General features: G+C 37.9%; 5 protein-coding genes across 5 annotated transcripts in view; 2 read left to right on the top strand and 3 right to left on the bottom strand.

The window, feature by feature from the left end:
• Window positions 1–583, top strand: part of fmodb (fibromodulin b) — an 8,491-nt gene extending 7,908 nt beyond the window's left edge. The window contains exon 6 of the mRNA XM_020922485.2: window positions 1–583. This exon is cut by the window's left edge and continues 153 nt beyond it. The gene's annotated coding sequence lies outside the window, so the exon portion shown is untranslated.
• A 1,433-nt stretch (window positions 584–2,016) lies between these two features.
• Window positions 2,017–5,831, bottom strand: csf1b (colony stimulating factor 1b (macrophage)). The gene is made up of 8 exons (XM_020922486.2): window positions 5,723–5,831; window positions 5,591–5,653; window positions 5,311–5,481; window positions 4,908–5,109; window positions 4,683–4,819; window positions 2,590–2,633; window positions 2,473–2,507; window positions 2,017–2,394 (listed from the first exon to the last, which is right to left on the bottom strand). Exons 1-7 carry the CDS (start codon window positions 5,789–5,791, stop codon window positions 2,474–2,476), a joined length of 720 nt encoding a protein of 239 aa, XP_020778145.2. The 5' UTR covers window positions 5,792–5,831; the 3' UTR covers window positions 2,017–2,394; window position 2,473.
• Window positions 5,832–10,593: 4,762 nt separating this feature from the next.
• On the bottom strand, window positions 10,594–14,407 carry ren (renin). The gene is made up of 9 exons (XM_055166076.1): window positions 14,379–14,407; window positions 13,751–13,898; window positions 13,263–13,386; window positions 13,009–13,127; window positions 12,731–12,927; window positions 11,659–11,781; window positions 11,351–11,492; window positions 11,165–11,263; window positions 10,594–10,755 (listed from the first exon to the last, which is right to left on the bottom strand). Exons 1-9 carry the CDS (start codon window positions 14,405–14,407, stop codon window positions 10,594–10,596), a joined length of 1,143 nt encoding a protein of 380 aa, XP_055022051.1.
• A 12,132-nt stretch (window positions 14,408–26,539) lies between these two features.
• LOC110157987 (membrane-associated guanylate kinase, WW and PDZ domain-containing protein 1-like) lies at window positions 26,540–124,002 on the top strand. The gene is made up of 23 exons (XM_055166294.1): window positions 26,540–26,896; window positions 54,586–54,702; window positions 80,765–80,884; window positions 84,406–84,594; window positions 85,565–85,778; window positions 86,279–86,361; window positions 86,859–86,897; window positions 88,591–88,648; window positions 89,013–89,104; window positions 89,937–90,059; window positions 90,139–90,324; window positions 90,804–91,412; window positions 98,229–98,263; window positions 103,633–103,897; window positions 108,324–108,415; window positions 110,938–111,133; window positions 111,598–111,900; window positions 115,539–115,742; window positions 116,287–116,368; window positions 116,447–116,498; window positions 116,822–116,965; window positions 117,718–117,856; window positions 120,489–124,002. Exons 1-23 carry the CDS (start codon window positions 26,599–26,601, stop codon window positions 121,556–121,558), a joined length of 4,710 nt encoding a protein of 1,569 aa, XP_055022269.1. The 5' UTR covers window positions 26,540–26,598; the 3' UTR covers window positions 121,559–124,002.
• Window positions 124,003–126,568: 2,566 nt separating this feature from the next.
• LOC110157924 (rhodopsin) lies at window positions 126,569–127,627 on the bottom strand. The gene has a single exon (XM_020922320.1). The coding sequence runs from the start codon at window positions 127,625–127,627 to the stop codon at window positions 126,569–126,571; it is 1,059 nt and encodes a 352-aa protein (XP_020777979.1).
• Between the last annotated feature and the right edge of the window lie 16,552 nt (window positions 127,628–144,179).

Here is a 144,179-nt window from a genome sequence, read left to right as displayed (position 1 = left end):
ATCTCTAGTTCTCACATGTAAAGGCATTATGAAAAGGAGTTGAAAAAGCTGGCATCAAGCAACATATTTAAGTGCAGATTAAGTAGGACTAAACTTGTACTAAAACTGGTCTTAAACAAGATCTAATCTAATCTACATCTAAACCATGTCGAAACCATGTCAAAATACTTGATTATTCTGTCTCAATACTGAATACTACTAGGAAACAAAATAAAACATGTATACTACTAGAGGTAACATATTTTGAGAACCAGTGCTCTCAAGAATACTAATTGCCAGTATTGTGTTTTTGATAGTACAACTTTTCCTGTATTACTGAATTGGAAATACCACAAGTGAAGAAAATGTGCCTACACAAGAAGAACAGGAACTAATCTTTTCAGCATTCTTTTCACCCATTATTATATCAGCATTTTGGCAGATGTTTTAAGAGATGGAGCAAACCAATGGGAGTACTAGTATATGGGAAAAGCAAGTATTTGGCCATGTGAGACGTAGGCCTCAAAGTACTCAGAAGCTTTGTCTCCATCATGTGGTCTATCGTGATTCTGCATATGAATGGTGGGTGACAGGTAATATTGTAACATTAGTTATTAATGTGTTTGATTTTCTAATGATGAGGATTGTGTTTCCAAATTAATTCATATTCTAATTATGCTGTTACAGAACTGCTCAATTCTAATGTTTATCTTAAACATTTTTTTTATCTGATCTGAATTACATCATATGAAGTAATTTGAGGATCGCATTATGATTTGGTTTTGCCATTATTAACATTACAAAGTAAATTTTGTTATGCCTAATTTAAAGAAAACATACTGTATTGTGCATTTTTCAGTGCATTTAATATTAAACAGTAACATCCATTAATCATTATTTTTCATTGTCTTCATTGTAAACTGCTATATTGATCTAAAATATCTTAATAATACAATTGGGTAAAAGTGGTAAGCAGCAGGTTTTCATTTACTTTTTAGAACCAGAGAAGTGAGTGGAGATAGGTGGTAGGTAAAAAGAGATTTTCTGAACACTCAAGCCTTGAATTTTCTTTAAAAACTTGTGAACAATACTGGATTACCCAAGTGTGCATGAATCAATTAAGGGTAATGATTTGCAAAATGTGTCCCCTTTATAGTTTTGTGCTGATACTTTGTACTAGTTTGAATTATCTGATGATATTTGACATTTGCTGATTCTTGTTTTTACTTTGTAAATAAGAGAGGCCACACAGCAAGGTAGTTTCTTTAGACAGCGTTTAACTGCAGTTATTCATTTTGTAATGAATAAATGTGAAGAATTTAGGAGAATGAAAAAATGCAGAACTCTCTTGACAATTCTGGCTGCTTTGAGGCAGTCCCCACATATTTATTGTTGAAGACAACTTGCCTTTTCATGTCACACAGCTGCCTTTAATCCTTTGCAGAAAAGCACTAAATTGGATTATAGAAATACTTTCCTTATTTTGCAGTGGAGAAGTGTCTTGAAAAGAAAGATGAATCGTATCCAGTTCAGCAGTGGTTTGTACATTGATAAGCAGTAGCTTGTAAAATTAACTATGTTATAGATCATTTTATATTGCTGTTTCTTTTTCTCTTTCCCTAAGACTTATGGAGTGGATTAGCCTTTTTCTTTGTCCATGACCAGCACACATGCACATCATCACAGATGGGGAACGGTTTGATAATTTGGTTTCCAAACTGGGAGAGATACAGTCGAGATACATATTTTCAAGTGATACGCTGAACGTTTCCAAAATGCATGAATATTTTTGTAAATGTGTTTTTTTGGGGTTTTTTTTGTTTTTTTAATTACCTTGTACTGCTCTAACAGCTGTTTCTGCCAATAACACCAGTTCAGTGTATTTGACCAATAACACATTACTCCCCAGAACTCAAAGTGTGAAGGGAAATATGGCTTTAATCAAACCATTTGTGATCCTTAATGAACTGTTTCAATACACAGGCTGTAGGCAGACTTTTAATAAAAATGTCTATTTAAACAAAATTTCAGTGTTTGCATATCAATACAGTGCTAGCTAGAGAAAATAGTTTTTTACTGTACATTACTGTGACTGCTTTAAGTAATAAATAATTCATACATGTGTTTGGCAAAATTACAGTCACTGGGTTAAATGTTAGCAAGAAACATCATATACTTTACAAAGATGTAAAAATAAAACCTCAATGTTCAACAATATCTGCATTTTATAATGCGTAAACTTCATATACAGAACAGATTCCATTTAAGGTCCATCTTTGCGCTCAGTCAAAGCAAAACCTCAGATTAAATAGGTGAGCATAAATGATACATTACACACAAATACAAACACAAACTTTACAAGTTGGATCAAATGTACAGGTTCACAAGTGCACTGTCTGCTGCTGCAGAAATGTGCTGCAATTGAGAAAATGCCAAGGCTACTGTGAGTAGTTCAACAAATGTTCTTTGAAAAAGCTACAAAAGAACACTTACATTATTGCTCTTCCATTTCAATGCCTTGCAGATCTCTGTTTCACATAGAAACACACTGATTAATATGAGCATCATTAAGAGGCCCATAGGTGTAGTACCACACAGTATAAAACTTACCTTATGTCTGTGTGTGTTCTTGAACTGTGATGAATCTGGGATTTCTGAAAACAGCACACAAAGAGACATAAATAATCAGACATTCGTTACACATCTTACATGTATTACATACAGTATTCATACTCCAGACTTGTCTAGATCCAGACAGAGGACCATCTGAAGGAACTTGTGAAACAGATACGACAGAGTCATACACAGAGCCTACTGTTTCCTATGTCTTTATAAGATATGTCACACATTTTATTGAGATCAACTAACAATGTTCTTTCTTCCACTGTTTGGTTTGAATGTATAACTGTTGAGTATTTTTTCTGTGACAGAGACCTTTTAATTTGATGTTTGCTGATTTTTTAAGCATATGTATGAAATTATCTTACTTGCTACTGTTGAGCTATCTAAACATTGACCAAGGCTACGCTTTATAATGTATCGCAGGTGCTGGAGCAAAGCTAACATTTGGGTGGAAGCCCCATGTTTATGTTGTTTTGACTGGCGCCTCTAGACAAAGCTGTGCATGATCCTGCTTCTCACTTAGCTGGAAAGAGGTCAGAGTTCAAGCTAGGATGAAATACCACAAAAGTCCATTTCTGTTTCTGATGTCTGATTTGTGAAGTCACATTTTACGATTTTTGATGCAGTACTTTCTTTTTTGTTACAAATCTTAATGTGATAGAAGAGCAGAGGCCTTTTATCTGGATACGGTTGCTACAATTGCTGTATGCTTGCCAGTTTAATGCATTTTTTTGGGTTGTGTTCCAGTTTAAATTTTAAAAATGCATAACAGCATATAAATTATAGTAACTCTAATGTTACACAGAGCACGCAGATGGACTGTGTAAATTTTACAATTATTACTGTTGACAGCTGTAGGATCCTTTGTTGGTCTAGAAGGATTTATTCATATTTTTACTGAGACCATCGCTGGCTTGAGGAAAGCTTGAGCGCACAAGAGATGAATGTGTGTCTAAAGGCAATCCTTGTTAAATATTTCACGAGGCCCACCTTCCTTTGACCTGTTTATAATGATGAAGCTGAGACCATTAGTAAGCTACTGAGCAGTTGGATGGGGTTTAGGAGTTATTAACTTTGAACCAGTCTGATGTTAACACATTTACCTTCGTCTGGCATTTAAATTTATCAAATAGTGTACAGTTCTTTAAAAGCAAGTAGTTAGATGAAAACCTGTACCTTGACACACGAATAAATGGAAGAAGGTAAAATTGTGTTTTATGCCAAAAATATCCTTTACTACACAAATAATTGCACATTTTAAATGAACATTGGTTAAAATATAAAAATAAAACAGGTGTGCGGTTTACTACAGGCAGCAGAAGGATTTGTGGCATGTGACTTAGTCAGCATGCATTAGCTATAATCAAAACCTTTATCCATGAAACAACAGTTTTTCTGCAAAGGCATATCCATACATGTACACATATATCCGATGCATGTGCAACAGCATTAAACTGGCTGATTTGTGACTTAATAGTGGTGAGAAACCCTAACTGAAATCAGTCTGTTTGGCTGTGGGCCTAATGTGATTGCTGCTGATGTAACCATGTTAAGATCTGGTGTGGGTCCTGCTGTTGTGCCGTGTGATTGAAATCTTTCAGGGTAAAACATGTTTCCTTTAAATTGGTCCATCGTCTTCCACTTAAGCTTGAACATCATGCTGTTTCTAATTGTTGTTTGGCATTTTTACTGACCTGTTATGCAGCTTAGATGTTGTTTACCTCAAAATGTTGTATTCATAATCAATGAGAATAAAAGATAATTTAATTTATACAATACTATAACCATTTTTAAATGTTGAAAATTCCAGAAGTCAGTCATTTTCATGGTTTTGATGTAGAAGTAATGTGGTTAGTGAGCCAAAGCCTGAGTCATGCTCTGAGTCACAGCATGTGTAACACTGATGCCAATCCCAGAGAAGAAGAGAATCTGTAACATTCACGTGTTGAGTGTGCTGCTGCATACAACCACAGAAATGTGAAAGTTTAGTCACTTCCGTTGTTTGTAATGTTTACTATTTACTAGAAATACAACTGGCTCACAAAATACAAGCAACGCACTGAGTAAAATAATAGCAGTACCTTTTGTGTGATGAGACAGTAGAGAGTCAGTATAAACAGCAGTCCACCACAGATGGATGTGATGATGAAGACCAGTTTGTACAGGTCTCGCACAGCTTTTCTCTGAGTGGCTTTTATGGAGTCCCTACCATAACTGTCTGTGGAAAATAACATTTAGTTGGTTATTCTTGTTGTCCCAGACATAACCTTCAGAATTCAGATGCGTGTTTAGATTAGGAGTTCCACCTGTGAAGTACTGAATGGTGGACTCTGTTGGTAACTCTGTGGTGGAGCTCAGAGTCTCTGTGTATTCATTCTGGCATGTCCAGTCGATGGGGGCCTCACTCATTGTGACCAGTTCCCAGTAAAGTGTTAGCACCTCTAGCGCCCTCTGCAGTGCTTCTGAAGGAGAGCTTCTATAGAGCATCTCAAAACTCTCAGGTTTGTCCTAGAGCATAAAACATATAACTCTCCTCAATCATCATATTTATCTTCTGTTTGTGGTCAGTCCTTAACACCACATATTTCTGTGACATGTTTCCAGTTATATCAAAAGAAACAGAAAACGCACACCAAAATACCTGTAGATGTTTCCAGTTATAGAAAATGTAACCTATTAAAAATTGAAGAAAGAGCACCTGAGACTCACCTCCACCTCCTCATTAATCTGAGGCACACACTTCTGAGAATACATGTTGAGGATCAGGGCCCTCAGGGACTGAACATAGCCGTCATTAACTGAACCTCTGCCGTATTTGAAGTGTGTAGTGAGGAGTTCTAAGATCCAGGGTAAAGCAGCTTTTACAAAGCAGCATTTGCTCTGTGGGAAACCAGAACAAATGGTATGAACAATGCATGGAGCAGCAGATGGAGAGTTTGATTCAAATGTTTCAAGAGAAAACTGTCCATAAAAACAAGGGTTACCTTACCAAACTTCTCCGCTCTATGAATGTGTACGTCATAGAACACCCAGCCCTTAACTGGTTATCCATCTGCAAAACAACAGTGAGATATCAGCTGTCTGTGCGGCTGATGTATGGCCACGACTCTGCGGGACCTACCAAGTGTCTGAGTGTGAGCAGATGCTCCCGTGTGATGGAGTGTCTGCAGGGACCAGGGACCTCCGTCATCGTCAGAGGGAAGCTCAGCAACACAAGCACACAAAGACACTTTACCTGAAACTGAAGTAGTCAGCATCACTACACTCTGACAGTGGGACCAACACATATGGACCACTTATATACTTAATATCAATTACACTAGTGCACTATGAATATTCCCCAGTGAATCATGAGAAATCTGATTAAGTAATCATTTAGTACTATGTTTACATGACACAAGCTTCAAACTGTTCTACCCGTGTTCAGTAGCCCCCAAACAGTCCTTTTACTGAAAACAACTCTTTTGCCCTCTGCTCTGTGAGTTTTGTCTCTCAACAAGGGTCCCCATAAAAGATCAAGTTTAGGCAACACGCTCAACGGCTCTTTGCTGTCACAATACCACAGCCCAAGTGTAAATGTGCATGACCTCAGAAGAACCTGCCTCAGAATTTGATTAGTTCCAGTTATGGTCAATACTTCTGTCCACTCTGAAGCATGGCCCGAGCACACCAAGCTCCTGTGGTGAATATGATGACTGCTACCAAGCTTTTGGCAACTCCTGCTCTAAAATCAATTCCAGATGGACTCAGCCCACAATTTTGGATATAAAAAAAAAATAATGACAAGTCAACACTTACCAAACACCTACAGCCCTTTACTAAATGATTTGCCACTTTCCAAACACTAAAATATAAACAACAGACTGTGTTGTTATTCTACTTAGAACACAAACGTGGGAAAAGCATTGTATATTGATGTCAGTCTGTTCCTCATATTCTTTTTCCAGTCCTTTTTAGGACTTGAAATGATATAACATCATTATATATGTTCCCAGGAGAAGTCATCACAGATTCCAGTAATAACTGTTGGGGGTAGTAATAGGTTCCCAAGGCTCTAAAGGGAAAAAAATCAGTGCAATAGTGTTTAATAGTGAGCTAAGAATCCAACTCAGTGAGCAGAGAAAGCTCCAAAGCTCAAAGACTTGAGAGGTCCAAAGCTCAAAGACTTGTCTCCTGTGGCTATTATTGGGAGTTAACGTTGTGCCTGAAGATGACTTATAATCAGATCAATTTAATCTAATATAACTATTGATGTGTCTGGTATGTGGTAGGAGCACATGATCCAAATGTCATCTATCACATGATTGCTCTTCTTGATCAGTTCCATGATGTCGGCATATAGGCCAACAAATTGCTCAATACAGCTGTAAAGTTCATAAAGTGCACTCACACGTTCTCTTTTGTATTGCATGCTTCACTGAGGTCCACAGTAGAAAAGCAGTGCCCTTACCTTAGCTTTACTCTGGATCAGGGTTGACACAAGGATGGTCATCTGGTACGTGTTTGACAATGGAAAACACCAGACTCCTCTGTCATACACATTGAAGCAAAAAGATCCTTTTCCTATATTCAGTTCCACTCCACAGAAAGGAATTTGTTGTTAAGTAAATCTGACACTTCGTCATGTGGCGCGGGAAGTATTGCCTGATGTGCTTCTCTTGCTCAGAGTGAGTTCAAACCAAGACTGTCTCCACTGACAGACGGCCCTTTTAAAGACCTCCCACCTCTGTTCTTCTTTACAAGATACACTGTCCTGGGCATCACACTTATCTTAATATAAAATGAGTAATGCCAATTTAAGAATTGCTTTTAATTTTTTAACATAAATGTTTTAAAATTCCAAGTTTTGAATGGCAGATTGCAAATACATAGAGTATACTGTGGCATTGAGTAGGTCCGGGAAAGTTCTGTTCATGTCCTAAATGTTCAACCACTCAACGACAAAATCAAGGCTTGAAACTGTCCATTGTTTTGATTGTAGGCCACGCACTGGCTGTCCTCAAGAGATCCAAAGATGCAGACTGCTAACCTACCTTTGTGGAAAAGAATAGCAAATAAAATATGATGCTCTCCTAAGATGAGATCAAGGCAAACATCCACAGTTTGTCTGAGGAAGGTGTTGTCTCACGCTGCTCCAGGAATCCAAGACTTTCTGTTTTTTGGACATCTCATTGCACTGGGGTGAGCGAGCTTTATGGGACCAGTGGGTGTGTACGACTGAAAAGGGAGAGAGAGAGTAAGAGAGAGAGCCACACAACAACTCAAATCAGGGATTTTTTTTTCTCATATCCTATTTGCCAACCCCACTGAGATAGAAAAACACTTGAACAGCCTAGACTCTGTCACTGCAGGAAGCGTCATTTTCCACGCTTTGTTACTTTAATGTGCTTACATACAAGTCATCTCTGAGTGTCACATGACAAACCTTTCTAACTTCAGGCCCTCTGTGTCTTCACCTACATTTACTGAAGTTGGGCTACAATTTTTTACTATTAGCATACTACGAGCCATTACATATAAAAAATTTTTTTTGAATATGTTCTCCACAATGTGCTGTTTCCATAGATCTTTAGGCATAGGCCTCAATAAGAAAGTGCTGAAGAAGCCATTAACCACAAGTTTCACATGAAATCCATCCCCAGGTACCCAACGACATGATGGCGCTTGTCCTGTTTTCTCATCCACACAATATGTAATATATATGTAATATGTAATGTAGAACTCTGGCTATTTTCGGCTAGTATGCACAACCTGGTTAATGAAAAAGTGTCATCTCAAATGTGGCCTGTCTGAACTGTCTAAAGGAAAGGGTAATTTTTTGACTCAAATATACATATGAGTAAGATCTAAATCAGACGTACTTTTCCACCTGACATCTCACATGGTTTTACATTGAAAATGCGTTTTAACTGTATTTAACTGTATTTAACTTAGCCTTCGTTGTTGTTGAGCTGTGGTGATATTATCTAATCTGGCTCTGATCTTCAATATGCAGCTAAATGGTACATTTTGTATCTCAGTGGTTCCCAAGCTTTTTTCCACAAAGCCTTCCCTGCGGATACCAAAGTTGCCAGGTCTCCCTGACCGATTCACAGACAATGTTTTTTTTTTAATATGGCAATTCAGTGGTATTTTTACCATTTACAAAAATATTGTTTGGATGAGTTGATCCTCTGACTAGACATAGCCCTGGAGACCATTCCAGGTGGTCCTTTACAAATTGACTAGGTATCAGAATGAATCAAATGTACAACAATTGAATATCTATGTAAGGAAGACAAATATTTCCCCAGTGTTGCTGAATCTGTACTGTCTGATGGATCTGTACTGTCTGATGGATCTGTACTGTCTGATGGATCTGTACTGGCTGATGGTGTTCTAGACACGTATATATTTAGGCTGTACATTTATATCGACTTACAAAGTGAGATGTTTTTACTGCGGCTTGGATACTGTTTGAACAGAATGTCCAGTCTACCGCAGAGAAGCAAATTTATTAAGAAGAACCTTTTGAGTTATCTTTACTTTATCTTGATCTTCTTGTAAATAACTTTGAAATCTCAATTTCATTTTATAAAGACATATTATATATGTCTAGTGCTAGTATAGCATAGTATATCTAGTGCTAGTGGAAGTATTTATAATACTATGCTAAAGTATTTTACTTGATTGTATTTATTTATAATTCTTTAATACGTGCACTGTCAATGATACCAAATGGTTGAAAATTAATGAAAGCAAGAATAGGTTGTGTATTGTATTTTTCATGTGATGGAATACATTTAAATGAGACATGAGTCAGAAAAATTCCTTCTGAATCTTTGAGTTTGGGATAAAACTGCATGCTTTAAATTTCCATATGAATTTAAAGTGCAATACAGATACTATTGTACTTAATAGAAGTTACAATGGAGATTAGTTGTACAAGTGTTACTCGTTATAAGAATGTAGTTTTTTGCAGTGGCGTACTCTTGTAGTCAGGAGTTTCTTTGCAGAACATTGTAGTTGTACAAGTATTTCTTAAACTACTTCAGTCTACATACTTCCTTTTCACTGTAAATATTATACCTTCTTAAATTAAATATCTCTATTATAGCATATTGTAGAGTTATGCTTTGACTTTAACATACAGTATCTATAGAATCTGCCCTGTAAGCAAAGAATATATACGGTCTATGCCTGTAAGATTATTCCTGATTATCTACACTACCTTGTGTCTATTTTTAAAGCTACATAAAGCCTTTCTGTTGAGGAAGTGATTTTTATTTATTTATTTCAAAAAATGACATATATACTGTGGCCACTTAATATGCCACTACAATCTGCCTAACTAAACCTAGACCAGGACTAGGAGTAGAAATGAAACAATGCAGTTATTGTTGTATTTTAACATGTAACAAATCAAATCCCAATAAACAAGTTTATTCTTATTTCGTCAGCAGAATACAGATTGTCACTGTAGCAGTAGATAACGATCATCACAGTCACATGCTCATACTACATGTGTTTGCCACCCATAAATACAAAAATACAGACAGTTTTCAGTGCAACCATTAATATAGATGTGGCATTTGTCCAGTGTATGGTAAAAGTAGTGCAGTGGTTTTGCAGTGGTTTCTGTTGATACTATTGGTGGTGCACCGGCTGTATTGAAAGTGCTCACTCTTTCACAGTCATGATTTAGATTATGTATTTATTTAGTTCAGTTTTTAACATTTCCTCTTGTGATGGGGTTAAACTAAATTTAAGATTAGAGCAATGCTTTACCCTCTACCATTCCCAATTAGGCCTGCTTTAGTCCTGCATTCATTCTAGTTCAGTACAGAGTAACTACCAGTTATATCTTACACAGCTCCTGTCTTGTTCTTATGTTTACATGTCATAATCTTTTATTGATGATATTTGAAATGGCAATTGTCTCTTGTGTGTTAAGCTTACGTGGAGTATAAAGTTTGTGAACCACTGCTCTTATGTAAATATAAGAGAAAAGTATCACACAGCCGTAGCAAACCCTATCCGGTTATTGCGGCGGTCAAACTCTGTGTAGTAGCGGGCGATGAAGTTGGCTCCCAGGATCCAGATGGGGCCAGTAGGGGGTGGTACATCCAAGCCTCTGAAGGTGACAGTGCAGACGTCACCCTCCATCTGGGACTGCTGCAGGATCAATCAATACCTTGTTAAAAAATAATGCAATGTTTCTAGTGGACAGTATGCTTGTCTTCATGTAGATATTTTTTTTGCTCTGTCTGCAGTGTTCCCCCGTTTGGCATTATATACATCTACCTCCACAGAGACACGTAGGTAATGCCAAAGACCTGATAAAATCTGTGGAGAAACAACCCTGCTCATAGTGAGAATTCACCTTTTTCAAACCAGAGCAATAAATACAAGATATTTATGTTTAATGCCATACTGTGGAACATTCAAGTCAAAACAGTAATATCTCCATTGAGATAAGCAGGTGGTGATATCTCCACCAGAAAAGTTAGATAGAGAATCTTCAAGCATGCATAAAACAACAACAACATTTTTGAAATAGTGTCTTTTTCATTATTTTGCTTACCCATAAAATGTAGTCTTCATGTGTGAGGGAGTATTTCTCTCCTCCAAGATGAAAAGTCACGCTGGGCAGACTGGGCACTGTGTCACAATCCACTTTGTACTGAGGAACACATACATCACAGGCCATGATGACATTATTGTAGCATATTTCATAGGTTAATAGGTTTCCTGAATGTTAAAATCTCACCCCACTTTCGTCCTGTTGAGCCCCAATGGTTTTCATCAGCAGAGTCACGGCGAATGCTGGCCCTGTGATGTAGGACGACCCAGTGTCTATGACAGCTGTGCAGCCCTCAGCACAAAACATCATCTCCGAACCAATAGACACACTGGAAAAGTGAAAATTCAGAAATGTTACACCAATACTGCTTTAATCAAAATGGAAAAGAGCTATTTACTAGTTATCTCCAAGTACCCCATGAAATGTTTCTTCCCTTATTTCCCTCTTATGTTTTGGAAGATTCTAGCTCATATATGTTCGTGTCTGCAGTTTACCCCTTCATTATGACATCCCATTTTCCTATTTCCCTTGTGTCAACATAGTTGAAAGTTCCTGTATAGTAGTTTGGGTCAGTCCCTCCAAGCACCAGTTCTCCTCCAGGCAAGTGTTTAGGGTCCCTATAAAACAATAAACTTTGTTTAAGTTTTACATTTAAACAACATATATATCCCATATATCCCATTGTTCTAGCATTCTTAAAAAAATAATAGTAATGCCTCACACTACAAGTCTCAAACAACAATTTGTGGCGGTAAGTAGCCAGCTGATCTGGAATAGATTGTCTGAAGTGAGACTGCCAGTCTGCACTTTTGGCTGCCTCTCCAACCACCAAGCACTTTCTCACACACCATATTCTCACTAGGCAAGGTGAATTAAGTATCTTGACCAAGGACACAACAATGGACACAAATGCTAACCTTTTGCATGATGCTCAAACCACTGAGCCTCTGCTACTCACATGATAGTTACAATCACTGAAGTCTCTTCCCTCTCTTGGCTCCTTTAGAATGGCTCTGTTACATTACCTGTGTTTATGTTAATAACTATATGAGCTGGACTTATGGGGAATGGGGAGCAAAATTGTCCTGTTGCTTGTATTGTGTTGTTATGTGTTATCTTGTTTTGTGTTCTTGTGTGAACTATGTGTATGTAAATTGTATGTTGTGTGTTCTTGGTCCCCTTGAAAACGAGATGCTGCATCTCAAAGGGCCTTCCTTGAATAAATTTAAATTCAAATTAAAAGTAAATTTTTTCATCCCTCATTCTTGAAAAAATGAACTTCTAAGAAAGTCTCATCTGTCTCCATCCCCTGTTTTTGATCTTAGTGTGCACATTTAACACAGAAGAAGAATGGCAACAAATGAAGTGAAAAAACATACATCTAGCATCTTGATGTCTAGCACATGTCCGACTTTATCTCTTTGGGTGTTCGTTTCTGTTTTTCTCCCAGTTTAGTTTTTGGATAATCATTTAAAAATATTTATTTTGGCCTGCTCTTGCTGGTTTGAAAAGACATTTCATTTCCCCACATGCTTGAACCACCTGTATTTCTGCCATGGATCCTACCTGCTGTAATAGATGGAGAACACTTCTTCTTTTAGGATGTGTTGAGACATAATGCGGTCAAAGACAGGGATAATTCCATCAATGGCCACACTGGGATACCCCATCCCCAGGACACCATCAAACTTAGCAAAGATGAAGGGCATCGCTGACAGAGAAGTGGCTTCAGCGAACACTTGGACCACAGGAATCCCCCCAACCTGCCGAGTTAAAAAAACAGGAGTGTCAGAAGTGTGGCCACTCGCAGTCCCCCAGTTTTGATTAATCAGTTTTAGACTCACCACGACCACATCTTCACTAAGAAATCCCCGGACATTTCCAGAGGCGTACTGGATGGAAAACCCTGTGCCATTCTCCACATAAGTTTGAGATAGTGATGCGTCATACCTGTTGTGAGTAACTGAAAGTTCAAAATTGATTAGGCTCACAAAATCAGTTTCTAAGAAATTCCCAAAGTTCACCAGTAACACATTCCATATACTGCATTTTTTATTTGTTTTTCTAAGTCGTCTGATTATTTCCATGATGTACTCACAGCAGGCAGTGGAAAAGGGCGAGCAACTCTGAGATGGCACCCATAAGTTGGCAGAACCTGTGTCAAAAACCACGTTGAACTTCTGTGCTGGCGAGCCTATGCTGATCTCTCCGAAGTACTGTGTCTATCAGAGGAAAACGTGTATAAAAGAAATGACAAGACATTAGTTCTGTGTGTGTGAAGCTGTTCTAAAGGTTATAAACTTTTCACCATCTTTGAAATTATGACTCATCCATCATTGAAAATCAAATGCTCACTGCAGTCCAACTCTTTGGTGTTTTCTGCTCTGAGACATTTGACACCTTTCCAGCATCCTCATTCTGAACTTATGGAGATGAGAATCTACTTTCCTTTCATGACTTGAAGGTTTCAAACTACAAATCAAACTGCTTAGAGTACATTTTTGGTATTCCATTACACATGAATCATGCTCACATACAAGATGTTTTAGAAATTATCTTTTATTGTTATACATAATGGAAACTTACATCCAGGTAGTTGGTGAGAGGAGTGGGAACAGTCCCGTTGTTGGTGTCGTCTGTGACTGTCTGGACAAGCTCACTCAGCACTTGCTCCACTGAAACACCCATCTCCTGTAGCGTCTCTCTGATGGATGGCATCTTCTTCAGGGCAATTCTGGTGAAATGACAGATAACACACAGATCAACTTAACAAATTTAGCCTGAGATCTTAAACACATAATAGATAAAAGATGTGTGAGATGTGAGATATATTTTCTATGTCATATATTTCAAACCTTTGGCTGGTTATCATCGTAGTATAACAGTGATTCTATAATAAAGCACAGATTCTTTCACTTTATCTGCCAGGGCAGAAAATTTAGCAAAAACACATGTCACCAATGTTGAAAGCATTAGCCATGGTTTTATTTATTTATTTATTGCCATTTATTTGTTTGCTACCTATGTTTTATTGATGAATAAGTATATTACATTTCTTCATACAATTCTAAATGTAGAAATTGTTCCTGAAACTAGAGCGGCAAAGCACCAAGGTTCAATGTTAGAGCAGTACAATATATAGCACAAACATTACATCGAATCCAATTGCTTTTATTAACCTGAACTATCAATATATAGCCCCTGGAGAGCTTACCTGTGCAAGGCCCAACTTGAAGATGTCATCACCAATATAGAAACCAAACAGTGATTTAGCGCTGGTAACTTCATGACTTTTCTTCCCTGTGTCTGTGTGTAGTCCTTTCTGCTTCTATTTGATCCCAACTCTTCAGTGTCTTCACGTGGACCAGTAGATATAGCTGGGATCTTCGCTGGAGGTTAGACAGCATTGCCCCTCCTTGTTTCTGTCACAGCCCCTGCTGTGATAAACAGGTCCCACTGAAAGGTCTGAACTCTGACCTCTGAAAACAGCACAGACAGACAACTTTCTGCCTACATCCATCCATGGGAGCATAGTAGTTTACATCTATATTCCAAATTAGATCAACTCATTGTTATTATTTTAATAACAAATATATATATATATATATATGTGTGTGTGTGTGTGTGTGTGCGTGCGTGCGTGCGTGTGTGTGTGTGTGTGTGTATATATATATATATATATATATATATATATATATATATATATATATATATATATATATTTATATTTTTTTTTTTTTTTTTTTTTAATAATATGAATAAGCTCCATGTTTAAACAACTTTATTGTATTGTAGTAGAAACAACACTGATCACCATGGGAACAGATAACATCATGAATAAATTGCCTCTTTCTGCACAATCTGGAGATAGAATGGCGATCATTTTTGTTGGTGATTACCACGATTATACAAAATGTATCATGATTATGTGTACCATTTTTATCGCAATCCCATACAAACCAGCATATAAAAGACAATATAAGCATAAAGATTAGAAAAGGGCTGTAAAGAAAAAAGTGTGTGGATTCTAGGTTGTTGTGTGTCTCACATGGTTCAGTTTGGAGAATGAAAAACACTGATCTTTAAGTTGTGTGAGAGGAGCCGGGGCCCACATTGAGTGTATTATGCTGTAGAGGAGACTGACTGTGATTCATGTTTTTATACTCTAGCTCTTGCTGTGATGCGTTGACTTGACAAAGCTTAACACATAATTATTTTAGTTCTAGTTTTCCCAGTGTAAACTTAGTCGAGTGAAAACCTTATATAAATGTGAGGAGGTGTCAGGGCAGGGTATAGTACTGACAGCCTCTGCAGAGGTCAGCAGGGGTCATGCTCTCTGATACTCACTGTGTGGTCAGAATGATAGTACGGACTGGACTGACAGTCTTAATTTACTGCAAGTATTTACCATTCCTTAATGTCTCAGTTTAACAGTAAACAGCTAGTGTTTCCACTGATTATGGGGAGCTTTAGACACATAAAAACAGTATTTACAATACATTTCCATTTGTATTTGGCAGTGTAAAATTCTATTGAGGTTTAGCTTTACAAAAGTACAAGTCTAACTTTTTCACAGTCTATATCAGTTCTGAAAGTAGATATACCCAATAACAAAAGTGATTTAAAAGTTAAGCCAACAAAAAGTTGTACCCTGAACAAAGTAAGGTACATATCTTGTGACCCAAAAGCCTGTTTATTCAGAAAAAAACTAACTAAAAACAGCAAAGCTTCTAGCAAAGCCAGTAGATCATTCTAGGACATTTTCACAGGAGTCCTGACCTGTCTGTGTAATGGATCCTCTCGTTTGGTTCCCACACTGCCCACATAGACCTCTGCGTCACTCAAGCCTGCCCTCCCCACCTCACTCACCCCTCTGCAGTGGGCATGGGAAATGCCCATCTCTCCTGGATCATCATTCACCTCAGTTTCCAATCTGATGTAGCTTTTGGCTACATCAGATTTCTCTAGCAATAAAATGTGACCCTCTGCTAGTTTACAAGCTTCAGTCCTGAGGTTAGGACTTTGCGTAAAAATCTAACAAATGTTTTTTTTTGTGTTTGCTTTTGCAAATCACACATTCCCTCCTTTAAGTGAAATGTTAATTTTTTTGCTACCTGTAGTGAATGTATATTGTTCTCTTGATCTTTTGAGGCCTCTTGGCCTCAAATGCCTTTATCATGTCCTTAGCCCCTCATGTGAGGTTATAATTTTGTTGCCATTGGATTGGTTTCATGTTGTCCCAGTGTCCCAGTCTTTTGGGAACATGGCTAGATGATCAAGTTACACGGAGTGGCCAAAGAGCAGACCTGACGCACTGCAGACGTGGGCTTAGCGTAAGAGGGTGCACAGGGTTGTGACTGTGGCCATGTATCATGATAAGAGAGATACCAAGCCCAGCTCTGGTGTGGTCAGGAAATGAGACTTGAGGGAAGTTATCCCTTAAACAAAATGGAAAGACTCCCAAATCCACAAGAGATTAAACTCAAATTCTCATCCAGCTGTAACTAGTGAAGAAACTGTGAGATTTGCAAACACTTTAGTAGTTATTAGCACACATCAAATACAATTTATATTGGTGCAACACAAAACCATTATCTGTCTTATTTTATGCCCCATTGTTAGGGCTTAAAATGCAGAGGCAGAATCAGATCAGATGATTCTGCAAGTCCATCTGGACACAATATGCATGGAAATATGTGAGACAGTCCTCGCAACAGGAGGCAGAAATGTAGAAATAAATACCCCAAAACAGACTGAAAACACATTTTTCTATGAGACATGGAAAGCACTGATCTGTCTGGTTTATCTTGTGTCATAGACTCTTTTATATTTTTGTTTTGTACATTTTAATCAGTTCAATGGATTTGGTTGCAGGACATGATATACTGACATTAGCCACTAAGGGGCAGCAAAGGACTATAAAAACACATCTGGGGCAGACGTGAGGATTTAGCTATATTTTATGAGGTTGAATACTACCTAAAATCTGCAGTCTGGTAAAAGGGACTTACTTCATATAATCTTCATACTATTGCTTTAATACTAACTGTGTAATGTTAGTAATGTAAGTAAATCACCACCATTAACGTGTTTATTTTTATTGCAATCCTTCCTTTGAGTGGGCTTCCATTTCTACAAAGCTAATTCTTACTTGGTTTGGAGGAGGGCCTCCACCTGCTTGTCTACATGGCAATGTTGTCTGTCTGTCGGTCTGATGTTTATGCACCTTCACACCCAAACAAATTTCCCCTGGTGGGACAATAAAGCCTTATCTTATCTATCCATCTATCCATTCATCCATCCATGAAGGATATTTTGCCACCTCCAAAAAGTTATGTGGTGTTGCTTTTACATATACCACAAGAAGTAAATTGCCAAGTAATCCATGAATGAATCTTCTTTGCTTGTGAGTGTGATAATTGTCCTCTTCAGATCAGTCTGCTTTTGAGCACAAACAGTGGCAAATAGAACAAATTGGATATCGCTGCCTATACCTTGTTTCTGCTCTGTAAAAATGAAATCCCAGAGAGCTCCATTAAGAAACAGGTGCTTATTCAAACAGACCATCTGGTGAGCAGGAAACCATGGCAACTGGGCTTCTTTACTGTTTACAACCAACGAGGGAAAGTGCAGACATCCATCACCTGCACCTACAAATACATAACACACTGTACATGAGGATAGCCTTGCTGCTGAGTGGCTTTGTTGACAGGTGTCTAATATTTCTACACATTTATGTAACTGTGTGTAGTACAAGCATTTCCATCTGGCAATGTTACAGTTTTCTTAATCCTGCACTACTGCAAAAGGATTAGTTTAATAGTGTTGCTTTTTATGGATCTATGCACAGACATACCAAATGTGGTTAGCTGATGTAAAATAGCACCCAGAGATGTCAGCCCCAAAGCTCTGGTGATTTACTAAAAAGCAAGCCACAATACAAAGCCCAGTGCAGCCAGCTGTTTTGTACTTCAAAGTCTCTTCAGTATCAAAAAGTGTTGGTGCTGTCAGCATTCAGAAAGGCAAAGGCTTGTTGTTCAGTTGAAATATGCTTTACTGTCAAATGTGTGACATGTTTGCAGCTGATGTACATCTGGATGGTGGATGTGCACTTGTCCAATGTGAAGTGTGGAACATCTGGGAACCCTATAAGAATGTCTGTTTTATCTCCTCACTTGGCTAACACACTGCTGCCAAAACTATATATTATGATAATTGTAGTAATAGTAGCAGTTGTAGGAAGAAATAGCAGTTATATAGTGTCTGTTGATGTTGTTGTGTTATATTATTATTGACATTTTCCACGGCATGAGTTTGTTTAAAGGTCCTATATTATTACACAGAATTGGTTCTTGCAAACCTTTAGCCGTGTTGAACGTTTAGTTCGGTAGAGACTGGCAATTCCAGATCTGAAATTATCCAGTTGATTCTAGTAAAGGTGTATGGCGCTTAAAAACACAGTGGAGCACCTCTTGTAGTAGCACATGACATCATGAGGTTGAACAGGGTGTTTTCTGTTTGAGAAAAGAAATCAACCTAAATATACAGGGTTTGTGTGTTAAGCATGTGTGAATGAAACAAAACACAGCTCCAGGTCTGATTGAGATGTTTGTGAGGAAACATTGTAACATAGATCAGAAAATAGTGTAATATGGGCCCTTTAGTATTTGTAGCCTAAAAAAAGTAAAATTACTTTTATTCGAGTAATGATTGCAGTAGTTTATCCAGACACATTACTGGCTCTTTTTACCTAACCCACTGGTGTTAAACACCTAATAAATGATTGTGCCGTTTTCATTACAACTAGCTATAAATGTTACTGGTGTTTGGTGCAGAGGTGGCAAAGCAAACTCTATTCATAAGAACTGGGGTTGAAAACAATGCATGGAAACTGTGGGAAAGGTTTAGTGAGCTGTAAATGTTGCAAAACAGTGTCTTTGGGTTTGTTTAGTGAGTATAGTGTCCAGTCGCTTCACACTGTGTGTCTTGTGAAGTGTAAAGGAAATGACTTGTGACTCCATATATATATATATATATATATATATATATATATATATATATATATATATATATATATATATATATATATATATATATATATATATATATATATATATATAGTCACAAACGTCAATAAGATCGAGTCATGGAATTGGAATTAAAATATGTAAATATATACATATTTGGAGACCATTTTGGAGGGGCCCAGAACCATCTCTATTGTGTGGGTCAGCCAGAGCTCAGTGATTAGAGCACTGTGCAATTAATTGATTATTGATTGAATAAATTGAGTGTTAATGCTATTTTTTGTAAAAATGAAACCTCTGATTATACTTTTGATAGGACTTAAAAGCGTATTTTATATTGGTATGGTGTTTTTGTCCCTCTCTATAGTATTCATCTTGGATATTTTGCTATTTCACAGTGGGTAACTATTGTCTAGAGAAAAGTGAAAGCGCCATTAAAGACAAACTTGTGTTTGGTGCTTGCACAGAGTTCTTAAATCTACCTTAGTCTGTGGAAAATACTTAATATTCTACTTTGGAACATTTCTAAACCCAAGCGTGAGGAAGGGCTGTGATGAGTGAGTCTTATGTCTGGTAATAAAATGAATTAGGGTGAGATCAGTGGGTCTGTGAGAGGTGAATGAGCACGCCAGGCTTCAGAGCAAAACAGGCCGTACAAACATTCCAGTTGCATGTACCTGATACATGTTGTGTTTGAGCTGCTATTAACATTTATGTGCTATTTATTTGTTTGTTTACAGCATTTAACCCTCTCACATTGTTTGTGTAAATTATGGCCACTTTGGTGGTACTTTAGGTCAGTTACCGAAAGAAAACTTGTCCATATCAGAGAAAATGCAGAGAACTTCTCAGCTTCTGTCAAACAAGTGTATTTTAAAATTTTAAGATTTAAGTTAAAGGAAATTAAAAGATGTATTTTGGCTCATTAAAAATCTGTTACCTGGGCTAAGATAGCACAATACTTGTAGATGTTTATGGTTGCATCTGCTAACATTCAACTATTAAACCAAACTTACTTGCTGGACCATGTTTAATTAAAACCCAAGTAATATAAATAATATACGTATTCAAGATTGTGTCCCTCTTAAACCATCTTGACATTCCCACAGCCTGGTGATTCTTGTGGCTTTCGTTGAGTTTTCACAGTTAAGTCAGCGCAGTGGTGCCTCCAGTGCTGCTCTGTGAGTGAATAATTCAATATTGCTGCCAGCGCGCTTCTCTTGTGTGGAGCATGGTTCAGAGTCAGTGAAGAGGAAGGCCCGATGTGCGGCGACAGGCCCTGTTTTCAGAGACCGCAGCCGAGCGTACTCTGTCTTATGTAAGGAATGGGGCCAGGCTCACACAGTCACTGCAGAAACTCATGCGGCCTTGTCATCATAACAACATCCCCCCACACCCCCACACACTTATTATTCCTTCACTAAGCTTCAAAATGTTACGTGTTTACTAGTGATGCCTGTTAGCATTTTTTTGTTTGTTTGTTTACTTGTTTGTTTTTAATCTGATAGAAGTAATGTCATGTCAAGTATCGCAATAGCCATTCAATACTAATACCAGTACCAAGTTACTACCACAATAGCTCACACATCACAGTATATTATAATAACAAAAGAGAAATGGTAATAATAAATTCTGAAAAGTAGCAAAAATAGAAAGAGACTGGTGTCAAATATGTAATTATATAAAACTGCTACCACAGGTGGGTACTTGTAAGTCGTTACGTTGACTCGAGTGAGACTTGAGTCAATATTTTTAGGACTTGATACTTGACTTGATAAAATGAACTAAGACTTGGGACTTGACTTGCACTTGAAGGTCAGTGACTTGAGAAGACTTGAACCTTCGCCTAAAAGTATATATATGTTTTTAGAAAATGCTTTTCTCTTTACAGTTGATACATGTGGTGTTGGACTGCACAGGAACAAACTAGAACATGACCCTCCCACTTCTGTTTGTTACTTTGGATGGAACTGAAATTTTGTGATGTGGTATCCTGAAATGTACTACAGTAATATACAGTAATATAGAGTACAATACAGTAATATAGAGTAAAACAGAGGGAACTACAATGGACATGATCCTTCCATTTCATAACAAAATAACTGTTATTTAGCACTCTTAAATCTGAATTAATTATATTCTGACCATAATGATTCACACTAAGATCTTGACAAGACATATGAGCACACACATAAAAAGAAAAAAAAATGTATTTCTACAACTCTTATATAAAAATATAATGTTTATTTTACTCATGTTTATTTTATGTTTATTTGTAAGTACATTTTAGCTTAAAGGTTGTATGGAGGATTTTTTTTTGTTACAAGTTGTCAATGATAGCATTATGGAGGTGCAGTAGCCTTGTAATTATGATGACCAAAAAAAAGAGAATAAAAATTCATCAACTCTGGACGTGGTGGGGCCAGCTAATCATTTGCCAATAGTTAACGACACTGCCTCGTTATCTGTTAGCTGACAGGCTGTCAATCAAACTCCCTACGTTTCTAGCGTAACTGACTTGCCTGCGCACCGCCGGTACGTGGTTTACGTACGCCTGTCACGCAGTCCACAGACGCAAGCCGCACAGACGCTGTTTACTCCACCAACGCAACAGTTCTTAGCGGCTTTTTTTGACCTATATCTTCCTCGCAGTTAGCACAAAGTTTGTTGCAATGGCAGACAAGAATCCAGGAGCAGTTAGCCGCAAAAGAAAGTCCGTTTTTGAGGTCGCTGAAAGAAGAAGACAAGGGGAAAAGCAGCGAAGCCAAACTAAGGTGATTCTTATAGATTCATTCCAGCGATGGCGCGACTGAAGCAGACGCAGAGTCTAAAGACTGACGCATTGGTCGCCAAATTACTCCTGGACAGGTCACTTCTGCTTATTATGAAAACGTACTTTATTTCCAAGAGCTAGACAAACGTTTTTCAGGACACGAAAGCGATATCCTATGTCTGAAAACTTAATTTTCAAGGCAAAGAAAGAGTCGGCTTGCTGCTGCATGTTGTAGCTAGTTCATTCGCACGGAATCTCCGCGCAACCTTCTCTGCACCCCTTTCCTGCTCCTCTCCCCGCTGCCCGTTCCGCTCTTCCCCCTGCTCCTCACTTCTCCGGGCACGAAATGTCCGCGCACCCGCTCCCCTCTCCTCTCTCCTCTCCTCTCTCCCTGTTCCGCGCTTCTCCCTGCTCCTCACTTCTCGTCCGCGAACGAAATGTCCGCGCACCCGCTCCCCCCGCTCCTCACTTCTCCGCCTTGCCTAACCAACACTGTAGTTAGTTGTTTACAAGTCATGTGCAGCGCACCGGCTGTAAACAAACCTGTTTCTGGCGTAAAGAGGAGGCGGGAGGAGGCGTTTCTACGTAGGGAGCTGTAGGGGAGGGGGGGTAGTTTCACGCATGCGCAACATTTGAAAAAGGACAAACAGTCGCTGGATTTCTCGTTCCTTGGAAAATCCTCTATACAACCTTTAAAATTAATATAAATTGCAAAAACCAAAGCTATATTTGGTACTTTGGTTTAAAGACTTGAAATGACTTGAAGCTCAAAGCAGATGACTTGACTTGACTTGGACTTGACTTGGACTTGACTTGGACTTACGGGCCAGTGACTTGAGACTGAACTCGGACTTGGCTTGGGACTCGGACTTGAGGTCAAAAACTTGCGACTTACTTGAGACTTGCAAAACAACGACTTGGTCCCACCTCTGTCTGCTACTACTATGAACTTATTTACTACTATAAAGAATTTTACTTTACCCTGCATTGTTTTCTATTACATTATATTTGCAACTTAACTTATTATAACCAATGTATAAAAAAAAAAAAAAATTTTTTATTATCACTATTTTTGCATGAAAATCAATACATTTCAATACTTCAGTCAATATAACAATATTCTGGTCCTGCAGTTTACATCACACTTTCTGTATTAACATTTGAGTGTGTATAGAGTTGTTATTTATAAGGACTGATAATAAATTTGACAGTGCTGATATTACTTCCATTACACTTTTTTTTATTGACATCACAACCATTTATATGAAAACACCCTAAAGGAGAAGGCACAGAGTAGGTTAGCTGGAGATTTACGAGTTCATTGTGAGTTCAATCTGCAATTTTACTTACAAATACATTTCTTTCTCAGCTTTTCTCAGCTCCACTATTATTATTGCTGTCTAATTCACTAATTTAACAACAAGAAAATATACACATAGACAAACCATTGCATCTGTTACTTTCCCATTAGTTGAACATCGCCTGTCTTCTCTCTATTCACACGTTTTGAACACGCTGATATATTTATGGGCCAGGACCTACAAGATCATCTGGTAACTCGTTATTCATTAATGAACACACAGTCATCTGATCCAGCACAGGTGTAGTATCCATTCAGACATTATGCCTCGGAGACACTTCCCTGAATAGTTGTTTGTGTCACTACATTCTTCACACTTGTTTTGTGGTGCTTAATCTTTTATACTATTAGTTAAATTTTACTTCTCCTCTACCTATTTGGATTGTAATGACATGGAGCAACCTGAACCATTTCACACCGTTTTAAACAAGATGTTAACCATCAGGTAAGTAACTGCCCTGGACCGTATTCAGCAACAAATTATTAAGTAATTTAAGCATAATAAGACTGGGTTTATTAGAGCTGTTTCTTATTACTTTTATCCATTACTTCTTCTTACTTCTTCTTCTTGCAATAATATTGACACCTCCTGGTAGTAATCAGTGCTTTATATTTTATATATCTGCTGATGGTTAATAGTTACATTAATGATCAATTCCAGCATCTTATTTATCATTATTTAATTGTATTTATTTTATTTCTTTATTTGGAAAAGGGGCAGTACTTAATAATGAACATGTAAATATGTCTGATTACAGATTACAGCTTCCATTTGTTGTTCCCTGACAGGTTTAACACATTTAACAAAAAAAAAATCACAATGTCACAAATATTGAGACCACAGGCAAAGAGAACTTCATATATTGGGACAGCAGACTGAATACAGTGCAGGGTCGAAGCAAGGCAGGGGCAGACAGGAGCAATTCATAACCATAAACTCAGAAGTGAAGTTACAATTCATGATGTTTTTTTGCTTTAAGAATATTTATAAAGTGCTATAGTGGAATGACCTAAAAATAAGATGATATATTGCAGGTACACTAAAGTGCTGAACTGAGATCTTATGAAATGTGCTTATAGATTTGTGTTGATCCAAGCCACTCCTTTAAATTACTTTTGAATGTGGTGAAGCCGGTGAAGTAGTTTTTCTCACAGTCTTTAGAGGTAAATTATCATCATGGATCAGGATTAGAGTTTAGAATAGAATACAAATAATTATCTGTAGTGCAAACTTTGATGGCAAATAGTCTGAAAAGCAAAAGTTATTTAGTGAGTCTAATATGTCAATGACTTTGAATTTAATTATATAAGAGGGCACCAGTGGCAGCTGAACCCTACTGCCATAAATGTGTTTCATGGTCAGTGGCCTGAAGCAGCAACATCCACATTTCACATGTACTCTTTACAGCAGAGCCTGTTATGAAGGACCCTTAAAATGTCTCTCAAATCAGTAGAAAAAAACAGATTTAATTCAGACATCATTAAATATGTTCAAAGAAATAAAATATTGTAAACAGTTGCTGGTTGGAATGGCCTATCCTGGTGCACTCACTGAGCTGGAGCAGGATGGTAAACTGCCTCGTCTGTGCTGTTATCCAGGCCACTGCCCTCAGTGCCAGTACTTTGTCTAAACAAGCGGCAAAAACACAGCGCCGCCTGTTTCTGTCCAGCATTACTGTCTTGGGAACTTTTCAACATTTGTTCTCACACATTGTAATTCGATGCTTAGTCCAAACAAATATAACACAATATATGACAGAGGTGGGGACTTGCAAGTCATGACTTGGACTCAAGTCAGACTTAAGTCACTATTTTTAGGACTTGAGACTTGACTTAATAAAATGAACTAAGACTTGGGACTTGACTGGGACTTGAAGGTCATTGACTTGGGACTTGACTCGGACTTGAGGCCTGTGACTTAAGAAGACTTGAGAAGCACTTTTAAATCTGAATTCTTTCTGTTCTGACCAGAATGATCTTCTCAAGACATTTAATAAAGAAAAAATAACTAAATTAATTTCTACAACTCTCATATACTCTATAAATACTCATATATAAGTATAGTATGATTTTTTTTAAAGTACATTTTTTAAAAGTCATATAAATTGCAAAAATCAAAGCTATGATTGGTACTTTGCTTTAAAGACTTGAAATGACTTGAAGCTCAGAGCAGACGACATGGACTTGACTTGGACTTATGGGCCAGTGACTTGAGACTCAATTTAGACTTGCCTGTATTTGACTTGGGACTTGACTCGGACTTGAGGTCAAAGACTTGAGACTTACTTGAGACTTGCAAAACAAAGACTTAGTCCTACCTCTGCGATATGATAACAGGATATAACAGCTGAAACGTTAAGATATTTCACAGTTGTTGTGGCCATAGATTGTTTCCTTAATATGTTTGAGATAGAGATTGAGCCTCGATTAAGTCTTTGGCAATTTATTATTGACAGTTTAACTTTATAAACATTTGTATGTATTTATTGTTTGTTTGTTTTTATCACAAATTAATGAGTTGAAAATATTAATGCATTGTCAAATTAAAGTTAAAACCATTCATGGAAATATAATTGAATGACATGATATAGAAATAGCATATTCATGTATTTTTCATGGTCGTACAACTGTCCATCATTTATGAATAAGTTGTGTGTGAGCTCATGGGATTAGACGCGAGAGGGCTGTAATCGCTTTGGAAATGCTGTATGCAGTGCACCGGGGGTCTGGGTGGAGCTTCGGGACTCGCTGCTGAAGTACTGTGGTTTCGTGTAGGATTTTCCCTCGAGGAGCTGTGGAAAGACGCATGCGCTCTTCTCTGCTCAGTCTGCATCCAGAGCGCACGAGCAAATAGGATGAACTTGTCGTGTTACCTGCTTAAAGGCACCGCCGTGACGTGGGAAGGCTAAGAAAGAATACGCCCCGAACTGGGAAGTTTGAAACGACGCAGGAGTATCTGACTTTACTGGAAAAATAACAACGCGTGGACTTTGCGGATAAAAGACGCACCGGACACCCCGCGCGCAAGTTGTTGGAGATGCGGAAACCGTTCTACAGATGATTAAAACCTGGATTCTAACTAAAATGCGTATGTACCCGTGTAATTAACAGCATGCCTTGGTTTAAAAGAAGCGTTAAAATGTTTCTACACGGAGTGACACCAACGCATCCTGAACTTTTACGCCTGTCTTTAGTTCTATCTCTTATGCTATGAGTCGTTTTGTTGATCCTCCATTAGGGACAAGCAACGACACTGGCACTAGATTCTGTCATCATGTCCAAAGTGATACAAAAGAAGCACCACTGGATCCATAAAGTGAACGAGTGCGCTGTAATCAGGGACGCATGTGGGGAGCTGAACGTTGAACTCCGTGGTGGGGCAGAAAATGGAGAGTTCCCGTATATTGGTGAAGTTAGGGAGGATGCTGTGCTGTACCAGGACGGTAAACTGTGCGAGGGGGAGCTTCTGCTGGAGGTGGAGGGGCTGTCCGTGGCCGGGTTACCCCTCTACGACATCTACACTGTGATGAAGTGCTGCAAGGATCCCATCAGGTTGAAAACTGTGCGTCAAGGTGAGATAGATAAACTTCCCTAACGCGCCATACAACTGATTTTACTCTAATAAAGGTACAAAAATAATACCTGGTTAGGTCCCGTTTAATCTTTGGTTTAGTTATGGTTTATTTTGTTCCTATAGTTCATGTAAAAGGCTTAGGTATAATAGGCCTTAGTAGGTTTGCCTTAGTTCAGTTCTGTTATGTCTGATTTTGATCTCATGGTTTAATCACCCTAATATATCTGGGTGTTGTTTTTTTTTTCATTGAGCATCTTAATACTGTTCAATAAAACCTTAGAATTAATACTGACTAATTTCTAGGTTTTGAAATTGTCATTCAGGGCATAGTTATATCAAACAGGCAGGATTGGTTACTGTTTTGAATTGATCTCAAATTATGTTGTTGGTTGAGCAGATTTTGACATGAAGGACAGATCTCCAGCCTCAGTTTATCTCGCATCTCTAAAGCCATAACAGAGTCCTGGATTAGGCCAAAACTGACTGTAGTGATACAAGCATCCACACACAGACTGCACATTGTTGAACACTTTGTGATGCTGTCACATGAAATGAACAAAACAATACACTTTGATATAAACTTTCTTAATGACTATTGCTGCTAACCTCTAAACACTCCCCAGTTCTAAGTCCCTAAGCATTGGTTCTCAAACTGTAGTAAGAGTATCAACAATGTTGACGTCAAGTGGTTCCCATGGTTTGGTTTGATTACATCTTGTGTCTACATGGTATAGTTTTGGTTATGTGGTTAATTGTCCAATAGATTTTGAGTCTGAGTGATTTTGAGTTTTAGTTATCCATCCATCTATCCTCTTTAGAAGTGAGATTTTATCCTGATTTAATCCTTGCTTATGATTTCTACTCAGTTTAAAAGATGTTTCCCAGTGAAGTCTAATGAATATAACTAAAAGTATTTCATTTATAATACTGATTATTTTATGCAACATATTAATAACAAACATGTTACTTATTAATTGTTATGCTCATATTTTCTTTATTAAAACGATATATCCTTAATAACTAGTTACTGCCCATTGAAACTTTTAGCTTTTGTTCAGCCTTAGTCATTGTTTTGTTTTTATGAAGACTATTCGCCCTGTTGTGAGTTTGAGTGTGCGTGTTGGTAGAGCTGACCCAGTGTCCACGGTCTACTGCACATCTGTCTAAGAGATGGCCACTGGGAGAAGGACAGCACTGATCCCCATGTGAATTCTGAACGTGCAGAGCTTTATGCATTTGTTATTCCCCTTTGACTGCGTTGGACTCGTTCTTTGTTTAATTTATATTGCTGGTTCATCTCAAACTATGCTGTGATTGGTGCTTTTAGTGCTACTGGCTCTTTAGTACAGTTTTGGACTAGGTCTCATTTAGGCCCATTTATGCCTGGTTTCCTTATTTCCTTATACACGTTGAAATGGTATTAAATGTGTTGTTGTAATATTGTGGTGGGGCAGCAGTGGCTCTTGTTGTGTCCTTAGGCAAGACACTTCACTCACATTTCCTACTATGAATGTGTTTTGTGAGTGAGTGTTGGGGGGGCGATTGGCCTTTTATTAAGAACTATTATTATTATTTTTATTATTAAACGCACATTTTGTATCTGATTAAGCTAATTCTAAAGTAGGAATAAGACATTGTTCTTAAACTGCTGCTTTGCACTTGACCAAATAGTATTTCCACTGACTTCCGGCTGGTTTTCCAGCATTTTCCATCTTTATATGCCTGCGATTCCAATTTACTCATAGTTTCACTCACACTGTGATTGACAACGGCAGCAAAACTGGGAAAGAAAATCATTAACCACTCCGTTATGTAAGAAGCGTTTTGTTTTGCTTGTGCACTGTGTGTCCATTAGGGAACTTCAACATGAGCTGCAGTCTCCACCCCAGAGACAGGGTTCAGCACAACAGGGCAGGCTGGGGATGCTCTTAGTCCAATCTAACACGTGTGGGCCACATTACTGTTAATGTACTCCAAGGATTTGAAATATTTATACTGCTAAATGGGTGCACTGGTCCATCTTAGAAAACCCTTAGATAGTTGTTAAAAATCATGTTTCTGTGAGAATTACATTTGAGGTACCATACTTTTGATTGTGTTGGTAATGTTTTGTAGTGATTCAGCAGATTCACATCAGTTTAATCCAAATGGACAGAAGTATATAACTAAATATATAACTACATAATAATTATATAACTAAATAAGGAGAACCTAAGCATCGCATGACAATCAATACTAGTTGTGTACTAGTACTAGTGCCTAACTAGCCCTAACTAGCCCATAAATTAAACTACTAATACTGCAAGTACTTTTTTATTGCTGTCAGTACTACTACTCTTCCTAAGATTTTGTCTGGGTTACTGCTGTCCTGGACTAACCATGGTTTTATCCGAAATTAGTGTTCTTTCTAATTTAGTCTAGTTTTAAAGCCAAGATTGATAACCATAAAATGAATCATAAATCATATAATACTGATTAACTTATAACACTAGCTAATGTTGCAATGGTTTAACTTGCTTTTCTCATTAAATATTACATTTTCTCTAAGATATATCTTTAATAAAAGTATTGTGTTACTTCCCTACCAATGCTCATTAGACCTGACAAAACCTCCATTGTACTTTCTCCATGTTGGGCTCAGACTTCTACAGAGCAGATGACAGATGCTTGGACGCTCTCCTCTCCTGCCTCTCCTCCTCTCCTGTTACACGGGCTTTGCATTTTAACAGGAAACCCAATCAGCGCTCAGGTACAGGTGTGTGTCCCGGTCAGGTATGCAGCCCAAAGCCCACGGAGTCTAAGCATTACACCCCTGTATCCCTAACTCTGCCATTTTATTAATCTGTGTAAACAAGCCTTCAGACTGCAGAGGGGGGGGGCAGGCGTGGGACAGGATTTTCCATAGACATCAAACATTTAGTATTTACACTTGCATAATGATACACTCTGAAAACTTCCACTCAAGGCCTGTGAAGGGCTGGGTGTGCAGTACTTATTTACTATGTACACGTTTGGAGAAGTAATAACTATATACTTTTTACTTCAAGTGCTTTTATTGCTGTCATGTCCATGAGTTTATGATGAGGTTGAAGTTCAAGTGGGGTAGGGAGAATTCAGAGGACTTTGACCCACTGGTCTGTTGTATGTTCAAGAGTGCTTCAGGTCCAATGAACTTTAACTAAACAAGATCTGACAATGAAACTTGACAGTTTATTTTTGGGTATTAGTGAATGTATCTGTGTGTATTTACACAGTACTCATTGGAGAATGAGTGAAATGCAGAGGACAAATTTTCCACGAAGACAAAAAAGTCTACAGTACTAAGTTCTTTTCAGGGAGGTTTGAATATAATATAACACCTCTTGTTCCTATAGAGGCCTACATGTTTACATATTTACTGTTTACTATGATACACTTCTCAAATTGTAGATATTATATAGGGTTATATTTCCTATATGTCTCAAATGTTTTGTCATTTACAATATACATTTTTAATTGGTCATGTAAACTTAACCATGAACATCAGATCAGTTGAAAAGAATCAGTCACAAACCCTCACTCTTGAGTACTGTTCCAAACACCCTGTGGCATCTTCCCACACCTGGGTTGACTTGCTGTTGTGCTGCTGTTAGTTTGACCCCAAACGGACAAACTGCCCCGGGCCTGTCAGACATTCACTCTCCTAACGCCATACGGGGGAACGGCCCTACCCACAGATGCTTGGGATTCCTGAGAGAGGGGCTAAGAGTTCACTGATAGCTACACTTTAATGCCTAATAGGCCTGTCAATAGCCCATAATATTTGGGTTGCTTCTTTTAAATGCGTAATATTAGCCCTTGCCCTCCATGTGATTATTATTCTGAACAAATGGTTTGGTGGATTACAATTTCTTTTGCTGACCTTTAATTATTTCTGTGTCTAGAATTTGCCACATTAAAATCCAATGATCTGTTATGATTTTTTATTTTTTATTTGCACTTTCAGTATCAGTTCTTTGGAAATGTTCTGTTGCGTTTGGCCTTGGTTGACTCTTTACTACAAACAAAGGTGAGAACGCCACCACAAAGACTGTTATTGAAGTCTGAATAAACTGCTGTGTTATTTCGACTTTGCCTCTGGCTGTTGTATCAGTGGGACAAATGTTGCAAAGTAGCTGAGCACAATGGCAATTAGCAACAGCATTATATTAGATCTTTGGTGCTGATGACCCTGTAACAAAAGAAGTAATGGGAGCTATTGCTGTTGGCATTTGGAAAAGGTACTACATCAAGCCTCTGAGGATGCACTAGGCCTGTTATGATAACACATTTTGAAGTACGATGTATTGCTAAAGTAAATATAGACGATAAATGATAATATTGAAACAGATTTATGACACTGACACTGTATGCTAAAAGCAGATTTAAACCACAAAAGCTATTATAAATCTACAATATTGTTAAAAAATTATGAGCCGCAACAAATAAATAGCAGAATAAAAGACTTAAGTACTTAGTTTGTATCTGTAATGAGCCAATTCAAGCTTAAATCTTATAGTACTTCTAAAAATATCCCAAAATTTCCAGTAGTGCAAAGAAGAAGTATACACGATAACTACTGAGCTTTCACATATAGAAAGATAAGTTGATATATCATAATATCAAATATCAATGCCAGGCCTAGTAAGCTCATTCTAAGTCATAGCACGTTTTCTCATCAGTTAATAAAAAAATGTCATGTAAAATATTGTATCTGAAGCGGGCATCATTTATTGGAGCAGAAACAGCTGTGTGCCCGGAGGCTGTCAGCTTTGACTTGTGTCCACACAGACCTTCCTCTAATCTATTGTCACGTTTTCAGAGCTCCTCGGCAAACAATAGCACAATACAGCTCGCCATAACGTGTTCAAAGGAAATCTCATTGTTATAGTAGTCTCCTGTACCTAACAGCTCTGTCATGATACTAATATTTCAAAGTTAATTTTGATATCTCAGAAAAGGCTTGATAGTTTATACAAATTCTGATACCACAGACATAATAAAACGGTTTAGGAAATACAATGCCACTTTCAACACAAAAGGCAGTTTCTTTAATACTACCATGTGCTCTTGTTTTCATAAATGTTAAAGCATACTAAAACTTATCAGGAAAGGTCCAATTTTGTTCTATATGACTGTTTTTCAGTATCTTTGAGCATCTAGTTTTAATACTATCAAAAATGATCCGGAAAGGTCCACAGCTGTATGTTATATTTATGTTTTTACCAGCATCGATTCTTGAGTTCTTTAGTATTTATTTTAGTTTAAATATCACTTGATTGAAATTAAAATAGAACATCTTTTTTTTTTTTTTTGACACAATAATCTGGTCACAAATGCTTTCAGCCTGTTTACAAATTGGTCTGGCCTTGCCTGCACACAGTGTGACAGTTCTGATCCATAAAGAGCATAAACAGAGTCACTGCTTTAATAAGCTCTGGACTCCATCTTTGATGTGCAGTGACCTACACTCCTCACCAGCTCCAGCCCACCCACCCACTCCCATGTTACTGACACACACCCACTGCAGGGGAGTCTGTGTAGCTCAGATACACTGACATTTAAGCAGCACTGCCTTTAGATTCACACATCTGGAAGGGATTATCTACTATTACAGGCTTTATGCTATACACATGAATCATATTTTTACTTCTAGGCTGTTTAACTGTGTTGTGGCTTTCCTGCACTGTAATTGCACCTTGTTGGTGAGACACACTGTAATTTTCTCTGTAAGTGCTATATCTGGCAAATTTGAACAAAATAGCCCCAAGATACCAGAAAAATAAAAATAAAAGTTGTATTCATTGCTTTGAGGGCTAGCCGGTGAGTTACATGTGCTCAGTTATTATAGCTTTTTGAAGGGATCCCTTTTTATACCTTTTTAATACCTTTTTGTATTTGTATTTGTGGAAAAAGAGAACTAGGGAAATTGTTTGTCTCATATTTCCACTATGAGGCACAAAAGCTTTAAGATGACTCAGTGAAAAGATCATTAAAAGTCACTATCTCTCTCTGTGTAATTTAGACGAGGTGAGAGGGCGCATGATTTGTGGAGTCTCGGCCTTTTCAGATACAGCTTGCTCTTGAGAAGTCAGGCCTTGGTTTCTAGTGGACCATATTAACCACTTTATTCAGTCTACTCTAATGTCCGGCACTAATGTGAACATCTGAAGCTTCGACCAGCAGCAGGACATACCAGCTTATTAAATTTTGCCAGTATAAGTATCTTAGAAACAAATTGTACTCATTTTGTATAGCCTATTTAAATATTTAGTTAAACTTTTAATATTGTTTTGAGGGTTTGTGGCAATAAAGGTGCCCTGTATACCTTGTCTGGTTGAGTTTCTGATACCTGCTTGAATCCATTGAGATGTAATTGCTTTGCCTGGACTATTCCACAGTATGGCATTCAAGTTATCTATCTTGTATTGATTTCTTTAGGGATAGTTTTACTGATCCTTGAACCTACACACTGACTTGGTGTCATCTAGGACTGTCACCATAATTACTATATCTGATTGACTTTATGTAATAAGGTAAGATTTGTAATAATGTACGGTTTGATTTGTAGAATGAATAACTACTTCTATGTCTAAATTAGAGCCCGACCGATATGGATTTTGCTGTGGCCGATATGAAACCAATATAATGGAAGTTGGAACTGCCGATAGCCGATATAATCACCGATATATTTACTGATGTAAAAATTCACTGTAAATGTTGAATTGTTTAAAAAACTTAGGTTTGGCTCTGGTGGATTTTAAATTGGGTTTATTTAGGCAACATTTATTGTTATTCTGCCTCTTTACATCATATTTACAGACAGTAGGTTGACTTAATGGCATTTTTGCATCACATTCTAGACACTAGTGATGGGTATTCCAGTTCTTTTTAAAGAACCGGCTCTTTTGGCTCGGCTCACTAAAAGCTGCTGGTTCTTTTGGCTCCCAAGCGGCTCTTCAGATTGTTTTGTTGCAAGCAGGTCAAAAGCACGTCTAAAGCAGGACTGAATCAGGTCTAAACCAGGACTGAAAAAGGACTAAACCGGGACTTATTTATTTTATGCTAAACTACAGTCAAATATGCTCGTTTTTTTATTTTTATTTTTTTTAATCCTACGTACACGCAAATTTCTCAAAGTTTCGTTTTTAGCCGCTGCCGCTGTCATACCACGAATCTGCACGCGCCGTGAAGAGAAAAATGTGAGAGAAAGAGAAAACACGGCTCCCAATAAGGATCAGGCTCCCGTTGTTCCCTTCAAAGAGCCGGTTCTAAGAGTCATTTCGTTCGCGACGGACCCATAACTAGTAAAGAAAGTAGCGCTATTAGCCTTTAGCCGTAAATACGTGCGCGCCGCGGTAATTAATTATATGCGCAAATGTCATAATTCACACCTCTGTTCACAGCTCATTTACATATCAGTGCAGGTCCAGTAGCAAATATATGGCCAATATCACTTTAGAACAGACCAATAGAAAACAGTCTGTTTATGTGCGTGAGCTACAGCAGCTAACCCATAACAAATGACAAAAACTAGCTTCAGAGTCGACATATTTCCAACACTCACCGCTCATACAGGCTCCTCCTCACATCACAAATCTGCACTAATAAATGTCCTTTTAATCCAGACTCAAACCGATTGTCCGTAAAAAGAATATAATCTCAGTGTTTGGATCTGTGTCTGCAGGTGTAAACAAACACACGTGAGTGACGCGACTCTGTGGTGTGTTCAGGGACAGTACGGACACACACAGACAAATGACTCCGTAGATAAATACTGATGTGGAGCCACATATTAGGACATTTATCTGTCTGTAAATTGGATTAAATGAACAGAATGTAGAGAGTCTAAGATTTATAACGAGGTATAACATGCCCACGTGAAATATCGGCCCCTATCAGCAAGCATATCGGCCGATAGCCGATATGCCTAAAGTTGCCCATATCAGCCGATAATATCGGCCAACCGATATATCGGTCGGGCTCTAGTCAAAATATTGGTTTATTCCATTTATTTGTTGCAGCTCAGGCCTTTTAATGATACTGTCTATTTAAAAATGGTTTACTTGGATTATCCTACTTTGTGTCAGTGGTATAAAGTAGTTTCAGTATCATTGTTTATCTCATTATTGCTCTGTTGTTTGCTTCAAAATATGTTATCATGACAAGCCTAGTGTCATCACCTACTCATTTTCATGAAGGTTGAAAAGTTTAATGCTTTTATATGGAACATTTCTAGCAAAGAAATGCCATCTTCATGCAGACAAACAGGTGGTGGACTAAGGCTGGGCGTTATTAAGAAGTTGCCCTGAAGAAGAACCTGGATACATGGGCCACGATACAATACAAAATATTTCAAATCAATTTGATACGATTCAATAAAAAATAATGGCTAAATCATGGCTGTAATACTAAAAGTCTTTGTTAAATCACGCCTTGTGCAAAGTTCATATGAAACACACACATTTTAATCATCAAAACAGAGAAAATGTCAAATGTGTCGCATAAACGAGTTTCGTTCCTCTGAACAAGCAACAAAACTGTAGTGCTGTAACAAAATAATTTAGTAAAATATACCAAAACATACTCTTGGTGATATAGCAATATAGCAGCCCACGATATCAATACTGTATCAGTATATTAATGATACGATATATGGATATTTTGATATTTTTGCACCCCTATGGTGGATCTACATAGTGCTGCTTAAAATGAGCTTATCCTTGAGTCAAAATATTCACATTCAATTTTCATATTTTTTTTAAGAACTACTGATATAACATTACAATATTTTTTTGTACATTCAACCGTTTATTGCAGCTTAAGTCTTAATCTGTGAGTTGACTGAAAATGACTGTGAGATATTGGCCCCCATATGTTTTCTGTTTAATGTCTTTGCTCTCTACCATATTACACAGCCTAACATACTGCCCAGCTGTGTCTGTTTTCTGTAGTAGCCTCCCCTCCACACATGTATAGACCCAGCATGATTTATATGAACCATCCGAGTGTGTGCTTCAACAGAGGTGTCAGGGGCAAGTGTGGCCCTCTGGTGGTGGGATCAGGTATTGTGGAATTATAGTACAAAGTGAGATTTTATGAATAATTTATTGTTTTGGTAAGACCTGTGAATTGTGTTTGTGTTAGAATATATTGGTGGTACTGAGGGAAAATCTTGTTTGATGCATTGGTGGTTAAATTTCTCTTTATATGCACAAAGCAGCAAAAGTATTAAGGTTAGAGCTGCCACCATTTTTCTTTTTTTTCTTTTTTTCCCAAGATGAATACCTCAGAGAATTTTATGATATAAAAGAGGACGGATAGTGTAAGAGAAGAGGATGCAGAGGATGTGGGGAAGTGACCACTGACAAAGACATTCAGAAAATGTGATCATTGCATTTTTTAAAAATCCAAGCAAAACTCTCCACTTTGGTTTCTTCATATTAAACTCAACTATGCACAGACTAATCCTTTGATCTTGCAGGTTTAAGAGCTTCCAACTTTCACATGAGTTCATTCTCAGAGATTTCACGCCATAAAAGGTGAAAAGGTTTAACAGTCCAAACCTGATGTCTTCACACAGGTGCAGTCTCAGAACATATAGACATAATGGGGATGGTGAGTTAAATGTCTCCTTCATGTGGAATTGTATATCCATGTCTGGTGCCATCAGGAAGCATGTCTTTTTTAAAATGAAAGCAGATTGTCAGGAAATTGCTGATTTTCTCATGAGGGACACTGTTGGAGAGTGTGTCAGAGACTGTTCCGGTTCTGGTGGTTCCAGTTAGTCACAGCAGCAGCATCAACAGGGAAGGGGGGACACACTTAAAGAGGTGGATTTGAGATGCATGCTCTTGTTTTTGAGGGGGGTCCGGACATCTTAAGTTTAGGGATATGCTGATCTGATGCCAATATCGGTCGGTGGCAATACTGAAAGGTTTGCTGGATTGGATATTATGGGTGTTGAAGTATCGATATACCGTATTGTTTAATGTGATGATACAGTATCAATATCGTGGGTTGCTAAATTGATATATCGCCTGTATTTTTTGGTATATTTTACAATTATTTTGTCAGAGCTACAGTTTTGTTGCTTGTTCAGTGGAAGGAAACTCGTTTATGCAACACGTTTGACATTTTCACAGTTTTTATGACTAAAATGTTTGGGTTTCATATGAACTTTGCGCAAGAAGTGGTTTAACAAAAACTTTTAGAACATTATTTTTTTATTGAACCGTATTGAATAAATTTGAAATATATCATATTGAATTGAAAGCTCACTGTATCGAGTTATGTATCGTATCGTGGCCTATGTATCGGGGTATGTATTGTATCGGCAACTTCTTAATGATACCCAGCCCTATTGGATATTGGCTTCCAAATATCAGTTCAGTCGATATCCTAGTAGGACATATGAATTGATGTAATAAGACAATTTACTGATTGTAGTTGGCCCAGAAACTCTTAGAATGTTTGAACTGTATACTGGGCTATTTTTTAGTTACTTCAGAGATTAAAAAAACAAACAAAAACAAAACAGCTACATAACACAGCTGAATCAGCTTTGTCTTATTTTATTTTTCTTTTAAGGAAAAGTGCTGTTTTCAGTCTCTGCTTTGCTATCAATAATCCATATCAGACCTGAAAAAGATGGATTGGTGCATCTATATTTAAGTTTTATTGCTGTATTTTTCCAATGCGCTCTATCATTTTCATACTGTAGCATAACAATGAGATCATATATTCCCTGTGTTGTCTTTGAATGTCTTAAGGATCTGTTTCCCCACTCTATCAGGCAATTATGTAAGAGATGATGTAATTTTTACGTTATGGAACTGCTTTCCACTATATAGCAATGCAATTTTGGAAAGGTAATATTTTGTTGTTTACAGAAGACATTCAATTTCTTAAATAATTGTAGCCGTTTGTAGTTTTGACATTCCAAACTGCTGCAAACTGCAAACTGCTGAGTTGATTAAAAACTTTACTGTTGTGGGTATTTCTAGACTATTGTAGTACATTTATATAATCCTGATAGCTTGTAAAAATGTCTGAATAAATAGGATAAAAAAAATAGATTTACATTTTTCACCAACTTCTAATGGGGAACAATATTTGATCCTTGTGGTCAGGGTTGTTTGGTCTTAGCTATTAATAAAGTCAACTCTTTTCCTTAATTCTTCAAACAGAAGATGCTTAATCACTGTATTTCACTATATATTTCAGCACAACTTCAGCCTATTTTACCTCTAACCAATGCAATATTTCACCGTCTGCTTTCCTGCTCTCTGTACCTTTCAATGTATTATTTGAGGCCCTCTTTAAACATTAATTCTCATAAATCCAAAACCACAATCAGACACTGTTCTCTGCCAATAAAACCACTGCTATTTTTCCTCCTGCTGCAGCTTTGAGAGACTGCATTTCCAGAGTAAATTTAGACTGTTTGGACTAAGTTATAATGATGGAAACACTGTAACTTCATCTATTGAACAGTTAAACTTAATTTGCTTTACATTTGTAATATACAAGATTTATTGTTAATAACACTGTAGACATCTAACATCATTTTTTAGCTATTTCCAAGCTAGAGCTAAAAACGTTTATTTTAGAAGAGAGATTACAATAAAAATATTGTTATTGTGAATGATTAATTTAAGGAATTTTTTTAAGAAATACATTCATATTAATAAGCATGTTCATAAGTACATTTTAGGGCAGCAGTGGTTTTCCATGGTGCCACATGAGAAACAGAAAATATTGTGGACTGTATATACAGATATATATATATATATATATACAATATTGTGTATACAGAGCAGAGCCGTGGTGGTGGACTTCGCAATACCAAGCGATGGTAATATCAGGAAAAAGGAACACGAGAAACTAAAAAATACCAGGGGCTCTGGAGAAAGCCTGGACATTGAAGGTATCAGTGGTGCCTGTGGTGATCGGAGCACTTGGGGCCGTAACCCCCAAACTGGAAGAGGCTACAGCAGATTCGGGGAAAAACAATGGACATTTCAGTCCAGAAAAGTGCAGTACTACGAACAGCAAAGATACTGTGCAGAATTCTCAGGTTAGCTATATATATATATATATAATGACTAAACAAGTGAGGCTGCAAGTGAGGTTGCCTTAATAAACACTAAAATAAAACAACTCTAAAATAAAAGCAATGCAGCTTTGGTCTATGCATGAGGTAAATGAGATAAAATTATAAAATATGTTTATTTTTTATTCCAAATTAGCTTAAACGGGCTGGTCAGTGTCCGTGGCCCTGGAGCTGGACAATGCCCACATCTGGTATAGGGAGTATGATATGATATTGATATTGTAACTGCCACACAGGAGGCCAAAACCAAAAGATAGTGAAAGATAGGGGTGTGCAAAAATATTGAAATGTTGATATACTGCATCATATAATGTGATGATACAGTATCGATGTCGTGGGCTGCTGTATCGATATATCGCCAAGAGTATTTTTTGGTATATTTTACTGAATTATTTTTTTTTAACAGCACTACAGTTTTGTTGTTTCTTTAGAGGAAGGAAACTTGTTTATACAACACTTTTGACATTTTCACAGTTTTGATGATTAAAATGTATGTGTTTCATATGAACTTTGCACAACAAGTGGTTTAACAAGGACTTTTAGTATCACAGACATGATTTAGACTTTATTTGTATTGAATCAATTTGAAATATATCGTATTGAATCAAATTGTAAGCTCACTGTATCGAGATATGTATCATATTTACAACTTCTAAATGATACCCAGCCCTAGTGAAAGAGGATGTTAAAGTTTGGAGGTTTTGTTGGTGATAGAAAAGGACGCAGAGGAGAGGATGGGGGACGTGTTGTAGCATTCCCTAAAGTGAACACCCAAAATAGACAAATTTATTTTTAGATCTTTCGTTTCCTATAGCTAAATTTGACACCGATAATATACAGTATGTGTTAGCATCCAGGACCAGTGGCATGGTTCTGTCACTGCTGAAAGAAGAGGTGACCTTGGCCGGCAGCTGTGGGTCTAAAGTTGGCCGTTGGTGCATAAACTGGACACATGAGAAATGCAGATGTTTCATGTTTAAAGGGCCCATTTTACGCTATTTTCTGATCTATGTTATAATGTTGTTTCCTCATCAAAAATATACCTTGAGTTGAGTTTTATTTCATTTACACATGTTTAACATAAACTGCACATTTTCAGTTTCAGAGTTCAGAAAACACTCTCTTCCAACTTCTGTTGTCATGTGGTAAAACAGGAAGCGCTCCACTGTGTTTTTAAGCTCCATACACCTTCACTAGAATCATTTGGGTAATATTAGTCCTGGAATTGCCAATCTATACTGAACTAAAGGTAAAGGGGTAGCTCTAAACTTGAAAACTACTGCTTCATGACAGGAACATTGCATTTTGAGCTTTGGAGATGTCTCAGATATGTGTGAATGAAACAAAACATAACTGCAGGTATGTTTTTGATGAGGTAACAACATTATTGCGTGGCTTACTTATTATTGTATGTGTAATATAGGACCTTTAAAAGAGCATCTGAGTTACGTAGAGTTGAGGTTGTATATAGGGTATTAAGAGATTAGACTTAAAAAACATCAGTGTCAAAGTACCTAGAAATATGTACTATACAAGTTTGATACTGAGGGGAACATTTTTTGCCATCAAGATTTATTTATTGGGAATTTGTCATTAAACAAAGCAAAACTGTCCAGCCAGGGAAGTTCTCATTTTGTGATCCAGATTTGGCAAAATTGCATTCTTTTGAGCAGAGACTATTCACACAACAAGGCAAGACTTCATAAATGTGTTGTGTTGTTTTTAATTCTTTGATAAATCTGTTTTTATGTACTTGTATGTTTTTACGTACAGTACATGCATACTTCAAAATATACTACAATGATTTCAAGAACATATTTTACACTTTTGACTTTGGACTGCAGCATCACACTCAGGCCTTGAAGAGATTGATAGAAATGTGCATGTGTTTTCTAAATAAAGTTCTTACTACTTTACCGCAAGTACTTAAAAAAAAAAAAACATGATTATGTTTTTGACTTCAAACCAAAAGTAAAACAGATTCTATAAATTTTTAAATAGCACATAGAACTAGCAGTTGCCTCAATTGCTCTCACAACTCTTTGGTGAATTTGACTATGTATGGATTACAAACACAGATTTCATGGTCATGGAAGTTGAAGATTGCATAACAGTGTTTTTTCTTGTCAATGGAATGTTTTAGAAAGCTTAAACAGTCTGCATTAGGTGAAACCACCATGTATCACATCAAATCCAATGAAAGTGATCTTCATTTAAGTCCCACTCTGCTCTGACACAGAAGTCCGCAGAGAGTGGAAAGAGGAATCTGATCTCACAATATTAATGCTCCACAATTGATATGTAAGTACATCTAACCCAGAGAGATGTCTATACTGTACTGTTTATTTTTAAACTCTGCTTCCCAGTTCATCAAAACGCCAAATTCAATACTCCTTAGCACTTTGATACAGATTTCAAAGAGCTCCTGGTATCTGTAGCTCCTGGTATATTAGATCACTGGCCTTATTTGTTGCTGAGATAGAGGCTGTAGAAGGTGGTGAGAATATAGTTCAACACATTTTTGCATCACAAGGTGGAACTGAGTGCTTTCCATTTGAGCGAAGAGCCTAAATTTGCACGGTTTGTGTGTTAAACATGTGTGAACGAAACAAACACAACTCCAAGTATGTTTGTGATGAGGAAACAACATGATAACATATATCTAAAAACAGAGTAATATGAGCACTTTAACTACTGGTGCCAAAAAAATGAAAGGTATCCATAGCTGTACTTCAGATAGAAAATAAATTCTTCTTTTTGATGGTTGTTGTGCAAACTCAGCCTCTGGTTTGAGACAGAGCTGCTAACACATACTTGATGTTCCCCGCATCCTAATTGTCTCAGAAGAGCTCGTCTCATTGATTTGCCAGCTGATGCATCCTCCACATCTCTGCACTCATGTTGGCCCATTTATTCCTGTTTGTGTTGGTGCCTTCACTGCTCAGAACCATCTGTCCTGCCTCTCTCACAGGACTCTCACGGACCGATCGATTGTAGAATCCACATGCGCAGCACACACTTTAGTTTTGGAACCTGAATAAAAGCTGCTCTGGCGCCACACCACTCTCCCACAGCTTCAGTGTGTGATTTACTGATTTGAACAGTTATAGTTTGCATAACTTTCTTTGCATGATTTAAACTAGAAAAATATCATTGAATGTATACATTACTGAAGGTGGAATCTCAAGCTTGATCTTTGCTTAGGTATTTGATGTGGAGATATTTGTTTTTTAAAGATCCTAGTTTACACAAATTGACTCTAGCTTTATGCCATAATGCTGTTACCTCCTCAAAAACACAGCCAGAGTTGTATTTTGTTTCATTCACACATGTTTGAGTGAGTACGAACGCGTATTGTGAATTACAGGCGGGTAGTAATTACACACGTGTGAGTCAGGGCTAAACCAGGTCTAAATCAGGGCTAATCTTGGATTTAAGAGAGAAAACGCCGAGCAGTTTGTCCACAAAGCGAGATCGGGCAATTGCCGCGTTTACCTCCGTGAGGTACGGAGCTGAGCCGGTCCAGTCCTTTCTCCTGTGGTTATCTCCAAGCTGGTGAGTCCTGTTTCAGTCCTAGTTCAGTCGTGGATTAGTCCTCCTCTTCAGACCTGGAATCAGTCCTGGGTAAGTCCTGGTGTAGTCTTGGTTCAGTCCGTGGCGTAGGCAGCGCAAAAGTTTGATATAATCTCGGATTAACGGACAGGTGCGGTCCTGTACTGCGTGGGTGCGGTGTTGTACTGGGGGTCTCAAAAAACTGACCCGTGCAGGACTCTGCGCTGTCGGCTCCATTACGGAATAAATGAATCTTCAGTTTGTTACATAAAGAAGGAGGAAAATAACAAAAGGACAACAGCAGCAATACGTTTTAAGAAGGTAAAGTAAAAAGGGTTGCACCTGTCCTGTCTGAGAAAAGTGCATAAAGTTTGTGCTGAGGGGTTTTACAGACTTAAAACAGATAGAATAATTGTAAAATATAAAGTTGATACTTCGTGGATTTCACCTATCGCGGGTTATTTTTAGAACGTAACCCGCGATAAACGAGGGAGCACTGTACTCTCACTCACAACCTGTGCACATGGCCTCTCACTTGTCCCGATCGGGACGGAAAATGGAGAATTTCTTGTACAAGTCATTGTTAAATGCGCGTTTGTGCTTCGGTATGTTGCAGACTGACTGACTGATTGTGTTTGCTCACTCCTTCTGAGTCACAGACGCTACGAGAGACGCTCAGTTTAATGAACGGTACTGAAAACCCAGACATTTGCATCACTTTATAAAAAAACCCCGGACGCCCCGGACAGGACCCAAAATACGGACATGTCCGGGGAAAAATGGACGTTTGGTCTATTAGCCTATAGCCATAAATGCTGCGCGCCGCGGTAATTAATTATATGCGTAAATTTCATCGTTCACACCTCTATTCACATTTCATTTACATATCAATGCTGGTCCAGTAACAAATATACGGCCAATATAGTCACTTTACAATAGACCAATAGAAAACAGCCTGTTTATGTGTGGGAGCTACAGCAGCTAATCGCTAACCTATCAGAACAAACCAAAACTAGCTTCAAAGTCGACATATTATCAACACTCACCGCTCACACAGACTCCTCCTAACATCAGAAGTCTGCACTAATAAATGTCCTTTAAATCCAGACTCAAACCGATTGTCCCTAAAAAGAATATATTCTCAGTGTTGCGCACATGGATCTATGTCTGCGAGTGTAAACAAACACATGTGACTCTGGGGGTGTGTTCAGGGACAGTATGGACACACACACAGAGACAAATGACTGCAGATAAATACTGATGCGGAGCCACATATTAGGACATTTATCTGTCTGTAAATTGGATTAAATGAACATAATGTAGAGAGTCTTAGCTTTATAACGAAATATAACATGCCCACGTGAAATATCGGCCCCTATCAGCAAGCATATCGGCCGATAGTCAGTATGCTTCCAGCTGCTCATATTGGCCAATAATATCTGCCAATCGATATATCGGTCGGGCTCTAATTATAACGATCATTATAATGATCAGAAAGTAGTGTAATAGAGACCCTTTGAAAGAACATCATGTAACTTTCATGTAGAGGTTCAGCACCTGCTTGTTTCTGTACAGATAGTATTGTTTGCCTGGAATGATCTACCATATAAAACATTAAACTTATCTATGCTTTTTTATTGCTCACATAAAAATGATAAATGTAAGTTGACCTGGTGGTGTCACCTGCTTGTCGCTATGGAGATAAATGACAGTTTTTATTTCTATGAACAACTTAGATAAACAAACTGAACATAACTGAAATAATAAATAACTTTAATGGTATAATGTGAATTTTCTGGTCCAGGAATTGGAGCCTTCTGCTAACAATTTAAGAAAGCATTATCAAACAAAATAAAAAATCTGAAACAAACTATGAAGCAAATCAGAGTTTATTTATGTAGTAGATGCCTAAATCAAAACTGACACACATCTTATTATTATAAAATAAAACACAGCACAGTTTTCTTATAAAGTTCTGCACTTGCTCAAAGACAGCTGTCTGCTCTGTGTTATTTCAAAACACACTGATTCAGCCTGACATCCAACTTTCTCTGTTCCTCTTTCCCATTTAAAAGGGTCTTTTCAGATAATTCAGTGTTTTATGTACTTTACTTTCAATATGTGTCTGTAATGTGTGGTACCTAAACTAATAATTAATACGTAATTAATAATTAATAATTAATTAATAATGAACAAATAGTTTATTAAGAATGATTGAGGCTTTATGACTGAAGACTGAAGGTTGAAGATTGGACTTTAGTTTTAGTTTAGTTTTATTTGCCCAGTGTTTGTGTGTGTGTATAGACTGTGGAGAAAGGGGTGTGGGAGTTTTGTTGTTTTTTTTGTTTTGTTTTTTGTTTTTGTCATTTTTGTTTTCTTTTTTAACATGTACATCTAATAATATATATATATAAAAAAGAATGATTCCGGATTAGTAGCTACCTTTTGGTTAGTGTATTAAGCTGTATTATTTGTTACTTATGAATTAAGCCTTTGTTCATGGCTTCATTCTTTGTTAAAGCTATTTATTTTCTTTAATAAAGCTACTTTCAACTAATTAAAGTGTAGTTATTATGAAGTCTACCTAATGTTTCTTTCGCTCTCTTTCTCTCATCAGGCAGCATGCTTTCTCTTTCTGCATTAAATCCATGTCTTTGGGCTTTGAACAAAGTGAGGAAATTCACATGACAAGATTAATTTAATGAATCTCCCTGTAGGGCCTCCACTCTGTCAGCCATCTCTCTCCTCACATGTGATGGATAGTCCCACAGTTCAAGCGTCTATTTCTGTCAAAGTGGGTGTTCCATATATGTTATTTTTTTTTAGAGTTTGCACATATAGGTCACTGTATTCTCTTTTAACTTCTAACCACCGATTTATACACCAAAACTAGCAACCTTTGACAACTTGGTCCCTTTCAGTTTAAAGCACAAATTAGTGGTTGTTATATTCTTTCATGAATCTTGCATCTTTGTTGTTATTGTTTCATCATGTTAGCAACCAATGATGACATCTCTTCTGCTTTAGTATTGTAGTTTATTTTGGTGGTAGTACAAGCAAAAGCTGAAGTGTAGGATGTGTCTCTCATTTCTTTCTCATTGCCTGTGGTGAGAAGATTCAGTGGAAATAGGCTTTAACGACAAGGGGATTTTGTGTGAGAGATGAAGAGGCAATGATATTTAGAAGAAGCAGCCAGTCAGAACTGATGGTGTACGCACAGCAAGAGACAGAGGATTCAGAGCACTACGTTTGTGCTTTTACATGCAGAGACTACGGTAGTAAAAACTGGAGGTGGATTGGTGAATGATTTGAGTTTTGTTTTGAAGTGCGCCTATACTGAAATTTGGAATTGATGTATAATAAAAGAAAATTGCATTAGTCTTATATAGATAGGCCTGTCACAATCATTTTGAAGTGCAATGTATTGCTTAAGTAAACATAGATGATAAATATAGATGATGATGATTGAAACAAATTTTTACCGCTGATACAATAACCCAAGATCAGATTTAAACCACAAAAGCTATTCTAAATGTGTAATAATGTTAAAATCATAAGCTCCATAGCAGAATGAAAGTTTAGTACTTAGTATGCATCTATAATGAGTCATAACTTAACGTTTTACTGCTTACATCTTCTCATATAGTCAAAAAAATAACAAAAAATGTCCCAGTAGTGCAAATACAATGTACAAATGATAAAGGTTTTAGCTTTTAAATATTGAATGATAAGTGACTGTAGAAATTATCATGACGGGCCTATATATAGACACTTTCTAAACACTTAAGTTGCTTTAAGATTTGGTGCATTATTATTCCACCACACTTACACTTAATGGTTAAGTATTGTAGTCACAGCTGCCCTGGGGCCGACAGAAACAGATGCGATTGCTATTCTGTGGCCTCACCTGCTTTAACCTGTCATACATGCCCCCATCTTTATGCACTGGTGAGTTTGATGAGTGTCTTGACATGGCGTCGCAGTATGGGTGAAAATTGATCCGACAATTCTAGTTAGTGGTGTTGCAGAATAAATTTATAGTGTTTTTTAAGCAAAGTTTATAATCTTGTACAGCTTGAGTCAGATATCCTGTGTTTGATGTGGTATGCAGTTAGCAATTACTATTTTGCTGTAAAACTGAGAGACAGTTTATAATTCTGATACAGCTAGTCCAGTTCAGTTGTTTTGAAGTTTGGAATTGTTTTTGGTTTTTTCTGTTTTGGGGGCACTTAGCTGTGTATTCAGTCACAAATCCTTGTTCCTTATCTCTGCTTCTTGTGTCTTCCCGTCCCTCAGTCAGTAACAGGGCCTGCACGGCGGTAGGCTGCTGCAGTTATATTTAGCAGCAAACAGATGCGGCGCACTGGAGCGTACACACTGCCTCTGCTCCAATCATTGTGTATCTTTGTCTCTAAGTCTTCTTCAGACCAGTCTCCCATCATGCACTGCTGCCTGTGTCTGACTCAGCAACAGCATGGCATCGGACTGACCCAACGGGCTACTGGACGGTATCTTAGATTTTGTCAGAGTCCAGAAAATAAAAAAAACTAAAAATAATTCACTTTCGCTATGTACTAAAGCGGTTTTTGTACCCATTTCCTTCTGTAAACACTGAAACGAACAGGCCATTGTTGTCCAAGGCGTATCCTGCCTCAGGCCTTAAGTAGCTGACACAGGCGTTAACAATGTGGCACAAAAACTTTTGGGTTGCAGTTTTGCCTATAGTTGTAAGTTGCTTGGGCTCCTCTCCAGTTGTAATTGTAATTTTCTCAAAGGTGCACTATGAAACTTTTTCCAGTAGAGACTACAATAGAAATTGTATTGCTTTGCCTCAAATGCTCCAAAGTAGGGGTGTGAAAAAATATAGAAATATCAATATATCAGATAGTTTAATGTGATGATACAACATTGATTTCGTGGGCTGCTGTATTGATATCGCCAAAAGTATTTTTTGGTATATATTACTCAATTATTTTGTTACAGCTACAGATTTGTTGCTTGTTCAGAGGAAGGAAACTCGTTTATGCAACCCATTTGACATTTTCGCTGTTTTGATGATGGGTGTGTTTCATATTCACTTTACACAAGAAGTGGTTTAACAAATACTTTTAGTATCTTTATTCTTATTATGCCTTTATTTTTTATTGAACCATATTGAATCAATTTCAAATATATCCTATCGAATCGTAAGCTCACTGTATCGCAATATGCATCATATCGGCAACTTCTTAATTATACCCAGCTCTACTCCACTAGCCAGGCTGGCGCCACCTAGTGCCTCTGCTCAATTTCATTTCTCTCCATCGACTAGGTCAGGAATTGGAATACACTAGACGGTGTGCAAAACATCCGAAGTGCGAGTTCAGGCACCAGCCAATCAGCGAAGAGCTATTCATACAGTCCCAATCTCCATAGAGACCATGTGCATCACCATGGTATACTTCTTGAGTTCATTTCATACTACTGACAGTTCAGAGCTAACTGAGCTAACTTTTCCTCGCTTTTGCTTTTGAAGTCCCTGTGGCCAAAATGTAATGCTTCAGAGTCATACATGTGGCCTCATTGGGTGTGTCTGTGGAGGTAAATATAGAAGTTGGATGGAAAGAGCCATAGCCATACTGTGGGCCTCAATAGCAACAAGTATTATTATTTCCTCTCCACCCTCACAGGTCTGTTCCTAAACTGCAGTGGTCACGTATGTGGTGGAGATGAAAACCTACTCTGCCTATTGCATTAATGTGGTATATATTGTGGGAGTTGGGGATAAGGTTGTATAACTGATACAATTACGTCATGTTTCTTGTTTCGACTGTCCAGCTCCTAGATAATGGCTTTGTAATAGAGCAATTGACCACACCACAAAAGCTAACCAAAGACATTACCAAGAAGATTTGATTAGTTTCATCCATTGCATCCCATCTTGTGTTGTAGCTCTGGAAAATGCTTTTATGTGTAACTGGAGAAGTTGATGTTGACTGGCGGGATGTCCTGACTCAGAGCCACAGGAAGCTCCTCAAACAATGGCATTTACTGTTTAGGAACCAGCATTTCCTAGTCCCTGCTTTGTGGCTATTATATGGAAATGAGAAGACAGGAAAAACTGTATTTTTTGTCCCAAAGGAAACTGGGATGAATTGTGTTTTATCAGTACAAGATAGTGTGGAGAAAGACTGAGGAAGTGACCTGAGAAACTATGATATTACTGTGGATTTCTCATCAAAATAGTATCTTCGGTATGTCTCAATGATATATTATTTTGCAAAAGAATTTTAGAAGTTCACATCTAACTCTAAACTACAGATTTTCTTAATAATCTTAATTTGCTGTCTCGATACCATCTGTTCTCCCTGCTGTCACCCACCTTCTCCAGTGCTACTATCCAGGTGTGTGATCAGATAAAGGCCCCGTCATCCTGGTTCACTTTCCTCATATTACATTTCCTAATATAAATGACATGTCCACGATGTCTCCAGCATACACAAAGCACAAGTATAAGGTCTAAATACAGCAATGCCTGGCAATAATGAACAACTGTTCACTGTACTGTAATAGTATTTATTGTAAGCAATTGACTTGTGATATTAATCTAAATAGCCTCAACTTGGGCTGGACGATATGGTGATGAAAATCAAATCGTGAATCCATTCCTCTGACGATATGTGATTTCCATAAAATCATCATGTTGTGATCTCACAAATTTTCTATTGAGTCCAACTCTATACTTGTTTTCTCCTCTATCCCTCCAGCTGGTCAGCCTTATGAAAGCTCTGTGTGAGTGACAGGTGGATTTAACCAATAGTGTGCTTAGAACTTACAGGAAGCAGGGGACATTAGTTATCTCTTCAAGTCTATATAAATACATGTTTGCATAAATCATTATTAAATCAAAATTGTGATATGGCCGCAAGAAATTTTGTTATTAATATTTTGGAATATTGCCCACACTAGCCTCATACTTCTATTTCATTGTCATAAACCCAGGGGTCCCACAGTCCTGGAAATTCTGGAAAAATCATGGAAATTGAAAATGTCATTTTCCAGGCCTGAAAAAGTCATGGAATTTAGTAAATTCAGTGAAAATTTCAGAAAAGTTATAGAATTTTAGTATCTGTTTTATGCCACTACAGCGTTCTGTTAAGTTATCATTAGGCTATTATAATTATTTCTGAACTTATGTGCCTTTTCTTTAAAAGAGAGGACAATAAATGCACAGTATTTTGAATGTTAAAAAACTATAATAACAAACCATAAAGTGAGTGGAAAGGGTTAACATTTCATATTTAACCCTAAAGGTTTGACCCATTCTACATATGTTGGGTGCCATAAAGTCATGGAAAATTCACTTAAGGTCATGAAAAAGTCATGGAAAAGTTTTGAAATTTTGTCAATGAAAAAAGTGGGAACCCTGTAAATCCCTCTTGACTCTGCATACACACACCTGGATATACCAACAACTATAACTCTAACTAAAATAAGTAAAACTAATACATACATGTGAGGACGAAACAGAGACTTTCTTGGAGCTGGACTCTGGCATCTTGTCTTGCACTGTAATCCTCTCTGTCATCACTACTGGCAGCGTTTCATTAGACAGACCTCTTCTCTCTATCCAAAGTCAGGGCTGTGTCTGTCATTGAACACCTTCAGGGATGAAGCAGATCAGCTAATTCAGACATAAAACTCTTCTGCTCCCATCACACAAACTCATCAGGAGTCTGGTGACATTTTACATACAGAAGATTATGTTTTCAACTTGGACACTTTGAAACATACATATAAAAACATTCAATATTAGTTAGAACTAGGTTGCAGTAGTTTAGTTTGTTTGGCTTAGTTTATTTAAAGTATAAATATGTAATATGGACAAGCAGAAAAGAGATAGCACGGAGTGAGTTGGCAAATGTTTTGGGAGCGAGATTTTATTTTATTTTAAAGATTCAGTGACATGTATCTAAAAGATCTGTGTTCTTTAAAATGAGATTTGGCTATTGTCTGTTTACGATTGTTAATGTGCATTTAACCAGTCCGTCTCTGTCAGCATATCATTTTGAGCATGATAATGGGTATTTTTGTGCTGCATTATGTAAGAAATATGGAACTAAATACCATCTTATTTTAATCCCTGCATGGAATTGTACATCTTTGAAGTCTTTCTTCTCTCGACGAGCTATCACAGATCTGTCATGCACCACCAGGGGGCAGCAGCTCCTCTGTGTGCACTGTGCTTGTGCTGTCATGCTGTGCTCTCCTCCCCTTGCGCTGGTTGGAGCCTGGTTGCTGTGGTAACGGGCCTGTCTGAAGCAGATTTGAATGGAGGGGGCTCAGAGACACAGAGGGCAGTGTTGAGCCGGAGAACAGCCACTGAATCTCAATCAGGCTGTAACAGAGAGCTCTAGTGACGAGGCAAACACCATAAAGCACTCCCTATTCAACTTTCCCTTATGATAATGTTTAACAAGTAAAACAATATACATGCAATAGAAAACCCTGGCCACCATAGTTGCTTTCGTTCTGTAGCATGTCCTCTTTCTGCTGTGGATTGACAGGTTTTAGCCGGGGCTTATGTGTGACAGCTGTTGTGAGCTGCTATAGGCTGCAGCTGCTTGGCATCAGTCTACTGATGTTGAAAGCAGCTACTACCATATGTTTATGCTGCCTTTACAGAATACAAGATTGTGGTGTATCTGACAGATTTCAACTTATAACTTTTTTATTTATCACATTTGTTGAAAGCATTTAAATCATTCACTGTTCAAATCTGTAAGCATTTCAACACAAGCTACGGCAAAGATGTTTATATTCAGTATCTGTAGTTGTTTTCTTATTTCTTGCGCAGATGTTTGGGAGCCCGCACCCCTGCCTTCCTAAAACAAGTTGTGCAAAACTAGATTTAAGGTTATGTAATGTGAACTGGGGGCATGGAGGATATGTCTAAGCCAGTTGTATTTGGGTTAAACCTCAGCTCTGTAGATCCAGCAGTGACAGACCTCACACACTGACATTTGTAAGCATCTTCAACTGTCAACATTTTGATGGGAGCTTCTTTTTGTGCACTATTATGTAACACATGTTTTTTCTATGCTATACAAATTTCTATGCTATACAAATCTATTGAACACATGATTTCTAAACCTTATATCTTGTGATTTGAAGATATTCTTTGAAGCAGATTCTGGGTTAAATTTGCTCATGTTAGACATTTATACAGTCATTTATTTTAAGGTGAGGTAGTCTTTTGTATCAGTGTTGGTTGTACCTGATATAAATGGCAATATGAAAAATCTGAAAGGGTTATTGTTTATTATTACTTATTTAGGGTAAATGTACATACTGTAAGCAAATTGGAGCTAATTGTTGATAGATACTCTCAAGCTTTTTTGAGTTTAAAATATGTGTATTGAATATTACAGTAATGTGACAGATTACATCTTTTTATATTTACATTATGTTATTTTCATATTACATTTTATTGTAGCCATTATTAAATGAATTAATCATACTTGTTAAATAATGTGCAGTTGTATAGTCTTTTGATTAGAGGTCTCTCATTCCCTGTGTCTACATGGTTGTGATTGTAATCTCTCCGGTACATAGCTTTAATCCTCATAAATATTGAATATTTAATGACTTCCTCCTTGATGGAGCATGACACCTGGGCGGGCCACCCTCCACTGCCTGAACGTCCCCACCGGAGGGGGTTGTTCTGGCTGTGGTCCTCAGTTGTGAGCCAGCAGTCCAATGCAAACATGAATGGAAACATATTTTACTTTTGATGAGAGATTGTTACAATGTAGTAAACCTCTAGTGGTTAATAGACTGGTGAGTAGAGCAGTGGTTCCCAGTCTATGGTGTTAGGGACTTGGTGTTTCGTCATCAGGTTGCTATTTCCAGAGTTACATTTGTGGTGTAGACTACTGCTGAGTCATGAGACTGGCCAAATTTGACTTATCTCTACAGGTACATTATAGATAATCCTGGTAATTTATCTTGTAAATATCAGATTTATTCCAAGTTCAAATGTATTCCTTTGAACAGTTTTTGTTCTTGTTTAGATGAGGTTTGATCCTGGTTTAGCTGTCCTAGATTATTATAATTATTTAAAAAAATATAATTATTATGTTATGCCATGTGCAAGATTCTGTCCTGGTTTAGTCCTTGGCCATTCTTATGTAGTTCTGCTTTTAAGACCTGGTTAATTTGTTGATGTATCTTGTTTTCCGGTTTTGGTCCGGTTTTGGTCTGAGATGCTACTCAGGGCTATTGTACACATGAGGAGGAAGCCTTGTGCATATCGGATGTCTGTGAGAGAGTGAGTGGTGTATGTTTTTCATTTTTACAGTCTCACCGCTGCGAGTCGAGCCACGATCGTAATGATGGTCGTCAGTATGGCTGTTGCTAGGTAACAATTACCTGACTGTGCTGCTGCTCCAACAGAGGGCCATGCATGTGCAGAGGAAAAATACAGCTACAGATAATGCACCCAGGGTCTCCTCCACTCTCCAATAAAATCTCACTGTTATTATAATATAGATTATTTTACACTATATCAGTAATATGCTGTGTACTAAATAAATCAGATTTTTGGGTCCATCTCCTGGTTGTATTTATAGTGTAGTAAGTCCATCCGGGGAAGAGATCCATGTGACACAGGATGATGTCAGCGCAGACCACACCTCAGGCCACGCTCAACAACACGCCGCTTCCTCCCTCTCACATCCAAGACTCTGGCTGTGCATTGTAACAATGTACTGTACAGCTATGTGACCTGTTATATGTTTCTGAAATTGGTTTATCTTTTCAAACAAATGCAGTATTTCCATGCACATTGAAGGCTGTTTCTAATAGCAATCACCAATATTTTTTTATCTATGCTTTTGCACCAATTACATACCATGAATAATCCTAATGTTTTTGTAATGTTTGATTGTAGATTCCATTTGAGCATATTTTAGGGTGGTAAAATAAATTGCAATGGTATCACATTAGAATTTAAATGGTTGTAGTTGTAGTGTTTCCCACAGATTTATACTAAGACTGTAGTGGCATAAGCAATCCATGTTCAAATCATTTTCTTTAATACAATATGTTGGTGTAGAAATACATATTACAGATTACTATTACAGAATACAGATTACAGATTAAATGGTTACAGATGGTTACTTATATATGTTTGTGATGACAAGCACAAGCACAAAGTATAATTTGTTTTACCAGTTATTTTTGCTCAGACAGTTTTTAGACTGGGGGACTATGCGGGGCCACAATAGTCTCCTCTATTAAAGGGAAACACTAAATTGGGAAAATGCTATCTCAGTATTCTTAAGAATTCTTAAGATTCTTAAGAATCTCAGCCCTTCTGCTATGCTCTATGCTATGCCTCTTTGTCTATTTCGTTTGTTTCTCATTCATTCTAATGGAGTGGCTACCTGCCCTGTCAGCAGCCACAGTGACAGTGCCGTTCTGACGCCAAGAGGAAGCCCAGTGCAGTGATCAGAGGCTCACAGGAGGCAGGGCTCTTCCCCCTGAAGAGGCTGCCAGCACTCTCAGACAGGAGGATATATTTGGAGATCATTAAATGGCCCTAAATGCGACCCTGGCGTGAGAGCCAGCCCTGACCATCTGGCCCCATTGTGCACACCCATGCTTTGTTCAAATGCAGTCAGTGGCATCAGCACTTCTCATTGGATAGATGCTTCAATAAAGCTGAGGTCTGTCCAATCAGAGAGACTTTTAACTAATTACACCTGCCCCTGTGGCTTACTCATTAACCTATTTATTGCACTATGTGTTTGGGTGAAATGACTGTGATGTTTTATGTGAAGTAATTTTGCTTGTTATATATATTTACATGCTTTCTTTCTTCTTTTTGTTCTGATTTATATTTATTTTGTGTATAGTATTTTGTTTAGAGTCTGGCCAAGCCAGGCATATTGAATTTAGTATGTAGTGTGCATTTCGCACTCTTTCTTACCCATTCACTAAAAAATGTTAATGTTTTCCAGGTAACAAGCTGAATAAGGATTTAAAGCACTACTTGAACCTGAGGTTTCAGAAGTCTTCCCCGGATCATGAGTTACAGAAAATCATCCGAGCCAATCTTTATCGCCACGCTGTGCCTTGTGAGTACTAATATGAGTTTTATTCTGTGGTTTCTTGACCAACTTTTAAAATCAGCTTTAGTTGTATCGAATGTCCATCTGAGTAAGTTTTTTTTTTTGGTGGTACTCAGTAGAAAGAGTTTGAGACTCTTTGGCTTGATTTATGTCTTTATAGCTCACCATTAAAAACAAAACAAACAAACAAAAAAAACATGATGACAAAAATCTTCATGTTTGATGACAGCAGGCAGAATATCCATAGAAATACTATTAGCTGTTACTAGTGCTATTAGCACTACTTGTCTTCTTATAGTATCAGAATACTTTCATATCTCCCGTATCTCAAAATTTTCCTAACTGTAAATTTAATGATGTATGACAACATAATCAGAATCTCTACTTTTTAATTACGGGAACTTAGAACTGTAATAGAATCTTGTACCTGTCCACTTGTTGTTACCAGAGGTTGAATCTTGACCTCAATCTTACTGGACAGCGCTACCATTTCCTGTGGTACTTGTGTCATGATTAGGTTGAAACAATGTCACTCATGGATTACAAGATAAAGTCTTAGGCACAAAGTATTTCACAAAGCTCGGAATCATCATTGGTCAATCCACAATCCTACTTTTCCATTTTAAATACAACATTACTGGGCTATTTGTTCATCATATCATTTGCATACAGTTTCAATCATTTTGCATGCTTGAATCTCCTACTTTGTGCATCTTAGTTTAGAACATATACTACTAAATACAATAATACATTATAATACAATAACAATACTAATAACTAATCAGGAAATAGGTATATTTACTTTATATGATTCATGAGTGTATAATACACATAAGCAGAAATATTGGTAAAATAATATACATAATATGATGCAATTTACTGCTTTGGCACAGTTTTTTTTATCCCTTATTCTCTTTTTCCTTCATTGATGTAGGGAGGGACTCTGCATCGTAATATTTTTTCCTTTTATTTGCACTTTTGCTCTCAATCTGTAGCTGGCTGTGGTCCTTCTGCCCTGCGTCATGTGACCGTTAAATCCCCCTCTGAGCTCCCCCCATGCTGATCGCACTGGGATTATGATGTTCTGATATATTGAAAATAGACTCCTGCCTGATTATGTGATGAGTGGGCTGAGCCTTCACAAAGAGGGCAAGACACGACCACACTACATACAGGGAACACAGAGCAAAACTACAGTCGGGTCACATTATCTCTGCTTAGTCTGGATCAATGAATTGGAATGCTGTGTGTATTTGTTAGGTGAATTTAAAGAATGCAGCGATGTGCAATGATTATATGGACAGAATTATTTAAGAAATGATTGTGATATTTTATTTTTTGTTATTGTCATGACAATTTCAGACTTAATATCAATATTAATACTAATAGTTAATACTGGTTTTAATATTTTTGAGTCAGTAGAATGTAATTTTCAACGCAAACCATTAGGGACGTAACGATATCCAAATCTCTCGGTACGATATTTATTGCAGATATAATTGTAGATAGGATGCTTTTTAGTTTTTAAAATACCCTGACAAGAATTTGGTGTGAATTATTTCCATCATAATCTCTAGAATTCAAGTAAAAAACATATCTCTTCATGTTGTCTGTGCGAAAATTAATCATGGGATATGTAGTTCCCGATGTTTAAGAGGTATTGCAGCTGTAAAACAATTTAAGCAAAGGATTTTGTGATTCGATATATTGTGACGTCCCATGGTATTATTGTGAAACTTTTGACGATACGATATCATGATATTTCGGTTATTGTTACATCCCTACAAACCATGTGGTCGTATATTAGTTCTGTCATAGATAGTAGGATAGATTGTATTTCAGTATTGATATATGTTGAAATGAGTACATAATTTTTAAGCCATTTGTACAGGTATGCTTTGATGTGTCACCACTGACGGCAGCAAATCAACTCTCTCTTTGGAGTTTATTCCATAAGGATTATACCTGAAGCATAAATAAACACATACCGTATATAGTTTTCCTCTGCAGCTATATTTGAACATTTTAATGATAACAACTTCCAGGAACTCTACAGTTTTCTTCTTCATGGCAAAAAATGTATTGAAAGAAATGTGATTATTCATTCAACGCTCCGTCAGCAGCATAATAGATGCAAATGTTCAATGACTGAGCGATGTTATTGTTTAGTAACGTAACATTTCCGCTGTGAATGAATTGACTTTGTACTTGTGAACATCTACAATGGCTGGGTGTGAATGAGCTGCAGGGAACCCAAACAATTAGTGCGGAGTGTCAGAAAAACAAGCACAATGAAGTAATACAGTACAGTACAGTACAGTAATACATCTCGCTGGGGCCATTCTGCATGTACCAGGGTGACACAGTGCACACAGCAAACACAGCCCAAAAAAAAGTTGAAAGATCTGAAAGTCTGAAAAAATATGAAAGTTTCAGGAGCCTGTGATCAATACAAGTGTTCATGGTCCTGTTTAGGAGTTAGAGGGCCTGTTTACACGAGAACACTTGTGGGTAAAACGATAAACTATTTGATCAGAAGTGCCTTTCGTTTAGATGGTGGCGGCGTTTTTGGGGCTTAAAAACACAAAAATCTGAAATCACCCACCAGAGTGGAGAAATTGAATATGCTTTGCCATAGCATTTCCGTCTACACTGCCCAAGACGCAAAACTCTGGTCAGATCTGGTCACGGCGCATACGTATTTACGTCACATACATCACCACCTAGCATCACCACTTAGCCGCCTGACATGCATACCCAATCGAAATTGACACACTTTTGCATCACTGCATGCACGCAGATTTCCTCCCGAAAACGCTTGTCTAAACACAGAATAAAAAGTGAAGACGCAATGCCACTTTTGGGTCTTCCGTTCAGACCGTCATTATATAAACGTAGCCTGATTTTCAACAGAAAGATCAGAGTGACTAAATGAAAAACTAATGATAGCTATCTTATCACTGTAATTTTATGTGTGAGAGACTTGCTTAACAGCACAAATAATCTCACCTGTTGTAGTTCCAACTAAATCAGTTTTGTCTGGCCAGATTGTGCTAAAATAACATAAAATAAAAGAGCTTCAAACTGAGTAGTACCTTCAGTTAGTATCACACCCCAGGGACTGTTGATGATATCAGCTGCAAAGTATCAATAAGCAGAAGACATGAGAGGGGACCTTTCCTCTGGCCTCTAAATGCACAAAGACAGCACTTTCACAATATGCTGTACGATTGATAATAAATTCTAGTCTTTTTTTTTTTTTTTTTTAATTAAGTCATAATTTCATATGGAGGGCAGAGGCCTACAGACTTAGACAGGCTTAGACTCAGACAAACTTTATTGATCTACAAGGGAAATTATTTGGACACAGTAGCTCACACATCATAATATATTATCATAACAAAGAGCAAAAATATAAATGGTAATAATTCTAAATAAGTAGCAAAAAAGACAGACACCTGTCAAAAAAGACAGGTGTCAAATAAGGCATGATTATATAATGTACAAGTCAAAATAATAATAAGATAAGTAATAAAAAATATAAAATCACAGCTTTATACAAGATGATAAGGAAGACATGATGATTGACAGGACATATGCTTATTCGTTGCATAAATTGTTGTACAGTTGTAGGGAGTTTATCTGTTAAATAAAAGCGAGTTGTTATATGTAACTCTGTGGGAGATTTACAAACATAAATATCCAAATTAATAATCCACAGATTTTGAATCATTATCAATATTTGTCTGCGATAGGCCGCTCAAAATTTATATATGAATTCTATGACTTACAGCCCTTTCAACTCACAACAATCACGGATTTGGTATTGAATAATAGCCAACCACTTAAATAACCACTTTAGCACACATTGGATTGTTAGGAGGTTTCTTAGTGCTCATATGCTAACCAGCTAACCTGCTTTAGGCCAGTGTAGACACTTAGATGTTTGGACAAGATAATACCACACACTTACATGCAACAAATGAGATCTATGTTTTGGTCTGAAGTATTGAAAACCTAACACGCTCCTCAAATGCTTCATCACTTTGACACACTGTATTTAAGCACTTAATCACTCTCGCCATGTTGGACGATGTGCCATACATGTAAAATGAGATGTGTTGATTTCTCTTTTCCCCTTATATACAGTGATACTAAAGCCTTAAAGTGCGTAGGACAGGTAATTCTCTAATTTTGACTTCATTTGGTGGGATTATGACTATTGTAAATATAAATTGTAGTTTTACACTAATCAAGAAGCTATTTGCAAAGAAAAGTTGAACAATATGTTGAAAATTGCAGGAAATAGAGAGTTTAAGCATATGTCACACTGGGAGAATTCTGTTCAAAAGTTTGGCACAGTTTACAGAAACACATTTTTATGGTACTTTAACCCAACTAGCAAGTAACCTAAAAATGGGCAAACCTAAAAAATTGGCAAATTGAATGTTTTTTGCCAAAATCGTAAGTATATCTTAACTGTGTTTTAGTAAAATGAGTAGACTAACCCATCATAGGCACTTTAGCAGCAGACATTGATCTGACTACAACAAAACACTACCCCGGTCCAACATGGAAATTTTATACTGACTACACCTTCATTCTGTCGTTCTTTCATACATAGTATCAGTACACCCCCCACCCCCCCACCCTCTTTCTCTCTCAGTCACACACATGCAAATACAGCCTTGGCATGACACTGCAGAAGAACAAAGCAGCAGGCAAATAATAAAAGGCCACACTCCTCCTGGTCTTGTGGCTGTTCCCTCGTGCTAGCTGTACCCCTCCTCTGTGACACATGAGTTGGATTCAGACAGGTGCCTCAGCCTGCTGTTACCACTGTTGCTGTTTTTCTAGTCTTACATCTGCCTCTATGACTCTGTTTTAGCTGTTTGGTTGGGCAGGTTTATCATATTTAAGTTGGGCCAGTTGTGTTTCTTTGTTTTATTACAGGAGTAGTGTATAAATAAGAATCACATCAGTAATCACCCTCAGTCCATTGATTCAATTATTATTATTATTATTTTTTTTTTTCCAGAATTGATCATATACTTAAAGGTCCTATACTATGCAAAATTGACTGTTGTGAGCTGTAAATTAAATTATAAATGTGTTACCTCCTCAAAAACATATCTGGAAATCATGGAAAAGTCATAGAATTTTGTAAATTCAATTAAAGTTTTCTCTTTTTCGCAACTACAGCGTTCAGTCAAGTTATCATTAGGCTATTATGATTATTTACGAACATATGCACCTTTTGTTTAAAAGAGACGACAGTAAATGCACTGACAGTATTTTGAAAAAACTATAATCCCAAACCATAAGGTGAGTGGAAAGGGTTAACATTTCATATTTAGCCATAAAAGTATGATCAATTCTACACATGTTGGGTGCTGTAAAATCATGGAAAATTAACTTTAGGTCATTAAAAAGTCATGGAAAAGTTTTGAAATTTTGTCACTGAAAAAAAATGGGAACCATGCTCACACATGTTTGAGTAATCCTTTATTTTTAGTCTGCATCTATATTTCCAAAGCTCAAAATGCTCTGTTCCACCTTGTGATGTCATGAAGTGGTAGGTTTCAAATCAACAGCTACATTTTATGTTTTGTTCTGCAGAAACTGGCAACTCCAGGGCTGAAATTATTCTAATGAAAGTGTATTGTATTATTTCAAAAAACATCATCGAGCACTTCCTGTATTATCACACGACATCACAAGTTGGAACAGAGTGTTTTCTGTTTGAGAGAAGAACTCACAAACCCTGCATATTTAATTCCCCTAGCTACGCTACATATTGCTATTGTTGTTGTGCGCGGCACATGTCACAACTGATAGAGGAGCTGCTCTTGTGTGGGATTCATTTAGCCAAATCTACAGCAGCTGCTCCAAAGGGGAGGGAGCAGTACAACAGGCTGAGTGATATGATAACATCAAATAATTATGTTAATATTCTGTGACAGTAATTTAACTTTGTTCCATTAAACTGAAGAAATGATTTTACAAGTCTAAATCAACAGAGATTTTTTTCGTAATCAAGTTCATTTTGTGTTGCCCTAGAACAGACTGTAAAAGCAACTCTTAATAGGGTTACCAATGAGACCTGTGCTGTCTGTGTCAATTATAAACCCTTTTTATCGTTCACAAATCAGGAAGTCAGGCTGCTGTACTGTTAGCATGCTAGTTGTTTTTAGCTTTACTGTGAAGCTCAGGAAGTAGAGAAAAGAGCTTATTAACTTATTGCTGTAAATAAATTAGGATGCCAGGAATGCATAAAGTAAGTGAGGAACAGGGGTGTGCAAAAATATCAAAATATCGATATATCTATTTAATGTGATGATACAGTATCGATACTGTGGGCTGCTGTATCGATATATCGCCAAAAGTTTTTTTTGGTATACATTACCAATCAAATGATTTATAACACCACAATTTTTCCAGTTTTTTACTATTTACTATTTACTTTTAACCAAAACATATTCTAAACTTTTGTTTCATCAAAGTGTCCACCTTTGGCAGATATAACAGCTGAACACACTCGTGGCATTCTTTTTACAATAGAAAACAAATATTCTTCAGAAAGTCTGTCCCAAGTCTGTTGCAGAAGTTCCCATAAATGTGTGTCACTTGTAGGTTGCTTGGCTTTCACTCTTCTGTCCAGTTCATCTCGAACGAGCCTGATGCGGTTTAAGTCTGGAGACTCTGCTGGCCACTTCATGTTTTTAAGCTCATCTTGGTCTTTTTTCTTGAGGTAGTTTTGGCAGAGCTTGGACTTGTGTTTTGTTATCGTTTATCTTTTTTTTAACCTCTGGCTGTTCAGTATTTACCTTTATACCATTTCAAGCTCTTCATTGCCCCCCCCACCTGATTTTGCCCCCCCCCCCCCCCCCCCCCCCCCTCCTCCTCCTCCTTACTCCCTCTCTCTCTTCTCATGAAAACCCCTAGCCTCAGTGTGTCAGCGTCGTCCTGCCATTCGCCTCGTCTCTCCCTGTCACATTAGAGCTGCTGCCTTCTCCTCTCTCTCTCTCTCTCTCTCTCTCTCTCCCTCTCTCTCCCTCCCTCTCTCTCTATCTCTTCCTCCTTCGCTTCTTGTCATCATGTGGACATCATTGTTTGGAGGAGAGACTGGATTTTTCCTTTTTTTAAACATGAAGGATTACTATGCGATTTAGAGGCTACCGTTGGACACCACGATAAGGCAAGTGTGGGTTTTTTTGCTCATCGAAAAACCGTGTGTTGGGTCTACATGATGCTGTGTATATGTAGGCTAAGGGAATCGGGGGAGGTGGGGGTAGGGGTGGGTAGTATTATGAGAAGGGGGGTGGTTGAAGCACACTTAGAGCAGGCACGTTCAACCCAGAGGGACAGATGGCCAGTATAGCTTCGTGGCTCTCTCCTATTTAGTTCTTCTGATTCTGCTGCAAAGCCTTGTGTACGAGCCCGAGCGCTAGTGCAAAACAGAACTCCCCTTTTCAAGAAGCCCGAGATTCTACGGCTACGTTTGGGGAGGGGGGGTGTGGAGAACGGACAGGGGTACAGGCGAAGGGTAGCGGCAGAGGAGGTGGATATTTTCAGATTGGTAGAAAGGGGAATGCTGTGCTAGGAGGAGTAGTTGTGGATACGGTGGCGTTGGGGGGGTCATCGGACGCGATCGCATGGAGGTCAGGTCCAGATGCTGCTCAGACAAAAGGGCTTCTCTTGGTGGGGAGGGGGGCACAGACCTAGGGGGAAGCGTGGCACTCCTAACCATTGTGTGTGTCGCTGCATTGCAGGGTGCTGCTGGGGAGCCTCATGCTAATGACGGCCATTCATTCTGGTAACGGATGAGTGGGCCCCAGCCTCCCTGTGTCTCTCCAATGCTTTTCACACAAGCCACTGTTTATATGTTTGTGTTTGAGAGTGCATGTATAAGACAGGCTGCAGGTTGATTCTTGCAGTAAACGCTGGGAGGGGAAAGAGATGGACATAAGGCTTAATGGCAGAGCTAGGCAAATATGTGTTTTTGCATAGTAATGGTAGAAAAGCAGGTGCAGGCTGGACTGGTCTGTTTATATGCAGCTTGTGTAAAAATGCCAACTGCCGAAACTGATTTAACGCTACATCTTCATAAATGAAGTTACATTTTAAATTATAAATCAGCACCACACAAGCACAGGCCATCCACACCAGTCTATGGCTCATGTGACCAGCTGCAGGAGGAAAATGGTGGTCTCTCATGGTTTTGTTTATCTCCTACTGACCCATCAAAAATTCAAGGGAGGATATTTAGCTTGAATTAAATATAAATAAGAAAACCAATAGTCCGGTCCAGGCTTACAAATCGCATTATAGTTTTACCTCTACCACCTTCCTCTAAAACAACACATAGCAGATATTTGAGAAATATCTGTAAGCTCCATAAATCCCCAATAAGCGTGTGGTTTTCAAAGCATGCGAGCTACGTTGTTGATAGCAGCCTTCCCTCTGAGGAATGAACTGTGTTAATTCATGGAAGAAACAAGGATTCTCTGTTGTGATCATGAATGTTGTTACTGGACTCGTGTGTGAGTGTCTTGTGATTATTTGGATAGAAGACGGTATGAGACACACTGTTTACTGGGATCAGTGCCTCCGAGCTAGTTTTGTCAAAGAACTCCACTTGTGTGATTAAACTACAGGATGAATAAATATTAGCAAGCATAATACTTGAGAACATGATATTTGATAGATTGTCTGATTACACTGCACTCAATTTATATCTCCGGTTGTCTGGTTGGTAAAGAAATATTATGTGTTATGTAACTAGTATCCTTATTTTGAACAGGACTGATTTATGCACTTGTAATTCTTTGTAACAGACCCTCAATTATTAACCAGCCTTCATATGAGCAGCTACACGTTTGTGACTTTTTTGTGAATGGAATAATATCACATTTGGCACATGGATTTCTATATCCAAAACTGCAATAGTCTTCTGTAAATATGCAGCATCTCACTTTTCTGGTGGTGGGTCAAACACCTGCTCATCGCTATGGAAATGTTCAGGGTTCCCACGGTCATGGAAATCCTGGAAAAGTCATGGAGATTGAAAATGCTATTTTTCAGGCCTGGAAAAACCATGGAATTTTGTAAATTAAATGAAAGCTTTGGAAAAGTCATAGAATTTTAGTATCTCTTTCACACAACTACAGTGTTCTGTTAAGTTATCATTAGGCTGTTATGATTATTTCTGAATGTATGTGCCTTTTGTTTAAAAGAGACAACAATAAATGCACTGGCAGTATTTTAAATGTTGAATAAAACCATAAGGTGAGTGGAAAGGGTTAATATTTCATATTTAGCCCTAAAAGTATGATCAATTCCACACATGTAGGGTGCTGCAAAGTCATGGAAAATTCACTTTAGGTCATTAAAAAGTCATGGAAAATTTTGAAATTTTATCAGTGAAAAAGAGTGGGAACCCTGTATGTTATTGCTTTACATGCATTAGCTATCTTTATGGAGACAATGAAGTGATGCCAGGCCGATTTGCCCTTCAGATCTGGCAATAGGCAAGCCCGCTCACAGTAAAATGCTAAATATTTTTCAAGGTATTTTTCCACACTAAGACCCGTACCAGAAAAAGGTACATTGTGCATCTTTAATTATATAGTTACATTTAGACTGAAGTGAGGGCTTGTTGTGATATTTGACCATGTGAGAACCCAAACAGCAATCGTCTCCTCGGGGCAGATCAGGGTTTTGTGGTCAGTTGCATGGGCAGTGATCCATGTCCACACAGGTACAGGCCTGCCCTGCCAGCACACAGGTAAAACCTTCTTTGGCCTGTTCTTAATCTCTCTAATGAAGTCCGTTGGCTTTTCCAGTACTGTCAACATGTAGTAGCAAACAGTAGCTTAGCCAGCAACCAAGTCTTTTTCTGTCCCAGTGAAAGTGTATTTTAATCTTGTAAATCACTTTGACTTAGACAGACTTATTGATCCAGAGGGGAAACCACTTGGTCACGATAGTTCAGTTAGTCAATGAAATACAACACATACAAAACAATAAAAAAGGCAAATTTTCTGAGTAAAATAATTTTCTTTGCAAACAAGTAAATACCCCACCCATACTAGAGCTTACCCTGTGCTCTCTACAAACATGTTCTGAAGTCAATGGCATGAGAATTTTTACAGTTCACATTTCAGCCTTCTCTCAAATGTAAATTTCACTGGACATGAACGTTGAACAGAATCCTACTATTAACACATAAATCACAAACCTAATTGTGATCCTAATGTATACATGACATAAATATACATTATGTAAACAGGTCAGTAAAGAACTGAAGGCTAGAATTAAAGTGGATTGTCATTCAGCTGATTTGAGAATGTTTGTATTACCCTGGTGATGCCAAATTTGACCTAACCCACATGAACCCAGCTCACCCACAGAGGTCTCCCTGTCATGAGATCTGCTTGGAGCCACTGTTAAGTTATGTCAAACATTTTCTTCAGGCCAACAGAAATACTAAAGCAATTTCATCATGGTACGGTATTATCAGTCTTGAGTCGACCTCATTATAGTGCAGTTGTTTGTGTAATATTGTAATGTAAAAGTTCTGCTTATTCACTGAAATCCCATGGCTTTTGTGCTGTTATTAATGACTGCCATCTTTCTAAACTTAAGAAATGCTTAAAGAACTACAATCTTGTCATAACTTTTTCACTGAAACAGGATCCTTGTCTGTGTTGTTTACGCTATCATGCCACTGCAACCAAACAATGTATTTTATATTTTGTTATGTTTCACACATTCACATTCTATATTAAAATGTAAAAGGTTCACAGTTTGATTGTGAGACTTCAGATTAGGAACAGGACAATAAATAATATTGGCTAGACAATAAATGTTATAGCTACATTTTGTATAAAATTGTGCTGAAAGAAGCTTCTAGATCTTGTAGATCATTGTTGTTTTTTATTGTTATAAGTAAATTCTAATATAGTTTTAATCATAATAAAAATTTTGTCTTTTAACTATGATGTGTACAGCAATTTGAGTATATTCATTTAACTTGTTTTTAACAGTCTGTAATTTTATTCATTGTGATATTTTTGTCAATCACATTTATTTCAGTCATGATATTTGTGACACAAAATGTCATTATCACCCCATGCCTGCTTCATATAGTGCCATATCATGATATTGCCAATACTGTTGCCTTCTTAATGGCAAAGATAGCAGGAGCAGGCAGAGGGGAGGATGAACACAGGAGGGAGGGAGAGCAGTGGGCGGGAGCATGCAGGGAGCTCTGAATGTGAATAGCTCACATTGGCTTAGCCTGGGAGTGGGGCTGGACCCATCATTCGCTCCGCTTGTGGAGCTTTGAAGAAAAACGGCAGCTGCCTACTCGCCTGCCTGGGAGCCAGCACCGCGGAGCAGCAGAGACCCAGGGCTGGTGTGGATGTGCATGGAGCGGGGAGGGCAATGCCTGGATCCTGCCTGCTCTGGTTTATCGGGATGAATATGTGTGGGGATTAGCAGAGCGCACAGAGGAGAGAGAGGAGAGAAGAGAGAGAGCCTTTGCACTAGCTCCAGCAGCAGCAAAGAGGTAATTCTCTGACATTTACTTGTGTTCTAAGGAGTGATGCCCTGGCTTCCGGATTAGATTGGAAAAGATGTGGGTGGAGAGGATAGACAGAGACAGAGTGGCAGAAGGAGGGAGCAGGTGATTTTGTTTTTGTGAGCGGACAGGCTGTGTAGCAGAGCAGACCACTGTGTGTTGCTGACGTTTGTGATGATGGCGGATATTCGAGATGTTAACTTCAGGTTTCTGCAGCTATTCACCCTGCTTTTGTATAACACACTGCTTTGGCTAGTCATCTTCTGTGATTATTTTACCCTTTTTAAACTACCACATCACTGAACTCTTGCCTATCCTATCCTAATATAATACTATGCATAGAAACAGGTGAAAGAGAGAAGCAGCAGTGTCTTATACCGGCCTCATCTTGATGACATTTTAGGTTGATGACGCTAGATTGTGTGTGTGTGTTTGTATGTATGTATGTGTGTGTGCTAGGTCCTTCCCATTCATTTGCAGCCCCCGCCCTCACCCATTCTTCTGTCCCGTGCTGAAAAGGGGGGAGCACATGAGGGGAACAGCAGGAGAATAGCAGGCCGGGTCTCAGCTGTGAGGAGTGTTGTGGCGCGAGCTCAAAGAATGGCCTGTTGTGTGGGTTAGCAGCAGCAGTATTGTGTGTCTAGCTTCACTCTCTTGCTCTCCCCCTCTTCTCCTATGTAATGGTTAGGTCCATCATCCCTCCATTCAGTGGATCTCAGCAAGAAACCAGATTTAGTTTGGATTTTAAAATGGCCAAGACGAATGCTGTGGGAAAGTAGGGTGCTGTTTGGTGTTAGTGGTGAAATCTTTTGTTTGATATGACTCAATGATGGGCCAAAAGATAAAGCTCAATTAAGGCATTCACATCTTTGAAGTAATATTATTCTAGTTTTCAGGGCAGCATCAAGAAATTAGACTATTATGGGAATTATTGGAGTGGTTTGTTATTTTTTAATATGTAGGTTAGTCATTATCAAAATGGCAGCAACCTAGCCAGTATGGACATGTCCCAAGCTTTGAATGGAAAGATTTACATAAGAAGGGGAATCCATCATCTAAACTGTAAAAAATGCAATAAGAATAATAGACATACTGTGTTACCTCAGTCTAGCAGCCAACTAGTTTGCTGCAGCTATCCACAAATAAGTAAAATGGAAACAACTGTCAAATGTACTGGAGTATACTGTATTTGTACTGTAGCCATAAATCAGATCAAATAAAAATATAGACTTACATGTGGGTACAAACACTTATGAAAAATGCTACCCCTTTTCTACATGAATTCATTCCACTCTCTGGTTTTGGGGGTGGTTTTGTATTGATGAGGAGGATGCATCTGGGCTGAAAATGCACGACACATGTGAGTTAATTGAAAGCACTACAGCATGACGAGCTTTTACCATCACCTTACCTCGAGATAGAAGCAGGGCATGCAGCTATTTGCTTAATCATTAATCGGAGGGCCCCAGCTACATTGATTCTCCCTCTGTTCCCCTTCATAAATCATTATGCTCTATGCAATCCCTTTAATGGGGGATGGAAGTGCTGACTGAAAAGCCACAGTGGCCCTAATACTCACCTTGGTGTTCAGGTCAGATAACCAGGATGGAGGAGATGGCTGTATCTGTGGTAGCGGTGGCTAAATTTGCTTTAATGTAATGTAAGTTAGAGCTTTGAAGTGTAATCTGACTACATTTCTGGACTTCTTGAAAGACTTTAGTAACTCGAACTATATAAATATTTTTTATTTGTCTTAATTTTTTGCATGATATTATATTACATTTGTTGTGTGTTCAAACTCTTTAATCATGAACATGGATATTAGTGTGTCTTGTGCTTTTTTATTTCTTGAATAACCATCATTCAGTGTCACATGTTTCTGTGATAGGGTGTAATATCTTATCTTCATATCACTGTCACTTATACTGCTGACCTTAGGTGCCATAGCCATTTCTTTTAACAATACATTCATTGATTTTTGCAACCTCATACAATATTATTCCACAAATTTTACATTATCATGAAATGTAATCCCTGTAATCCCACCCAGCCATTTTTTTTTAACCATTTTACACATAATATTTCTTCACCATGATAAGTTTAACTTCATGTATTAAAGCTTTCAGAGGCCAGAGTTTTTGTGCCAAGCTATTGCTAAAACAACTAGTTTGCTAAAAGTGCACTAGCATTACTTCCGGGTTCAGAACACGCTTTATAAGTCGATGCAGGCCATACACAACAGTCTTATTTTTACCTGCACTAGTGAAAACATTCAGCATGGCCTACCTTTAAAATAAACCGTATTCTAAAACAGATAGATTCCCCATGATCATTGCTAAAATCACACTATAATGGAGGCAGATGGTTGTGTATATCCATACTTTGTGGTTGTGATGTTGCCATCATCTGACCAGTGTATTAAGGGAGTACTTGTGTAGATGAGGCCTTAAAGTGCTGGCTCAATCAATGCAGCTCCGGTAATTGGCTTAGAGGCCCAGGAGAGTTGCCTGCTAACTCCCTGTGTGACTGTTTGCTCGGCCTGCCCCTCCTCAGAGCTGCTGCTGTCTGCTCAGAAACATGTACGTAATGGTCCTCACGTCACCTCCCAGCCTCTGTTTTCATAACACACACCACGCCATGTGTTTGTCATAGAAACACTCCCAAGATTTGTGCTTTAGACCGCCAATATGGTCATTTAGAGCAGATGATATTTGTATTGTATGGTTGTGTTTATTATAATTTAAGCATGCATACTGTATATAGTCTAATTATTGATTATCGATGTAATGTTGTATATTTCCACTCTTATGTGGTCAACACGCACTATATATGTCAGGAAGGTGTTTCTTTAGGTGCACTTTTCTTTTGCACTTTTAAAGGTGTTTCTTTAAAAGTGTACTTTTTGTTGGGGGTCCATCACCTTCTTGTTTCTATGAATATGTCACTGCTCTGTCTGGAATGTTCCATAGTATGACATTAAACAGGTGTACTTTACCTTTGTTAAATTGCAAGTGGTTTTATAGCTCAAAAATACCAAGAAAACCTGGTATTCTGACTGCTTCCTCTCCACAGATCTGACCTGTAACTTCATCTGGTTTGATCTCCTTGAAAGTACAAATGTTTAATACCTTACTGTGAAACATTCCACACAAAGCAATGACATCTCCATGGAGAAAAGCATTTGACAAGCCCTCTGCCAGAAAGGTTACACAATGTGCCTTTAAATTAAAATATGTAAGCACAGATTGTAGAAGCATAGCCAGTTTGTTTATGTGTGATGAATCCAACTTAAATCGCAGAACTGTCATATCCTCAACAGTCATTCATACTTTTGTCACATGCAAATTTCTGGATTTGCATTCTAAAACACATTTTATACACTCTACTAAAGATGTAAAGTAATTACATAGATGTTAGTAGAGATGTTGTTTCAGTATATTTTAACAATGACTCTGATGATTTCTAAAAACGCAAACACTTAATATGAATGTGGCAAAATTGTGCTCATTCAAAGCAATATCCTTCCAAAATACTGGATATCTTGTGCATATTAGCATTGGCTTGTGTATCTTGCCTTTTCATAGTACTTATGTTTCTGGAAACATTCTGTGATTTAATGTTTATGTGCATGTAAACACCATAGATCAAGATTTTATTTTGAGGATTTTGGAACATTGCCTGCTACTACTTCAATGTTGTTCTTATACTTAAATCCTGTTGAGAATTTAACCCTAAACTAAAACATTTTCTAGATTTGATTTGAGTAACTTAAACTTGACAAGGAAAACTATCTACCAACAGAATCTACAATAGTATTTTTTTTCTTGATACAAACAACATACAATTTTGTGCAAAGAGTTCTTGTTACATCTTCAGTGTAATTTGGTATAATTTCCAATTTAATTTACAAAGTACTTAGATGATTTCATTTGTCATGTGAAATGTATTTAAATCAATATAGCATTTTCTAAAGCAAGTCATTTTAACTCATTTTTAATTTTAGTATTCACATGGCTGCAGTCTTCCCTGTGTGTGAGCCTGCCCTACATTCCCCTCCTCTTCTTGTGGGGTCAGTGGTGGGGCTGTCTCTGGACTCTCGGGGGTTAAACCTGGCAGATGTTGTGTGCTTTACATGTGTGTCAGTCTCAGACAATAAGCCCAAAGCTCAGCAGACCATCAGCAGCCGGAGAGCGATTGAAAGTATCAGATGTCACCAGGCCTATTGTTAACAGTGGGGAGGGCACGCTTTCACCTGGATTTGTGTAACATTATCATACAGGAAGCAGACAGCATGCACAAGAAGGCATGTTGGGGGAAAAACATTTGCATATTTGATAGGCCTGTCACAATAACAAAATTTTGAAGCACGATATATTGCTACAGAGATACAGTATACCTCGATGAAAGATAGGATTGAAACTTTATGCTATTAGTACAATAACCTAAAGAATAATCCGAGTAAACCCATTTTTATATAGATAATATAGTAAAAACACCTGAGCTAAAACAAATACATAGCAAAATGAACTAATAATTAGCCGTAGAAGTTATTCATTCTTCCCTCTACAGTTCAAATCTTATCGTATTACATAAAAACAGCTAAAATCTCCTCACTATAGCAAAGAAAAAGTACATAAGGTAAATGTTGAGCACCAAACTATATTTCCAGCTTTTGTGTATTGAACAATAGGGCCTGCTAGCAAACTCCTGGACAGTGGGTCATGTGACAGAAGATAGACTGTGCAAAGAGGTATTCAGGTTATCTTGGCCTGAGGTGGAAGTGGAGCGAGCACATGCCGAGGTCAGAAGAGGGCACCAGAGCAAGTGCCAAGAATAGGGGTGAGCTGGTGAATGCAGAGAAATAATGAAAGATTTACAATTGTAAAGTTAATGTAAAGCAGCCTTGATGTCTCAGCCCAAGCAGAAGTGTGGGAACAGACTCTGAATGGGGAAAGTTTGTTGAAAATTTATACAATTGAATCATAAGAACAGTGTATCAACAAAAAATAGATGCCAGATTAAAAATTGTGTACGCCTTTAGAGCGATTAAAATGCTGCTTCATCGGAACATTAAAAATTCTGGAATGCAGGTCAAAATGAAGTGGACCGTAACACGTTTTCAATGATTTACTGACACCAGTTGTGTCAGTAAATCAGGTGTCAGGCCAGTGTTTTTTAGTCTGTTTCACAAGAAATAATCCACAGGGTTGAAAAAAAAAAATACTACTAAACATTTCAGTAAGCATTTCTGTGTAACCTATCTTTCATCTAAGTCATCATAATCTCCCATTTAATAAGCAAATAATGTAAAATACAATGCTAAAACTCTGTTATCACTTACATGTGGTGTAATGAGTGAAGTAGTAGAAATATAAAATAAGGTGATCACAACCTTGTGGAATTATTTTACTTTGAGTTCATTATGTCTAACTCAATTTGCTCCATTGTCTGTCACTGTGTTTACATGCACAGCACAGGTATATCTGAGCATGTGCAAATAAAGGGCTAAGAGACGGTCAGAGGTGTCTTGTACTTCAGCCTGGTGTTTTTAGACAAAGTAGGAAACAGATATTTTATTATAAACTTTGCCTGTAACATTATGGACCTAAGTGAACCAAAACATTGAACCAACACAAGTGAGTCAGCGGTGGAGGATCACAATTTGTGTCATCTTGTGACAGTATGTTCAGAAAATGATCAGAGTATGATCAGAGTGTGATCAGAGTTGTCCGGGTGTGTTTATGTAATATGGGAGATCCCTTTGCTGTTTATTGCCTGGGCCAAAGATTCTGTTTCCTAGTGTGCAACTAAACCTACTGATTGATTTGATGTAATCTTCTGACAAAAGTCAGTGGTTTGTTATTGTAGCAAACAACATGCAAAAAGCTAACACCTGTATAGATTTAGCCTTCATTTTATGATGGTTATTTACTTTTATTTACTTAATAGAAACCTGCAAATGAACTAGTCAATGCATTTGCTGAGTAAACAATATATCAAGCAGATAACATAAAATAACCAGTGTTTTACTCTTAGGCTTAGGTTTACTGTGATGACATAATCTGGAGCAATGTATTGACCTGCTGTCTACTGGCATTAAATAAATACCATTTTACCTAGCCATCTTATGATTATAATAAAATACTGATCATCCTTGGTGTTTTAAATGTTTCTGGGTCATTTCAGACGGAGCAGACTTTTGCTCTGATGCATGAATGAAATATTTACTTGCTCTCCACAGTTAACAACGTGCATGTATGTGTCATCTGGCCACAAAGGATTTTAATACAACTTTGTCTAATGCTGTAGTCCTGTACTGCTCTTGTGTACCCAAATCTTTTTGGTGTAGATTGGTAACTTTCTATTTCGGCCATAAATCATAGACACTTTGAAATGTCAAGTGCCAGAAAAGTGGAGACTGGGCCAGGATGCACTGTAAAAGATTCAGTAGTCAGATGGCCTGAGAATTTCCTCCTGCAGCATCTTTAACTGGCTTCTTCAAGCTCATATTTGTGCTCAGTGTTTACTAATATAAAGTACTGGTGATAGGATTACACTATACCAGTTTTTCAGTTTTGTTCACAATCACTAATATGTCATGTTCAATATAATTCCAAATAACAACATTCATTTTGCTGACCAGGTCAATGAACCCTAATATTAAAAGACATATTTGTGTCCAATAAGAAATAACACAATTTGATCAATCATTGTTTTTCCCATATTGTTCAGCCCTATCTGGAGCTATTTTGGTTCATTTAAACCTTTTATGCAGTTTCCTTATATTCTGTCCATCTCTTTCTCAAGAGTTTGAAACACTCCAATTGCTGTCATGGGTGGAATTAAAGTTCAAAGTTTTTATTTATTCATTTTACCAGGATGAAATGTCCTTGATTCTGAAAGTTTCTTGTTAAAATACGGCTTTACAGAAAAAAATCTGTTGTAAAAAAAAGAACCGGAAATTATATGATTTTGAAATTCTTGTGTTATGTCATTGTTAATTTAGTTAATTGTGTGATAGATATAGATAAAAAGACTGGAGGCAGAAAAGATGTTAAGGCGTTTTGTTCTTGGAAATAAAAGCAGGACGGTTCATCTTGGTCTAGGAGAAAATATACTCTTTTCCGGATGGATATGATTTGCATCTTAATGGGCGTTATTAATGTTGGTTTATAATGTTGAGGTTAGAATGGTTAGACATTAAAAAACAATGAGGAGCTTTATGGAACCAGTTAAAAGTTAAAAGGAGGAGGCTTGATGTAGTATTATTGTCCATGGATTGGCAGTTGTTGAATTGGACAGATCTTCCATCTCTTTGTAATCCTGTGTGCTGTGGATGTCAGGGCATTGCTTCAATCTTCTTTATTACATTCAGAACTACAGATCCTATCTTCGTCTTATCATTTCACCATGGCTTCCCTCCCCGATGCTATCGTATTTTCATATACCCTTAAATCCTTTGTTTCCTCACAGGCAAAGACAGTTATGTGTGGAGGAATTGTCACTTTTGAGTCGTGTGGAAATGGAGGCAGTTTGGTAGATCATGGGGAGAGATTATGGCTTTGGAGGAAACTGGATGGGTGTAGTGAATTGCAGTGAAGATAAAGAGCTAAAATCCAATATCCATTTGTTTTAAACTGTATCATGGTATTATGTGCAGTTATTCTATATCTCTTTCTACTTTTGTTTTTTATTATTATCCAGATCTACAAGAATGGGTGGTTTGTCTATTTGGATTTACACTGCATATTTATTATAGTTTTCCTAAAAGTCATTCAACTACAAGATGTCACAAATCATGGACATTTGGAAGAATGCCGGCTCGAGTGTCCCCCGGCTTCAAAGTCCCAGCTCGATCGTTCCATTCTCTCGGTGGCAGCGTCCCCCTCCTCCCTCCCTGCGTCCCCTTCTCTTGGGTGTCAAACGGGTAACTGCTGTGCCTAGGAAAGGGGGGATGTTCTCGCCGGCCTTTAGTTGGCTGTGTCACGCACTGTGATGGATTGAGTTAGAAAATCAGCATTCTGTATCATAATAAAATGAAATGTGAATGTAGCAAGACCAAATGTCGGGCCTTGTTTATGTCATTTTACTGATCTTCTCAAAGCGGCAATTTTTCAGTATGCAATATCAATATAATCCTCATTTGTTCGCAGAAGTTTACCATGAGATCGTATTTTTAATTCAATTAAATTTTCTTGTTCCCCATGTCCAATAGCATCTGTAATTGTTGATTTGGGAAGAAATATTAATTATTTGCTTAACTGCTGCCATGCACATAATTTGTAAGCAGCACAACACAAGAAGCTTGAAAGCTACACAGTTTGCTCAAAAATCATTTAGAATTACTTTTAGGAAGGTACAAATGTGTTGAGATACACTCTAAATTGCATGTGTAATTAATACAATTTATATAATGAAAATTTATTTATTTTTTATTTATTTATATGTATAGATTAGCTAACATAAAAGGTACAATTCAGGAAGACCTTCCACCTTGGGGACTTTCCAGCTGATTTCCGATTTGGAAAGATAATTTTTACCTTATGCCTTTTGAACCAGTAATAATAATTTTAACATGCATATTTACAAATAAACTTTATTATATGTTATGACATATAATAAATGGTATGGCCTCACATAACTAGTATACACTGTATTTTCACATTTCTGAAACAATTATTCTTTTATCCTTTATCTAGCCATGGCTAAACCTCACGCTTGTGGTTGTGGGTTTGAGTCTCTGATGTACCGGGCCTTTCTGTTTGGAATTAGCATGCATGCTAACTCAAAATGTGGAGATGGGTCCCTTAGCACTGTAGCAGCTCACCGATCCTCACAGATTGCATCAGTGGCACTGATTTAAGAATAGGTCAAATGTACAGGATGAATTTCTCTCATGAGGGATTCATAAAGTACATCCTAACTCTTTTCATTTCCAACACAAGAAAACAATGGTTCATGACCCCAGAAACTATCATCATGGGCTTTTAAATACACCTTAATTGGAAAGGTTTTCATCGCTAGCTGTCTTTATAGAACATTTTACATTCAATAGAAATTAAATGGGGTATTTTTCCATTATTTATCTATTAATGCAAGGACTGTCTGCCTGTGTCTCCTCCTGATGGTTTGTTGGTTTGTTTGTCTTTTCCACTCATAACTCTTGAACCACTCGTCCGACTGATCTGAAATTCAGAGGGTGGCATACTAATGGTACGGGTGTGTGCAGTGCCAAGTTTCATGTTGTTAGGGCAAAAAATGTAGATATCGGTCAATCACACAACAGCGCTCCATAACCACACACAGTACAAGCCCCTCCACAATCTTGCCATATTTGTACTGTTCTAATCAAATCCATAACATTATTTTATTGTTACTTCATGCTTTCTGCTCCTGTCACCTCAAATTACCAACTTCAACAATATGGTAGCACACAACAGTCTGGCACATCTTTTGTGGGCTGTGCACTAGTATATTTTGATGTGCCTAAACGTGTTATGTTCATGGTTGGATGCCATTTTGTGTTTTGACCATTCAGAATATTACGCATCAGTGTTTGACAAACCTGGTTGTACCCTACTTAGGTGAAATCTATATATAGCATTAAACTAAACATGTCCTTCTTATAGTGTGGCTGTATTTCTGTATTTCACATGTGAGCTGTATGTAGTGTTCAAGTGCCCCAGTAGCAGGCGCAGGATGTGGGTCACTGCTGTATGTCTTGAGGGACCTCCGTGCCCTGCTCTGGAGCTTTTTATGCAGTGCCAGTGAGGACACAACCTGGCTCCCACCACTGTCTATTAATACTTCAAACTCACACTGTTTATGCACCATTTCAGTCACTTCTGTCACTGCTGCGTCCTATACTGCTTACACACAGATGCTCAAACCTGCATGCATGGGCGTGTTTACTGTCAATTCAAAGCCCAGTTTATCGCGGCTATATTTAGACAATGAAAAGAGAAACAGTGCTCACATGGCTTAAAATGGTCATCAGATCCTCAAATACAACCAACTGAAGTTTTGTTTTTTGTTATTCCAGTGTATTGTAATCTAAAATAATAACTCAGAAATTACTGGATTTGATGAAAAGTTTATCAAAACATAAACATGGATAGCTCACTCACAACATTTAATCCTCACTTGTATAGTCACTCAGTATTATTACATTTTAAGGTGGAAAATAATGCCAAATTTGAATATGGGGTATAACTGAAAAAAAAAGAAAGAAAGCACTGGGCACAGACACTCCATACTTTTTAATTAACTTTACTAATTTGGTTGCCTGGTATATTTTTTTGTATTCTGTTTTTCTTTTTTAATTATGGACTGAATAACATTAGTGCCTGAAATAAACAATACATAATAATAATAATAATAAATAATAGGTATGGATAGGAAAGGACAGTTCGCTACAAGCACCTACAATATTTCTCTTTTTAGGGTATTCATGTTTCCTGGTTTCAGCTTCATTTTATCTTAATACGTTGTTGTCCCTGTGAACCTACCCACATTTCTACATGAAAAGTGGTGCTTCCAAACAGCTTTGTCTGCACTACAGCATTAGTTGCATGACTCACATTGTGCTCAAAAGCTTGTTCTAAGATTTCATAGTTGTGAACTCCTGACGCTTAGTGCAGCTTGAATTCGATAGGCGAATTATACAGAAACCTATACACACCTTTGCAGTGCTAAATCATTCGTAACACCTGCTCCATTTGACAATTAACTCTGGTTACGGGCACAGTTTGGTGAAATGGGAAATTAAATTTCACTTGTGAAGAAATTTGAGTCTAATGATTTATCACTTACAACTAATGGAGAGTTATGAAGTGTGTGCATTTTGTTCATTTGTGTTACATGATTGATTTAGTTTGGGCCTTACAGTAGAAATGCTAATGTGATGTTGGGCTGATGTTGGTTTTGGCTGATCTCTTACAGATAAGAACATCCATAAAATATGAGTGCAAGATAATATAAGCTTGTCCTGCTAAATATATTGTTTTTAAAGTAGATAATTTTTGATAATTTATCTAATATGTCTCAAGACTAAACTTTTGCCAGGGAGTTGTTTCAGTCTTATAGATCTTACATTTACAGGACTGAAGTTACACTGAAGATTTTCAGATTCAGGGGTTAATTTCTGCCGAATGACACTGAATTCCCCATCATAGTGATTATTACTATTAAATTAGTGTTGTCCCAATACAGAAAGATCAAATTTTATATTAATACATAATAATGATATGAAAAAAATTGCTCTTTTTTAGACATTAGACTGTAATTTTCAACATTAAACAGTAGCTTTTTCTTTAATATTATCATGTGCTCTTATACTAGTTCTGATATGGATGATCAAAACCATCCTAAAACTATTCAGGATCCCTACCCCTTTTTGAGATCATTTCCATTAAAGAATATCTAATTTCAACAGTAGGTTTAGTATTGGGTATTCATACTTTTGGCTAATCTACATTACACAACTTTTTGTTGTTGTTGTTGTAAAAAAAATAAAAAATTAAAATTGGTTAGATTATGTTTTTTATAGTTGTATGTCGTTCTGGTTTCTGTTTGGTCCCCGGGTAAAAGGCCTCTTTCATACAACATACTAGTACATACACATACAAACACTACATACACATACATTGCTGTTGTCTGAACTGCCCCGTGTCTCTGCCCTGGCACTGACAGATGGAAAGTCTGTCTCTGCGACTTGTGTGAAGACCAAACTTACAAAGGTTTGACTTGGACTTGGAAGTGATTCGATTAAGAGGTCGGGGTTCAAGGGTCAAAGTCACAGGACCTTTACAAAACAGGGGTGAAGAGTTGGTGGCTTCATCCCTTCAGTCATAGCCTAGGATTAGCAAAGAATGTATGTAGGCAAACATTCCTATTTTGTAAAAGATTTTTGTCATATGTCCAATTTGACAGTGGAATAAGATCCCTAAAACGTTGTACATCTGCCATTTACTGCATGATCCATTAAAATAGTAAGTCTTGTGATGTAGGTGGGGTCAGGGTTGCTGAGGAAACATATTTTTTATATTTTGTGAGGAAATGTCTGAGTGAAAGTCTGTTTATAATTGTTGAGTTATTATGTAAGGGCTTGTTGTTCTTTTTGGACAGTTGCTACTACTACAATATGTACTTTCATCTGGTTGCAGTATTGTTGTTTATGTGAAAAAAATTCAAGGCTGCCACTAATTCCATCAGCGTCTTGTTTACTTTGTGTACAGGCAAGCACAAAGCTGCTGTCTCAATTGTCTGGTGTCATCTTCCTTTGTTTGTGTTACAATCTTTAACACCACAAACCACTAATCATTAACATCAATGCTGTTCAAGCTTGAGACTCTTCTCCTGTTATTATTATTATGTGATTTATCTGGCTATACAAAAGGATAATTCATATTTACATGGCAGCTATAGGGCATTTATTTTGTTTATTATTTTCTTAGCTTTGGGGCAACTACCCATGAATTAACTTTTCTGACATTCTTGGCTGTGGCAGGCCTGTCATGATAATTACTATATTGACTTATCGTTCAGTATATGAAAGCTGGAACAGTATATTTTGGGGCTCAGTATTTATCGTGTGTACATTTTCTTTAATAAAGATGAAATATGAGCTGTAGAGAGTAAAATAAATGACTTCTATGGCTATTAGTTCATTCTGATATCGATTTGTTGCATCTCATGCCTTTTAAATGATACTGCATGTTTAAAAACTGGTTCCCTGAAATTATCGTGTTGAAAGTAGTTTCAATCTTAACGTTTACAGCAAAAATTATATATCGTGCTATGGTGACTAATTGTAGCCAGGCTGGTGCCACCTAGTGCCTCCGCTCAATTACATTTCTCTCCAGCGACTAGGTCAGAAATCAGAATACACTACAGTTCGCAAAAACCCCAGAAGTGCAAGTTCGGGCACCAGCCATTCAGTGAAGAACCACATATTCTGTGTTGGCAACGATTCCCGAGATCAAGGATTTAAAGCCGGAACAAAAAGAATGTTTGGTGAATTTTATCAAGGGGAAAGACGTTATTGCCTTTCTTCCTATGGGATTTAGGAAAAGCTTGATTAGTTAAACCCATTAGCAGCGCATTACATACATGATGACCAAATAGCAGCGATTGGTTGAATGAAAAAAGTACCCACGTACCGTCGAGCAAACAAATCTTAATGCTGTGAGGTCAGATGGTTTCCATGAACTGAAACTGGCTGATGAATCAGGCTAGACTAATTGTGGCACTAAATTACAATTACACCATCTTGGTTTCTCCACTCTTTAATTTCCTGCTTTGGAGAGCCATACTTGTGACCAGTATCTTAGTATCACTGGCTATTTTATCTTCATTGTTGTATTGTGAATTGGCTTGTGGACCATTTGGCAAGACTGTTCAAAATACCAAGTTTTAACATGGGTGATCAGTCAAACTCTTTTTGTCACTAATCTACAGGGCGCGTATCAGTTGTATTAGTGCGTTTTGTTGTGGTGCCATCCATCTTGCCTATGAATGTATTTCAGTGATTGATGAGAGATAGGGTGTAGTTGTCCAGGGCAGCTGTGGCAGATGAAAGAGCGAGTGAATAATGCAATGTAAAGCTTTTTGATTATCTAGAAAGGCCCTATGAACACCAAGCTTCAATACACGGTGGTTTTATATCTTTTATATCCATCATTTTCTATTCTATTTAGGCCTGTCACGATAATTACTATATCGACGTATCGTTCAATGTATGTTATATTGAACAATAATTTTTGGGATTCAGTATTTATTGTGTGTACATTTTCTTTGCATAAGTGGCTTTTTTTTTAAGTCATGAAAAAAATTCAATGAAAGTTTTGAAAAAGTCATGGAGTTTTAGTATCACTTTCACACAACTACAGCGTTCAGTTACTTTATCATTAGACTGTTATGATTATTTCCAAACGTATATGCCTTTTGTTTAAAAGAGACAATAAATGAGAATATTTTGAATGTATACCAAACCATAAGGTGAGTGGAAAGGGTTAACATTTCATATGTAGCCCTAAAATATGCTCAATTACACATGTAGGTGCGTCATGAAAAAGTCATGGAAAAGTTTAGAAATTTTGTCAGTGAAAAAGAGTGGGAATTCTGTATATGTTATTCTGCAGTATGATAATATTTGAGCTAATGAAGGCTGAATTATGAATTACTGAACTAAAATTATATTATATGTTTATTTATTGCAGCACAACAATATTTAACAAATTTCAATATTATCATTTATCGTCTATGTTTACTTCTGCAATATAACACACAGAATTTGCTATCATGACAGGCCTAGTTGTATTTCTTTCTCAGTAACCATAGGCCTTAGTGGGTCATCATAGGCAGACTACTATTTAATTTTCCATCAGGAGCAGTTTAAAGTCATCACTTCAGTTTTACTTTGAACAGTGGAATTAAGCAGGAGCAACGGAGGCTGAACTAATCATGTTTTTCTTTCATCTTCAGGTACAACCCGGCCTCCTCGAGACGGTGAGGTCCCAGGGGTGGACTACAACTTCCTGTCTGTGGAGGACTTCCTGGAGCTTGAGGAGAACGGCACGCTTTTGGAAATAGGAACGTATGAAGGTGAGGGCGGCGGCCGTGACAGTTATCTCAGCTGACACGCCGTGCAAGTCACTGTAGTTCACAGGTGTTCCGATTAGCCACTGCTCCGCTGCTACAACAGGCAGAGCATAGCAACTATCAACATGTATTCTTCTCAACAAGCAGAATGCCTGGATTTAAATGATTCAGATCAGCATGGAAGTCCAGGTGCAAAAGACTAAACAGAACACAATATGAGTTTGTATCACGGAGGCTAGAGACAGAAATATAGCCAACCATTGTAATTCTCATATCTTAGTAGAATGTTCCACAGTATGGCATTAAACTTATCTATTTCAGCAAATGCCAGTGATACGCAGGCCAAGTTAAAGCTCAGATCTGTGGATAGATTGCTCCAATTACATTAAAGTTCCTATATTACAAAAAATAGATTCTTGTGATCTTTAAGTCATGTTATAATGTTGTTACCTCCTCAAAATTACCCAAAGTTGTGTTTTGTTTCATTGACACAAGTTTGAATAATCCTTTATGATTAATCTGTCTGCATCTCCAAAGCTCAGAAGACTGTGCTCCACCTTGTGATGTGATGAAGTACTAATTTTTAAGTTAACAGCTGCATGTTACCTTCATTTCAGTTGACATTTGCAATCCCAAGGCTGAAATGATCCAAATGATTCTAGTGAAGGTGTATGAATAAAAAAAAAACACAGTGATGCACTTTCTATATTTCCACATAACAAGGTGAACAAAGTGTTTTCCTTTTGCCTTGTCAGTCTAAGTATGCACAATGTGTGTGTTAATGAAACAAAACAAATCTCCAGGTAAAAAGGAGAAATTAAATTTGTGAACTGGACAGAAGTTTAGTTTAGTTTAATTTAAACTTTTGTTCAGTTGTTCAGTTGTTAATTTCTCCTTTTTCCATGGATTCTACCTGGATGACTGAGGGATTTTATACAAATCTGCAGGTATATTTTTGAGTAAACAACATTATAACACAGCGTAATATAGGCCCATTAAGAATGCATGTTTTTCCATGTTTATCAATGTATTTTTTAGCAATAAAAACCCATGAAGTGAAGGCTTGACAGATAAGTTTAATACCATACTGTTGAACAGTCCAGCAAAAACAAAAATCAAGCTAGAACTGCACAGTTGCATAAATATTTTTAACAAATAAACACTGCCTGGGTAACTGGACTCCCGTTCACAGCATGCAGTCACAGCGTCTGTCATTCAAAATATGGTGAGGTTTCAGACAGTGTTAGGCAGTTATAAGTCTTTGTAGTTGTTTGCTTTTGATTATGTCGTGCATGATGGCAGAGAGGATGTATCCAGGAAGCAGCAGGTCACTCCACATCTGCCCCTCTCAGTCTGATTAGGACAGGGCTAGTCTGACAGAAAGCACTCTCAGTGTGTGTATGTGTGTGTGTGTGTGTGTGTGTGTGTGTGTGTGTGTGTGTCAGTGTGAAGTAGTCTATGTTGTTGTGTGTATTTGGTTGTGATTTTGTAACTGTGAGAGAGGCGGGCGCAGGCAGGAGACACTGTTATGACGATAATCTGCTTGGCACCGGCTCCTCTTGTGTTGGCATGTTGCTTCTTTTCACACAGACGATGTCAAATACCTGTCCGCAGGAGTCAGCTGGAGCCCAAAAGGACATGCCTCGAGTGTTCCAAAAAACAAAACAAAAAAACATTAGATTTTAACTAGGAATGCAGTGATCCAACTTTCAATACCAATTTCAGTACTATGGCTTTAAGTATCTGCCAAGACAAAACTGATCTAAATGTGTTATCTAGCTGTTATTTATCCCTCACATAACAACAGAACAGCTATGTATAAAAAAAAAATACAATCAATTAATTCTTATTACATAATTTTCAGGATCAGGATAATCAGGATATCTACTGAACTGTGCATCCTTTATTTACCATCATTGAGGGAAGAAGACTAAGCTAATTTGAGTATAATGTTAAACTTGTTACTAAATATTTTAAATAACTGGTTTCAGAATTTTGTTAGTGGTAAATGTGGCACCATTTTTAGCTTATGTTACAAGTCCTGGAGTATTTCCCAGTGACATTGAAAATACATATTGTACTGTACACACACAGATTGTGCTTGAGTCATATAAATACCTCAGAAACAGTACTGACTAAAACAATATTTTTATAGTCTAGTTCTTGCTTTGTCATGTATTTCCCGGTGGTTCCGACAAATTATCACACTCAACTGAACGAGCCAATGATTTTTCAAAATTGTTGGCTGTCAAATCAAGTGCTATTACTACTGAGCCAATGGAAGTAGTACAATTACATAATGGTGTTGAATTATTTATGTGTGAATCATTTCGGATCAGCAGTATCTTGTATCAGCTGTTTGCATAGAAGAGAGTATATATTCTGCTCCTCACTCATCGATTAGAATGGATTTTAATTGTTTTCTATGTAGGCTCTAAATACGGTACTATATCAGTTTATCACACAATATATGAAAGCTGGAACAATATATTTTTGGGATCCGTATGTATTGTTTGTACATTATCTTTGCACTATGGGCAGATTTGTGGTAATTTTTTACTATATGATAAGATTTGAGCCATATAAGGTTGAATTTATACTTCTATGTATTATACTTGACTCTATGACTCATTACTAGGGATGTAAGAATAACCAAAATATTGTGATATCATCTCGTCAAAAGTCTCACAATAATATCGTGGGCTGTCTCAATATATTGAATTACAAGTTCCTTTGCTTAAATGCATGTTTTTTTGTAGCAACAGCTTATAAACATAGGGAACTACATATCCCATGATTCATTTAAGTGCAGACTACATGAAGAGATATGTTTTTTACTTGAATTCTTGGGATTATGACAGAAATAATTCACACCAAAATCTTGTTAAGGTATTTTCAGCACAAAAAAGTGTCCCATCTACAATTAGCCTCTTCAGAATATCACAATAAATATCGTACCGTGAGATGCATGTTATTTTGATATTGTACCTTGAGATTTGTATATTGTTGCATCCTTACCCATTACAGATGCAAACTAAGTACTAAACAGTTCATTTATTGCAATATATAAAACAATATACATTTTGAGTATTTCTTTATGGTTTAAACCTGATCTTGGGTTATTGTGTCAGTGGCATAAATTAGTTTCATTATCGTTTATCGTCTATATTTACTTCAGCAATATATTGTACTTCAAAATTTGTTATTGTGGCAGGCCTAATTATAAAATGTTGAGCTATTTGTGAAATAGATTTGCTGTATAGGATAATGAACTTAAATATTCTCAGTATCCTGCTGTTATAAGATATGTGGTTTCTGTACACTGTAATTCTACTGTTTATTCCTTCGTATCATTGCAGTCTTTTCCTCTTAACTGTTCAGGATTACACAGTTTTCATACAAGTAGAGCCCTGCATACTCCCTCCCTATCCCCTACTCTATTTTACATCCTCTTTTTTCTTCCTCCTATCTCGCCTCTTCCTCACCGCTCTCTAAGCATGCTAATGTCCTTTCTTGTTTCCTAGGTAACTATTATGGGACCCCCAAGCCTCCGCGGCAGCCCATCATCGGGACAGTGATCCTTGGTGCTCCTGACTCGCGACAGTCCACCCCGAAGCGCACCAAGTCCTACAATGACATGCAAAACGCTCGAGTAGTGCCTGCTGACGACGATGATGACGACCAGGCCACGGAAATGAACAACAGTTTCACAGGTGGGCCCCTTGCTGCTACGAACACTGCATGACTCCCATCTTTGCATGTTTGTTTACGTAAAAGATCATTTCATTCTCTCAAAATGTATCATGTACGAATATGTAGCATAAGATTTGTCTATTACATCTATTGTCATTACATCATATTTACCGATGTGGAGTTGTTTTTGGTCGAGTTGCAAATGCTGCCATCTGCCAGCAAGGAGGGGAATAGAACAATTTGACAAACACTTTCTAATAGACTGATATTTATGTACTTTGATGGGAAATAGTATTCAGTTTTCTCTACAATGTTTCATTTTAGGTTTTTGATTATGGGGGAGTTGTTTTAATAATTCCATTTCCCCCCTGTTCACTTCTGTTTTAAATGGTTCTATATAGCATAATAATTTTTTTAAGATTTTTTATTTGTAGCATAAACTTGATTCTTCCTTTTTACTTAGAGTCTTTCCCAGGCTATGTTGCTTGCCTGTTGCTGGGAATGTATGCTTTCTGTGTCCCCATGCCAAGCTGCAGAAGGGAATTAGCATTTGATCAAGTCTGAAAGGCCCAGGAAGTGTAGACGCACAGTGGGCCAGAGCTGTGTTTGAGGGGGGTAGGGGTGAGAGTGCTTTCAGGAGAAAGGAGCTTAAGGGTGGGGCAGTAGAGTGGGGTAAAGTGGGGGTTTGGAGGTTTGGATAGCACTGTTGCTGAATAAATTTGCATAGTCCAGGGGTCTTGAGTACACTGGGAGAGGAGTGAGCAGGAAAATCTAAGAAATGTTTGAAATTGTCTGTTCATTGCAGTTATGATTGTTAGAGTTCATTATACAGCAGTAGTTATTTTTGCATGATTTGTGTTGATGCATGTTTTTCCTTTTTTGCATGAAACCTAAACTCTTTCTTTTCTCTCTGTTTGTTGTCATCTTGTGCTTTGCCTTGCCCAGGATCCTTAGTGCGTAGTCTCTTCCCCTCTCCTTTGCTGTGCACAGGTAACCCTAACGACCCGGACGAGAGCCGTGGTGGTATCCTCCGGCCCTACGCAGCACATGCTCCCATCGGTCTGAACAATGCAGCCATTTCTACGGCGGACAGCGGGCAGCAGACGCTGGCTGAGCCACAGGTCTCCCCTGATGACCCTCTGGGGCCACTGCCCGAGAACTGGGAGATGGCCTACACTGAGAATGGAGAGCTGTACTTCATAGAGTATGTATATCATTTGTTTTAGCTATAGCCACACTAGCCTCTCTGTATTTCACTTGCAGTGTTGTTTGTCCAATGGCTTCCCACTGTCATTGTGCTTTAAGGCCTCCTCTCTCCACTTGCCCCGCCCGCTGAGTGGCACTGCCTTCCTGTTAATCCCTACATGTCCCGATCTCTGAAGGAGATCACCTCTGATCACCTGACTACTCCACCTCTCTGTCTTCCAGCAGCACAGCAGAGGTGCCCCACACAGCAATGGCTGTGTGTTCACAGGGCCTGTATGTCTGTTTATTACAAAAATATGATCATTATCAGGAACTGTCAGTGCTCTTCTGCTTGTGCTGCTTGTTGTTTTCTGTGTATTTCTGCAGATGCTTCTTACAAACTTGCTGACGTGCTTGTTTCTGTAATTCTCACTGACGCACTCACTTCCCTGCTGTGCTTTTCTAAGTCGCATTGACAGCTTTTGTTGAATCATGCTTTTGCCTGTTTGTTCCTCTCAGCCACAACACAAAGACCACGTCATGGCTGGATCCCCGGTGCAGAGACAAAGGCTCTCGACCACTGGAGGAGTGTGATGACGATGGTAAGCTCCAGATCATTTACACAACAAACTACAGTAACAATTAAGTCAAGTTACCACCATTGTCCAGCTGCTACCAATAGTCTGGTACTAAGTTAAGACTCCTCTATCCATATAGTAGTCTTTGCTATATAGAAACCTCACTTTGGGATATTTGTTAATTGATAGCAATTCAGGGCAAGAAAATCTCAATTCTATATTGAAAGCAGATTGATGTTCATGACAAATCAGTTCATGTTTAGCTGTAAAATTGCACCATCCAGTGGCCAACACACAAAGTAGCACTAAATAGATTTACTTGGCCATTTCTAAAATGTTTTTTAAATGTTAGATGTTCTGAAACTAAGGAGATTTGTTTTGCTTCTTGTTTTTTTTCTCTTGACTGTTTATTTTCCGCCCTTTTTCCTTTATTTTTCCATATTTTCTCCTTTCAACTTTCTTCTGTCTATCTTTGCTCTCTTCATTTTGTTTTCTTATCTCATTCTGCTTTCGTCTTGGAGAAGAAGGGATACATACAGAGGACCTGGAGAGTGATTTAGGTAGGATCATTTGCATTTGACACAAAACATATCCATGGTTTACTGTGAGTTGTATAATCCTACTATACATACCAATACAAATGGTAATTTAATGTCTTTTGTTAGCTTCAGGCTACGATTTATGTACCATTTTCCCTCTTCAAATGTGCTTTGATTCTTTGCATATGCACTATTCAACCTAATGTAGAGACAGTTGAGTATGTGACAGTGTGTGGCAGTGTAGCTATAAGGTAACTGGCATGCTTTTCAATGAAAGATCAATTCTCTAGTAGTAGATCCAGAAAACAATGATACAAGGGAGGATCAACCAACAACCTTTGATATGTTTATAAATGTTTTCTCAAAATAAAATGACAGAAATGCATGAAATTCTTACAAAATGCATGTTATATTGTGGTTTGTTTAAGGACACTAGGTTTATACGTCCTTGGAGCCACTTCACAGAAACAGAGGCTCAGCTGGCGGTTCCATCTCATTTGTAGTTTGAAAAAACATAGTTGTAAAGGAACGAGCTGTTCGTCTCGAAAAAGACATCGAGTGTCTGGCTATGGCCTTGTTATTGCTGGCCCTTGTGCAAACTGACAGTCTGTGATTATTGATTGTGAAACCCAGTCTCTTTTAAAAGTTGTTTACTGGACTTGGGAAAAGCCCATAGTAACATGAGGAGCTAATGTCTTAAACTGAAATCAAATACAGCTGAGGAAAACCATGATAGTAGTGGTGTGAAATGGGCCTCATCTGATGACCACTTCCCACTGTGCACGGTTTGCTTTGAGAACATTTAATCTAGTGTTACAAGTGATCCATTACCTGATAGCAGTTACTAGAAGCAGCAATAAAACTAAAATGCTGTGTTAAAGAGCCCATATTACACTGATTTCTGATCTATATAATAACCTCATCAGAAACATATTTGGAGTTGTGTTTTGACTGATTCACACATGTTTAACACACAAACCCTGTAAAAAATCCCTCAGTCTTCCAGGTAGAATCCAATCACAAAAGGAGAAATTCAGTTTGTTAATTGGACAAAAGTTGATTTGGTCGAATACGTTTCGCAGCTCATTCAAGCTGCTTCTTCAGTTCTGGTCAAAATGCTGGTGAATACATCCTTAGGCAGATATAAGGAAGTATCCACCAACATTTTGACCAGAACTGAAGAAGCAGTTTGGATAAGCTGCGAAACGTATTTGACCAAATAAACTTTTGTCCAATTGACAAATTGAATGTTTCACTGTCGATTAAACTCTATACACTTTCACTAGAATAATTTGGATAATTTCAGCCCTGGAATTGTCAATCTCTGTTAAACTAAAGTTTAAAGGTAGCTGTTAACTTGAATACTACCGCTTCACAAGGTGGAACAGAGCATTTAAAGCTTTGAAGATGCAGACAGACTAATAATAAAGGATTCTACAAACATGTGTAAAACAAACAAAGCACAACTCCAGGCATATTTTTGATGAGGTTACAACATTCTAACATGGCTCAAAGCTCACAAGAATCTAATTTGCATAATATAGGTCCTTTAAAAAGTACATAAAATATGCAGATATACTGGTATAACAGTCCTGTTTGCTTTAAAAGTATTGTAAGCTTTTTTTAGATAGATAAATTATGTTTAGTTTTTTTTAACTGATGCAAATGTATGACTATGTGATATGGTGCTCAGTGTTTTTCTATTTTTTTTTAGAATTGCCACCAGGATGGGAGAGGATAGACGATCCCGTGTATGGTGTATATTATGTAGAGTAAGTCCATCTCTCTGTTCATAGTTGCATTATTATACCACCAAGAGTTTATAAATTGCAAATCACGTATTTATAATAGCTGAGTCTTGAATGGTTTGCTAGTTGGTATGATAAAGCCTACGTCAAATTAATAAATCAGCAGGTCTTAGTCAGAGTACGAAGCAGATGAAGCAACCCCTGAAAGGAAAATCATTTGTTATTTGCAATTCTGCCAACCAACCAAGGGCCAATCATTCTATGTAATTCTGTTTTTGTTACTAAGATAAATTTTCTGTAGAAATTCACAAATTATAATTTTCCTTTGACATTTTCCTTTGTTTACAGAGTGATCTAAAGTATGAATGTTTGTTTTTGTTCATTTCAGCCATATCAACAGGAAGACACAGTATGAGAACCCGGTGGTGGAGGCGCGGCGCCGCAAAATCCTGGAGCAGCAGCAGCCGCAGCCTCCAGAAGGTGAGCGGTATATTCGAGGTTCGTTTCCTGCCCTGGCACGGCACCATTTCTTTCTTTCTTTGTGTTTGTCTCGTCTTTATAGTGAGAGTGTCAATGCCATGGGTTTGGACCAGCTGCATCTCTGTGTCTGTGATTTTTGAGGCCGTGCTTTTGGAATCAGAAACTTGAACATCTCATGTTGTTTCTGCATTTGCACTGGTTCAAATCCTGGTGCTGTCGTCTTGTGTGTATGATTTTTATTTATGTGCGTTAAAATCATTAGTGCTGTGTCTTCATTCATAAATTTAGGGATAAAAAAATGCTCAAGTTTGCCATTATTGTGGCCCTCAAATTTCTCAAGCCTAGTTGCACCACAAAAATAAATGAAAAAGATAACAATTAAAAGACATAATCCAGGATTATTCTAGATATAATCACAAATAAGCAAGACATCACCCAGAACTAAGTCTGGGGTAAACTGGAATTTAACAAATTAATACTCAGGGATAGATAACATAGGAATATGATGAACGCACTAATAAAGAAGGGACCAATATAGTTATTCTGCCCTTCTTACTATACTAACATGGGTATAGAACTATCTCTAAATTAAGTTACATCTTGATCTGTTTAAGATTATTCAGTGAAAAAGACCTTTATTTGAAAGTTTGCTACATCCATCTGCTGCTAGACTATTGTTCAAAGCAAACTGCTTCAGGCCAATAACATATGTACACTAACACGTTGTGCTTAAAGCTCTGTGTGTGAGTGGTGTTTGTGGCTAAATGTTACATGTTGCAACAGTTATCTTAAAATAAGGGTGTATTAAACCCTCATGGATTTACTCGAACAGAGTGGATAGAGGAGCACTCCTCAGCTGCTGCTCCTCTGGCCAACTATGCTCCTAATCACCTGGAGACTTACAGGGACCCACAAGTCCTGCCCACTCTACCTCCGGGCCCCACTGGAGCCAAACGTAAGGCTAATTTCTATTCATGAATATGTTTCTGTTTGTATTGAAACTATCAGCTAAGACTCTTTCCCTTGGTCTATAGGAGGAAAGCCTTTCTTCACCAGAAACCCAGCTGAGCTCAAAGGAACCTTCATCAACACAAAGTTAAAGAAGAGCAGACGTGGCTTTGGTTTTACTGTGGTTGGAGGCGATGAGCCCGATGAGTTCCTCCAGATTAAGAGCCTGGTGCTGGATGGACCTGCAGCTGTGGATGGGAAAATGGAGACAGGTGCAGTACACATCCTTCAGCCACAGGGGGCTCTCTTGTGTGGGAAGTTATTGACAATATTATTGTGGTATATGTGTAATGTGTCAAACATGGTATTTTCTCAAGACATGAATGTGGTCCATATAAAAAAACAAACAAACAAACAAAAAAAACCACAGTGTTTGCCTAGACAAACATAAATATAGGCTTGTGCTGTATTATTACTTTTTTTACAGAAATTCACAAATTATACATTTTTTGTTATTATGATTTTCTTTACTGATATTATGTCTCAAAATAAGATGCTCTATTTAACACAGGATATGGTCTACTTAGTCTACCTCTTTAAATGCTCCCTGTGGACTGATGTGCTGTAAACAGTAAAACAGTAAAACTTTAAACAGTACACTGGGTCTAATCCAATGTGATTGCTATGTCCATATTAAATAAATAGTTTAGTTTGTACACTTCATGGCTTTTCTGTCTTGCTTGATTTGCAGGTGACGTCATAGTGAGTGTGAATGACACCATTGTACTCGGATACACGCATGCTCAGGTGGTCAAGATCTTCCAGTCCATCCCCATTGGTTCCATGGTGGACCTAGCCTTATGTCGTGGCTACCCACTGCCATTTGACCCCGACGACCCCAACACCAGCCTGGTGACCTCGGTGGCCATCTTGGACAAGGAGCCAATCATTGTGAATGGACAGGAGACTTTTGAGCCACCAAACCAGGTGGGACCAGTGAACGGGATGAGAGAGCCAAGACCACACAGCCCCTCCGCAGATGTGGCGTCCAATGGTTCCCACGGCTACTCCAGTGATGTGGTTACTCTAGCATCGTCTATAGCCACGCAGCCTGAGCTCATAACTATCCACATGGAGAAAGGAGACAAGGGTTTTGGCTTTACCATCGCGGACAGTCTAACAGGTGGTGGTCAAAGGGTGAAGCAGATTGTAGACTACCCTCGCTGCAGAGGTCTGAAAGAAGGAGACATTTTGATGGAGGTCAACAAGAGGAACGTCCAGAACATGAGCCACAACCAAGTGGTGGACCTGCTGAGCAAATGCCCCAGAGGAAGTGAAGTGACCATGCTGGTGCAAAGAGGTATGGGTGTCATCTTTGGTATTTCATAAAACCTCTACAATTTGGATTTATCTGGATCTGCCAAGATATACCAGAGAATGTAAAATGTTACCCTTTATACAGAGTCAAGTTCATAGACTGTATAAAGAAGTGGACGAAGGGAGTGTGACGTCACCCATAGTCTCCAGTCAAATTAAGCTAACTCAGGCTAGCAATTATAGGGTAAAATTTTGAGCCATGTTCCATATTAGGAGTAAGAATTTATTTGCAAATAAAATAGCAAAGCAAAAACACCAGGATCATGTAGAGCAGGTTATTATGAAGATTTTAAGAGAAAAATGAGGAGGCTCACTGCAGCAGATACAGAGAGATGGAGTGAGAAGTGCCCCCATACTCACTTCCTATTTGGAAAGTGGTGACTAGCGAGTTAGCTATGTCCTTTTATACAGTCTATGATCAAGTTATGCAATACTTAACCATTTGTGAGTGTAGTAAGGCATATAAGACACCTAGACAAAGGTAAACTGGTGATTTTGCATTCTTTGCGTTCTTTTTTTCTCTCATTGTTGTATGTGAAAACAGAAGTTTTAGTGTGGCGTATGCATGCGTATTTAACAAAACCTACATGTGAACATCTGCTGCTGAAGAGGGAACAGACTGAGAATGTGGCACAAAACATTTAATAAAGGAAACGGGAAAAGAATTAGTGTGTGGAGTGGGCGGACGTCGCCGTGGATGATGTAAAGAGTGGACACATGAGAGTGAATGGTGCCGATGAAGCAGATGACTGTGGGAGGGAGTGGGAGGTGCGGGTCAGACTTTCTATATTTCATATATAGCTAATTAAAATGACTCGTATGTAAGGACAGTTGTATTGGTTGTTTACAAATGATTTCATTATGTTACACCCGGGTATGAGCCAGAATTGCGTGGTAATATTCCCTGAAATATACAGAAGAATAAATAGCCTTCAGCTGCTGAATGTAATCATTTATACAGCAATGATGTACAAATAGATTTTTATCCAACCAAAAAATTTGCACAAGTGTAATTTTGCCTGCCTACTCTTCACCTATAGAATGTTATGATGATATGGAAAACTCCGTATTCAATATTCAGGTGCTTTTGTTAAGAGCAACGCATGCCTATAAAACTTACTTGTTCCCTTTTCTTTTGTTTATAAGAGAATATGCATGGTTGCATATAATCAAATAATTTTGGACTACAGCTTGGAGAGATGCTTGGTCAATGTACAAAGTAGGAAAAGTGCAACATTTTTTTTTTTGGACAGATTTCAGATCAGAAATCCAGTGGAAAACTAATTATTTACAGGTGTAGTGACAGATGATGTGAATCTGGTTGTTGTGGGAGAAGAGAATACTGACCACATTAGATAGTCAGTTAGCTAAAAATAAAATACTAAATGTCCTACTTTAAAATACAAATGATAATGAGCGTGAGAAGCTATTAGGTTTTTATTTTCGGACATTTTTCAATCCAAATCGTCCTATTATTAGAATGTTATATATAAATGAATTACTCATTAAACTAATTACTGGGTGCTGAAGTACTGTATGTTTATTTAGATGTGTAGTGTAGACTGAAGTGAGAGTGATGCTCGGACCTTTTAAGTAATCTCTATAGCAGACAATAAACATTCACAAGTAACAATTACTGAAGCCAGGAGAAGTGTTTTTTGTCAGATATGAGTTGACACTAGAAATATGAGAGGCAGGGATCAGGGAGTGAGGAGAGGATTAGAGACGAGCGCAGAGACCAGATTTGCTGAGCATGGCTAAAGTTGGGCTCTGGGATCGTGCGCATGAAGATTGGTTTGAAGGAAAAAGGTCCTGGATGTGAGACCGGACTGAGGTTGGAGAGGGGGAAGAGGCTTTTCTGTTAACCTATGACTCATGTATCTCTCTGTGGAGCTAACAAGTAAAGAGCAATTTGTCCTGCAGTAAGTCACAACAACACACTTTACAAAAAAAAAAATCAAAATCATTACTTGAAGAGTTCATTTGCAGTGCCAGATGAGTGTCATATGAGAACAAAAAAATGCAAAATGTATTTTTGTTTAGCAATAAAACTATGTTGATTTTTTTATTTTTTATTTTATTGCAATACAAATATTATTCCATCCTCCTTGAGAAACTCTCTCAACTCTCAACTATACGGTCAATAATATTATAAGTAGAAGATGGTAGCAAAATGAAAAGTACCACATTTTCACAACAGAGATATCTGTATGTCATTATTGATTTATATTTAGGCATTTCAGTCTGATGTTGTTGATCCATTAACAAAAAGCTATGAGGCAGCGAACTCTTTATGCAAGTGCCAAGCCCAGATAAATTAACTGTGTATTATAAATGTATTAATTATGAATTTATTATGAAATTCTATAGCCATGCTTTCTAATGGTTTGTTTGTGACTTATTACTTGCAAAGAGAAAAGACCCAGGAGACAACAATACTGTGAACTGTTAATCAATTATACATCACTGCATATAATTTAAGCTTTTTTGGCTGGAAAACACAGCTCAAATCAAGTATATGAACATAGATTTTTTTTTTTTATTTTAAAGTGAAAATTTATGGAGAATGTTATGAGCTGTTTTAACATGCATATCTTTCAAAAACAAGTCTTGTCAATTCCTTGTTTGCACCTTGTATTCCAGCAGTTATGCATAAACCTTGTATTCCAGCAGTTAATAGGTATGCATACTCAAACACCTCACTAATTGCTCCCTTAATCTATCAGTCTCACCTAATAATTTAGTGCTTAGCCTCTCCCTCTTCCTTAGATAACATCTGGCTCATTCAAATGCAGTTCCCTCCCTGTAAAAGGAGGCCAGGGCAGCTCCTACTCCTCCATCTTGTCTTCCTCCCATCGACCGCTGTTTCCATGACAATCGTGCACCGCGCTCCTGTCCCTCGAGACCGAGCAGCGCAAGGCGAGGGAAAATGAGAATCCAGGAAACGGAATTAAAAGTGTAAGGTAGAAGAGTACAAGTGCAGATTAAAAACAACAGTGGTATCAATTAGAGTTTGGGGATTTGGACTGAGATTGAGGGTCACAGAGAAAAAAACTTGTGCTTTGGATAAAAAGTCAGGAAGGCTATATTTCATTGGTTTAGACATGTATACATATAGACGGGACGGTCCTAGGCAGATGGAGTTGTGCAGTTCAAATGCTCAGTTGCTTGCCTTTAAGCTTTTGTCTTTCTTACCTCGATAGTTGTGGATAATTTCTTCATGGAAAAATGTTTATCCTTTGTGGACCTTGCTGATTGAAGATTTGGTAATGGAGCAGATTTATGAAGCTGTTGGAGAATACGCCACATTTACACACACATTTTGCCACAGAAAACCATTAACCAGATGCTCTGCGACCCTACAGCGGGGGACTTCCGGCCGTTGTGAAAAAGGTCTATAGCAGGCAGAGACCAAGGCCATTTCACACAGCAGCGCCACATTGAAAAACCCTGAAAGCCTGAAAAACCTTCTGCCTGGCTCCCAACACCCACTTTCCCTATTAACTACCACTGACACCTGCTGTTTGTACCCTGCACCCACCCACACTAGAGCATTTTACACACAGTTCTCACTAAGATATACTAGGTGTTACCGCTTTCTTGCTTGAAACATTAATTATTCACTGCATAAAGCCGTATCAAGGCCAAACTGGTTGTGTGTTGTCCTTTAGGTTAGCTTCTTTCATAGCTGCCATTACACCTTATCACTTACACATTAGCATACACTGACCTAGCATAACATTATGGAGGCTGACAAGTGGAGAAATTAACACAATCTTCATCATTACATGGGAAGGATCTGAGCTATTGTGTTCTGCAGTGGTCAGTGTCTTTATAAAATTGTGAAAGATTAAACAGCCCATATTATGCTATTTTCTGATCTGTTTTAATGTAGTTTCCTTATCACAAAGAGTTGTGTTTTGTGTCATTCACACATGTTAGAATGAGTTCTTCTCTCAAACAGAAAACACTCTGTTCCACCTTGTGATGTCATGTAGTAATACAGGAAGTGCTCCACTGTGTTTTTAAACTTCATACACGTTTACCTGAATCATTTGGATAATTTCATCCTTACTATTGCCAATCTTAAGAGTGTTCTCGTCTGGTCTTAAGTCCCACTTTTACTCTCTGGCTTTTAATACTTTATGAGTGTTCTGGTCCTTTGTGTCTTTTATTTATTTTATTTTATTCTTTGTTTTATCATTTATAGTTTTATATATTTTAACAGTTTTTATTTATTGTTTTACTGTCTTTTATTGTATTAATTTGTCTGTGCAGCACTTTGGAAACTTCTTGTTTATAAAATGTGCTATATAAATAAAGTGGATTGGATTGATTAAAGGCAAAAGGTAGCTGTTAAAAGCTTCTGCTTCATGACATCACAAGGTGCAACAGAGCATTCTGAGCTTTGGAGATGTAGACAGACTAATACTAAAGGATTACTCAAACATGTTTGAATGAAACAAAACAGACGTCCAGGCAGGTTTTTAAGGAGATAACAACATTCTAACATGACTTAAAGCTCACAAGAGTCAATTTTGCATAATATAGGATCTTTAAGGTTATTTTGTTTTGGAAAATGTTGAAATTGGAGTATAGTGTTACATAGCATAGCAGATGGCCATAATGTTATATCTATGTCTACCCAGATGGCAATGGCTGCATATATGTTTACTTCCCCTCTCTTATTTGAATGACAATAGAGGCAATCTTTTGGCATGGAAGCCTGTTTAATAATAATACAAGGATCATGGTTTTATCAATGGAGCCTCTGTTAAGGATATGGGGATGAGATTTACCGCCATTTCCCTGGTTCAGCAAAATAAATATACTTGGGTTATGGATGCAGAATCTCTATGCATTTTTTTGTTTATGGTAAGGTCTTTATTTTTACTGCATGAGAGCATACCCATAGTGTTTATGGTCAGTTATAACAATATTATATATCACTTTCTATGTCTAACTCATAACAACTACCTGAATTATAGCAAAGATGAATAGATTTTTTAAATTGCAGGTAATACTAGATGTCATGTATCAAAGTATCCAGAAGGAGGAGCACTTCTCTGCTGCCTTGACTCCTATTATTAATCTATATCCAGCATACGTTTTTAGATGCTGTGAGGGTTACTCGCGTGCCCAGTGACACGTGATTCTCATATTCCTTTCAACAGTTGCTCATAAATGTTGCATTCATTCAGATTTGATTATTACATGTATACATCAGCCCCACTGCCACGTTATGTTAAGAAGATGTATTTTAAATTTCCTTTGCAGAGTAATGTGTATGGAGATGAGTTGCTGACACAGGCGAGATTGCACAATACGAATGTAGCAGTAATTTGTGTTAATATAAATATTTATACTCCTTAAATGCCTCATTAAAACCATTAACCATATGGCTATACCTCAATTTGATTAATAGTAAGGCGTGTTGCCAGTTATGACCGCATTACCAGTGAGAAGATGTGGCAGAGGTTGTTTCAAAGTGAAATTCAGCCTCCTGTGTAATTTTGGGCTTTCAGGGTCACACCACCTGCTGTTGGAAAGACGAAAATTCTTATTATTGCCCGTCCTTCGTCCATTCACAATGACATAAACATATTTATCAGCATGGGATTGCAGTTTGTTGCTTTATTTCAAGAGTCTATGATCTGCGAGCACAGAGGAGGCAAGGAAGGAAGGAAAACAAGAGTGGGATGAATTATAAATTGTGGAGAGAGAAAAAGAGAGGGAGGGAGAGAGGGAGGGGAGCTTCGTAGCAACACAGAGTTTTAACATTTAATGATTTTTTGCCAATGCAGCAGAAAAAAGACAGATGCAAGCATGTCATTGCACGTGTTAATAAGCCAATATGCACCATTAATAATCTCACACAGCGCCATTGGTATTAAGCAAAATAAATCATGATGGAATATAGGTTGCTGCTACTTTTGTATTCAACTTCTATTCTACTTCCTAGTTGTGCCTCCTCCTGTCATTCATTTATTCATTTTGTCTATTTTTACCACCACACAGGAGCAAGTGGCAGCTGCACAAGAAAAGAAAGCACTCTTTTGGAGTTAAGATCTTTTATAGAGGAAATAATTAGTCCACTGTTAATACATCTCTACATGACAAATCCTTGCAAAATGATAAATGAGATTTTCTAATTTAGGGACACGGTGTAATATAATATTCAACAATTTTGTGCATCTTTCTCGTGGCTTGGATTTGGGTTTCGGTATTTCAGCGGCACAAATGATCCAGTTGTGACTTGGTGTTAACAGTGCGATCAGTAGATATTTATATATGATGTTGGAAGATGGAGACAGATACTGCTAGGGTGGAGGAGAGTAGGGGGAGGGAGAGGGAATAGGCACGGAGAAGCAAGCATCAGCTCCTCAATGTAAGCCCTGAGAGGTGAAGGCAGTGCACTGGAATAATAAAACCCAGCTTTTTAGCATGGCATGGAAACCGTTTTTGGAGGCGCTGTGATCTTGAAGGACCTGTAGCTTAGAGGGGCCAGCGGACACTTTGTTAATGCGCTAGATCAGAGGCGCGCGGGTTAGAGATATTGAGAGCCGGAGCGGGAGGGGGTGGAGATCGTGGTGAGATTAGCTAGTTTCTGTGCACACCGCGCTGTTGTACTGGGGAGCGGCACGAGGCAACGGGGAGAGCTGGAGGCAGTCATATGCAGCAGTAGCGCGCAAGAAGAGAAAGCTGTTTTTGGGATCTCGTAGGGGGGAGTTTTTTGGGGGGGACAGCGGGAAGAGCCGGTCATTAATGCTCTCTCTGTCTCTCTGCCGTTGCTTTGCAGGAGTGGTGCCAGCCAAGAGGAGTCCGAAGCTGGTGGTAAGTACTAAAAAACACCTCCTATCTTTTCCCTTCTTTGTGTAAGTGCATGTTCGCTCCACTCTGGTGAGGAAAGCAGGGCTATTTTAAGAACAAAGGATAAACAGATATGATAGTTCTGTGATGTGCGTCTGCTACTTTTTTTCTCACTCTTCTGTCAGAGTCACTGCTCCCGGGCGTTTCAAGTTTGTCTCTTTGTTGCTTGTTATATCTATCTTCTCTATTAGTGCTGCATAGCGTTTTGTGAAACATGTGGAAATGTGCCATATAATAAGAAAGTAGATAATATAATAACGCAAATTTTAACTCTGGAAGTTCAATTTGATTAAAGCTGGAGTGTTAATCTACTACATATATTGTAAACAACAGCTCAATTGTAAGAGTGGGACCATGTGCCAACCAGCAATTCATCAGGTCTTAATTAGTCCAGGACTAAATCAGAATTAAAGCAGATTCAAAGAATAAATACTTGCTTTATATTGTGTTACACTATGCTTTTCCATATGACCTACTCTTAGCCTTGCATAGATCAGTTACATTAGTGATCAGCTATTACAGAGGGTAGTGTCTCCAGGAATACTTCAAGGTATTTACTTTAAAGGTAAACAATACCCAAGAACAGTAGATGTGTTGGAGTTGCAAGGATATGACCTAGAAGTGCTCAAAACTTTATAAGGTGATTGCAACAGTCTCTATTGGGAGCTGTCCTCGCACTACACCCACAAAATCCACAAAGAGGACACAGAGCGATTTATTTTTATAACTCATCTGGACCTGATCAGATAATCAATACAGAGAAGACGCCAGGGTAGTTTTAAATGACTGTCACCCGGATTCACCCCTGTACAGACCGAGATGTTAAGGCGTTTTTACTGCGGACAAACTCAGCCAGAGCTCATTAGTGCAGGGTTCACACAGAAGAAGGAGAAGGCTCTGATCCTGCAGCTCTTGATCGACATTAAAAGCCTGTGCTGCAGTCGGCTGGATATTTGGGATTAGTTTGAAGCAGCATCAGTCAGAGCCAGGGGAGTTACCTATTCACATCACACAGCACCAGGGGCGGAGGAGGAGCTCTTTGGACGTAAAGGAGGACTGTGTGCTGTTTGGACTGTAATTATAGGCGCGTCAACCTTTAATGAGACAAGCAGCTCCTAATTATTTTAAGGCAATACTGATAGTCTGATACTACTATGCAACAGGACAGTAGGGATTAGATTGAGCCAAAAAAACAACAAAAACCTAGACTAAGTTTTTTGGCAGAGCTCAAAATTCTAATACTGCTTTTGCTAATGCTTTAAAAAATCAATATAGTTATCTAAAGCTTCCAAAATATTCATATCACAATCTTCTTAGAGCCATATAACGATTTCGACTTGATCACGATTCATGATTTCTCATTATGTTTAAGCAGTAACTAAAACTATCTGCTGTTTCTCAAAGTTTACTCTTCTCTGTGATTGGTTAAATCCACCTGTCATTTACTCAGAGCAGGATAGAGGTGACCAATAGGACGAGTCTATTTTTGACAATAGAACCGCATTATTAAAAAAATCGTAATTAAAATATGACAACCAAAAAAGCAAGTCGTAAAAGGGATTTGATTTTGAAAAGGCAAAATATTTGGGCATGTTTGTTAGTCCCAAATTGAATAAAGGTATTTATTACATGTGAAGTATTATGCCAAAAAATATAAAATATATTATTAGTAGGGATGTAACAATAACCGAAATATCGTGATATTGTATCTTCAGAAGACTTAAAATAGTATTGGAAATTAATAGTTTTGGTGATTTTAATGCTTTTCTTTGTGATTTTAATGTCTTTCTTATTGTGTAAAGTACTTTGAATTACTTTGTGTATGAATTGTACTATACAAATAAACCTGCCTTGACTTACTACAGTGCAGCAATAGCTAAAAATCAGAGGACCATGATCCTTTGCTGTCTCAGTTCAAACTACATGAAGAAATAACTGTTATTAAGCACTTTTAAATCTTAATTCTTCGTTATAAGAGTACTAAAGGCTTCCCCAAGGCTTTTAAAAAGGATAAAGTAGCATATTCAAAGTTTTGTTAGCCTCCACAAAATATCACAATAAATATTGAACTGTGAGATGCATATTGTGAAAATATCGTATCGGGGGATTTTGATATCGTTACATCCCTAATTATTAGTCTATATATTAGTCTTAATCTATTCTGATTATAGTGTAAGTATAGAAATTTAACTTAATACTGTTTTTTTAATATATTGTAATCAAGGACAATTACAAATGGGTACCAGGTTGCTGAGTTGGACATGGTAGACCAGTAATAGCTCTGTAGCTCACTGTCAGTTCAGATTAAGCTTTTTTGCTCAGAAAAAGACCACGTCCCCCTGTGTGGTGTCACTGAAATGTCACGCTGCACGCCCCAGACAAACTGCTCTGCCTCTAATTTAGAAGCCCTCATATTAACTCATATGCAATTGTCAATTGTATATGGTCATTAAGATCATTATAAAATATTACAAGATTACTTTGACCCTTTGTTTCAGGCAGCTGACGTGTGGGAGGCTGGTTTATCATTTATCATTCATATGAGCTCAAAATTATTCACTTGTCAGTAATTGAATTGTCCCAGTAAGACTAATTTCTGACAGGAGCTGCACAGAGATGTAATGGGCAATCTCACCCTGCATGGAAATAACAACACACAAATGACTCTAGTAGGTTCTGCAGCATCTGAAACAGTGGAGTATATTACAGCTGTGGCAATTCATAACGTGTTATGTGAAATGGTGACTCCATGTTGCCCCCTACTCAATGAATGTGTGAGGCATGTGTGCATATATGTCAGTGGGAATAAGGGAAAGAAGATCGCTGAATAAATTACAGTGTGCTACAATTAGAGATGGACAGATTCAACTTTTTTCAGTTCTGATACAGATTCCTATACTATTGCTTGAAATGTTTGCTGATACCCAATATCAGCCAATACCAGTGTAGAGGCTGAAAATAGCATTTATTTCCTTAACCCACGTGCACCCCTTTAAAAACAGTTACACCTGTGGTCCTTCATGACAAAAATGTACATTGAAAAAGAATACCACAATATTTTTATGCAGTACAAATGTTTTGTCCAACTTTATACAAATGTCTTCATTTACTTCTGCTCTAAACATACATACCAAATATTATATCATATTTTGAAATTGTAACACATTAAATGCCAGTTTTGTTTGCGAAAGTCTCAAGTTATGTGCATGAAAAAAAAAAAAAAAAGATTTTTTCTGTATTAAAAAAAAAAAAAAAAAAAAATGCATTTTCTAATATCTACGTCTCTGGCCTTCATTGTGGACTAATATGTACAAATGTCTTTCTATTGATATAACCTTGTAATGGAAAATACACAGTTAAAATAAAAATATCAAAAAATTCAAAAAGAGACTAAAACTAAAAATGTTAAAGGGATTTCAACACCAAAGAATGAAAAATAAATCAAAAAGTTTAAATAAACTGGCAAAGTTATGTAAACATTTTGAAATGACGTCAATGGGACAAAAATGTACCTAAGGACCACAGGTGTGAGTATTTTGATTATAGACCATTTAATTAATGTGATCTTGAAAAAAGCACAGAAATTATAAATACATCACAAAATACACAAACTGGCCAATTTTGGTGCTATTTGGTGCAATACGGCCAAAGTTATGCTAAAAACGAAAAGGTGTGATGTACAAAAATGTACCTAGGGGTGCTGGAGGGTTAAACAAAAATAAAATGACACAGAACTGATCCAAATATGTATATAGCTGTTATTTGTCTCTCAAATAACTACATAACAGCTTGGTATAAATAAAAGTTACAACATTATGACACTTTCTGGGCTCACTATGACCAGTAAATAGTTTTATTACATCAATATATATATCGTCTGAATCGATATTTGGAAGCTAGCAAATCGGATCAGTGCAAAACTAGTTACAATTATAGTGAGAAGAAATATTTGTTGATGATTCAAGATTGTTTATTAGACAAAAATACTTCTTTTTTTTTAAACTTTCATTCAGATTACAGTGTCTCTATGTAAGTGATCAGGTTTATGAAATCAAACTTTCAGAAGGTGTTAATTATATTACAAAATTAAACTAAATATTACTTGCACATAAACTTATAGAGAGGACTGTCAAATCCAAAATGCAGATCACATTTGAAGATAGGTGAAGAAAAGCTGAAAAGAAAGAAAATAATATGTAAAAAGACCAAGGACACATATGTCTGTTTATGCCATCATTACCATTGAGGCTGGTATGGAGGCCATTTACATTAAACAACACAATGTTCATGTCCATAAAAATCCAATATCTTTGTTCATTACATTCCTCCACATTTCAATCCCATCTCTGTCTGAAACCATGGCGATGCGTCACCATACAGGAGGCTGTTTGAGTGTCGAAAGAAGATGACCTTGGCTATTTTTTTTCTTTCTTTGTCAACATTTCTTCTCCTCTGCACTGACTCACAGCTCACATGGAGTATTAGTCACACAGGAGATGGACATTAAGCCGTGATTTAAATATTATATGTCAAGAAAGCCATTGTAATGCGATCTCCCATTGCCAAATATTTAATTCAAAGTATTAAATGGTATTCAGTAGGTCCCATTCATTCATTCAAAAAAATCATCATAATTTCAGATTGAGGATGGAGCGACAAATTCTATCATTGAATAGCATCTGGCCTTCTTATTCTGTTTTAACCAGTGGCTCATTTCAAAAATCCAAACTATTACAAAACACAAAATCATGATGTGGTACAGTTAAACGTTAAAATTACACTATTTTCTGATCTATGCTATAATGCTGTTTCCTCATCTCAAACATACTATACTAATACCGGAGTTGTGTTTTTTTTCATTCATACATGTGTAACTCACAAACCCTGCTTTTTTAGGCTGAGGTTTTCTCAAACAGAAAACACTCTGTTCCACCTTGTGATGCCATGTTTTAAAACTCCATACACCTTCACTAGAATCATCTGGATGATCTCAGACAATCTTTACTGACCAAATGTAAAAGAAACTGTTAACCTGAGAACTACCGCTACATGACAATCCAAGGTGGGACAAAGCATTTTGAGTTTTGGCGATGTACGGACAGACTAATAATAAAGCGTTACTTAAATATGTGAGAATGAAACAAAACACAAATTCAAGTATGTTTTGAGGAGGTAACAACACAACTTACAAAACTCAGTTTTAGATAATATAGGACCTCTAAGACTTGACATTTCTGAGACAAAGTAAAATATGACACAATATTCAGTATTGCAATGCTTTTTTCCCTCAAACTACACAACTCTAACTCTCACCTGTCTAACTGTATTTTCAGCACCAGTTAGAGAGGAAGGACAGCCAGAACAGCTCCCAGCACAGTGTCTGCAGCCATCGCAGCGCCCACACAGATTCACCCAGCCACCCGCTGCCCTCTGCCATGCCCGGGGAGGTGGTGGCCCAGCCCCCAGCCGCACCCACACAGCCTCTGCCCGGTCTGCCCCCCCTCCAGGACCCCAGCACCGATGGGACCCTCACGCTGCAGAAGAAACCAGATCCTTTCAAGATCTGGGCCCAGTCCAGGAGCATGTACGAGAGCAGATGTGAGTACTGGGGTTTACTGAGGTGGATTCAATCACTGCTTCAAATTTCCTGTTAAACCCAAGGAATGTTCCTAATTTTAAATGTGCATTGTGTAATTTTTCTGGTGGAGTGTCCGTCAAATGTTTTTCTCCATGGAGATATTATTATTTTGTCTGAAATTTTTCGCAGTATGGTATTAAACCTTTCTATCTTCATGGAGATCAAACCCTACCAAGTTACAGGTCAGGTCTGTGGAGAGGCAACCCCGCTCACAGTCAGAATGCCTGTTTATCTGGGTGTTTTTGCGCTATAAAACCACCTATAATTGAATAAATGTAAAATAGAGCTGTTTACTGTCATACTGTGGAATATTCCCGGCAAAGCAATGGCATCTCCATAGAAACAAGCATGACTCAACACCAGAAAAGTTACAGAGTGTAGCTTCATTATTCAAAAACTCTCAAAAAATCAGAAAAATATGAGTTCCACAAAATTTTCACAACTAAAATTCGGGTCTTTTTCCATCTAGTTTTATGCTGCATGTTAATCTACAAACTACTAATTCCCTTCTAGATTGGACAAGTTAAAACTTCTGTATGTCTGACTTTGCTCAGTGGTGCATTGGGAAATTCCTTTTATCATTTGTGACTTTTTGAAACCCAAACACCAAAGAGTGTTTAGCAAACGGAGACAGCCAAGTGCTCCTCCTAAACAGCGGTTCACTGTGTGAGTCAGCTCTGGTACAGTCACATAAGGTGCCTCTTCATGTGCCCTTGAAACAGAGCTGCAGAGGTAACAGTTGCATACAAAAACACACAGTTGGGGGCATCCTGTTTAATCCACAGAAAACTTGGAAAATCACAGTAGCTTTTGCACTTACTGAGAGGTAGTATAAAGCAGTTATATCTAAACATACAGAAGGTGCTTAAAGAAAACGTAAAATATGTAAAGTCCATTATCAGTAACTAACAGCTCGCCAACTGGCTTGTGAAATATGAAGAAAAAATATGCAGTATATGGATTTTTTGTCCCTCCAAAGAGAAATGTTAATATAATTTATTGATTAGACAAAGCTCTGGCCTTGCTATAGTGAAATAGTACTAGTAGCGGTATGAATAGTAGCTGAAGGTTTTGTTGTGGACAAAAACTTTGTGAAGCTTTCTAAATTTATTTTTATTTTAGCTTTTCAATTTTAGGAACATACTAGTATATAACACAAACAAAAATAGACAAAAAAAATAAACTCCCAAACCCAACTTTCTCTCCACACTCAACACTAAAACTCCACAAACTCCACTGGGTAAACAAAATATCAACTGTCAGTCAAATCTAGACCTGTCAAAATGTTCAAAAAAGGTGTCCATATAAGCTCAGAGTCCAGTCGTTTCCCTCTTACAGTATAGAGCATTTTTTCTGAACTGTAGTAGAATAACAATTCCTACATTTTGACAATATTTTGAAGTAACCATTCAGACTTTTTAATTTCGAGGCTTTAACTAGATCAGCTTTCCTATATCACATTTTTGGTTTAGATGCTGTCCAGGTTGGTTAGGCATTATTTCATATTGAATAATACATCAGTGACTTGTGTTGTAGCTGGAGCAGAGGTTTTGTCCAGTCTTTTCACTTGACAAGCTGCTGGGTGCCTGTGCGCAGCGTTGGTTAATAATTATGGCTTGCCTGTGTAAAAATCTAGGACTGAAGCTGATTAAATATTAACCAGGCCCAGTGAGAGGCTCTTTAAGCTGAAGCTGATTGGTATATGTGTTTGATAACCCCTAAAGGAGCGGCAGACCCCTTTTTGAGTCAGCAGGGAGGTGTGGAGACAAGATCAAACAACAAACTCAGCCAGAAACAAAGATGTTTGGCTCAAATCACACACAAAAACATGATGGAAATATGGCTTTATAGAGCAATGTCTCCTATTAATAAATCATATATAACAGAGGATCACCAAAGTCTTATTTTTATGGTTTCTGAAATATTATTATTTTAAAAATGCACAAAACTATGAATAAACATTTCAGGTTCTAAAATATTTTAAAAAATACAAATATCATAGTGCGGTAATTGCTAAAACTGCCATCTATCCATAATTTGATAAGCAGGCCTCACTGACATTTATGCTTTTATGTAAACAGGCGCACTGGTGTGGGAATAGATAATTATGCAGCCAATTTACATAAGAGACAGAAATAGATTGAAGTTTGGTGGAAAGCCCAAGTCCTTGCTGAGACCGCAGTGAACCAAGATATGTCCAAGATTAAGGCAAACTCAGACCAGTTCAACTCTATTAACACATAATAGAGGAACCAGACACAGTAGTCTCAACATACATTAGGAAATCAAACTCTCTGAATAAGTAAAGTGAAGTTAATGTGATGTAAACTGGCAGATAAAGGTTTAGGTTCACTTTTTGCAATTGAAATGACTTACTTTTGTTTATAAAATTGTTACTATTCTTATTTTCTAGTTATTTTCAAACTGGATGATCCAAATTTTCCATCTCAAAGATCATTCAAACAAAACTGATGCATCCATTCTGAAATATACCAAAAATGATAAGTCAAAAGTAGAGGTGGGGACTTGCAAGTCGTGACTTGAGTCAAATTTGAATCACTATTTTTAGGACTTGAGACTTGACTTGATAAAATGGACTAAGACTTGGGACTCGACTTGGACTTGTAGCTTAATGACTCGGGACTTGAGTCAGACTTGAGGCCAGTGACTTGAGAAGACTTGATGCTTCTCCTAAAAATATATATGGTTTTAGAAAGTACTTTTCTTTTTACAGTTGATACATGTGGTGCTAAATTTTAAAGGAACACACTGGAACATGACCCTTCCACTCTATTTGTTACTATGGCAACAGTAACTGAAGTACTGTGATGTGGTATCCTCAAATGTACTACAGTTAAATACAAGAAAACAGAGGGAACTACAGAGAACTACATGACAAAATAACTGTTCTTTAGCACTCTTAAATCTTAATTCTTTCTGTTCTGACCGTAATACTTCACACTCTAGTCAAGACATTTAAAAAGGAAAAATTAGCAATTCTAAAACTCTTATATAAATACTTATATATAAATAAATCATGGCTTTTTAAGTACAGTTTAGTTTAAAATTCATATAAATAGCAAAAATCTAAGCTATATTTGGTACTTTTTTGGTTTAAAGACTTGAAATGACTTGAAGCTCAAAGCCGATGACTTGGACTTGACTTGTACTTATGGGCCAGTGACTCAAGACTCGACTTGGACTTGCCTATCTTTGATGTGGGACTTGAGGTCAAAGACTTGAGACTTACTTGAGACTTGCAAAACAATGACTTGGTTCCACCTCTGGTCAAAAGTATGAGTTTTTTTAATAGACATGCATTTTTACTTCAAAGATGAATTATTCTTTCCATCACTCCCTCTAGATGACAGACACAGGTTTATCCACTTTCTGAATGCACCCTTTTCTCTGTGATTGAGACTGTCACATAATTCCTCTAAATAACAGCTTTGTCTGGGATAGATTGAGAGACTAAAAAAAGTGATTTATCCTTTAAAAAGCCTAAAAACCCAGTGTTACATATTGTGTGTTACTAGAGCAGAGGCCTTTGCGTGTGGGGCGGGTGGACAGCAGGCGGTACCTCCTGCGTGCGGCTGCTGGCCTGGTGGGCTGTGTCCTGCTCCACAGTCTGCTCAGAGGCAAATGTGTGGGCTGAGAGGAGCAGTCACAGGGAAATGAAGAGACTCAGACACACAGCAATACAAAGTGCATAATAATGAGGCCAGGAGATTATTAAGTCTTCAGTGCTTGGATCTGATGCAGCTGCAGTGGCAGTGGTTTGGCTGAAGATAAAGCAGATTCACCCATTTTGATTTCTGTTGCTCTCTGTAGATGTAGTGAAAATGTGTGGAATTTATGTTGGATGTTGTGACTGTATTAGACAATTGTGCTGTAATTATTAAGCAAGTCAAAATGGCAATATAAATTTTTTTAAACATCATTTTTGTCTATGCCATTTAATAAAAAAATAGGTCTAATCTTTTCCTCCAAAGCTTGTTGTCACTAAAAATTGGCTGTGGGTCTCTCGGTTAAAAAGATCCAAATTCATTTTTTGATCACCTGCTTGTTTCTATGGATATGCCATTGCTCTGCCTGGAATGTCCCACAGTATGACATTAAACTGCTCTACTTTACATTTATTCAGTGGTTTTGTAATCCAAAAATAATTTCCACAGATCTGACCTGTAAATTGGTCTGTGACTTTGTACTGTGAAACATTCCAGACAAAGCAATAACATCTCCATGAAGAAAAGCATTTGACAAACCCTCCAGCAGAAAAGTTCCTCAATACACCTCTAATAACTACAAATGAGAGAATATTAATCTTAATTAAAATTGATTAATTTCAAAGCCCTAATCCACTGTACTTTTTACTTTTTTTTGCAGTGCCCGATTGCCAGGAGCAGGACATTTTCCTCTGGCGCAAAGACACTGGATTTGGTTTCCGTATTCTGGGTGGGAATGAGCCTGGTGAACCGGTGAGTACCTCTTTAAGCATCATTACTTAATTTGACTCAAACATCTTCTACATCGGATGTAAATACAAGTAATATACTAATTGTGGACTGTTGGTATCGTTAGTAGTAGTTTTATTCGGTCATTTTGCGGCACTACAAAACAAAACAACGCAAAACATAGACTACAACCCCATGGATCATGACCGAAAGGGTTCAGGCTGAAGTAAAAAGTATTTCTAATGCCTAACCCTATTAAACAATGACAGAATTCCAAGAAAGAAAAGCAGCGTATGAACAGCAAGTTTGCATTTACAATTTCACTTACGATTTGCTGTATATATAATAGACAAAATACACATTAAAAAACAAAATTTAATGCATAATTCATTCCAGAGCTCTATATCTTTTTAAACATAATGCTTTACTTTTTTTAAAGGCTTCTACAATGTTTAATGATTTTTTACATCATCACTCAGATTGTTCTGTTGGTCTCAATCAAAAATTTGTAAAAGGTTTATCTAATGTTGCGACAGTAGCTCTGTTTGTCCTCTGATTCGAAGACTGGCAGTTTGAATCCAGCTCTCGACATAAACATCATTAGTGGAGCATTCATATCCACTGAGCCACAGATTGACGGTGCAATTCCAGCTCCGACAGATGAATGCTGTAGTTGTGTCCTTGGGCAAGACATTTAACCCACCTCGTCCCCAATGTTTGCGTACATTGGTGTATGAATGTTTGTGTGAATGGGTGAGTGGTTCCTTCTTGTTGTTGTTGTAAAGTGCTTTGAGAGGCTTGAATGTGGAAAAGCTCTGTATAATAGTTAATTTTGTCTTAGCATTTGTAAGTATGAGTAAATCGAATAACACTTGATTCCCCAATTCTCCTTGTAGTGCTCCTGAATATAGTTTTCAAAAGATGTCAGAAAGTATCATTTCCCACTGTGCTATGAGCCTCATATCAGTTATTGCTTGTCATTTGTGGCTGCATGCTAGTTATCCGCCTGTTTCTGTAAGAGGTGCGCTCACTCCCACACACAACGCCGAAAGCCATGTTTGTTTGAAGCTAGAAAACAGGCAGCCTCAAATGCAGCACTATAAAGATTTAGAAAACAACAAGTTCACAAATCAATACAATTAGATAAGATACCCTTATTGCTTTGGGCTTTGGATCTTCTCAATTGGAGGTTTAGAGAAACTGAAATACATTATGTTTTTTTTTTTTTTAAATATGGTGTTAGTTTACTTATATTTCTTTGTCAAATTATAGAAAACTCAATTCAAAAAGTGAGAATTAATGGTTGGAACAAGGCCAGCATCTTGAAGTGGGCAATTTATGTGATCATACTGTATATTTGTGGAAAGACTAGTGTGTTGATGAATTAGCTGTCTCCTATACAGTTCTATCAGGGACACTGTTTGTACTTGTTACATTCTAAATCTCTATTAAATTAAATCGTTAGACTTTAATAGCCAATGCCACCATGTGTAGAGTCTGCAGTCTTTTCAAACCTAGGATAGCTTTCTCTAACATAGAGTATAATGAAGCTATGTGCATCAAGAGCGTATACTGTATAAATGGACATAGTTTACCTTGTAACCGCCGCATTCCAAATAGGAAGTGAGCATGGGTGTACTTTTGGCTCCATCGATTCTGGTTCCAATTGAAAAAAACTGAAAAATTGTCACCTGTCTCTCTGTAACTGCTGCAATGAGCCTCGTCATTTTGGTCTTAAAATGTTCGTATTAACCCACTTTCCTTTACTTTACTTTCCTGCTTTTATTTTGCTATTTTGTCTGTAAATAAATTTGTCTTCCTAATGTGGAACTCGGCTCCAAATTCTCCCCTTAACTGCTAGCTTTGAGAGCTTCATTTGTCTGGAGCCAAACACTATGAGTGACGTCTTGGGCTGAACTATCATTCAGAAGTTGCCGATATAATACATACCTCGATACACAGGCCACGATACAATACATATCTCGATACAGTGAGCTTGCAATTCGATATAATTCAATACGATGTATTCGATTTGATACGGTACAATAAAAATAGAGGCTAAATCATAGCTGTGATACTAAAAGTCTTTGTTTAACCACTTCTTGTGCAAAGTTTATTTGAAACACAACGATTTTAATCCTCAAAAACAGTGAAAATATCAAATGAGTCGCATAAACGAGTTTCCTTCCACTAAACAAGCAACAAAACTGTAGTGCTGTAATAAAATAATTTTGTAAAATATACCAAAAAAAAACACTCTTGGCAATATATTAATACAGCAGCCCACAATATTGATATATCTTATATGTACGATATATCGATATTTCAATATTTTTGCACATCTCTACTGACGTCACACTTCCTTTGTCCACTTTATATAGTCTATGATCAAGATCTATGACCATAAGGTGCAAACTCCTGCTTTCCGAGGCAAGATAAGAATTAAATTGGCCAACACTTGGTTTTGTAATCAAACTAAATAAACAATAATAGAACAGGTAAAAGATAATCATTACATGTAAATATGTGTTATGTTGTTTACCCAGATCTACATTGGCCACATAGTGAAGTATGGTGCAGCAGATGAAGATGGGCGGCTCAGATCTGGGGATGAGCTGATCTGTGTGGACGGGACTGCGGTGGTGGGGAAGTCTCATCAGCTCGTGGTGCAGCTGATGCAGCAGGCCGCAAAACAGGGCCACGTCAACCTCACCGTGAGGCGCAAGACAGCTGGATACGGAGGTGAGGGATAATGCCTACAAATGAGAAGAAAAGCTATATTAAGGCCATATATAAACTGCTCTATGACTGCTGTTTGGAACACATTTTTTTCTATTAAAGGGCTCATATTATACAAAAATGACCTCCCCAAAAACATACCTGGAGTTGTGTTTTGTTTCATTCACACATGTTTGAGTAGTACTTATTATTCTGTCTGCCTCTCCCAAGCTCAAAATGCTCTGTTCTACCTTGTGATGCCATTTAGAGGTAGTTTCCAAGCTAACAGCTACTTTTAACCTTAGGTTTAGTAGAGCGTTTTCTGTTTGAGAGAAATATGCAGGGTTTGTGTGTGTAAATGATACAAAATACAACTCCAGGTATGTTTTTGATGAGGAAACAGCATAAAATAAGAGAAAATAATGTAATGTAGGACCCTTTAAATATACCTGACTGGCCATTCTAATTGTTCTTCTCTTCTTTCTCAGTATCCAAAGGTGAAGGAGATGTCCCGCCCTCTCCGGCCTCTTCCCACCACAGCAGCACCCAGGCGCCAAGTCTGACTGAGGGCAAGCGCACTCCACAGGGCAGCCAGAACTCCCTGAACACAGTGAGCTCAGGCAGCGGCTCCACCAGCGGCATCGGCAGCGGGGGCGGAGGAGGCAGTGGGAGCGCCGTGGTCCCAGCCAGCCTCCAGCCGTATGATGTAGAGATCCAGAGAGGGGAGAACGAAGGCTTTGGGTTCGTCATTGTGTCCTCTGTCTCCAGACCGGACGCAGGCACCACATTCAGTAAGTCAAATACTGGTGATGTCAAAGATTTCTAGTCAGGTTAGGTTAGTTTATTTGCCATTTGCAGTTAAAAATTTTGAAAAACATGTGCAAAATGCTCAAAGTGCACCATGAGACATAAAAAAATAATCACATAATAAAAAACAAACATTACAGGCAAGCTACAAAGATTAAGTAAAATACTAAGGTGCTAAATTTTGATGTTTTGTTTTTAATTGTAGCCTAGAGGTAAAACTAGTAGGTTCAGATTGACTTGATATTATTTATACACCAAATGTAACCAGCATATACCACCCCTGCTTTTGTTTTGTTTTCCCAATTTGTCCTGACGTGAAAAGAGTAGATCCACAGAGAATGGTACTGAACTGTGCCCTCTTGTGGCCAAATTTCAATATTGTTTTAGTCCTTTCTCAATGATTTTCCTCTGTTTTATGGGGGGTATCAGAGTGAGATTGGACAGTCACACTCCGAGGTTACTGCGTTGCTGAGGGATTAGGAATTCTCTTTATGACGAACAGTATTCCCAAAGGATCACTATCTTCATCATCTCATAGTCACACCTCACTGCGCTAATTTACCGTGTAATTGAAGTCAACAGTCGTCACAGCTGTACCGGTTAGGCGTAGGATAAAAGCAGAAGAATTTTACTGTATATTTAGACAAACATTGTGGAGCCAACGTGGGCAGAGTGGCAAACAACTGAACTCAACATTTCTTATGTAAAAAGTAGTTATCCAAAGAAAATGTGAAATTATTGTTGTTATTGGAACTCCCCTTGAGATCGACCATTTTAAATTTGAGGGTGTCCTTTTGGTTTAAAAACTAGTCAAGCCCTACTTCGATGCTAGAACATAACAATAATACTGATACAGACAACATACAGCATATAAAATAGTGTACAAATTAGAATTTTTTACGTACTAGTAAGGCACAAAATCTATACCAAATGATAAAAAGCAACTGCCCTTCAATTTACTAACCTTTATAGTAGGTAAAATAATGCCAAAGTGTCCATTATTGTTAGTCATTATGATGATGCAGAGTTCACAAAATAATGAATGGGACATTGGTTACACATCGATCATAGTTGAGCAGAATTTAATACATTATTTATAGTGTCAGAGCGAGTCAACCAACAGATGTGAGATGACCTGAGCTACACACAACGTCACCGGTCTCTAAGAACAATAAATAGTTGCTGCATTTCCTCTTGTATTCAATAATGTGAAAGAGTCTGTCTACATTACAATACTGGTGTATTTTTTAGCCACTACCTTAAATTAGATCGATTGATACGTTGCAGTGACATCATGCAGGGGGTGTTCGACATGCATCTCTATGTTCAGCAGTTACCATGGAGACACAATGCACACATTAGCACTGACAATACACCGTCAAAGGTTTTAAGATGAAAATACAAAATGGATTTAAATAACACATTTTCAGGAGCCTGTGATCACTACGAGCGTTCATTTAGGTGTTTGATTTTCAACAAAAAGAGTGATCAACTGGAAACTGTTGGCTAATGATGGCCTGTGATTGCAATTGTATGTGTGAGAGATTTGTTTAACAGCACAAATCATCTCACCTCTTGTAGTTCCAGTACAGTCAGTTCTTTCTGGTTAGATTGTGTTAAAACAAAGCTTATATTAAAGTCTAACCTGAGCTTCTAACAGAGCAGTGCTTTCAGTTAGCATCACACCCCCAAGGAGTGTTGATGGCGTCTGCTGTAAAGTATCAATACAAAGTAGATTATTTCTGCCTCACAAAAGATTACTACCAACTGTAAAATATTCAGTCCAGAGTTTTTCCATACACATTTCTTTTCTTTTACTCCACATATACAACATTAAAACGAGAAGTTCCATTTAAAAAAGGTGACTATAAATACTTTTAGCGTGTGATAGTGCCACAACATCTTTCCCAGTCTTCTCTAATGGAGAGCAGCCATTTGGGACACTAAGCTGACAGAGATGTGTATTTCTAAAAACATATAGTATATCTCTGAGGATGTGTAACAGTGCGGAGGAGAACAAAGCACTTTTAGCTGATCCAAGCTCTCATACATCATAGATACAACAATATCTCTCTGCTCTGTCCTGCTTTAAGCCCTCCCTGGCTCTTTGGTGACTAGCAGAGAGAAGCCATTAAATCCCTGACACATGCAGAAATGTCCAATATCTCATTATTAGGATGGAGTGGTACAAAATATTTTCTTTAGAAACAAAGAAAGTATATGACACCACCTGCAAAGAGTGGAATGATGAAGCTCTTAAATTAGCTTCTTAGATCTTTAATTAGATTTATAGTCAGGAATTCCTAGTTGGAGAAGTGGCATGTTTTAGGTCCCGTGTCAATCATCACAAACTAGATACAAGCCTTTATTTGCGACACAAAGTACAAGAACAGCAGGAGAATGAAAAAACAAAGGCTATCAAAAACAAAGATGTGTAATTTTTAAAATAGACTTAAATCTATCAATTTAGCTGTAAAATTTGAATATACTTGGAACAGGGTCAATACTGGCTCATTTTGAAGTGTGGTAGCTGTAATCATATTTATTTAAATTTTTTGGGCAACTATTCCAATTATGGCGTGTAGTTTGCCTATTATGTAAGTGTCCTTCAATCGCAGTAGGATCTGTTAGTTCTCAGTGAAGGAGCAGTTGTGATCCTGAGTACAGAGTATTGATGTATTGCCAGACTGGAGGTGCTCTGGGACTGACCACTGCCATATGATTCACACTCATTGATTTACATGTCAGAGGGAGGGGGCAGGGGACAGCTCGTTCACCGCCCGCCGGGACCATCACTTCCAGTTTTGACATCACATCAATTGGCTCTCTTTTATACGGCATGTAGTGTTTTGCATCTGAACATCTGAGCTCATGGCTTTTCTGTGGGGGAATATGGGACTCATTCATATTGATGGTTCTCAAATTTTTCAGCAGCTTTTGAAATGCAGGTTCAGTGTAACATGTAATAACAAAACTGCAGTTTTTGATCTGTTCTGGTGTAGTTTCACTTTAACATTAGCCTTCAGAGTCCTACCAGATTTAAAACATATTATTCTAGGTCTAAATTAGGGCTAAATTGATCATAAAATGGAACTGATACTTACTATAGTAGTTCTAAGCAAGGACTAACCCAAATAAGACAATAATGTGGACTGACTCTAAATTCAACAAATTAAAATACAGAGAAGTCTGTGTACCACCTTGCAAACCACTAGTGGTACACAAACCAGTTTGACAACCACTGGTCTAATATCTTAGAATTTAGTAAAGCTTATTTTAACAGTGGAGATTTGAATGCCAAATATCAAATCAAATTAAATGTATTTGTATAGCACATTTAAAACTGCCAAAGCTTACCAAAGTGCAGAACAAGATTTACAGTGAAATAAAACATACAAAAGGCAAATCATGCAGAATAATAATGATAAAAATAATAACAGCAAGGTGCCAAGGTGTCTCTTCCTAACCCTGGGCAAATGCCAAGGAGAAAACGTGCGTTTTGAGCAAAGATAAAAATAGTCAATAGTCTGACTAATAATCATTTCCTTCTTCTCTTTCTTCTCTCCTCCCATCTACCAATAACACCACATCCTCCCGTGAAAACAAATGTATCCACATCAAGCTGGAAATGCCTGCGTTGCCATGCCCCACAAAATAGGGCGTATCATCGAGGGCAGCCCGGCGGACCGCTGTGGGAAGCTGAAGGTGGGAGATCGGATTTTGGCGGTGAATGGCTGCTCCATCACCAACAAGTCACACTCGGACATCGTCAACCTGATCAAGGAGGCGGGAAACACGGTGTCTCTCAGGATCATCCCCGGTGATGGTAAAGCCCACATAGATGTTACACAAAGTAGATGTTTTATAATGCATCAGGCTCAGGAGTTATTCATGAGCGAGTGGTGGAGGGGAAGGACACTACTTTTGTTCACTGCATAACCACTTCTGGAGACCGTGAGCCTACATCTTTGTGACATGGTTGAAAAGAATTTACTAGAGTATACTTTTTTTTTACCCCAAAGTTTGGAACAGTGCATAGATGATAGCTACATCTTAATATTCAGTGTTTTTCCTTATTATTAGAATGTGTTTTTATTACACCTGTCAACTGTGAAACTCTGAGTCATATTTTGTGAGGTAATAATAATTAGACCCAGCAGTGAACCTAAGACAAATGATTATTGGTGCTATTGTTCAAAACAGTGATGAGCGATGTGTCCTGCTGTAGATACATGATATATACAAGTATAGAAAAACACAAGGCCTATTTAGGTTGAACCCCTTTGCTCACACTGACATCTAAATCACACACCTTGAATATTGAGTATTTTACAGGGAAGGTTACATTGTGTCGCTTTTTTGTTCTGCAGAATCTTCCAATGCTTCTCTGCTGACAAATGCAGAGAAGATCGCTACCATCACCACAACGCACACACCTCAGTCCGAGTCCCGGTGGGTTCAGCTCCAGCTTGGCTTACTATACATATTTTGTAGCATCTGCCTTTACATATGCTGTTTATACTTTTACAGGAATAACTCAAAGTCTAAAGGGGCCCCACCTCCTCCACCAACACAGAATCAGGTAAAGGTTAACAGAAGAAGAAAGAAACTGAACTATATAAGTTATTTGTGTCTGTGCACTATAAAAGCATATCCCCACATACAGTAGAGACACTTGGGATAAAAATCACAATTAACACCTGTGTGTATTGGTACTCTCCCCTCTGGAGGACAAAGAGAGTAACAGCCTATGTGAATGTTCAGTATAACATCTGTCCCACATCTGTCCCCAGGGCTTATTGTAGATTATTTGAAACAGTAATATATAACAGTAGAAACACACACACATACATCACATAACTCTACATCATTAATCATTAATCATTGAATCCTTCTGTTTTCCAGGATGCTGAGTTCTACTCTGTGGACCTGGAGAGAGACAGTAAAGGCTTTGGGTTCAGTCTGAGAGGAGGACGAGAGTACAATATGGACCTGTATGTCCTCAGACTGGCAGAAGATGGCGCTGCAGTCAGGAACGGGAAAATGAGGGTATGGAGAAGGCCTCTCTCAAATCCTCTGTACACAGAATAGGTTCTATTCACACTTGCGTCACAAACCAGGAAGATGTTTGGAAAGATGCAATTACAACTTCTAGCGGGCTCTGTTCTAGGAAAAATGAGAAAATGACCCAGTTTTCTTCATCTACTGTTTTCTTCATCTGTCGTTTTAGCGTTCCGTTATGTTCGGCTAATCAACAATTACAGCCATACCTCAGTTTTCATCATTTCCCCACTGACACACAACTCTGAGTGCACAATGGGTACATGTGATTAGAAGAGACGAGGGAACCAAATTCAAGATGATTCCAAATAGCACATACATATGCAGTCTTCATTTTACTGCTGATGATGTTTACTACAGTGGGTTTGAGCACATTGGGTCGGCGAGCCCAGTGTCAGGAACTACACCAGAAGTTGTAATCACATCTTTCCAAATGTCTTCCTGGTTTGTGACGTAAGTGTGAATACAGACTATTGGTGTTTTTCACATTCTGTGATGTAAGATCATTCTCCCAGATGAGGGCAATAGAATATTGATTACATTGTACTTTGTCATAAAATATCCAAAAAACAAATAGACAAATATTGAACCTGATCATTTCCGTCAATGACTAGACCCAAGAATTCACTTTACTGCAACAAAAATCGCCAACCCCCCATCTGTATTAAATATGTCTGTCCTATATAATATTGTGATGTCGTGTGAAACCCAGCAATAGACGACTCTGGCTTATGTTTCAGGTGGGAGACGAGATCCTGGAGATAAACGGAGAGAGCACAAAGAACATGAAGCATTCTCGGGCGATCGAGCTGATCAAGAACGGAGGTCGAAGGGCGCGGCTCGTCCTAAAGCGCGGCGATGGATCTGTACCTGAATATGGTACGTGCATGTTAGCCTTGACAGTTACCCTGTGAACATTATGTTACAATCAAAAATATATTAGATTATAATTGGTTAAATTGTTTTGTATTGTGCAAATACTAATTCAAAATCAATTACTTTGGATTTTATGGATTTCACTAACCTTCCATTCTCAACAGAAGTTTTGTCTTTCTCTTCTAACTCATATAAACAACATATCAATCATTTGTGCAAAATTGAAAATCACTAGCTCTGTCTTTATTGTGTACTTTAAAGGTGGGTTGTGGAACTTTTCTGGTGGAGAATCCATCAAATGTTTTTCTCCATGTAGATGTTATTGCTTTGTCAGGAATGTTTCACAGTATGGTATTAAACCTTCAACCTTAAACCAAATGTGGCCAAGTTACAGGTCAGATCTATAGAAAGGCGATCCTGCTCACAGTCAGAATGCCTGTTTTTCTAGGTATTTTTTCAGCTATAAAACCATCTGTAAATGAATAAATGAAATGTTGAGCTGTTTAATGTCATACTGTGGAACATTCGAGGCAGAGCACTGAATTATCCATGGAAACAAACAAACATAACTTTTCCACCAGGAAAGTTATGCAGTGCACCTTTTAATAGCTCTAACTTAAGATGACTGTGGTTTTGACATGTTTCTTTTCGATAAATTAGCCTAGAGTTTATTTAACCTTTTTAGTTTGTCTCTCTCAATAAGGACCCAATGTAAACCAGCTCTTGTCTGTATGTTTCTATGCCTCTTTTCTCTTTCTCTCTCTCTGTTTGTGTCTGGGCTCTTCCTCCTCTGCAGCGATGATGGCTCCTCATCTCGCTGTGGGGACTTTGAGGAATGACAAGATGGGAGAGCCCTGTTTCTACCTAATGGGCCAAAATCAGACCACGGTTTGTAGCCAAAAGTCTGTCCCAGTCCACCCCCCTTTTGTCATCTCTTTTCCTTTGGGTTTGCTCTGCCCCTCACAACATCAGGCCTTGCCCCAATGTTTTGTACATTTTGCAGGTCAGAGGTGGAAATAACACATTACAAACACTTAAAAATCTGTTTGTTATTTGTAATGTTTGAGTATAACTTTTCCTTAAGCTTATTTAAACACATTAAACATAGTCATAATATTAAAACCACTTAAACTAACTAATGATGAAGTGTACTGACTTGATTTATCAGTGATAGTTTAGTTTTGAGACCACATTCATCTGATGTCAACATCGTGAGGAGCAGATGTTTCAGCTTTCAAAATGCAGATACATATGCTTAATGATATGTTTGTGTTAATTAGAGGGAGAATTTGACAACCACAAGCTTCAAGATTCATATTGTAAATTAGTAGCTATACATATCCCCTTAAAACCCAACCTTTTGCAGCAGTTGTGAGCATTTTTTGCTGGTTTATGATAATATTCTCTTGTTAGATCTCATCATATCACTGAGCATCAATAACCGAGAACTAATTTGTACTCATGAGTGGTTAAGACAGTTATTATTTTTATTTTTAACCATATAACAGCACGTTACATTGTAGACTTCAGTTTGTTCCACCTCTGGTTACACTGAATGTGCTCCATTTCGTGTCATGCCTGATTTCAGCTGTGTAACATTTGTGAGTGTGTGCTGCTCTGATATATGGACAATTTTAACATTTTTAACATTGTCACGCACTTCTCCCTGACAGACCCTCACTCTTTCTAATGTGGCCACTCTCAAACAGTCATTCCTGCTTCTGCTGTTTCTTTGCTTTGATCGTCCCAATGGTGCACAGCCACATGTCCAACATTGGTTTTGAATGGTTCCTGTAGGTGTATTTTGTGTCACTGACATTCCCAGCTCATACTGCATATTGCTCACTCCATCCTACTGAACATCAATGCAGGTTTCAATATACTTTAAAATACAGTAGTCAACATCTGGAAAAGAGTCAAATTTCATCTAAATGTTTATGTATTTATTTTTTTTTTTTTATGTTATTAAAGAACTTGGCAATCAAAAGCTCAAGCATCAAATAAGAAGTACTGAAAGTAGATTTTTATGTTCACACGTTTATGTATAATCATGGTTCCCACAGCCATGGAAATCCTGGAAAATTCGTGGAAATTGAAAATGTCACTTTCTACGTAAATTCATGGAAATTCAGTCATGGAATTTTGAAAATTCAATGAAAATTCAAATGAAATGCTAAGTTATCATCAAGCTATTGTGATTATTTCTGAACATCTTTGCCTTTTGTTTAAAAGAGACAACAATAAATGCACTGACAATATTTTGAATGAAAAAACTATAATACCTAACCATAAGGTGAGTGGAAAGGGTTAACATTTCATATTGAGCCATAAAGTCATGGAAAATTCACTTAAGAAAAATTTTGAAATTGTGTCAGTGAAAAAGAGTGGGAAACTTGTAGAATGTTTGGAAGGGATAAGCCCTAAAATGTAATGATTGATACTTGGTACTTCTTATTTTTCAAATAATACCATGATTGCCTTTCTATAGATTTGATGACATTTTTGATCCACTTCAAATGTTGACTACTATATTACAAACCAACACATATGATGCACAGAAAGTATGCATGCCCAACAAAGGAAATGTAAATAAATATAAATAATAATAGACAGATGTTTCTAATCTCTCCCTCAGACGGCAGCAGTGACGGGTACCCTGCCACACCCGGGGCACAAAACTCTCCGGAAGTGAGGACGCTGCCCAACAGTCGATACCACACCTCATCGGAGTCCAGTTATCCACTCGATCTTCACAAACCATCACGGCAGGACGAGGCTGTGCGTGGCCGGACCAAGACCCGGGACAGGGACAGGGCTGGGACCGACCAGATACCGGACTACCAAGGCCAGCAATTTAACCCCCACCTTCATCACACCTGGAACAACAACCACAGTCAAAGCACCCCCAGAAACCAGTCTCCCGCGGACAGTAACGGCAGCAGCAGTGGCAACAAGAAGGGCAAAGGACGCAAGGTGAAGAAGTCCGAGTCGGAGAGCGGCATCTCGAAGCTCCTAAAGACTTTGCGGAAGGACAGTTCGGGGAAGAAAGCGGAGAAACAACGAGGGAGAGAGGCGAATACCAGCAGCTCCACTCTGGACGGCAGGTTTAGACTTCAGCGGCGCGGTTCACTCGATCGATCGCCCACACGAAAACGCGGCGCATCTCCAGACCGCCGACGCGCCAAGTCCATGGACCGGCGAGCAGAACGGGCGCAGAGAGACCGAACACCAGAGAGGGAATATGATGATGGTGGCTTCCTCGCCGTAACACCTGAGCGGAAACTGAGCGAGAGGCGTGTTATGAAGGACTCTGCAACACCGGGTAGAATGAGTGTGAGATCAAACAACAACTCTGATACTCTGTCGTACACTAGGGGGCGCACTCTTGACCGCCCCACCAAGAACGGCAACCTGCTGAGAGACTCCTCCTCCGAGAGATACAGAACGAACGGGACACCAGAGCGGAGGTACCGTGACTCTTCCCCTGACAGCACCTACAGCCGCGAGGAGCTGAACTACGGAGCAGCAGCGCCCCCTAGGCTCAAGGACTATTACAGCATGATGAAGAACAACGCGGCTCAGTACAACTTACCTGCCTACAACAACGCGGGCCACAATAATAACGCAGCGGGACGTGGATCCAACCAGCTCCCCGAACCCAAGCGCCGCTCGTACAAGGAGAGCCCCAAAGACCTGAGTATCTAGCGCCTCCTGTCTTTCTGTACAATACACTGGAAACGGACTTCACAGGATCTTATAAGTCTTGTGCTATTCGGTTGACTGATTTATTAATAATTGATTGATTTTTGGTTTAATCGTGATCTCCCCCATTACAGAGATTCATAAAACAGCAAAAGTACAATCCTATCTGTCCACACTGGTTGTTTTTCGTCATTGTTCTAGTTATTTTTTATCAGAGTTGTTGTACTATAGTAACGTTATTGTTATGTGCCTGCATATGAAATCAGTGATATTGCTTTTTGTAGGCATTTGCTGAATCTATGAATAGTTGTTCCCTCCGAGGCCTAAAAATGCTTCCAGTTGTGGTCATTTTTATAATTATGAAGTTTGTTTTCCCCATTTCAGACTTGCTTTACTGAACAAAACTATAGCACAAGACACTGTTGGTTCACAAAGACTGTGAAATTTACGTGCAAGTATCATGGTTATGAAAGAAATACTATATGACCATTTGGGGATTTTGTCACTATTTATTGTTCATTGGCACATATATTTTGAGCTCATTAAAAGTTTCAGGAAGGTAGGAACACACACTGTACCTGGGGAAGAATGCTGGACTCTTTGAAATGGCAGCTCACTGTATGCCTCTACACAACTGCTGCTCAAGTTTGAAAAATAATGTGTAAAAATATTGGCTAAATTTAATCTTTCCCTCTTTTCAAAACTGAATATCGCTTTTATCATAGCCAAAAAGATGTACTTTCAACTTCAAGGCTAAAGAAAAACTTTCAGAGAGATAAACACTATTGGTCCTAATTAGTCGCTCACCAAGTATACTGAGATATTTGAGCCAAGACTGCATTGTGCCAGAGAACCAGCTCCAACGCTGCCATAAAGATATAATATACCTTGTATGCCAAAAAGAAGTGTAAATTCCCCTGCACAAATGTACACTGTCTCTCATCAAACATAATATTATGACCACCACAGAATAAATATGTTAACATTTGGGCAGGTTTGACACTGATGATGGAAATTATGATACAAATATCTCAAAGCAACTCAAAATTGCATCTCTTGTTGAGTTCACAGTCTAAAATTGAATCTAAAATGTGGTAACCATAGACTGTATTCAGAAGTGGACTAACAGAGTATGAGTGTGTTCGGCTCCAGTCAAATGAAGCTCAAGGGGCTTGCAGTTATAGGAGTTGAATGTGGAGGGACAGGATTTACTCAAAAATTAGACAAAATAGCTAAATAAAAATACCAGGATCATGTAGAAGGGGTTAATATGAACATTTTAAGACTAAAATGACGCATCTCACTGCAGCAGTTACAGAGAGAGGGGTGACAATTTTTTAATGTAGTCAATTGGAGCTGAGTCATTGGAGCCAGAAGCACCCCATTCTCACTTCCTATTTGGAACGTGGTGGGTAGCAGGTCATGTCCATTTATATACAGTCTATGGTGGTAACATGAGATTTTTGTCGGATGACGGCATGACTAAATACACAAACACACAAAATTGCTTATAAGGAATGTGGTCGTAATGTTATGCTTTACTGATGCGCGTTGTACCCCAAAAATGATTTGACTACTCTGTTCCCTTGTGTTTGACTGGTGCACTGACTCGGGGGTCTCGGGCTGCTGTGGTTTTGGTAACATGGGACAGTCCTCTACAAGAGTTTGACCAATCTGCGCGCTGAGCCATGCCGTCACTCCACTCCCAGTCTGACTGCTGCTTGTACAACATGTTTTTATGTGTATTTCTCTTTGTTTTATGTCTCATCCAAAATATATTGAGTAAAATCACATATGCATTGTTTGATCACTGTCGTCACCATGGTACTGTATTGAAAAAAATGTGGAAAAAAAAGTTTGTTGGCCATCACCTGTAAAGAATTTTTCCAATGTTATTATTATTAGGAAGGAATTTTAAAAATGTTGCCTTTTCTTGTACAAAAGAGAAATTTATGGAGAGAGCCTCAGCAGTGGGGAATGTGCTATTGTGTTGGACCTGATAATGATTTATTGGAAATATATTAATTTTACTCTTGGATCAGGTATGTAAAGATTATTGAGAGACTGTATTGGTTGAATCTGCTCAGTTTGTTTGGTCTGAAATCTCGATGGTTATAGCCTGCCTTTGTATTATAAAGCACTTGTATGCAGTCTGTGTTTCTTCAAAAAGCATTATTTCTTGCAACGTGCTCTGGACATAATTCTGTCTGTGTGTTGATAAAAAGCAGTACATGTATATTATTATTATGGGCCAATCTTTTTATAAAACTATGCATATATAAATATCACATTGTTCATAGCTTTATTTGACCCATGAAGCTAAAAACATAACATTAGTCGAAGTACAAGTAGATGTGGACTTATCCAGCTTCTTTCCTCCAGATGGATTACAATGTATATGTAGCTATCAAAAGAAGTCTGTGAATGCTATTTTTATTATCAAATAAAGTTTTCCATACAAATCTTAAGTTTTTCAATATTTTCCTGCACAAGCACTTCCACTTTCTATTGATTAGTATCACCTAATGGAATGAAGATAATAAAAACATAAAGAAAACAACATAACAGTCCCAAAAGTAAATGCAGTCATATAAGGAATTAGGGGAACTGGTGGAAGAGATGGGGGTGGGTCCATTATGTTTTATTACAGGTCATATTTAAAAAGAGCTTCAAGCCATGTTAAAATGTTGTTGTCTCGTCAAAAACATACCAAGAGTTGTAGTTTCATTCACACATGTTTGAGTAACCCTTTATTATTAATTTGTCTACAATTCAAAAGCTCAAAATGGTCTGTTTCACCTAATGATGTCATGTGGTAATTCTCAAGTTAACAACTACTTTTTACCTTTAGTTCTGAAAAGATTGGCAATTCCAGGACTGAAATTATCCACATGATTTTAGTGAAGGTATATGGAGTTTAAAAACACAGAGGAGCGCTTTCTGTATTATCAAATGACATCACAAGGTGGACTGTTTCCAGTTCCAGAAGAACGCATTTTAAATATACAGGGTTTTTATGTTTAGCATGTGAATGAAACAAAACACAAAACTCTAGGTTTCTGACGTGGAAACATCATTATAACACAGACATGTCAGTCTCAGGCCCGGGGGCCAAATTTGGCTTGCAATATAACTATATTTGGCCCACAAGAACATTTCAAATATGTATTAGAGCTACAGATAGGCTATAGAGACATTATTTATTTAAAATTGTGTTATTTTTATATTATGCTTGTTCTGGATTCAATATTTAAGCAAAACAATTATAAAAAATTTATTTTAATAAGAAAAGGTTTAACATTACACATCTCGAATGTATAGAGAAAACATGCAGATGCTGTTGAAATTTTTTATTAAATATTTAATTTGGCCCATGACTTAGTCCCCGTTTTTAATTTTGGCCGTCTGTGAATTTGAGTTTGACACCCCTGTTATAAAAAATCGAAAATAATATAATAATATGGGCCGTTTAAAGTTTTATTTCAACATTATTATATAGATATGTAAAAGAAGTATCAATCTGAAATGAGTATGCAAAAAGTATTTATCACTATAATTTACATTACGTTGCTTGATGATGGTTCGTTGTATGAAAATCGTGCAACCTCAAATTCAAATCCATCTTAAAATGAGACAAGTTCCGGAAATTCTTTGCCGCATTCCTCCCTGTGGCTGTTGCTATAGTTACACATGAAGGTCAATAAAACAGAAAAAGTAGAACTGAGGAGAGCGTAGGAGGCGTCACGTCATTTAGTCTGTTCTCTAGTTTTCTTTCTAACCTGTTCCTCTGAGTCCTCTTTTCACCAACCACTTTCTCTTTCACTTAACATCTGCTTTGGTTATGCTTAATTAAAGGACCTATAGAAACATACCTGGAGTTATGTTAACACACAAACCCTGTATATTTAGGCTGAGTGCTCTACTGTGTTTTTAAACCTCATACAAATTCACTAGAATTAGTTCCATAATTTCAGCAGTGTATTTGCCAAGCTCTACTGAACTAAAGTTAATAGAGCACTGTTAACTTGAAAACTCAAACAACTCCAGGTCTGTTTGTGATTGGACCTTTCAGTGAATGTCTCATATCAGCTGAAACGTCCATGTTCTTAATAATTATCCACTCTCTCAATGTAACTATCTGATTTTTATCTCAATTCATCTAATTCATCTAACTAAGCTGAGGAGCTCTTTCAGGGGGACTCATTGTGTGAATATTTCAACCTTGGTACAAATGTGTCAGGCCGATAATACTCAGATGTAATGCAATAAACCTATTAGTACTTAAAGCTCTCAGTATTTGTTCTAAGATGATTTGAATGCAATGTACATAAACCCTAAGCAGCAACCCCAAAAAAAAAAGTTGAGGGTGGGAAAAAGAAAAAAAAGGCATGCCTCTTTTTCTTTCTTTCTTTTTTCTTTTCTTTTTCTTTTCTTTTTTTTTTTTTTTTTTTTTTGCTTGCTGCTCAGAATGATCACAACTACTGAAATAATTCTTAAGGCCGAGGTCACCTATGGGGTTTAAAGCAGCACCATTTAACCATAAGTAAACCAAGTGAAAATGACAACAATTTGTGTGAAGCAAAAAGTAACTCCAGACATGAATGCATTCTGAGTAAGTCATTCACATTTATTGATTTAATTAAATATTACTACAACCATCGTTAATACTTCCCCAAATGAAAAGTAAAACATAAACAGGATTTTCCATTTGCAAAGTGCCTTTTATTTTACATTGCCTTGATTACATGCCTCTACAATTAAAAATAAGCCAGTAACATTTAGAATCCAACTGTGAAGATTTTCCTCTTTCTTTCAGGACAAAATCTCAGATAGTAAAGTTGGATATCTGTACATACAAGAACAACTCTGTTAAGGGTGGACCTTTCCTGGTACTGTCTTTGGGTTGAACCAGCTCGTTTGTAAAAATACAAAAATGGAAGTGATTGGACTTTGGTGGTTTCCCAGGGAAGTCCTCTTTGTGGACGTGTCGTGGTGGTGAGGGAGAGCCAGGTCTTACGCTGGAGACACGGAGCTGGAGGAGACTGAAGAAGCCTCGGTCTTGGTGGTGGAGGCACCCTCCTCTTCCTCGAAGGGGTTCTTTCCACAGCACAATGTGGTGATCATGCAGTGGCGGAACTGCTTGTTCATGAAGATGTAGATCAGAGGGTTGTAGATGGCGGAGCTCTTGGCAAAGAAGGCGGGCACGGTCATAAAGAGGGGCCCGAACTCAGAGCCCTGGTGTGTGAAGATATACCAGGCCACACTAGCGTATGGCAGCCAAGACACTAGGAAGGCAATGACCATGATGACGACCATGCGGGTGACCTCACGCTCTGCTCTCTGGGTGGTCTCAGACTCCTGCTGGGCAGCGGCGGCCTCTTTGACGGCACACAGCAGGCGGCCATAGCAGAAGAAAATCACAATCAGAGGGATACTGAAGTGAACGATGAACATGTAGATCACAAAGGACTCATTGTTGAAGCCCTCAGCGCGAGTGTAGTAGTCAACCCCACATGAGCACTGCATGCCCTCAGGGATATATCGGGACCAGCCCACCAGGGGGGGCACAGCACAGGAAGAAGCCATGATCCAACTGAAGGCCACACCCATGATGGCATGGTTCTCCCCAAAGCGGAAGTTGCTGATGGGTTTGCAGACAACCACCCACCTCTCAATAGCCAGGACCACTAGGGACCACAGGCCAATCTCACCACCCAGGGTGGCAAAGAAACCCTCCAGGTTGCAGCCAAGGCGTCCAAGAACGAAGTAGCCATGCATTGAGGTATACATAGTTGTGGTGAATCCTCCAAACACCATGAAGAGGTCAGCTACCGCCAGGTTGAGCAGGATATAGTTTAGAGGGGTCCGCAGCTTCTTGTGTTCGATGGTGACATAGAGTGTGAGGAAGTTGATAGGGAAGCCTGCCAGGATAAGAAAGAACATGTAGGCCCCCAGAGCAGCATAGGCTGCAGGGTTCACTAGGTAGTACTGAGGGTATTCATAAGGGCTGCGGACGATGCCGGTGGTGTTGAGCATAGGGACATAGAAGTAGGGTCCCTCCGTGCCGTTCATGGTTGCGGTTTGTTGTGATCAGCCCTTCTCTGTTGGTTCTTTGGCTGGAGACTGAGATGGAAAGGGACCTACAAAGGGGCTCCCTGGGCCTCACTCGCACTTTTAAAGCCACACCTGGGATTAGCACTTTCCAAATCTGTCAGCACAAAGTGATTTAGGCCATGGTTAATATCTAATCCAGCCATCACTGCAACATAACTGGCCACTCATCAAGATATTAAGGTTACACCTGCTTAGGAACATCATCTTCAAATATAAAGATAACATTGTTTTCAGGTTTCCTACTAAATATTCATAATTACTATGCATACTGAATGTATTTCCATGCTTGAAGCAGACTTTATTGTGTGCCCCTCTTTGGGATTATGACTTAATCTGTTGGATTTTAGAGATGAACTCCTTATCATCCAAAACTGGGTCATTTTTTTTTTTGGATGGTTGAATGTTTATCACAAAGTTTTTGGCCACTTCAATTTTCCACACAATGAGGAAACATAATATATTTGATAATTAAGGCAAAGCAAGTCCAAGTGTCTCACCACTATCTGCTCCTTTCAAAATCTACAAACTCTACAACTGCACTGCATCACCTGGTGGTTTAATTGACCAGAGCACAGAGGATATGCCAATTGCAGTTTTAAACCATTTTATTCAACTTTTAACAGTTTAATTGATCAAGTATTGTATAAAAGGTGAGTCTACAGCAGTCTGTAAAAGACACTAAAATTGCATTAACAAGTAACTTTTTTGCCAGAGCTGATTTAGTTCCACAGATTTGACCATTAACTTGGCCTGCTGGCACCGCTTGAGGACCTTTTACCAGGAAAGTTGTACACAGCGTAGCAAACTGATCCTAATAAACACATAATAGCAGTGTTTTTGTATTATATGGAAACTCTGTAAATGAATATGCCACAAGAGGCCGTGGATTATATTTTATGTACCACTCTCAAGTGTTGTGAACAGCATTTGGGTTCAAACCTGTGTGAAATCACTAGTAAAAACAAATGCAGTTAAAATCTAAGCCAAACTGGTAAATATGCTGTAGCAAATTCATTGTTGTTAAATATGTTAACATTTAGAGAGATACATATTAGATCTGAAAGCAGCAGCAGTTACATCTCTTACAATGTGTCCAGCCCAATGATAGATGTGCTACTGAGACATTTCTGAAGATGAGAGGAGGATGAATCTCCAGTGAGCGCTGGAGTCTTATCAGTGTAAAGAGCTCAGCACTTTCCTAATGGGTGTCGTATTAAAGGGATTTGCGGCTCATGAAGTGTAACTCTCATACGCCTGTAATGGATTTAATGTCACTCTAGGTCACTCCCTTTAACTGTCAACTCACTGACTGCACACGAGTGGACAATTCAGCTCTGTATTTTGTGTATTTCATTCACTCCTTGAATGTTAACGGAGAAAAAAAGACCATGGCCACTTTTTATTTTCATCTCTATTTTTCCTACTCTATTGTATTGATGTTATTTGCTATAATTATATTGAGCTGACACAATACGGTATAATAATAACATAAGTGTATTCCTACTCTAAACAACAATGGGAAAAGCAAACAGGCCTTTCATTTTACTACAGCCTATTTGTCTGCAGTAGTAGTGTAAATCTGACTCAGCATTTCTGTCCTGACAATTCACTCATTATAGTAGTATTTTTTTATTTTTTTTTATAACTGAATAATACCAATGTCAGCACATGGGTACAGATTGGTAATGCATCTGCCACACAGCATCATTATTTGAGCCATTTGTAAAAAGGCAGCAGAGGTCACTTGAAGTTTTTGCACCCTCTGGAGGACAAAATTATAGTTGCAATCATAAAAGTGAGGAACATCTTCTGTCTGGTCTCTTTCCACTAAAAAAACAGCAGTTCTTAGACAGCTCTGAGTGCAGGAATACACACAGTTGAATAACACACACAGGTTAATGAATAGTGCATTAGACAAACCATATAAGTCAAAGTATTGGTTCAAGAAGTTACTCAGGTAATAGTAAAAAAGTATTTGGAAAAACTATTTAGATCTGACACATAATTTGTTATTGTAGTAACAAAACATTAAATGTACAAAATCAGGTATTTTCAAAGGACAGACAGCAAAACAGAAGTGGAATATTCTGTGTGAAAACTACTCCAAGAACTACAATTTTATTAAAAGTAAATGTAACATTGCACTACCCTCTGGCCATAAATGATAGTGTTCATAATATAGCTAATTTATTCATAAATACTTCTTATTGCAACCTGGACTTCTAGATTCTTCGTTTTAGTTTTTTTTTTTTATTATTGTGGTGCCAAAAATCTGTATCATCTATCAAGTAGAGATCGACCAGTATAGGTTTTTTAATGGCGATGCCAATGTCGATTGTTTAGAATCCAGAGAAACCAATGGCAGATAAACTTAGTTATAATATCTATGTACTAAAGTGTTAAAATAAAGCTTTGTGTCTATTCTTTATTCAGCAGATCGACCAAAACTAAATATCGGCCTGTGCTGGAGATTTAAGGCTGACAGCTGATCCACTAAAAAGTCCAAATATTGGCCTGATATATCGACCAACCGATATATTGGTCTGTCTCTAGTACCAAGCATTTTCAAATAGTTTGAAATGTATTTCCTGATCCTGATCACTGCCTTTTTGCCCCTGTGATGAGAGCTGTGTCGAGCTTGTCTTATGTGTGCTGTTGACAGTGGTTTTCGGAGGACGCTGAGTGGGCAGTGAGTGTGATGCTTTCGCACTCAGCCCACAGGAACACTCTCTTTCTGTGTTTGAGATGGGCCGCTGCAGAGGAGGAGCTGCCACCAGGACATAACTCAAGATCCACTCATTCACTCAACACGTGTGAATCTGAGCAGTGGGAGGAAGAGGGGTCTACAAAAACACATGAATAACATACACAGTCCACTCAAACCACTACAGATAGGCCTAGATAACTATACACTCCGGGGATGGCAGGTAGTCAACCCAATATTTGGATTATTTAGTACATCAGCTGTCGGCCATAATCTCCAGCACAGGCCAATATTTTGTTTTGGTTGAAATGCTGCCTAAAAAATACACACACATCTTTATTATAACACTTCAGCTCTCCTTTAGATTTGTGGTATAAAAGGACTGGTGGTGAGTGTGTAAATTTAACATATACAAAAATATCATCAGAGCCTATGGGCCATCAGGTAATCTTAATTTTAAGCAATCACATCGGCATGATAAAACCCTTATCGGTCGATTTTTAACATTTACTATATGTTTTGGTAGTTTTATCCGCTCTGTTGATATTGTTTTTGTGTCCACTTTACTTCCTCCATCTTAACTGTATAGTAAAATTTCTAGAAAAGTAAAATACAATGGAAGACTATGCTTTCAGATAGTACAAAGTTTGAGGAACAGCTCTTAAAACCCATAAAACTGTGTCCAAGTAATTCCCTTGTACATGAGGAAAGTTGGTCTAAGAACAGGAATAAGCAGAATTTGTGAACTGATCATATTTGATAATAAATAATAGATTGAAAATAGTAGAATAATAGAGACAAATGTCATACAGAGAGTAGGTCATCCAGAAGATTTGTACATTATCGAGATGTTTTTGTCCAGATAGTTCTGACAGCAAGAATGTACATTTTCCACAAATAACATAAGGCCAAATAACACTGTTGCATACACACCAGGCCTGTCACAATAAATACAATGTCGACTTATCGTTCAGTAAATGAAAGCTGAATCAGTATAATTTGGGGCTCAATATTTATCGTGTGTACAATTTCTTTGCAATAGTGGAGAGGTTTTTTTTTGTTGTTGCCATTTTTATGCAGTAACGTAAGACTTGAGTTGTAAACATAACTTCAATGGCTAGAAATCACAGCAAAAATTGGAGTGTTAAAATTGACATGTGTTAAAACATTTTCTCAGGGTTTACATGAGCCCGATCTGTTCTAAAGTTAATTTAACATTTTTGGAAATGTTAATTTAACACTGGACCAAAGTTTCAGCTTAACCCCAAAATATATTCACGTTTTGAGAGTAAACAGATTACACTTTGTAGGGTTATCCTGGTTTAGCTAAACAGCACACAGAGATGTTTTATTTTTACACTTTATTTTAGTTAATTTAAGATAAAATTATGTACAAAACTGATTCAAACTGGTCTTCTCTCACAGTGGTGGGTGGGAGGTGCCAAATTAACACTAAGGGAGGTTGAAAAATTGAATTAACCCTAAGGGAAATTGAATTAACACTAGAGGAACTTGAATTAACACTAGGGGATGGTGAATTAATATTAGGAGAAGTTGAATTAACTTCAACTAAATCAACTTCTAACCCCAACTCAAACCCCCATTTCACTTTCAAATAGTTAAAATAACACTTTTTTGTGTTAAAAACAATTCTGAGATATTTCACGATGACATTTTAACCCTCCAGTTTTTGCTGTGCTGGTATTTTCTAAAGCTCAGGCCTTTTAATGATACGGTGTATTTAAAAAATTGGTTTACTAGAATTATCCTTTTGTGTCAGTGGCATAAAGTAGTTTTCAATATTATCATTTATCATTATATTTCTCTGTAACAATATATCATGCTTCAAAGTTTATTATTATGACAGGCTTGCCCACAATGGATTTAATCTCCTAATTAATCTAGCACATACTAGTCTTGGGATAGAAAGAGAAAATGAATAGTTGTATTAACAAAGGGACAATATGCAGACTCAAACGAGAGTTCTGATACCCAAAATGCCTCTCAAAACCAAAATGTTCATGATGCATAGCAGTTCTGTTACTCATCCGTTCTTCATCTTTATAAATTCTAATAGTTTGTCTTTGCCTCAGGTAAACACATTATCAGTTAATGCATGTTTAAGCTGTCAGCCATTTCACTTTAATGAACCAGAATAAAACAAGAAAATTACGCAGCCAGAAGAGATGTTTCTTAGATGAACTCACAGCACAAGTTTTCCTGCTTAAAATGCAGAACTGAGTGACTGCAGCAGTGACTAATCTATTGTCAGAAAGTTGTTCTTGATGATTCTATGTTCTCAGCCTGGTGTTTTGTAACTTATTTATTTTAAGCATCCATCACATGCAACTTTATAAGAGGACATAAACAGGACACAACATGAGTTTAAAGTTTACATGTTCAGGAATATAAGGCAATATGGCAACAAAAATACTGTTATTCATCTATTACAATGAACTTAATGAATGGAGACAGGCTTAATTAAATAAACATCAGTGTAAACAACAAATTAATGCTTCCACTCAAAAGTTTAATTTATCCCTCCAAAGCCTAAACTCTGCTCCGAACAACAACAACCCAATTCTTTATACAAATATATTATTTATATTCGTAAAAGAGTGCTGTGTAACTTTTCTAGTGGAGGGTCCATCACCTGCTTTTCTCCATGAAGATATTGCCTGGAATGTTCTAGAGTATGACATTATGCTTATTAAAGACAACATAGGAGACAACAGGTGATGCCACAAGGCTAAGTAACATGTCAGATCTGTGGAGAAGCAGGTGGTGAACACTCCACCAGAAAGGCTACACAGTGCACATTTAAAAAATATTAAAAAGAACATACCCAACAAACATTTGATCTTTTGGGAGTAGCAGCAGGTGTAACACTTCTATTAAAGACTGTACAGTATTACCACCCTTTCTATTGCAACTAGGCTTTTATTATTTCCTTTTATTTTCTTATACTAATACATTCCTAGTCACTAAACAAGTCTCAAATATAACCTTGTACATTTAATGATGCAGTCTGTCTTGTTTTGTTACCATCGTGTCCAGCAGTGGGCGCTGTTCCCCTTTCAGTCACTTGCCTCGCTCCAAACCACACTTCTGTCATTAGTGAGTCAGTGGGAGGAGACTAGAGCAGCATTTGCATCTACTTTCTTATTAATATAATTTAATTTTGAGGAAATCTGAGCTGCTGAGGTTTAGAACATTGTGTACAATAACAGTGTTGGCGCATTGGCGTATCATGTCCCCCTTATTAAATCAATGTCAAAGCCCTGCGCTGAGTGGACTAATGTATGTCAATAGAGCTTTTACGCACTACCCCTTCAGTGTTTGTCAAAAATAGCATCCATTCCCTTTCATAATGAAGATGAGGTAGTATCTGATTCAGAGCTAAGAGACCAAACCACCCCACGTGGACCCTCTGTACACCTGCAAACATGTGAGTCAGTAACTGTAATAGGTTTGGGGTACGTGATGCAGTTTTAACCCCAAGTAAAAGAGGAATGAACAACAGCTGTACTTTACGCATTTATATCGATTATAGAAATGAGGATGAAAGGATGAAAGTCAGTTGTTAGTAAGTCTCATATCTATTTCCTGTTATGTCTTAATGTAGTAAGAGCCAGCTCTGTTGGATCCATAAGGAGAAAGATCAGGAAGATTTTGTGTATTCAAATCAAACTGCAATCACCACTCCGTAAGTAGAGGTGATTTACTGAGGCGAGTCCATTGGAAAACCCAAAAGATCGAGTAAAGCTGATACGATAAAAGTGTTATGGAAATATCTATTCTTGCCTCAGTACTTGTTGCCTCTAAATTAGCCTTGACTTCACAGGCTTTCATCGTCAAAGTCCCTTTTTGTAACAGCGTTCTAACTTCAGTCAGACGCATAACATTTTGTCTACTCTGACGTTTCTCTGACTCCTCTCTTGCCCCATTGTTCATGTTTGACAACTGCACAGAAATTAGCAGTCTTTGGCATGAATCATCATCTTTCAATCGGCTGGTTGCTAAGGCGATGAAAGTGCGCGGTGAGTGTGCGCCGCGCTGAAATCCTGCGGAGCGTGCGTGCGTATGAGAGAGAGCAGCGTCCTGACTCTAAAGCGCACGGAACTGCAGGTGCCAGGGTTGCCCAAACGAGTCTGGCTTTTAGCGGGGTCGCTCTGCTTCCCCCGTTTCCAAGTCTCTTTGTTTGGCGAGGAGAAAACAGCCCCAGATGATGTTGTTAAAAGCTGCCGGCGCGCGCACCAACGAATAATGTCGCCCTCCGTCGTGAGCGTGCATACACAAAACACCTCCCACGCGCTCATCTGCACACGATCACACAACAAGCGCTTCAAAGCCACACGTATTCATCAAGCCCTCTCATCACAGCTCAACATTTAAATGCTACAGGCTGCACATACAGACATTTTGGGCTTTTCTGCTCGGTCGCTATAGACGACATACACAGCGCAGACCACCTCACAGGCATGGAAAGTAACTATTTATAGGCCACTGTAACTTTTGTGGTGGTGGGTCCGCTTGTTTCCATGGAGACTGGCCTTGAATGTTTCACAGTATGGCATTAAACATGTGGACAACAGGAGGTTCCACCAGGCCAAGTTCATGCCAGATCTGTGCACAGTCTGCACACAGTAAGACGGTTTTCAAAGTATTTTTGAGCAGTATAGTACTAGTAATTGAATAAATGCACCACCACCACCACCAGAAAAGTTACATAGTGCATCTTAGGTATATTCTCATCAAACATTTTTTACTTGTGTTGTGAAAAGGATGAATTTATCCAGGGATTAGTGATACCAGCAGTATTAGTTTCTAAGTCATGATAAAATTGACAATGCTCAGTTAACAATGAAGCAGAGGTTGTTGTGTACAATGGCAATAGTACCTCGTGAATTGACATGATAGGCGTAGGCTTGTAATACTTCGCAGATGCAGTAGTACTAGTGTTGTAATCAAGATCGCACTAATCGAGACCAAGACCTGTCTGAGACCACAGGGTCACGAGACCAGGACAACACCAAGACTTTTAAAGGTCGAGACCAAGACCATGACCAATCGAGACCAAATCAAGACCATCTTTGTAATTTTCAACATTTATTTGTATTTTACAGTTATTTTCTGGCACATATATATCAATGTTTTTATAAATATATCTCCATATCTCTGTATCACTTGTCGAGTGTCAGACCTCACGACCAAGACAAGACTGAGTTCAAGTGCCTTCAAAACCGAGACAAGACCGAGTCCGAACACCTTAAAGACTGAGACAAGACTGAGTCCAAACGCCTTCAGGACTGAGACAAGATCAAGCCCAAGCCCCTTCAGCTGAGACAAGACTGAGTCCAAGTGCCTTCAAGACCAAGACAAGATTGAGTCCAAACGCGGTTGAGTCCAAGACGAGATGAGAAAAATGACCGATGAGGCTGTATAATTATATACAATTATATAATAATACGAGCAGCAAATTATGGCAAATATAGTACAAATTATGGAAGCATTAGAAATATAAAATACCAGGATTCGCAGGCCAACTACAACAGTACAGGGAGCACAGTGATGGTTCAGATTGGCCTTTTTATTTGGGTAAAGTTCGGGTAGTGAACTTACACCGTACAAAATAGCGCTAACTTAGAAGTACTTCAGAAAATGGGGATGGGTGGGGGTTGTTTTAAAGACTGCACTCGGCATACAATATTTTTCAACTATTTATTGTACTGTTTTTATGCTGCTGTTATCAGCAGCATAAAAACCTGGACCTGAGTACAGTGTTTCATTTCTGTGTAATCTTATACTGAAATGACAAATATATTCTGATTCTGATTCTACAGAACTGGCTTAGAGTCAAACGTGCTGCATCTGTTACACTGTGTTGTCTAAAGAGGTAAGCATGCAGCTGTGGCCAAATGGTGATTGCAAAAATGTAATTTGGTAACATGCCTGACTGGCGAACTACACGCAGGATGAGCAAGCCAGTGTCAAGAAATGGGGCCAAAAGGAATCAAGTCAGTACTCAAACAAAGCAATCAAATTCAATTGTTGTGGAGGTAATCACACAAGTATGTCCCTTTGAGTTTAGAATTCATTCAAACACATTGTGCAGCCACGTCAGTTTCATTATCGATATATTTTTGTACATCCTGATTTTCATAATGACAATTTTTCATTTGGCTGACTTGTAGATCATTCAGACCAAAAAAAATTCCCTGGTATGTTGAACCCTGGTATGTCAGTTTGGGCCTTAGAGGTGTTCACGCATCACAATTTAGCATATTAGTTGAACCACTGGCATAAATAGTAGTACTGCATAGGGCTGGGCGATATGGGTCAAAAAATATATCTTGATATATTTTGCTATATCTCGATATACGATATATATCTCGATATATGTTCAAGAAAAAATAACCCCCTAAAACTGAAAACTGCAAAAACAAATCTGCCAAATTCCACAAGGTCCTTTTTTTTATTTTTTATTGAAGTGTAAGAGGTCGACAGTTCATATAGGAACATTTAAGATTACAAAAAACCCTAATTACATAAATAATAATTTAACTGTAAAATAAAAGAAATAATACATATTTTCTTCTTTTCATTCATAAATAAAACAACTCAACACAAGTTAATCTTTGCATTAACTGTTATCCAGACCATAATCATAACCATGAGCTCATTTAGCAGAAGAAGCTCAGGATGTTCCTTATTTCAATAGATCCATGTTCCTATCCAGCAGTAAGGAGCTCTGAGGTTTAATCCCACAATCCACTGCAGATCAAATCAAACGTTTCCAAACACTATTGTACAAGTGACACTGCAGCAGATTATTAATTTAAATATTCTGCATAAATAAACTTTACATTGCTAAACTTTACAATATATAAAGCATAACGACTCTAGAGCCGCATCAGCCTGTTTGCGATAATAATGTGTTTAATGCAGTTTTGCGCACGTGTGTTTACATTTTACAGAAACGAAACTTAAGCGCATGGCTCATTTGCATAAACAGCGCACTTCTCACGCAGCTCAGCTCGTTTAGCTTCTTTCGGGCTAAAGGACGCGACTCGGTGGAATATGAGGATGTGCTGCTGATGTTCTTGTCTGTAAATGGTGGAAAAGGTTCGTGGTGCTTTAAGTTTTTCACTGGCACCAACTTTCGGCGTTCACGGCGACAGTGAAGAGTGAATGAGACACGAGCGAACAAAATTAGGGAGGCGGGGGCGCGCGGAGAGAAGGTAAACAAGCGAAGCGGCGAAATCAGAATTGAATAAAAAAAAAAAAAAAACTATCTCGATATATTTAAAATATCGATATATCGCCCACCCCTAGTACTGCAGTAGTGTAGTTGAATTAGTAAGTAAATGTAAGGGGCCTTTACTACTCAATCATACGTTCACAAGCTTTATACTTACCAATATAATTTGAACATTTGTTTCTTGCATCACTCCTTAAGATTTAGTTAAAGCACACACAGACGAACATGCAAACTCTACACAGAAAGGCCCAGAACCTAACCACTCAGCCACCATGCCTTTGAAAATACCATATTTTTGGATTATTTAAAGATATCATTTGTAATTACAGAACCCGTGTCTGACAGTGTACCAGCTTTGGCCTGAAGATGAGATCAGAAAACACAGATGAGCATGGACTAAGGCCAGGTGAGCAGGGGGGACATCTGCCATCTACTGACAAAAAAAAAAAAAAAAAAAAAAAAAAAAGACAAACAAAAAAACTAATTTTACAGATGGTAGCTTTAATGTTTTGTCAGTTAAATTATATTAACTTCAAATATTAGTTATAATAGTTACTCAACTCAATTTCTTGGATTACTTTGTTCTTCTACTTGAATATTATTTTGAAGGAGTGTTTTTCTTAAATGGTAAATGGTCACATTTTTCTATAGCGCTTTTCCACCTTCAAGGCACTCAAAGCGCTTTACAAGAAGGAACCACTCACCCATTCACACACACATTCACACACCAGTGTGCGCAGACACTGTAGGCAAGGTGGGTTAAGTGTCTTGCCCAAGGACACAACGGCAGCATTCATCTGTGGGAGCTGGAATCACACCAGCCAATCTTAAGTACACTGGTCACTGGTCCTCATACTTTTCACTACACGTGGACCCTAATAATACGGCAAAATGAATAATGTAAACACACACAGAGAAAATATGCCAAAGCTTTTATATAGAACAAACTGAAAAAGACCAGCTCTCATTGTGATTATGGGATGCAGGGGAGAAACACTGGTGCAAACTGATCAGCGCATTATGGATTAGGCATTTGAATGGTGTGACAGGGAACAGGCTAACAGCACAAAGCAGCCCATCTGTGCAGCCGCCTCATGTAACCTCTTTTGGGAACATTAGATATGACATTCTTGTTCTATACAGGCAGGTGAGTCATATTAAGGCCACAAAAGCATTAACACGTATATTTCTTATTATCAAACTGACAAATAAAAAAAGAAAGATTGTAAAATGCCAATATCACACACCTTGTAAGATAAAGAAAATGCATACTCGATGTGGTTTACAATGTTTTGAATGTGTGTGATGTGTGTTCACTGAGAAAATTAGTCAATGTGAAGTGACGTACTGCTAACAGGCAAAAGGACCCCTACTGCTTCCCACAGAATCAGCGGGAGACTGAAGAAGGCTTGAGATTTTAATGACATGAGCTGATGGTGATTGGCAAACCAACTAAGACTACTGCTTCTGAGAAAACTACGCACAATTTGGAATCCTGTAACCTTGTGAACAATTTGAAGGATGTAACTGAGGTCAGTAATCAATATGAGTGGTACGGATATTTTTTATTGGATTTATGTGGCAGTAGCAGGTTAACTCTAGAGACGCAACAATACAATACTGGTATTGGATATAGAGCTGATACTGACACATTTGATGGATCAGATATCGACTTCCAAATCAGTTCTCTCAATATCCTGGTTGAACATATAATTTTATGTAATAAGACCATTTAGGTACAAACAGGTACAGCACATTATGTTTGTTTTTATCATATTTTTGTTTTAAAGAAAAAAAATATGCATTGTGTAACTTTTCTGGAGGAGGGCCTATCAAAAGCTTTTCTCTCCTTTCTCTGGAATGCTTCACAGTACGGCATTAAACCTTTTGACAGGGTTCCCACTCTTTTTCACTGACAAAATTTCAAAACCTACTTTTCGGGCCAAATATGAAATGTTAACCCTTTCCACTCACCTTACGGTTTGGTATTATAGTTTTTTAACATTCAAAATACTGTCAGCGCATTTATTGTTCTCTCTTTTAAACAAAAGGCACATACGTTCAGAAATAATCATAATAGCCTAATGATAACTTAACAGAACACTGAAAAAGACACTAAAATTCCATGACTTTTTCAAAATTTTCATTGAATTTACAAAATTCCAAGACTTTTCCAGGATTTCCATGAATGCAGGAACCCTGTTTTATCTTCATGGAAACCAAACCAGACCAAGTTACAGGTCAGATCTGAGGGAGAGACAACCACGCTCACACTCACAATGCTTGGTTTTCTTGGTATTTTTTGAACAGTAAAAACACCTGTAATTGAATAAATGTAAGGAAAATCTGTTTAATGTCATACTGTGGAACATTCCAGGCTGAGAAATGACATATCCATAGAAACAGGCAGGTTACGGACCCCCAACCAAAAAGGTACATGGTGCACCTTGAAGGAAAAAAAAAATCTGTTATCAGTTGTTGTTGTTGTTGTTGTTATCAGGTATTGGCAGTTACATCAAATTATAATACCAAAATCGATATCAAAACAAGTTCAGTCGGTGCATCCCCTAGTTAACTCTGCTCTGCTTTGCTAAAACAGATAATTTGTTAACTGCATATTAATTAAGTATATTACAATTAGAGGCCGACCGATATGGATTTTGCTGTGGCCAATATGAAACCAATATAATGGAAGTTGGAGCTGCCGATAGCCGATATAATCACCGATATATTTAGTGATGTAAAAATTCACTGTAAATGTTGAATTGTTTAAAAAACTTAGGCTTGGCTCTGGTGGATTTTAAATTGGGTTTATTTAGGCAACATTTATTGTTATTCTGCCTCTTTACATCATTTACAGACAGTAGGTTGACTTAATGGCATTTTTGCATCAATTCTAGACACTAGTGATGGGTATTCCAGTTCTTTTTAGAGAACCGGCTCTTTTGGCTCGGCTCACTAAAAGCTGCTGGTTCTTTTGGCTCCCAAGCGGCTCTTCAGATTTTGTTGCAAGCAGGACTAAAGCACGTCTAAAGCAGGACTGAATCAGGACTGAACCAGGTCTAAACCAGGACTGAAAAAGGACTAAACCGGGACTTTTTTATTTTATGCTAAACTACAGTCAAATATGCTCGTTTTTTTAGTTTTTACTTTTTTTAAATCCTACGTACACGCAAATTTCTCAAAGTTTCGTTTTTAGCCGCTGCCGCTGTCAAACCACGAATCTGCACGCGGCGTGAAGAGAAAAAAAGTGAGACAAAGAGAAAACACGGCTCCCAATAAGGATCAGGCTCCCGTCGTTCCCTTCAAAGAGCCGGTTCTAAGAGTCATTTCGTTCGCGACGGACCCATAACTAGTAAAGCAAGTAGCGCTATTAGCCTTTAGCCGTAAATACGTGCGCGCCGCGGTAATTAATTATATGCGCAAATGTCATAATTCACACCTCTGTTCACAGCTCATTTACATATCAGTGCAGGTCCAGTAGCAAATATATGGCCAATATCACTTTAGAACAGACCAATAGAAAACAGTCTGTTTATGTGCGTGAGCTACAGCAGCTAACCCATAACAAATGACAAAAACTAGCTTCAGAGTCGACATATTTCCAACACTCACCGCTCATACAGGCTCCTCCTCACATCACAAATCTGCACTAATAAATGTCCTTTTAATCCAGACTCAAACCGATTGTCCGTAAAAAGAATATAATCTCAGTGTTTGGATCTGTGTCTGCAGGTGTAAACAAACACACGTGAGTGACTCGACTCTGTGGTGTGTTCAGGGACAGTACGGACACACACAGACAAATGACTCCGTAGATAAATACTGATGTGGAGCCACATATTAAAGTTGCCCATATCAGCCGATAATATCGGCCAACCGATATATCGGTCGGGCTCTAATTACAATTACTAAAATCATCAAATGTCTCCATGATATACTGACATAAGAGATGTTATAAATCCTACAATGAGTCGAACATTATTACAAAGATGAGAGAAACCAGAGAAAACTTGATCATCTGGATGGCCGTGTGAATACAGATGTCTCGACGCAGGTGCAGCTCGTGGCACAACAGAGTAATTAACCTCCAATCACTCTGCTAAAGAAGGATTAACAGGATTTATATCGAGGATGGAGGAGAAAAACTGAAGGAGCTTTGTACAATAAGGAAAATAATCATGTGGAAGATTCAAAAAGACAAATCCAGACACACTTAAAGCATCTATATTACGCAGAATTGATTCTTGTGAGTTTTGAATCAGGTTATAATGTTTTCACCTCATCAAAAACAAACCTGGAGGTGTGTTTTATTTCATTCACACATGTTTGTATGTATGTTATCCTGCATTATCTACATTTCCAAAGCTCCAGTTATCCAAATGATTCTACTGAAAGTGTATGGAGTTTAAAAACACAGTGGAGCACTTCCTGTATTACCACTTTGCATCATAAGGTGGAACAGGTGGAGTGTTTTCTCTTTGAACTCAGCCTAAATATGTAGGGTTTGTGTGTTAAACATGTGTGAATGAAAACAAAACACAACTTCAGGTCTGTTTTTGATGAGGAAACATTATAGCATAGATCATAAAATAATGTAATATGGGCCATTTAAACAGCGCAGCCCGCATTAAAAGTGAAAGAATGCACATTATGAAAACTTAAGGGCTGAATAACAAGGCGTTATTGTCATATGAGTCATCAGTAAGTAGGAGCAAGTGTCTGTAATCAGTGCAGAGGACAGCACTAAGGGACTGACCAACACACTTCTGAAACAAAGAAGCCCAGTTATTTTCTATAGTCACAAAAATCTGTTGTGTCAGGGTTCTCAGTGTGGTGATTAAATGGTTTAGTGGAAGTCCAATTTTTTTTATCATTATCTTAAAATTGTTGATAATTCTACCCTTACACTCTGTTTTTGGTCTTGTCCAAAAGTGCAACAATTCTGGCAAATGATTGGGCAAGAAATACAAAAAAGTCTGTCTGTAAATTTGACTAATAATCCTTTATTTCTACTGCTTGGTGTAATTGACCCTGTTGTGAAGGACAAGTACAATAGAAAATTGTACGGGATGCTGGCCTTTTGAGCTAGAAAAAGTCGACTAGTGGATTGGATATTCGAACAGACCCCCTCTAAAACTCAATGGTAGGGAATGGTTCTTGGTTTTGTTTCTCTCGATTACCTGACTTGTCGGCTTCATCATAAGGACAATATTTTTAAGAACACTTGGGAACCATTTTTGATGTATACTAGACTTGAGATTTCAGCGATTATGAACAGGGTATTTACATTTTGAAATGGGTGTATCTGTGTCTAATTTATGAACTGACCAATGTTTGTTATATCATTACATTATTATATTGATTATTTAATTTAAACTAAAAAGCAATACATATATGCAAAAAAAAAAAAAGTTGATAATTCTATCACTACATAGGCCATAAATTCCAGATCTCTCCTTGATAATGCCATAGGCTTCTTGTTCATCTGGACAATGTACTTGTCCTCCTCGCTGTTGTTGATGAAATGACATTTCTATGATATGACGATCTCCTCCATCATGGTACTCAGACAGACATAAGAGGTCTCAAGAGAAGATTCAAACAATGTGAGTCATACATATAAAGCCCATGCCATGAATACATAAAATCTGGAGCAATGCATCTGATTAAAATAAAACTAAGGAACAAATACTGTAGTTTTTCAGTGTCCTGTATATTGCACAGAACTGACTCTTGTAAGCTTTAAGTCATGTTATCTCCGCAGAAACATACCTGGAGTTGTGTTTCATTTCATTTATTCATTCATTCATTCATTCATTCATTGAGTAATCCTTTATTTATTAGTCTATTAGTCTCTCCAAATCTTAAAATGCTCCGTTCCTGTCCCTTTGTTCAGAAGAGATTGGTGATTCCAGGTCTGAAATTATCCAAAAGATTGGAGTCAAGATGAGTACAAAAACACAGTGGAGCACTTCCTGTATAATCCCATGATATCAAAATGTGAATGGAACAAAATACAACTCCAGATATGTATTTGATGAGCAAACAATATTATAATATATATCAGAAAATTGTGTAATATGGGTCCTTTTTCAAAGTAAGGACAGTAGCAAAAATACATTAGGTTTTAAAATGTTTACACACATTAGTGTGGCACAAACAAACACGTTTTTACCTGCACCTTTCTTATCCTTCCCTTTGCTTCTTATAAATTATAGATCTGCTGATGGATTCAGACTTGTGCATTATAAATGGTCCAGTCCTTGTGCTGAGTTCTGTTACACTCTGCTTTTTCTGCTCCAGGTAACGGCCCTCATTTCTATGTGTCTATAGGCTCCACTCCGGCGCCATTTGTTACTATAAATGTCTTGTTGCCTTTGACGTAAGCGAGTGTGAATTATTTATTGTGCACTGACGACAAATAGCATGTTGAGGTGAGAATATACACACTTGGTTAACCATCGCTGTTTGTACTATGAGAATGAAATGGGGTGTTAATCTTCTTGTAGTCACATGATCTTTGTAGAACACAATAAAGACAA

The sequence above is a fragment of the Boleophthalmus pectinirostris genome, unplaced genomic scaffold, assembly GCF_026225935.1.
Source record: "Boleophthalmus pectinirostris isolate CB_2022bp ecotype Guang Dong unplaced genomic scaffold, ASM2622593v1 HiC_scaffold_8, whole genome shotgun sequence".
Taxonomy (NCBI): Eukaryota; Metazoa; Chordata; class Actinopteri; order Gobiiformes; family Gobiidae; genus Boleophthalmus; species Boleophthalmus pectinirostris.
Note: the sequence above shows the minus strand (reverse complement) of the source record. Positions and strands in the feature narration are given on the sequence as shown.

Excerpts from the sequence above, each read along its gene's own strand:
- csf1b (XM_020922486.2), bottom strand. The coding sequence starts at position 5,791 with ATGACGGAGGTCCCTGGTCCCTGCAGACACTCCATCACACGGGAGCAT. Across the intron at positions 5,110-5,310 it reads AGATTAATGAGGAGGTGGAG|GACAAACCTGAGAGTTTTGA; the intron begins GTGAGTCTCAGG and ends TTTATGCTCTAG. Across the intron at positions 4,820-4,907 it reads CACCATTCAGTACTTCACAG|ACAGTTATGGTAGGGACTCC; the intron begins GTGGAACTCCTA and ends TATTTTCCACAG.
- ren (XM_055166076.1), bottom strand. The coding sequence starts at position 14,407 with ATGACATCTTCAAGTTGGGCCTTGCACAG. Across the intron at positions 13,899-14,378 it reads TCAAGTTGGGCCTTGCACAG|AATTGCCCTGAAGAAGATGC; the intron begins GTAAGCTCTCCA and ends TCATTTCACCAG. Across the intron at positions 13,387-13,750 it reads CTCTCACCAACTACCTGGAT|ACACAGTACTTCGGAGAGAT; the intron begins GTAAGTTTCCAT and ends TTCCTCTGATAG.
- LOC110157987 (XM_055166294.1), top strand. The coding sequence starts at position 26,599 with ATGTCCAAAGTGATACAAAAGAAGCACCACTGGATCCATAAAGTGAAC. Across the intron at positions 111,901-115,538 it reads GGACGCAGGCACCACATTCA|CTGGAAATGCCTGCGTTGCC; the intron begins GTAAGTCAAATA and ends ATCCACATCAAG. Across the intron at positions 115,743-116,286 it reads CAGGATCATCCCCGGTGATG|AATCTTCCAATGCTTCTCTG; the intron begins GTAAAGCCCACA and ends TTTGTTCTGCAG.
- LOC110157924 (XM_020922320.1), bottom strand. The coding sequence starts at position 127,627 with ATGAACGGCACGGAGGGACCCTACTTCTATGTCCCTATGCTCAACACC.